The following is a 144179-nucleotide window of genomic DNA, read 5'->3' on the forward strand; positions in this document are numbered from 1 at the left end:
TCTATCTTCCGCAGAACACATTTGAAGAAAAATTCAAAAATATCTTAGCTCAGTAGGTCCTTAAAATGCAAGTGAATGGTGATCAGACCTTTGAAGCTAAAAAATAAATAAATTAAAAAAAAAAAAAAAAAGAGTCAGCATCAAAGTCATCCATACGACTTTAAGTTAAAGCCTTAAAATATTTGTTTTAAAATATAACAAAAACACATTTTTTTTTTGCAATGCAGGGCTTCACAAGTGACCTCCACACTCAACCAGATGACACATACCTCACTGCCCTGATTTCTGAGTCTACTTATCTTTCAATCACAAGAACATATCTTCTCTGAAAATTTACTAATCTCAGTCTGTCGGATGTTTTAGGTGTCAACAAATGCAGCGTGTCATCAACCCAGTTGCATGCTGTCAATTTGTTTTTTGCTTTTTAATACCAACCACCATGCTAGTTTTGTGAACCACAATCCATCAACTCACAAGGTTTTACAGTGTATCCGGAAAGTATTCACAGCGCTTCACTTTTTCCACATTTTGTTATGTTACAGCCTTATTCCAAAATGGATTGAATTCATTATTTTCCTCAAAATTCTACAAACAATACCCCATAATGACAACGTGAAAGAAGTTTGTTTGAAATCTTTGCAAATTTATAAAAAAAAAAAAAAAATAAAAAAAAAATAAAAAAAATCACATGTACATAAGTATTCACAGCCTTTGCTCAATACTTTGTTGAAGCACCATTGGCACCAATTACAGCCTCAAGTCTTTTTGAGTATGATGCTACAAGCTTGGCACACCAATTTTTGGGCAGTTTCTCCCATTCTTCTTTGCAGGACCTCTCAAGCTCCATCAGGTTGGATGGGGAGCATCAGTGCACAGCCATTTTCAGATCTCTCCAGAGATGTTCAATCGGGTTCAAGTCTGGGCTCTGGCTGGGCCACTCAAGGACATTCACAGAGTTGTCCCAGAGCCACTCCTTTGTTATCTTGGCTGTGTGCTTAGGGTTGTTGTCCTGTTGGAAGATGAACCTTCACCCCATTCTGAGGTCCAGTGCGCTCTGGAGCAGGTTTTCATCAAGGATGTCTCTGTACATTGCTGCATTCATCTTTCCCTCGATCCTGACTAGTCTCCCAGTTCCTGCCACTGAAAAACATCCCCACAGCATGATGCTGCCACCACCATGTTTCACTGTAGGGATGGCATTGGCCAAGTGATGAGCGGTGCCTGGTTTCCTCCAGACATGACGCTTGCCATTCAGGCCAAAGAGTTCAATCTTTGCTTCTCATGGTCTGAGAGTCCTTCAGGTGCCTTTTGGCAAACTCCAGGCACGCTGTCATGTGCCTTTTACTGAGGAGTGGCTTCCGTCTGGCCATTCTACCATACAGGCCTGATTGGTGGAGTGCTGCAGAGATGGTTGTTCTTGTGGAAGGTTCTCCTCTCTCCACATCCAGCTCTCTCCACAACTGGAGCTCTGTCAGAGTGACCATCGGGTTCTTGGTCACCTCCCTGACTAAGGCCCTTTCCCCCGATCGCTCAGTTTGGCCAGGCGGCCAGCTCTAGGAAGAGTCCTGGTGGTTCCAAACTTCTTCCATTTACGGATGATGGAGGCCACTGTGCTCATTGGGACCTTCAATGCTCCAGAAATTGTTCTGTTCCCTTTGCCAGATCTGTGCCTCGATTCAATCCTGACTCGGAGGTCTACAGACAATTCCTTGGACTTCATGGCTTGGTTTGTGCTCTGACATGCACTGTTAACTGTAGGACCTTATATAGACAGGTGTGTGCCTTTCCAAATCATGTCCAATCAACTGAATTTACCACAGGTGGACTCCAATCAAGTTGTAGAAACATCTCAAGGATGATCAGTGGAAACAGGATGCACCTGAGCTCAATTTTGAGTGTCATGGCAAAGGCTGTGAATACTTATGCACGTGATTTTTTCGTTGTTTTTATTTTTAATAAATTTGCAAAGATTTCAAACAAACTCCTTTCACATTATCATTATGGGGTATTGTTTGTAGAATTTTGAGGAAAATAATGAATTTAATCCATTTTGGAATAAGGCTGTAACATAACAAAATGTGGAAAAAGTGAAGCGCTGTGAATACTTTCCGGATGCACTGTAAATCATTGTGGATGTTGTCATTAAAAACAAACAGTCACAGCCTGTGACTTCTGTGTATTTGGTAAACAGAACAAGTTATTATCCCCTTTGAGTCTGGTATGTTGCATTCTAAAAATTGGGGAAATACAGATGAAGTCAGAAGTTTACGTACACCTAAACCAAATACATTTAAACTCAGTTTTTCATAATTCCTGACATTTAATCGTAGAAAAAATTCCCTGTCTTAGGTCTGTTAGGATCATTACTTTATTTTAAGAATGTGAAATGTCAGAATAATAGTAGAGAGAATGATTTATTTCAGCTTTTACTTCTTTCATCACATTCCCAGTGGGTCAGAAGTTTACATACACTTTGTTGGTATTTGTAGCATTGCCTTTAAATTGTTTAACTTGGGTCAAACATTTTGGATAGCCTTCCACAATCTTCTCACAATAAGTTATTGGAATTTTGGCCCATTCCTCCAGATAGAACTGGTGTAACTGAGTCAGGTTTGTTGGCCTCCTTGCTCGCACACGCTTTTCAGGTTATGTCGATATAGGACTTGTTTTACTGTGGATATAGATCCTTATCTACCTGTTTCCCCCAGCATCTTCACAAGGTCCTTTTCTGTTGTTCTGGGATTGATTTGCAATTTTCGTTCCAAACTACATTCATCTCTAGGAGACAGAATGAGTCTCCTTCCTGAGCGGTATGATGGCTGCGTGGTCCCACGGTGTTTATACTTGCGTATAGATGAATGCGGTACTTTCAGGCATTGGAAATTGCTCCCAAGGATAATCCAGACTTGTGGAGGTCCACCATTTTTCTTGGCTGATTTCTTTTGATTTTCCCATGATGTCAATCAAAGAGGTACTGAGTTTGAAGGTAGGCCTTAAAATACATCCACAGGTACACCTCCCTTTAGAAGCTAATTGGCTAATTGTCTAAAGGCTTGACATCATTTTCTGGAATTTTCCAAGCTGCTTAAAGGCACAGTTAACTTAGTGTATGTAAACTTCTGACCCACTGGAATTGTGATATAGTCAATTAAAAGTGAAACAATCTGTTTGTAAACAATTGTTGGAAAAATTACTTGTGTCATGCAAAAAATAGACATGCCAAAACTATAGTTTGCTAATATTATTTGTATATTGTGTTGTGTGTAATTGTGTATATTAGATTTTAAATTGTGTTGTGTAAATCTGAAGTTTATTGTAAACTGGTATATGTCTAATCACTGTCACGACTGCTATGATGCTCGGAACTGCACTCAAGAATTTCCCACACTATTGCACTCGTGTATATGGTTGTGTGACAATAAAAGTGATTTGATTTGATATTAAATCTGTGGAGTGGTTAAAAAATTAGTTTTAATGACTTCAACCTAAGTGTATGTCAACTTCTGACTTCAACTGTAAATGCCTTATAACTGTGGGAGTGCTGGCTACATTTTAAAGCTGCTTTTAAAGGAAACTTTACAATGAAAGTCATATTTTTAGCAGTGTAACAGGGGGAAAAGTCTTTCCTCATAGTCATAGCTCAAACATTGAGGCAATCATTCATTAACGCATTAACTTACTGTGTTCAGAGCCTGAGGCCTGTGTGAATGTTTACCCGTGTACGTGAATCTGTTCAAACGGAAATTATTAGTTTGAACAGATTCAGGCCAAGGGATTTTAAAGGTAAAAGTAAAACAAATAAAGTAAAGTATACTTTCTAGTAGAGATCAGGCCGACCAATAGTGGATTTTGCAAATACGATAACTAAGATGGTGGAAAAGGCTGATAACTTCCAATAACGATTAATTGGCAGATAGTTTTTAAAATCGATTTTAAGAACTTTTCTTAGCCTTTCCTTACTGTAAAATCCCAAATGCGTGTTTGTTATGCAACCAAAATCCCAATAATAACCAGAAAATGTAAGATTTGGTACATAACGCGGGACTTTTAATTATAAATAAAACCCGGAATACACCAGGGACTCTTATTTTGAAATGTCTGCGCTTCCAGCTCACAAAAACACACAAGGGAAACAAAACATGCACTCTAACAACCATCTACAATGTATTACAATAGAAACACAATTAAGAAACATTGTCATATAGGATAATAAATACAGTATGACCAATAATTAATAAACAGTAGATCATCATTCATCAATAGTAGATAACCAGCGATCGCTTGTCAATTGACATATGTCTTTTTAAAAAAACATTTAGCATTAACAAACAGCAATCGTAAAGGACCGTAAAAATCGTACACTGTGCACCCGGCTTTAGACCTCATCTTGAAAGTCTTGAGATTTGACTTGGACACGTGACAAAAGCTTGAGACTTGACTTCAGTGAACATGCCTAGTATGCAGACATGACCAAACTGCATTCCTCGTGCAACATTCGCTTCCTCTCAGGTCTTAAGCCAAAGATGTTGCAATATCACACTGTTACACTGGACTATTACTCAACTCATGTAGCACATTTACTGTGTGTGTCATACCTTAGTGCTCCGTTCTCTCCTTTGTCAAGACTGTGAAACCGGCTGTAGAGTCGAGTGATTTGACTGTGGGAGACTGCAACACACACACACACACACACACACACACACACACACACACACACAAACACATGTCAGTCACAGTGCTCCATGTCATCAGAAAAATAAATACACAGATTGACAGTACTGCTTAAAGTCTTATCTGAATGACTTCTCACACTGTAGATATTTCTCAAAAGTCCCGATAATGGGGACATTATATAACAGTGAAGTGATTATTTATTGTCTGCTGAATCTTGAGAAATCAGTGCAGACAGAATTTACTGAACTACATAATCTACATAAAAAGACCAAAAAGACTTGATTGAGATCTCGTAGCACGAGATCTCATCACACCCCTACTATTCAATGCTTGAAATTGCCCAAAAAAATAAAATAAAATTCATACAAAGATGTACACTACAGTCTTCAAAGACAAAGGACAACTGGCTCTAACAAGGACAGAAAGAGATGTGGAAGGCCAGATGTACAACTAAACAAGAGGATAAGTACATCAGAGTCTCTAGTTTGAGAAATAGACGCCTCACATGTCCTCAGCTGACAGCTTCATTGAATTCTACCCGCTCAACACCAGTTTCAAGTACAACAGTAAAGAGAAGACTCAGAGGTGCAGGCCTTATGGGAAGAATTGCAAAGAAAAAGCCACTTTTGAAACAGAAAAACAAAAGAAAAGGTTAGAGTGGGCAAAGAAACACAGACATTGGACAACAGATAATTGGAAAAGAGTGTTATGGATCTTAACCCCATTGAGCTTTTGTGGGATCAGCTAGACTGTAAGGTGCGTGAGAAGTGCCCGACAAGACAGTCACATCTATGACAAGTGCAACAGGAAGTGTGGGGTGAAATGTCACCTGAGTATCTGGACAAACTGAGAGCTAGAATGCCAAGGATCTGCAAAGCTGTCATTGCTGCACGTGGAGGATTTTATGATGAGAAATCTTTGTAGTAGTTTAAGAAATTCTGAACATTTCATCAACTTGGGTGTCTATAACATCCAGGTGAGCTATTGACATACATAAACACAAAAACTTTGGGGTTTAAAATGACAATACAATAGGTTTACTGTTCAAATTAAGAAACTTTCTGGTTGTCAACTGTCAGTGGGACATGTCTATAGCTGATGTGCTGAACTACACCTGTAGATAATCTGCTAAAACACCTAAGTGATCTTGAGGGAACTGACTTCATACATCCACTAAAAATCACCTTGGGAAAAGTTTGCAATTGCAAATATGTCAGAAAAATTCATAGATTTGAGAAAAGCAGCTCTAGCATCAATTGTTTGCAGATGCCACTAGGTTTGATATTCTGTTATCTAATGCAATGACATACGTTGTAAGTGCAAATACACTGCAAGCTGATTTCAGAAAGATGCTCTAGAATGAAAGTATTGACAAATCAACTTGCAATGACAAAGAAAGCTTTTCTATTTTTACCCTAGGTTTTCTCCAAAAATGAGATCTAAAACAGTGGCTAAAAGAACATTTAGGATGCAAATGTCAGTGAGCCTAACTGGGACATATTTACATTTTTAGTGAACACTGGACACACCTCGTGAAATCGTAAACTGGGGCATCTGGTCATTCAAATAAAGCCGCTTTGGAACAATACGTGTTTGTAAAAAGTACCATTCAAGAAATTTTAATTAAACGGAGAATGTAACAGTTGAGTCTGTTTGGTTGTGACTTTCGATTTAACCACAGTAAAAGCACCGCGGCCAATTAGTGACCACATCAATGGAACATCCACTCCAACATTCCAGGCTTTAATCAACACAGTACAGAGTGATCAAGTGAATGAATAACAATTCCACCAGCTAAAACAAATCACTGTACACATGAAACAGCAGCACATACAATGCTGTTAAACCCCGAGTTAAAACACAACCACAGCTGGTGAAGATTACAGACTTCAAATAATCAGGTGTGAAATTCTGTTAGGGTTTGACACCAGAGGGAAAAGAGAACAGAAAAAAATTACGAGGAGAGTACTTGGTGTGGCTTTACAGGAATGTAGTAAAATCTGGGCTTACAAAAACATAAAAAGGGTCACGCCAAAGAAACAGAGGACTTTACTGGTGTACAGGACTGAACTTGAATACTTATGATATATGCCATGTAATATTGGGGCCTATTTCGTGAATATCACTATAGGTGATTCTCACGAATCCTATCAAGAAAATGTCCTGATAATATTTAACCCCCCCCCCCCAAAAAAACAAAACAAAACACCAACATTTTTTATTATACTGTATATACAGTATACACATATGTGTGTATATATTAGGGCTGCAACGGTACACAAAATTCACGGTTCAGTACGTACCTAGGTTTTGGTGTCATGGTTCGGTACGGTCTCAATACAGCAGGGAAAACAAAGAATCTTTATTTATTTTGAAAACAGTGGCTGATGGGCAATAATTCTTATTGTGAAGGCTCATTGATACGTGACTGCACTATGCATAGTTCTTCAACTATCTATTACAATACAAAACTTAAAGAGCTTCTTATATGCACATTGTATAAAAACATAATAATAAAAGTTTAAAAAAAAAGTGTGTGGTGGTGAGGGCGTGGTCAAGCGTTCCTCTGGGGAGAGAGGAAGTGGTAAGGGTTTTCACCTGAGATGAATTGCTGGTAATTGCTGTTTCTTTGTTTGCAGTGAGAGATGGGGGAAATAAAAGGGGCCAGACCTCTGAGTGAGAGAGCCCAGCTGAAGCTTTGAGTGTGTTGGCCACTGCCAGTCCCACGATATATAGCGGTTAAGTGTTTTTTGTGTGAAGCTTTACCGCTACACAGTCAAGCTAACTTGTTTTTGTAAGAAGAATAAATTTACTTTTGAGTTGGATTCGCCATATTCCGCTTCCTCATTCCTCGAACCCGTTACATTGGTGCTGAAACCCGGGATTAGAGGAATTAGGATACACGGTCATGGAGTCGTCGCCGCTGGAGGAAATCTTCCGGTCCCTTGCCAGCATCCACCAGGGCCAACACCAGGTCCTCATGGAGTTTCAGAGAGAGCAGCAACAGTGCCTTGAGGTGCTCCTTCGGGCCCAAGAGGAGGAACGGCAGGTGCTGCGGAGCTTACTACCCCAGGACAGGGTGGACACCCCGTCCCCTGCAGCAGTGCACCCCCACATGTTGCTCACCAAGATGGGGCCTCAAGATGATCCGGAGGCCTACCTTGAGCTCTTTGAGGACACCGCTGAAGCTCTGAAGTGGCTGCCGGAACAGTGGGCGGTCCATCTTCTGCCGCTGCTGACCGGGGAAGCCCAGATCGCGGCACAACAGCTTCCAGTCGCCAACCTCCTGGACTGCTCGGTGCTGAAGAAGTCCATCTTGCAACGGGTCGGCCGCAGCCTAGAAGAACACCGCCAGCGTTTCTGCTCCTTAACGCTGAGCGAGGTTGGCCACCCGTTTGCCTTTGACCAGCAGCTCCGTAACACCTGCCGGCAGTGGGTGCAGGCCAAGCAGGACAGCGACGTCATCAACCTGGTGGTGCGGGAGCAGTTCGTCTCCCGGTTGCCGAAGGGGACGGTCGCTGGACGAAGCGATCCAGCTGACGGAAGACCATCTGGCAGCATATCCAGGGACCAGCGTGCCCCACGCCCTTCCCCCCTCTAATGTCTCCTCCACTATTTTCCCACGTACTTGGTGGATTCAGGTTGTAATCAAACCTCCATTCATCAATGTTTGGTTCAAAACAGGGCATTGGAGGCAAATAATCGGGTGAAGGTGAGGTGTATGCACTAGGATACTCATGATTATCCTATAGTGACCGTCACGGTAATATTCCAGGGACAAAAGCATAATATTGAGGTGGTGGTTATTCTTCCCCACACCCATCCGCTAATTTTGGGAACTAACTGGCTGGCTTTTCGATCATTATTGAAGGGGTTGTGTGTGGATGGGTCCTGTGAGAAAGTAAATCGTAGTGGGATGTGCGAAGTGCTGGCTGGGGAGGCGTGGCCTGGGCCATCTGTGTCATGGGAGGTGTCATCCTCCCCAACCCTTAGGGAATTCCTAGTAGGTTTTAATATTGGTTTCATTCATGGCAAGATTTGTAATCATTCATGTGACTGCGTGTACCGTACCGGAGGCATTGTATCCGTTCGGTTCGGATACATGTACCGATCAAATTTTCACAGTTCCACTTTGCATTTTACTTCCTTTAAAATGTTTTAGTAAAAATACTGTAAACAGTTGTGTTTTTTTTTTGTTTTTTTTTTTTTTTTTACACATACAGTATTTTGCAGATTATTACTTAGTGCATATACTAGTATGCACTAAGGGCCTTTGTGCTCATCTGGGGATGCAAGTTTGATCCAGGACTGTCCACGCCCAATTTTTTAAATTTCTATCAAACCATCAAAAGCAAGTGTAATCAACCACAGAAAACAACTGCAGTTCAATCTGTACTGTCTGCGTGGTGTTCTTTCATCAGGGTTGAAAATAAAGTTTTCCTCTAACATTGAAAACATCCCAGCCTATTTCTAGATCTTGCGGGGGTGAATGTCTCTCTCTGTGGTTCATCTGTACAAAGAGCCAAAGCACTGAGACGGGCACAGATTGGAAAATAATACTTTTCTTGGTTCTGACACAATCGATCACGTAACATCATCTAAGCTACAAATTACAGCTGCAGAGGTGTAATCACTGTCATTTAAATCAAATCATCTGCATCAGCACAGTGCAGATTAAAGGCAGCTGTAACCTCACCATAATCCACATATAACTTCATCCAGACGGGCTCGATATAAACAGCTCTGGAAAAAATTAAGAGACCACTGCAAAATGATCAGTTTCTCTGGATTTACTATTTATAGGTATGTGTTTGAGTAAAATGAAAATTTTTGTTTTATTCTATAAAGTACTGACAACATTTCTCCCAAATTCCAAATAAAATTATTGTCATTTAGAGCATTTATTTGCAGAAAATGACACCTAGTCAAAATAACAAATAAGATACAGTGCTTTCAAACCTCGAATAATGCAAAGAAAACAAGTTCAGAGCAGAAGGAAGCAAGTTTTCTTTCAGGATAACCGTGTATGTGGCTTGATTCATGCATCCTTCACAAAGATGAAACTGCCCGATTCCAGCCTTGCTGAAGCACCCCCAGATCATCACCAATCCTCCACCAAATTTCACAGTGGTGCGAAACACTGTGGCTTGAAGGCCTCTCCAGGTCTCCGTCTAACCATAAGACGACCAGGTGAAGGATCGGCGATGATTTGTGGGTGCTTCAGAAAGGCTGGAATCAGGCAGATTCGTCTTTGTGAAGGACGCATGAATCAAGCCACGTACAAGTTTATCCTGGAAGAAAACTTGCTTCCTTCTGCTCGGACGATGTTCCCGACTCTGAGGGATTGGTTTTTCCAGCAGGACAATGCTCCATGCCATGTCAATCAAGGTGTAGATGGAGGACCACCAGATCAAGACCCTGTCAAGGTCAGCCCAATCCCCAGACCTGAATCCCATTGAAAACCTCTGGAATGAGATCAAGAGGAAGATGGATGGTCACAAGCCATCAAACAAAGCCGAGCTGCATTTTTTGCTCCAGGAGTAGCATAAAGTCACCCAACAGCAATGTTAGTAGAGAGCATGCCATGACGCATGAAAGCGGTTATTGAAAATCAGGGTAATTCCACCAAATATTGGTTTTTGAACTCTTACCAAGTTAAAACACTAGTATTGTGTGGTCTAAAAATGAATATTAACTTGTTTTCTTTGCAGCATTCAAGTTTTGAAAGCACTGCATTTTTTTTTTTTTTTTTTTTGTTATTTTGACCAGTTGTCATTTTCTGCAAATAAATGCTCTAAATAACAATATTTTATTTGGAATTTGGGAGAAATGTTGTCAGTAGTTTATAGAACAAAACAAAAATGTTAATTTCACTCAAACACATACCTATAGATAGTAAATCCAGAGAAACTAATAATTTTGCAGTGGTCTCTAAATTTTTTCCAGAGCTGTATATTGAAAACAGTGATTCAGTCATTTGTTTTTCATCACTCAAAAATGTTCACGGCAGTCCCTGCATGTCATCTCCAATTTCAAATCTGTTTCCATAATTTCCCAGTGGGCAGTTGTGAACTTACCAAAAGTTTTTATAACATAACCAGACATGCTATAAAAGCATCTAAAACTATTCTAAACAGCATTCTGTTAATTCTTTAAAAATGATTATACATGCAAGCTTTTATGTCCTAAAATCAATTGAGAGTCAATATGGAATTTTTTTTATTATTAATTAGTCACACTGCATGACCACACTGTTATATACGTTTGTCTTGTAAAAATGTTCTGCCCTCTGGCTCTTTGGGACTGGATTTTAAATGACAATAAACCAACTTTGACACACCCGAACACACCAGTAGCTTCTGAAAATGAGAGATATACATCTGTGTCCCTCTACAACACACCCCACTTATATCACACACACTCCAGATCATCTGCCCCATAGGCGCTGGTGGTTCACTTAGTCAGTTTGGATCTGTGCTTTTCAATCCTGGAGCACATTTATCCAACAATGCATATTTTGTTGTGTACCATATTAACATATATAGGGTTAACTAGAGAATATGCATCATAAGAAGTGTAGGTATACTTACATGGGTGATTCTCATGAATACTGTCAATCAATTTTTTTTTACTCCAAAATCAAAAGAAACAAATATGAACGTACATTTTGCATAAAGACAATAAGGTCTATTTTAGGGTTATTATGAATTTTTACTTTGTTACCTTTTACCACAATTCTCACTATGCAAAAACATATGGTCATTTAGATATTTTCATTACTGCAATGTGGAAAAAAAAACAAAAAAAAAATTTAATTGTAAAGTATTTATACTGTATTTCATAGTAGTACTCCCTTGCTACTGCCTTTCATTTTTGAAGATTTTAATAATAATATTTTATATATATATATATATATACACACACACACACACACACACAGGTTTGGAATAATAAACAGATTTAGCTGTTTCGGAAGGAAATTTTATTCACCAAAGTGGCACTCATTTGATCACAAAGTATAGTCAGGACATTACTGATGTAAAAAACAGCACCATCACTATTTGAAAAAAAGTCATTTTTGATCAAATCTAGACAGGCCACATTTCCAGCAGCCATCACTCCAACACCTTATCCTTGAGTAATCATGCTAAATTGATCATTTGGTTCTAGAAAATCACTTGCCATTATATCAAACACAGTTGAAAGCTATTTGGTTCATTAAATGAAACTTAACATTGTCTTTGTTTTAGAGTTGCCACAGTATGCAATAGACTGGCATGTCTAAAGGTCAATATTAGGTCAAAAATGACAAAAAAGAAACAGCTTTCTCTAGAAACTCTTCAGTCAATCATTGTTTTGAGGAATGAAGGCTATACAATGCTTGAAATTGCCAAAAAACTGAAAATTTCATACAAAGGTGTACACTACAGTCTTTAAAGACAAAGGACAACTGGCTCTAACAAGGACAGAAAGAGATGTGGAAGGCCAGATGTACAACTAAACAAGAGGATAAGTACATCAGAGTCTCTAGTTTGAGAAATAGACGCCTCACATGTCCTCAGCTGACAGCTTCATTGAATTCTACCCGCTCAACACCAGTTTCATGCACAACAGTAAAGAGAAGACTCAGGGGTGCAGGCCTTATGGGAAGAATTGCAAAGAAAAAGCCACTTTTGAAACAGAAAAACAAAAGAAAAGGTTCGAGTGGGCAAAGAAACACAGACATTGGACAACAGATAATTGGAAAAGAGTGTTATGGATCTTAACCCCATTGAGCTTTTGTGGGATCAGCTAGACTGTAAGGTGCGTGAGAAGTGCCCGACAAGACAGCCACATCTATGACAAGTGCTACAGGAAGTGTGGGGTGAAATGTCACCTGAGTATCTGGACAAACTGACAGCTCGAATGCCAAGAATCTGCAAAGCTGTCATTGCTGCACATGGAGGATTTTTTGATGAGAACTCTTTGAAGTAGTTTAAGAAGTTCTGATTTTTTTTTTTCAAATTGTAATAGTAATTTTTCACATTATTAATGTCCTGACTATACATTGTGATCAGTTGAATGCCACTTTGGTGAATAAAAGTACCAATTTCTTTCCATAAGAGCAAAATCTGTATTATTTCTATTCCGAACTTTTGGCCGCCAGTGAATATATATATATATATATATATATATATATATATATATATATATATATATATATAGTTCAACAGAATATTTTTTTAACGTAACACTGTAAAAACATGACTGTGTTGCGGTTATGAAAATCACAATTGAAAAGAATAGTAAGTAAAAAATCCAGACATTTATGGCAAACACAACTGAGAGATAAATGTGCTTAGGTGTTCTGAAGATAATGTCACAATCCCCAAAAATCATAATGGTCTTAAATACAGGCTTTATTTTTTATTATGCAAAAAAAAATATCTTATTTGTTATTGATTTATGGTTAAATATGACCAGTAGATTTTCTTGAATGAGAATCAATTAGTTAAATACACATATAAGGAGTAGGCAATAACCATTTCTTTTAAGTTTTTCACCATTTAAATCACCTTTTAGCCTTCATTTGTTCATAGAAAAATACTATTAGTGTGACAAATTAATTTTCAAAAGAATTAATGTTCCATATATTCTCTCAATATGAAGTCACTGAAGCTGCATGCACAATCGTTTAAAAAGAAAGAGTAACATTTCCTCTAAGATAGTTTGGAGTGAATAACATATCACAACGCTGGACAAGGACAATGTCATCAACTTCAATTCAATTAAGTTATATATAGACATTTTCAAAATACATTTTGTTCCAAAGAGAGACATGCATGTGTCAACTATAATAGTTAACCCAGATCCTCCCAGGCACACAGTCAGCCCAGCCAAAACTGATACTCACATCCAGTTTCTTTTTTGATTTCTTCAATGTCCTCTTCTCTGAGTAGAGATGAAGCTCTTGAGCCCATGGTTGCTGTTTGTACTGAAGATCAGCTCGAACTAGCACATGAAATTCACCCTGAAGCCCTAAAAAACAGAGCTCTGTAAAACTCTCAGAATAACAGTCAACGTTCAAGTGTGTCTGTCCGTATTTATTACCCGCCTACTTCTGAATTACAACCGGATCAACCGCGATAGTAATGAAATCAAGAGGGTTATAGCAAGAGTTGAAGACGCTTAGCTAACGGCACGTCCGGGAGAATCTGTGTGACGCCAGCTTGCGTCTGTTCTGTCTTTGTACGCACAAGCCTCTGAGTGCATAGAGCGCTATGATTGGCTGGTGTAACGTGGGCGGGGTTTAAAGAGACCGTCGTGTGGTTTCTGGGTGTAGCTGGAATAGAAATAGTTCATGGAATTAGTATAAAACGTGTGCAATGTCAATGAAATGGGCCATATCAGAAAATACTACATTTATATGAACGAGAAAAGCACAGAAGAGCTCAAGGCTTGTATAGAAACGCTTTCAAATATGCAAAAACCGAACTGTACATTTTGAAGTATGTAGATAGTCTACTTTTTTGTTAGAATGTTTGGGTCTATATTCTATAACATTAATTATTCAGGCGTAAATTATTGGCCAGACCGCATTGACGGCGTCGTGAGCGCCCCCTGGAGGAAAGTGTTTTAATGCCTCAGACTAAACAATGGTTCCGTAATGAAGTGCTGCCTTCTGCTGCAAGAAGAGAGAAGTGAGGCGTTTTATAAATCTAGCCTGCAACAAACAATCTAAAATAAATAAATAAATAAATAAATAATAAAAAATTATTTAACTGCAATATGGTATACATATATATATATATATATATATATATATATATATATATATATATATATATATATAATATCAATATAATAATAATAATAATTATTATTTTAAAATATTATTTGTAATTAATTATTATATATTATATTATACTTTAGATATATTAATTATATTATTATGTTTATCATTAGTCATAGAAGTATGATAGTACATTAATAATATTGATTGATCATTCATATTTCTCTCTGATTTTTGACATTAATTTGCTAAATCTATATTGTTTGTTTGTAAATGTAGTTTCATATATAAAATGTTGATAGTCATAGATTCAGGGTGTCTCTCTCTCTGTAATTTAATCTAAATGTCAATTAATATAAATATGCTGGAATTGTGGAAATATGCAAAGAAAATGAAATGTGTCTTGCGTTTATGTTTTTATTTGTTCTTTTTATTTATATAGCATACTTCGTTGTGTTTGTTCTTTCTTTTCTTTTTCTCTTTAACATTGGATTTTGGCATATTGTTTTGTGTTCATTTAAAATAATAATAACAAATTATACAACAAAACAATTAGACAAATCCTGAATAAATGTAACATTTCTAAACATTCTTTTGTGAGAGCTGTATGATATATAATGTAAATGAAGAAAACAATAAAATATTTGTTAGCTTTTTTTGTTTTTGTAATAATTTAATAAATTATATATCGTGTATATATGTACAATATATGTACCGTATAAGTCTATTTGTGTCAGAAACTGCAGTGATAAATTACTTTTATACCATCTGAGGACACAGATGAAATATCAGACCACTACATTTATCAGTAATAAGTTACTATTATAAAATATTTAAATGGGAGGAGATTATGAGTTTGGGGGTTTGCCGCAGCATGGCGTTCATTTGTCTATGGATCATGGAGTCTTAGTCGAAACACTCATTACACGCTTTCATGCAGCTGGTTACTTGCTTACACAGGGGCTCTCCATGCGTGCACCTCAGCTCACCTGGTAGAGCCTCTGTGTGTTACCATCACCACCAGCATGCAAATACATCTCTGCTGAACATGTTTAAGTTTTGTGTATTTCTAAAGAGTCTTGTGTTATATTTTAAAGAACAATCAGTAACTTTTTGATCAGACTGATCTTCCCTTATTATGTGATTATTATGAGCAATTGTTTCTGGTTTTCGGTATAAGGGGAGCCAGTTCTCAAGCAAGTCTTGTATTTTAGATAGATGATCACATTCACTGTAATAATGAATTACTGAGTTTTTTTCTCTGTGCCCTCACAGGGGGCCATGAAATCACTTATGAATCACTGATCTGCATCCTATAAATACTGTATGTACATCTTGGTCTCAGTTAAGAAATAAACATGGCACAGGGGCAGATGATATTAAAATTAGACTTGTAAAGGAATGTTTGTCAAGACAAACTTTGAAAGCCTTGTATGGACATTTAGAAGAGTTTGAAGTTTAGTTTCAAGTTTGAATGTAATATAGGTTTAGTTTGAAAACTTTACAAAGGCAGTTACTATACAGTTACTTGGGCATTGATAAGTGGTTGCTAAGGTGTTTTGAATGGTTGCTATAGAGCTTCTTGGGCATTGATAAGTGATTGTTAAGGTTTTCTGAGTATTGCTAAGCAGTTGCTCGGGTAGTTGATAAGTGGTTGCTAGGTTTTTTGAGTAGTTGCAAGGCAGTTGTTTGGGCATTGATTAGTGGTTGCTAAAGTGATCAGAGTGGTTGCTAGGCTGTTGCTAGGCAGTTCACAAACAGACAGACAAGATGGATGGATGGATGGATGGATAGATGGATGCATGGATGGAAAGACTTGTAATACATAGCTTACTGTATTCATTCTTCTGCTGGGGCCCTCATGTACTTGTACGCAGCTGTTAACGCGGGCCAGGGAAACGCCCGCAGCTGGCACCTCTGCCAGGCCACACTGTTGTTGTTCTTGGAAGTCTTGAGGGCAGGAACATTTCTCCAGCTCTGCAAACCCACAGATGCCCTAATGCGTTCCAGCGACTTTATCTGTACAAGATCTTCCATTCCAACCATGAGCCAGTGGAGTGACTTGAAGCCTGCAGTAGTTTCAGGAAAGCGGGTCAGATATAATTTCCAGTGACTGTGTGTTAAGGCACTTTCACAGAACAAGAGTTTGGCTGTGAAAGAAGATGTCCCTTTCAACAGAAACCTCTAAAAATTCTTTAAAGCACTGTTGTTTTCAGAGCGCAGGTGCACCCATGAAGAAGAGAGAAAAAAGAAAGATCCAGGAGAAAGAGTTGGAGTCATTGTGAGCAGGAATGCTGCTGTCATTTTCACTTTAACCCAATCGTTTCAAAGGATGCATTGAGATTTAAAACTCAAAGCAGAATTCTTCTGTTTCGTGCCAGTTAAAAGTATAAAATAGTTCACCCATTTACTCACCCTATTCCGACACCATATTACTCTCTGTCCGAGATTCTATTTTCCATACAAGGAAAGTGGATGGTGGCCAAAAAAGAAAAAAGAAAGGAAAAAAAGAAAAGAATATCTATATTGGCTCTATATCCCAAGTCTTCTGATGTCATACTATAGCTTTGTGTAAAAACAGACTGAAATTTAAGTTATTTCACATAAAATCAAATTCAAACATGGTGGCATCAGAAGACTTAAAGGTATAGTACACCCAGAAAAGAATATTCTCTCATCATCATGCCATCCCAGATGTGTATGACTGTCTTTCTTATGCAGAACATAAATAATAAAGATTTTTTGAAGAATATTTCAGCTCTGTTGATCCATACAATGCAAGTAAATGGGTGCCAAAGTTCTGACACTCCAAAAAGCACATAAAGGCAGCATAAAAGTAATCCATATGACTCCAGTGATTAAATCTATATCTTCAGAAGTGATATGATAGGTGTGAATGAGAAACAGATCAATAATTAATTAATTTTTTGCTAGAAATTATTCACCCTGCCCAGTAGGGGGTAATATGCATCAAGAATGTGCATAACCAAAATCACAAGAAGAAGAATGTAACATTCAAAGGAATGTAGGGGTAGGTCAGGTAACAGGGAGAAATAGAAGAGAAGAAACCATAATTTATTGACTTATGTTCGGACATTAAGCACTTAATAGTACATTGCCTAGAATAGGGAAACATGATGCAGGAAATGTGAATTTTGTAATCAGGAAGAAACAGTAGAGCATGTAATGATGATCTGTCCCAAATATCGTAATGAAAGAATGAAACTTAAGAAAATAAGATGCATTTTGAGCTTACAAGCTTATAGGTAAAAAAATGCAAGGGATGAATATCTTTCATTTTTAATACAGTATTTGAAAGCGACAGAGTTAAGCAAAATAATATAGTTTAGTTCTCACTCACTAAGAAAAGACTTTGTTGATCACGACCCACACTCCTTACCAGCTGGTGGCTGTAATGCACCTTTTGTTGAATGCCAACCGCCATAAAACTCCAGAAGATGAAGAATGTGAATGTGAAAGTGGAGATTGACTGAGCAGGGAGGAGAATTTATGGTAAAACTGACTTAAATTTTGATCTGTTTCTCACCCACACCTATCATATCTCTTCTGAAGACACTGATATAACCACTGGAGTCTTATGGATTTCTTTTATGCTGACATATGTGATTTTTGGAGCTTCAAAATTTTGATCTCACTAGCCATGACATTGTGAAATTAATCAGCGGGACACCTGCACATGCTTCTTTTTACAAAGAAGTGCAATACGCGGTTCAATGTTGGAAAGCGCAAGCCTGATGTCATCCTCCACCTGGAGGCGATTTCAGTACTTTGTTCAGTACACTGATAAGTTGAGGCGAATGGAAGGAGTAATTTTACGGTTGCATCAGACAACTGAGGACAGTCAGTCTTCAGTCAACCAAAACTAGGGCAGAGAGCAAGAGCTATATAGTCTCCCAGCCACCATAAAGCCAAGCTGAAGATAACTACTGTCATGCTTTCGTTTTTTTTTTTTACACTTTTTAGGTGTAGATGACGATTCTGGCGAGGCATTGTTGCTACAACTCCTTTTGGCACGTGTGATAACCTTATCCATAGCCTACTTACCACCATGGGTTCGTTCGGCTAGTAGTCAGTCACTGTCATCGGCTACTTAAAAGGCAGGGTAGCTCCGCGCCCCCTACTGTTGATTGAGCACCACTGCACTAAACATTCTCTTATGCTTACTCTCAGTAAGTGGCAGTACTGATCAGCAATCACTAAGGGGCGCTACATTCACATTGAACTATTAAGTCATACAGTAATGCTTTTGTGTGTTAAGGAAGCTGGTACATGCAGGTGTAATTATTTGCAAAAACATTAGAATGTAAGAGCAGTAAAAATTACTTCATACATTATTCTTCATACATTATTGATCAGATTGAAATACTATACATACTGTATTATTATAATAGAGATGTTAAAACACGGAAAGTGTGTGTGTGTGTTTAAGTGGATTCGCAGGTTCTCTGATGGCATTGTCTGAAGGAAATAATTCTTTGAAGTGGTAAAACTGCCTTTCTCTCTCTCTCTCTCTCTCTCTCTCTCTCTCTCTCTCTCAGTATAATTTAAGCATCTTTTACTACATGTGCAAAATATAATTTCCTACTTTTTATTTATTTTTGATTTTGGGGTGAAATGTAACCTGGAAATTTTTTCTTGAGACTCTCGTAGTCAGTGTAGTGCACTGAACGCATATTATCCAACTGAATTCAGGCAAAAATCAGTTGTAAATAGAACACTAGACCATTGATCTCTCTCTCTCTCTCTCTCTCTCTCTCTCTCTCTCTCTCTCTCTCTCTCTCTGTGGGGTTTAAGGGCTTTAGTCTAATAGCTCCATTAGCCCAAGCCACTGGCATTAAGTAGCATAACCGGACTGCTTTAACTATAATAACAATCTTTTTACTCCTTATGCTCTCTTTCTTTCCTTTCTCTTCAGACTTTTGGACCCCACTGTACTTCCCCCACTGGTTCTTCTGACACATTTTTCCTCTATTACTCTGTCTTAAATGCATATTGTGCAATACTAAATGATCTGTCCATTCTGCTTATTTGGCTTAATCTATTAATTAAAATATACTGGGTTTCAGCAGAATGTATTAATTTCAGCAGAATGTATCAATTTATAAAGTTGTGCTCAAAAGTTTGCATACCCTGGCAGAAATTGTGAAATTTTGGCATTGATTTTGAAAATATGACTGATCATCTGGTCTTTTATTTAAGGATAGTGATCATATGAAGCCATTTATTATCACATAGTTGTTTGGCTCCTTTTTAAATCATAATGATAACAGAAATCACCCAAATGGCCCTGATCAAAAGTTTAAATACCCTTGAATATTTGGCCTTGTTACAGACACACAAGGTGACACACACAGGATTAAATGGCAATTAAAGTTTAATTTCCCACACCTGTGGTTTTTTAAAATTGCAATTATTGTCTGTGTATTAATAGTCAATGAGTTTGTTAGCTCTCACGTGGATGCACTGAGCAGGCTAGATACTGAGCCATGGGGAGCAGAAAAGAACTGTCAAAAGACCTGCGTAATAAGGTATTGGAACTTTATAAAGATGGAAAAGGATATAAAAAGATATCCAAAGCCTTGAAAATGCCAGTCTGTACTGTTCAATCCCTTATTAAGAAGTGGAAAATTCGGGGATCTCTTGATACCAAGCCAAGGTCAGGCAGACCACGAAAGACTTTGGCCACAACTGCCAGAAGAATTGTTCGGGATACAAAGAAAAACCCACAGGTAACCTCAGGAGAAATACAGGCTGCTCTGGAAAAAGACGGTGTGGTTGTTTCAAGGAGCACAATACAACAATACTTGAACAAAAATGAGCTGCATGGTCCAGTTGCCAGAAAGAAGCCTTTACTGCGCCAGTGCCACAAAAAAGCCCGGTTACAATATGCCCGACAACACCTTGACACGCCTCACAGCTTCTGACACACTGTAATTTGGAGTGACGAGACCAAAATAGAGCTTTATTGTCACAACCATGAGTGCCACATTTGGAGAGGGGTCAACAAGGCCTATAGTGAAAAGAATACCATCCCCACTGTGAAGCATGGTGGTGGCTCACTGATGTTTTGGGGGTGTGTGAGCTCTAAAGGCACGGGGAATCTTATGAAAATTGATGGCAAGATGAATGCAGCATGTTATCAGAATATACTGGCAGACAATTTGCATTCGTCTGCACGAAAGCTGCGCATGGGACGCTCTTGGACTTTCCAGCATGACAATGACCCTAAGCACAAGGCCCTCCAGTGGTTACAGCAGAAAAAGGTGAAGGTTCTGGAGTGGCCATCACAGTCTCCTGACCTTAATATCATCAAGCCACTCTGGGGAGATCTCAAACGTGCGGTTCATGCAAGACGACCAAAGACTTTGCATGACCTGGAGGCATTTTGCCAAGACGAATGGGCAGCTATACTACCTGCAAGAATTTGGGGCCTCATAGACAACTATTACAAAAGACTGCACGCTGTCATTGATGCTAAAGGGGGCAATATACAGTATTAAGAAATAAGGTATGCAGACTTTTGAACAGGGGTCATTTTATTTTTTCTTTGTTACCATGTTTTGTTTTATGATTGTGCCATTCTGTTATAACCTACAGTTGAATATGAATCCCATAAGAAATAAAAGAAATGTGTTTTGCCTGCTCACTCATGTTTTCTTTAAAAATGGTACATATATTACCAATTCTCCAAGGGTATGCAAATTTTGAGCACAACTGTATATAACTGAGACATTGTATCGACCATTATAGCATCTAGGACTGGAACAACCTGTTTTATACAGACAGACACACACACACACACACACACACACACACAAAAACACACATGTTTGTTTCACTATATATAAGTGAGGGCATCTCATAGTCTTCCATTGATATCATAGCAGGCTAATGATATTTTCTATTTCCTAACCCGAACACACATACACACACACACACACACACACACACACACTTGGTGGGATAGGTGAGGTAATAACTGGAGCATTAACACATTTGAAACATACCTTGTGATCCACAAACTCTCTGTCATCGTGGTGGAAAACCCCCTCATCATCATGACTCTTTATTTCCAGGCCCAAAACGAGCATGAGCTTTGTTTCTCCTCTCACAATGTGTGTTTCATCTTAGTAATTATGTCTAAATGTGAATTCTGCCAGATGCGATTGAAAAGAGATCCCTTGTCATCTTTCTCTCTCTTGCAGCCTCAGGGTGAAGATGTGAAGGAGTCAGATTTCTTTGAATGCTAAACATTTCATACACAATTGTCTGTCTGTCTGTCTGTCTATCTATATTCTTGTCATCTGTCTGTCTGTCTGTCTGTCTGTCTGTCTGTCTGTCTGTCTATCTATCTATCTATCTATCTATCTATCTTTTTGTATGTCTGTCTGTCTGTCTTTTATGTCCGTGCTCAGAGGGAAACAAATAAAAGCGTCATAACAAGAGGAGATCGTTTCCCAGATTTGTCGTTCATGAGGACTGCTGTTCTCGTGAACTGTGTCTTCGGGGAGATGAGGGGTGTGAGAGGGTTTAACCCCTCCAATCTCTGCTACTCCCTAAATCAACTAATAAGCCAAGATCTCTTATAAGATATTGTCTCAAGCCCTCTGTGTACCTCCTCCTGATTTCCTGGGTTCTGCAGGAAACAATATCTATTCTTGCTTAAGTTTGATTGCATGTCATTTTTATGGGAGAATACACAGCCTGTGTGAGTTCCCATGATGCATTATGGGAACTGGGCCTCCTTTTCAAAGGCTTTTGCTTCTAGACGTGTACATTAATGGTTGTATTACAGTAATGTTTTCCTGTCAAAAAAGCAGATGAATCAGTGATCTTCAGCCAGATACAATGCATTTGTTCAAGACATTGTAAAATATCATACAGTATAAATATAATATAAATACATATAAATATGTATTGTTTAGGTTGGTTTCCAAGGTGAAAATTGCATATCTATAGAGACTTAAAGGGTTAGTTCACCCAAAAATGAAATTTCTTTCATGATTTACTTACATTTAAGCCATCCCAGATGTGTATGACTTTCTTTCTTCAGCAGAACCGAAGTGAAGATTTTTATAAGCAGATTTCAGCTCAGTTTGTTCATATAATGCATGTCAATGGGTGCCATCAGGCTGCTGGCTGTTTAATGATCCAAAAAGCATATTTAGGCAGCACAAAAGTAATCAACATGACTCCAGTCGATCAGTTAATGTCTTCTGCAGCAAACCGATAGGTTGGTGTAAGAAACAAATAAAAAATTACAACTTTTTAACTTTACATCGTTGCTTCCGCCCAGCACTGTATTTCTGTTTGAAATTAACTAACTCTCACATGACATTCGTTCCTGTTGTATATACAAAGTGCATGCTTCCAACATCCCATGTGACTGCGCCCTTGCGCTAATGTCACGCTTACACGACTGCTGGCAGGAAGCAGTTTTTTAAAGTTAATAAAGTTTTAATATTTATTACAATTATTACAATTTATTTTTTACACAAACCTATCGATTTGCTTCAGAATACATAAATTGATCAACTGGAGTCATGTGGATTACTTTTATGCTGCCTAAATATGCCTTTTGGACCATTAAACAGCCAAAAGCCTGATGGCACCCATATAAATGCATTACATGGACAAACAGAGCTGCATTCTGCTTATAAATATCTTCACTTGGGTTCTGCTGAAGAAGGAAAGTCATACACATCTGGGATGGCTTAAAGGTAAGTAAATCATGAGAGAAGTTTTATTTTTGGGTGAACTACCCCTTTAATGGCGTTTCCTAATCATGTTTTTTTAAGTATCAGCTATGTTGCAAATATTTTTTTGCAAGACTCTACCTGCATTTAACGAATTGTCTTCATCTAAATAAAAAATATGCTCAGAAAGAATCTCTAATGTCTATTTCCACATATCAATTTATTTTCTACTTTTTCTACATCTACTTTTCATTAATTTTTATTTTATTTTATTTGAGGGAATGTTGTTTGTACATGTCACTGTTTTTTATTTATGTATTTAGTTATTTTGCTTTCCCAGCACTTCTGTTTTGTTATACTATTTGTCTTAGCTAGTTTGTATATGTTTATGTGCAAAAAAAAAAAAAAAAAAAAAAAACTTATCAGTAACCACAACTTCGTCATCTATTCTCTCCTCTTAAATATAGGAGTTCTCAGTTCTCTCTCTCTCTCTCTCTCTCTCTCTCTCTCTCTCTCTCTCAGTATGTGGAATGTGAGAAGAATCATTAGTTTTTGGTCCCTGTAGTCTCTGTTTCACGGTCTCTGTGTGGGAATCATGATTTTGGACCCAGTCTCTCTTTCCCATCCCAAGTCCAGCGTGTTTTTCTCTGGTCCAGTTAAAAAATAGTCGTGTGCTCATAGGCTCCCGAAGCAAACCGGTTTCAGCCCGCTTGTTCTCTCTTCTCACAGAGGCTGGGAAGAGAGAGGTCAGAACACTTCTAATGGCTTTCATATGGATGCAGGTACCAAAGGGCTCCCCCCGACCCAGGAAGTGGTTTCCATGAGAAACCAAAGCAGCTTTTGAAAATATATCAGCTCTTGATTTATGTCAAACATTTTTTTATGTTTTTTAATCAAGAGATGCCTTCTTCCCACAGCCATAGTAAATAATGATGATCGTTTTCAGAATCTAATTTTATAATAATAATAATTATTTTAATGATACAACAAAATCTCAGAGACAGCAAGTGACCAGAAGTCATTTAAACATTGACGTCTTTTATCATACTTCTGTTAATGTTGCAATAATGTTTGCTGCTCCACTGAGGAACAATTTTTGTAATACAGGATTGTTACTATATTTTGAACTTTAGTGTCTGATTGGTCATTATCAAACCATGCAGCATTCCCTTCATATACATAGGGCCCTAAACTCTACATATTTATCAGAGAAAGAAGCAGTGTCACTATGCACTAACAAAAACACTATGCACTCAGCCATATAGTGTGTGATTTTTCATAGTGTAGTATTGTCCCAAATGGTACACTTAAAGGAATATTCTGGGTTCAGTTCAAGTTAAGCTCAATCGACAGCATTTGTGGCATAATATTGATTACCACAAAAATGTATTTTGACTCGTCCCTCCTTTTCTTTAAAAAACAAAACAAAAATCTGGGTTACAATGAGGCACTTACAGCTTAAAACTTAAGGAGGCCAAGAAACCATAACCCTTGTTTGTACAATGACAACAATAGAGCATGACAACACCTCCATTAACGTAACAGTAACGTCCTTATGTTGTATTGAAATACAGCACACATCCATCAACGGTATCATATGCACTTAACCCAACTCATTAGGTGAATTCACTGTCTAACTTTACACTCCACTGAGGGTGATGCAAGTAACGGCACCAAAAAGTGTTTTCAAATAATCTTGTGGACTGACAGTAATAACTGCTGACTGCATGCCAGGTTTGGAAGAGTGGACATGTTTACATTTGCATTACATTTGGATAGTCCAGGTTTGGTTTAAAAATAGAGCAGCAGGCACTTAAAAAATGTACCAAAAAGCACCATGGCTGAGATGGTTGAACCATCAGAAATGATGAGAATCTTCACACATCTTTCACATTATGTGGAAATATCGAACAGCTGTTTTTCCTGTAGAGTGGAAGGCGTGAAAACTGAACTCTGAGCTATGATTGTGTGAAGTGCAAAGTTGTTAGTGTGGACTTCCTTTAAAGTGACAGAAAGCACGTAAACATTCACACTTATACACACTAAATCAAACTATTTAAGGAATAGGTCAGTCAGAAATAAAAATTCTGTCATTACTCACAGTCATGTAGTTCCAAAACTTGTATGCCATTATTTTTCCATGGAACACAATTTTTTTTGTAGAATCTTCAAGCAGTTCTTTGCATACAACAAGCACAGCTGTAAAGCTCCATAAAGGACCAAAAAAAAAAAAAAAAAAAAAAAAAAGTTTTAACCGCATTAAAAGCACCATAAATGTGACCCATATGCACTATATTCCAAGTCTTCTGAAGCCATACAATAGCTTTGTGCAAGAAACAAATAATTTCATTATTGACTGAAAATATTCCCCTCTGTCGCAGCTCTAAAATCTAATTTACATTCTTGTACGTTCAAATATGCCACGTGAAGACATATTGAGAAGGTGCCTATTGAAATGTTTATAAAGAATGAAACAGTTTTTCTAGTCTCACGTGAGTGTTAATCACAACCTTTAAGTGTAAAAAATACTTTAAGTGATCTCGATCAAATTTCACCATTTGAACATGTAAATATTGAGGAAATTTATTGGCAGATGCTATTTGCTCCCTGGTGCAAATAATGGTATATGCTATTTACACCCCAGTGCAAATAGTGGCATATATTATTTGCACCCCAACCCTGGTGCAAATAGTGTCAGATACTATTTGCACCAATATTTACAAACATACAGTATGGGCATCACTGCAGTGTGTTTATTGTGTTAATTTAGAATCCCACAGACACACTACATTAACCCCTACCTTCTCTTAGAAACATTAACCTTGGTTTTACTGCAGTAAACATGGTTTCACCATGGAGTTTTGTTGTAAATTTACAGTAACCACAAAAGTAACCATGGTTACTATATTACCACCATATTACTGTACTAACACCATGGTTAATTGCGATGAAATCAACATTTATGTAAATGTTTATCTATTATTTTAGTAGTAGTATTAAATGAAATATTATGAGTTGATACAGGAAATCGGATGGGAAAAAGAGTGCAACAAAAGGCAGATTCAAACTGCAGTCACTAGGACAACACTATACATTCACACACCACCTTTCCACCCCACTCTACTGCAGCGACATCCAATGTGTAGTTTGTTGTATATTTCTGTGGTTCCACCAGACTATTGGAGTGCAAACAGTTGCACTGTGTGGCAGATGCAAATAGCACCATGGCTGAGATGGTTGAACCATCAGAAACTATGAGAATCTTCACACATCTTTCACATTATGTGGAAATATCAAGCAGCTGTTTGTCCTATAGAGTGGAAGGCGTGAAAACTGAACTCTGAGCTATGATTGTATGATGTGCAAAGTTGTTAGTGTGGACTTCCTTTGAAGTGCCAGAAAGCACGTAAACATTCACACTTATACACACTAAATCAAACAATTAAAGGAATAGGTCAATCAGAAATAAAAATTCTGTCATTACTCACGGTCATGTAGTTCCAAAACTTGTATGCCATTATTTTTCCATGGAACACAAATTCATTTTGAAGAATCTTCAGAAAGTTCTTTGCATACAACAAGCACAGCTGTAAAGCTCCATAAAGGACCAAAAATAAAAGCACCATAAATGTGGTCCATATGCACTATATTCCAAGTCTTCTGAAGCACAATAAAAAAATAAAACAAAAAACAAGTAAATGAAATTCAAAATCACAAGTAAAGCCTGATCTTTTTTTAATTAAAAAAGCATAAAAATGTCATCATTAGCACTCAATGAAGGAACTGTAAGGGATATTTCAGAACCAAAATTACAATGTAGAAGGAATGAAAAAGAAAATTTGATTATATATTTCAGCATGATCATAATCTATCTGTGCAATACCACTTGAGTGATATTCATTTAACACTTGGAACATTCTGTTTACTGCCTTCATAGTACCTTCTAAAGCAACATCCTAACTGAAATGGAACTTTATAAAAAATGACCGACTTGGAATGCTCTACATAGGCAGCAATTGTCTGCAAAGGATAGGGGCAAAATGAAGGTCTCTTAGAAGACAGCATAAATATGTTGCCTGTATGTTTTGGAACAGCGGGGGCCTATGATACTTTAAAATGCTGTCTACTTAGGTAGCTCACTAGGTTTTGGAATAGAGCTATGGTCTCAATAGACTGTTCATTGCAACACACAATACAGATCAGTATTTCATACAATTGAAATAAATAGATTTGTATGTTCTGGTTGTGTTTGGCCAGCAAATATTAATTTAGCCCATGTTTAGCGAATATAGGGAGTGTGTTGATGTGTAATTTTTGTATTGGTCCATCTCTTGATTAAAAAATAAATAAAAATCAACAATCACAAAATAAACTTGCATATGATTGTTAGCATATAAACTTGTGAAAATAAGCCGGCCACTTTGACAGAACTCGACATCCAGAAACATATAATCTTCAGTTTTTTTTGTCTCCTTTTCCAGTAAAAATATCTAAATATATTTTATACACCATTGACAAATTGTTTTTTTTTCTTCTCTTGATTCCGGTTTTAGAGCCGCTGCAGCAGGGCATTTGGGTGACGTCTCAGCGGCATATTCGCTCAGCAAAGCGACACCACTCTCCCGTTCCTGTTAGGGTTTCCAATCGATTCTCCCCACTCAGTGATGCACCCACTGAGAATCATGTTGAAAGAGCCCTAATAATTGGTGATTCTATTGTAAGGAACGTGGAAATAGAGACTCCAGCCACTATTGTTAAATGTATTTTGGGTGCCAGAGCGTCTGACATCAGATCAAATTTACAAGTGCTGGCTAATGCTAAACATATATTTTCTAAAATTGTTATTCATGTCGGCACTAATGATGTCCAGCTTCGCCAGTCGGAGATCATTAGAGATAATGTTAAAGAGGTGTGTGAACTTGCAAAAACAATGTCAGACACTGTAATATGCTCTGACCCCCTCCCTGCTCATCACAGTGACGAGGTTTATAGTAGATTAGTGTCTCTGAATGGCTGGATGTCTGAGTGGTGTCTGGAGGATAGCATAGGATTTATAGACAATTGGAAGAGTTTTAGGGGAAGACCTGACCTGCTAAAGAGAGACGGACTCCATCCCTCCGGGGAAGGTGCTGCTATCCTCTATAGTAATTTGGCTCATAGTCTCAATAATGAAAGTATTTGACTAACTGGGGCCCAGGTCAGGAAGCAGATAAACTGGTTAATCCGAACATCTGCTAGCTGCCTTGAGATGTCACACAGGTCACATAAACTACAACACATAGAGACTGTATCACCTAGACATCACATAGAGACTGTGTCTGTTCCCTGAACTACCAAACACAAAACTCTCACTAAATCATTTAGAAAAAATTTGATTAAGGTCAAACTTGAACAAAACAAAACAAAATTAAGATAAACATCATATGAAGGTAGGGCTACTAAACATTAGATCTGTTTCTACCAAAGCACTAATTGTAAATGAAATTATTACAGATCATAATTTGGATGTTCTCTGTTTGACTGATATCTGGCTTAAACCGGATGAATATATTAGTTTAAATGTATCTACTCCTCCCCAGGTTATTGTTATAAAAAACATGAGCCTCGTCTGTAGGGTTGAGGAGGAGGTGTTGCTACAATTTACAGTGACGTTTTTGGTGTTATTCAGAGGACAGGATATAAGTTTAAGTCTTTTGAACTAATAATGCTTAATGTGACACCATCAGATATAAATAAAAAAACTCTGTCGTCTTTTACCCTTGCTACATTATCTAGATGACCCGGGCCTTATTCTGATTTCCTTGGTGAATTTGCTTTTATCAGATCTTGTAGTTACTGTAGATTTTAATTGTAATTGTTGGTGACTTCAACATTCACACAGATAATGAAAATGACACAGTGGGATTAGCATTTCTCGATATTCTCAACTCTCTTGGAGTCAGACAAAATGTGACAGGACCAACTCATCGGCATAATCATACGCTAGATTTAATTCTGACATATGGAGATGATGTTGATACTATAGAAATTCTGCCGCAGAGCGATGACATCTCAGATCATTACCTTGTCTCTTGTATGCTGCGATCAGCTAATGTTGCTCAATCTACACCACGCTATCGTTCAGGTAGAACTATTCGTTTGACCACTAAAGATAGCTTCACTAAAAATCTTCCAGATCTATCTCATACACTCAGTAAACCCCAAAGCCTAGAAGAACTTGATGAAATAACAGAAAATATAAATACAGTCATCTCTGGCATTCTTGATAGTGCTGCCCCCTTCAATTAAAGAAAATTAAAGAAAAAAGCCCTGCACCATGGTACAATGATCACACTCATGCTCTCAAGAGAGCAGCTAATTTGACTCTCGATGAATGTACTGTTACATTATCTTCAACAGCGAAGAACTTAGGTGTTATATTTGAAACCAATCTGTCCTTTGAAAATAAAATTTCCAATGTTTGTAGAACAGCATTCTTCCTCCTAAGAAATATTGCTAAATTATGACACATGCTCTCTGTTGCTGATGCAGAAAACGAATTCATGCGTTCATGACGTCAAGACTAGATTATTGTAATGCATTACTGGGAGGATGTCATGCAAGATCAATAAATAAACTTCAATTGGTTCAAAATGCAGCAGCCAGAGTGCTGATTAGAACCAAGAAATATGATCATATTAGCCCCATTTTATCATTGTTACATTGGCTACCTGTTACATTTTTATTAATTTTTAAATTCTGTTAACTATGCACAAAGCTTTGAATGGTCTAGCTGCACAGTACTTAAGTGACCTTCTGACATGCTATACTTCATCACGTTCATTACAATCGCAAAATTCTGGCCTGTTAATAGTTCTTAGAATATCAAAATCCACAAAAGGAGGTAGATCCTTTTCATATTTGGCTCCTAAACTATGGAATAGTCTCCCTAACAGTGTTCAGGATGCAGACACACTCACTCAGTTTAAGTCTAGACTAAAGACTTATCTATTTAGCCAGGCATACACCTAATTTATCCTTCAACTCACAATTAGGCTGCTTTAGTTAGGTCTGCCAGAATCAGAAACATTTCTCAGAAATATTTCTCATAATCTATAACTCTGCAATAAATTGAATAGTATCTACGCTAATATTATTCAATTTGTTTCCCTGTCTCAGCCTCGGGACTCCTATACTGAGGTCACCAGAACCGGCTGGATCCAGCTCCATTCCTGTTTTGTGTCTTTGAGTGATGATGACTAATAGCAGCTGGTGCCAGCCAAACATCACTTCAGTCTATTACGATGGACTTCAGAGGATGGACTGATGCCAACTCCAACCATAAGACATGGGATAAATCATATGTCATTGCCTGAACCTTGGATTTAGGATAGACCTCACCGAAATTACCGGCCGGTTGAACTGTGATGCACCTAACTGATCTCTTCCTACATCACCTCAATCTAATGATGGACTACACTCTTGAAATGGAATACATAGACTATCAATTAATTGCCAACAAAACTCTTCATCAGCCAACTAACAAGGACAATGCATCAACGTGAACTTCTGCAGTTAATCCAGGATGGACTTCAAAGACATTAGTCATTAATCTTACAGTTCATACAAAGTCTTAGTTTAAACGCTGACCCTTAACACTTACTTAGTTTAACAATTTTAAACCATGACTTGCACTATACATAAGTAATATTGGCATTATATTCATGATGTTAGCCAGAGGGGAACTGGCCCCCACAGTGAGCCTGGTTTCTCCCAAGGTTATTTTTCTCCATTAACCAACATCTTATGGAGTTTTGTGTTCCTTGCCACAGTCGCCTTCGGCTTGCTCACTGGGGTTCTAAATACAATTATTATTTAATTACTTATTTTTAAACACAATTCACAGTCGTATTTTATCAAACTACACAATGATGACTCTTAAGACATTATAAATATTACGGTTACATTTTCTGTTAATGCATGATTTTCTGTAAAGCTGCTTTGAAACGATGTGTGTTGTGAAATGCGCTATACAAATAAAAATGACTTGACTTGTTTTAAGCAAAAACCTCACTATTGTTTTTTTTTTTTTTTTTTTTTTTTGATTAATGCTTGAAGCAAGAAAAAACCAATGGGGTAAGAAAAATAAACCTAATTCATGATATACTGTATTTTTCTAAAATACACACAGCAAAACATTTTCTTATTTTGTATTTTTTGTCTTGTTTTCTAGTAAAATATATCTAAACATCCTTAAAATAACATACTTTTACTTGACAAATAAAACTGACATAAGATATAAAGTCTAAAAATGTAGTGTGGTGCATGCTTCAAACAAGATAAAACTGCATACAAATAATTGCTTTCCCTTTGAATTAAGTTTATTTTCCTTAATCCATTGGCAATTTGTTTTTTTGTCTTGTTTTATTCACAAACTTCTCTAAATTATGTTAATTTATGAGTGAAACAAGAACAAAACTATGTGCAAATAAGAAGAATAAACTAATTCAAATCTACAATTTTCTCTTAAAAACAAGTCTTGATATCTTGTGCAATTTAGTTACATAAGTATCTTGTTTTCAGGATTCCTGTAGCTGAACTGGTATGGTGCTGGCAATGCCAAGGTTATGGGTTTAATTTACAAGTAACACACAAAGTAATAAAATGCACACCTTGAATGCACTGTAAATGACTTAAAACGTCTTCCAAATGCGTAAAATTAAATGGAAGGATTACTTGTGGAAAACAAGACAGAAATATCCTGATTAAGAAAACTGTTTATTTATAGATTCAAACTGAGGCACTGTTAGACAATAATCAAACTCTTCATTTATACATTAGACAGAATTGCAGTAGCAAATAGTTTCCCGTACCATGTTACAGAGAACCCTGGCAGGAGGGAAATGACTCCTGCGTGTTACACTTAGGACCATCTTGCATGTTGAATCCATCTTTCCTTCTGCCTCCGACTTTAGGCAATAATTATACGAGAGGCACAATGGAAAGGCAAATAACTGCCCCCATAAAGGCTTCAAAGCAGCCGTGAATCAGACTGAACACAGGCACTTTTGCTTGGATAACAAGGCCTGAAGGATGACCAATGATTGTGAAAGGAGATCTATCTCTCTCTTCATCTATCTTTCTACCTGTTTCCTTCAGTCTTTTAGGGCGCTCTGGCCTCAGGTAATGGTAGCAGGTGTGAGCATGGGAAAAGCCTCTCGGTTATGCACTGAAATATTCGCTTACACCTGTTGAGCGACTGTGTGTGTTTGTGTGTGTGTGTGTGTGTGTGTGTGTGTGTGTGTGTGTATGCTATGGCCACTTTATCCTCCTTGTATGAGCTTGTGCATGGTTTTGTTAGTCAAATAATCAAGGCTGATCTCCTTTCAAACATGCCCAATTATTGTCTCCGATTTCAGTCATTCCAAGAACAAGGTAGGAAAAACAGACAGATAATGTATTTCAACATATTTTTCACACTTTCGAGACATACAATGACAACAGGAGATTGTGTGACTCTTTGGCTAGTAAGAGTTGAGGCCTTTCGGGCAATATGACAAAATTTCATCTGGAATTCTATCTGGTAAGAATGTTATCTGGTGTATCTCCATTATGTGGTTTACAAGGACATACAGTATATCCTCTTAAATAAATGTTTAAGTGCATTAAAGCTGCATTGGAAAACATAGACATTACATTAAAATTTGTTTTTGTATAATTTAGAAAGAATATATTACAGTAGCACAACTTCAGATTTTATATTAAAGATTAACAAAGAAAATTGAAAGCATGGTAAAAATAAAACAGTAATGCGAAATGTTTTGTGACCCCGATCCAAAATAGGAACGTATCCTCATTGGCTCAAATAAATAATAAGAAAAGTACAAACAATAAAAATGAGTTCAAACAAACCACAATAGTCTGAAAAATTGCAAAGTCATTAAAAGCAATCAACAATGAGAAAAAACATAATTACTCTAAAAACTATTCCAAAAAAGACGAGTCTCCACAAGTTCAAAAGACAAACTAATTGTTTGTGATTTTGGCCGCAAAGCAAGAAACCAAATAATAAAAAAACACAAACGCCTGTCTGTCTCTGGGTTATAGACATGGGTTTGTTTCACATATATAAGCGATTTACACATTGACAAACCCACAGCTAAAGGGTGAATCTCACGAAAACCGTCACCCCAAAATATGTTTTTCTAAAAAATTATTTTTAATATATATATATATATATATATATATATATATATATATATATATATATATATATTTTTTTTTTTTTCAAATTAAAGTTATAATAATTTAATTGTTTTCCATTATGGTAATGATAATTGGGGAGAAAATATGCTAATGTGCTATGGAAATAATGCAAACAAAAAATGTTATAGTCCTAAAAACAGGCTTTGTTAAATTTCATTTAGTTTACATGAGGACAACTCCAAAAAATATCACATTATTTTCATTACAATTAAACACATTTTATACCCTGATTCTCATTAATGTTAATACATGGATGCTTCTGATTATTTATTTATTTTGCGATTCTAATTAGATTTTTAATACTGTAATACAGTAAAAATTATTATTTTTTGTATTTACATCAGCAAAAAGGCAGTACAACAGATACTACCATGATGTATAAATACGTTACAATTTGAATATATATATATTTTTTCTTTTTCAAATGAAACAAATGAGAATTAGAGTATTTATGCATTATTTATGCAATAAGAATTGGGAATGAAATGTGCTTAATTGCCATGAAACTAATGCAGAAATTCTTGATAGTCCTATAACAGACTTGATTTTATTTAATTTCTTTTGATTTTGGCATGAAATACGACCCAGAAATGTTCTTGACGGCTTTTGTGAGATACCCGCTAAAATCCTTTCACTGAAAAATTCATTCGCTGAGATTGCATAACAGTACCTCACACTGACCCAGGCTTGTATTTATTATATGATCCTATCTTATCATTTAAAGACTACTGCAGCCATTTGGGAAGTACCTGAAACCCAGGGGCCACAGCTTTGTATTCTTAAGTACATTTGTGATGTATATACACATTAAAAGTCCCACACTTTGCCATTTAAGGCCAACACCACCAACGTGCTGCAACTATTTGAAGCTTTGAGTTCTTTCATACTGTCTGTATGACAAATGCTTGTGATCTCTGCAGTATTTCATGGTCCAAAAAAAATAAAAAAAATAAATAAAAATAATAATAATAATAATTTTCAGGCAGATTGGTTTTTAAGGCTGGATAAATTGGCTTTTTTTTTACTTTTTTATTTTTTGAAAATCTCCATATATCACTTGCATTTGTTTCTTTGGTTGTTCAGCTTTTTTTGGTAACATACAAAAGTTCCTGATATATTACTATGGGATGCCTTTACTCTTTTTTAGTTTTTAATGATAATTTTTACTCTTCTATGTACACATTCTTTTTATTGTGAAACTTGTTTCCTCCTCTATTTTGAGGTCCATTTCTGTCCATTCTTCACTGTTTGTGAACATCTCTGGTTACTCAATGTCTTTAGTTGTCTTGGAAGCAATAGATGTGGGCATAGAACGACGGGAAACAAACAAACAAACAAAAAAACGATCAAACATGCAAGACTTCTCTTAACTGTGCTCTCTTTTAAAGACTCTCAGTTTCTCCGTGTTCTATTTCTCAGTAAGGCCTCCAGACGGACTCGTCAATGCGCGTTGATGCGTTCATCGCTGTGGGCGAGTTGCTATGGCTACCGTCGGCATCCACCCCATCACTCTGGTTACCGAGGCTAGCGTTGATCAGACTGTTGTTCCCGCCCGCGGCGCCCCCGCCTCCTCCCGCCGCAGTACAGGATGTCAGCATGCGAGTTGGCGACCGTTCGCCCCCGGTTCCCGCGCCACCGCCGGTCGGGACCATGGAGAACTGGTAAGAGCCAGATCCGGTGCCGTAGTACAGGTGATACGGCGAGGAGTTGGTCTGGAAGTGGGAGTTCTGGTTCTGGTTGCCAGGATACGGAGGTGGCAGGTAGGTGTGATAGCGGCTGGAGGCGGGCATCCCGGCCACGCTGAGCCCGCCGATTCCAGTGCTGGACGGGTTGGGGGAGTAAGTGAAGGGACCCGAGTAATGCATGTGTGAATCAGAGAAACGGGAAGCCGTTAATGGAGAGAGAGATGGGAACGATGTTCTCTGCTGGAACAGATCTGTACCTGAACGAGAGACAGAGAGAAAGAGGTGTCACTTTTACTTGATTATTGATGAAACTTTTGTGCAAATCATAGCAAATCATTTGAACTGAAACTGTTTAGTGCTAAAAACAACACAAATTCTTGAGTGAACACGCAAGCCACCGTTAACAAGCTTTTTTTCAAGCACTCAAAAAACAGGAAAGTGGAACAAACATCAATATATTTTTATTCAAAAATGCCCAAAATTGAGGGTTGTTTCTAACCAAAGCTGTATCATATGCCTTTAAAAGAAATGGTATATGACGCATGAGTCACATGGACTTTTTTAATTAAACTGTTGGGTCCTTTTTTGAGCTTTAAAGGGTTAGTTCACACAAAAATGAAAATTCTCTCATCATTTACTCACCCTCATGCCATCCCAGATATGCATGACTTGATTTCTTCAGCAGAACACAAATGAAGATTTTTAGAAGAATATCTTTAGAAGAATATGTGTACGTGGGTGAGAAATAGATCAATATTTAAGTCCTTTTTCCTTCACTTTCATTTTCTCCTTCTTCTGTTTTTGGTAATTCACATTCTTCATGCATATCGCCCCCTACTGGGCAGGGAGGAGAATTTATGATAAAAAATGACTTAAATATAGATCTGTTTCTCACCTACACCTATCATATTGTGTCTGAATAAATGGATTTAACCACTGGAGTCATATTGAATACTTTTATGCTGACTTTATGTACATTTTGCAGCTTCATAATTTTGGCACCCATTCACTTGCATTGTGAGGACCTACAGAGCTGAAATATTCTTCTAAAATCTTAATTTGTGTTCAGCAGAAGAAAGAAAGTAATACACATCTGGGATGCTAATAGGTTGTGTAAATCATGAGAGAATTTTCATTTTTGGGTGAACTATCCCTTTAAAGTGAGGAACAAACTGCCATTTCATTAAAAAGGTGGCCCACAATAAACATTAAAACATCTTTTGTGTTTCGCATTTTTGGGTAAACTATCCCTTTAAGCTGATCTGGGCTCTCTACACCGCCACCTGGCTTGAACACACTGATTCTGTCGCTCAGGACACATGATGAAATGTCAGTGTGAGTGGATCTCTGTTCCTCAACATTATGAGTCTGAGGAGGAAGAGATTGATGAAGACTGGTATGCTCTGACGTCTCACTTATTGAGTTTAGAGTTCAAGTGCATCAAGAGTTATGATGCAAGTCAATGCACAAGGTGAAAATAGGTGTAAGGAAAAACATCTGTGCGCCTATGTGCACATACACACACACACAAACCAATCAGTCTGTGATCTGCTGCACTGTTGAATTCCATTTCAAATCACTAATGATAAGTTAAGGTAAAGGTAAATCAACAGAGTAAATGAAGATTTGTAACACCACTCTTGATAAGTTGGATAAAGTTAAAACAATCTATTAAAATCATGGTTAGGTTAAGAGTTTGGGTTAGACCTTATTTTTGGGTTTAAGTTGGGGTTAAACTTAGGAAAAATCATAATATTGTTCATTAAATGGTTTATTTTTTATGTATGGGAATACAAGTTGTACTTTTTTGTACGATTTTTTTGTCTCATACTAATTAAATGACTTGTCATGAGACCGGGTTGGATTTATTAAAAAGGGTTCATAATTTATTCCAGCGTGGGGACTGAAAGTACTACATGTACCTCTGGCCCAACTAGACTCTACATATTTCTAATGGCACATAAGAACTTGATAAGATGCTTTGACACAATTCAAACACCATCTGCTGTCTGTTTTGTCAGTTTGTTGTCTGGCTTTATATTTGTGCATATTGCCCAGATGCAAGCAGGGGCTGCTGGGATACCGAAGCAGGCTTTGGCATGCCAGCGCCCGGGGGAGGAGAATGCCGGCTGTGCGTGCCACTGACTTGTTGAAATGTCTTCCCCCACTGTTAGTTTGGAGCACTGGGTCCATTTGCAAACAGAAAGAGCGAGCGATACAGAAAAACATACAGTTCCATTTCAATTTCCTCAACTTCAGGGATGTTTCTTCACAGAACATTTTCTGCAGTTCAGATCTCTCTCTCTCTCTCTCTCTCTCTCTCTCTCTCTCTCTCGCTCTCTCTCTGAAGGGGTTTTTCTTTCTCTTTTACCCGCTTCTGAAAGTTTGGGGGTCTGCATTTGATTCTCAGAGTGAGAATTCTAGAATTCAGCTGGTGTTGATTCAACAAAAGTGCTCACATTGTAAAGACTGCTTGTTTTCCCATAAAAATATCTAAACACCCTTAAAACAAGATAAAGTTACTTGAGAAGCAAAATGGTGCAATATAATAAGACTTATGTTCAGAGACTATATTTTGAAATAAGTTTATTATTCTTACTGCATACAGTATTGGCTATTAGTTTTTCCCAGTTTATAGACATAAATATAATAAAATGTAACAACGTTTATGCTTAAAATGGGGGAAAAAACTATTTGAGGAAAAATAAAAATGAATTCAAGATAAATTCTCTGAAAATGTCTTATTATCTCACTTTTCCGAAGTAAATTTAGTTTGTTTTAAAAGGATTGTTCACACAAAAATGACAATTTTGTCATAATTTACTCAACTATCATAATGTTCCAAACCCTCTGTAGAACACAAAGGAAGTTCAGTCTCAGTCACCATTCACTTTCATTCTATTGAAAAAAAAAAAAAAAGATGCAATGAAAGTGAATGGTGACTGAGACTAACTTACTTTGTGTTCTACAGAAGAAAGAAAAGTCACATGAACATTCTGCCTAACATCTCCTTTTGTGATCTACAGAGTTTCAAAAGTTATGATGGTTTGGAACAACATGAGGGTGAGTAAATGATGGCATGACTTTGAGATTTTGGGCGAACTATCCCTTTACAGATGTTCATATATTTTACTTTCTACAAAAGTAGAAATCAGACAAAAAAGATATAACCAGATATAACACATAATCTGACTCAGTGGCTCTATCTAGAGTCTCAAATGGAAATAACAACATCAATGGCATGTTGCTCTAGAAAGTTAATATAATGTAGTTTGCTGTATTTATAAGTATAACACAGGATCTGCATTAACATTAGCTATACATGACAGAAAAAGAGAGAAAGAATGTTTTAAAAGAGAAAAATCATGGGTATTGGCATGGGTATGTAGAACGTTATATATACAGTAAATACACAGTATATATATATATATATATATATATATATATATATATATATATTCAGTTAGGACTATGTGTGGTTTATTATAATGCACACTGAATCTGAATGATACTCTAGATTTAGCAGAATTGACTCTGTTATCTATTCAAATTATAAGTACATAAATTCCAAATTTACAGTGATGGGTTTGAAATAATGTAGTGCTCTAGGGTTAGGGTTATGGTTAGTAACAATAAATAACTTTTGGTATTTTGCATGGTGGCTGTAACCACATATTTAGGATTGGGGGTAATCGTTAAAGAACTGGCCATTGAAAAACCTGTATTGGTTGACCATTAACCCTCAGAAACCCAAGCGTTCTGACATATTTTGCCATATTTTGTTTTGGGGTGAATTTTATGCGACTTTAGCAAACAATGTCAGTCAATAGGAAAACTCCCTCAATGGCAGGAAAATACGATTTCTTGAAAGTTCAGCAGTCACATATTCAAATGAAATAATAATAAAGAAAAATGCATTTTCTTTCACGAATGGCAGTTTCATAAGAATAGACATTCCTTCTGGCCAGAACGTCTTTGTCTGTTTTTATAACGTGTAAGCGGTTCCACCTCCCCCTCGTCGTGTTTTTGCCCAATACAGCGAGCAGTTCAGTTTGGCGTTTTCCACTAGACCACAGTCAAGCGTGTAACATGACTCTCTACAAAGGTTTGCCTCATTTGACTGCTGTCGAAACTGATTTTGTTTGTTAACAGAAGAGCAAGCAGTAGCTAGTCGGCTGTAATAGTGTATGTGATGGGCATTCGCTGCGTGTTTGTTTTGTTGCGGGATCAGGGCCCTGGTGTGGATGCAAATGTTAGCCCTCACCTGTGAAATTGCAATGCAAAGATGGATTACACCTGGATCAGGCAAATGATGTGGCCAGAGAGAAAAAAAAGAAACAGCGAGAGAGACAGATATAGAGAAACATCGAGACAGATATACATGAAACTCTATATGAGCTAATTAAATTGTGTATCATTGATTCACTATGTACGAAATCACAAAAACGGGGCGGAAAAAACAATGTTCATATGACAATTTGGATGCCAGACTTGCTGCATTGTTCATGGTTTGACTTTGTACTATGTGGTTTTATGCACGACTGGTGACACAAATCCACAAGAACCCACCAACCACTGTTTACAACCATTGATAACATTAATTTTGGATATACCACATCAACTACACCAAACACAATGGGCTCAAAAGGTATTTGGACACTGAAGCAACACTTAAAATTGCCTGAATGTAGGACTGTCATGATTATGAAATTTGGCTGATGATTAATTGTCAAACAAATAATTGCGATTATGACAATTCATTGTCTTTTTTAGGGCTGTGATGATTAATTGTCTCGTTAAGGGCTTTCATAATTAATTGTCATATAAATTGTTATATTTTTTAAGGTGTTTTTTTTTTCTGCATGCGTGCTTCATACACCTTAAGAAGTCAATTTTTACATATTTAACTTCAAATATATAAATCAAATAATAAAATAGGGATAAACTATGATTTTTCTTTTAAGGATTTAAAAACGTATGAATAAAATAAAGAATAATGTTTTAAATATCAAAATATTTCTAAATACTTAAAATATGTCTCTCTTTAGTTTTGGTCAATTTTATATTTACACTTGTTTTTTGAACTTTTTTTTTAAAATAAAAAATTAGATATATATATATATTTTATAAAAAAATTGTTATGCTATATATATGTTAAGTTATATTATATTTATATAATTTATTTTATTATATTATGCAATAGTAAAATATTTCTTTCCTAATTTCTTCACATTCACACGTTATTTTAATGCTCTGATTAAACTCACAAGCCCTTATCTCTCATGAAGCAAAACCTTTGAGATTTTGTTTCATAATTTTACCACGCCACAGAAATAGATTAAGCATGTGTAACCAGTCTTGCTTGACCCGCTCCAAGTGGGATTCAAACCAGCGTCTCCGAAATGGAAGGCGGGTGCGCTAACGAGGAGGCTAAAGGCTACAGCCCCTAGCAGCAGTCACTAGTGCGCCTCTTGAGGCCAGGGGATGAGGTTCACACACTGCATAGCTACCTACCAGATGGCTACCGTTACACTCACCCCCCTAAACCTCACTCCCATCCGGGTCACAGCCCCACTGTAACCGGTCCTGCTCGACCTGCTCCGAGGCAGCGCGCTAACGAGGCTAAACACCACAGCCTTCAAACTAAACCTAACCGATAGTGACAGAAAAAGAAAATGTACGATGAAAAACGCAACCACGGCATTTTGTGGTACTTCTATGACACTTTTGGCTCACGTGTCGACTCGCATGCTCTTCTGCATTCATCTCCCGGTCCTTGCATTGCAAGTACAACGCTCTATCAGTTGAGCTACCGCGCTCAAATAAGCTTTTAAATGTAGTTAAGTAATGCAGTTATCTGTCGTTTTACTCATGATAAGTGTGAAAGTGAATAAAAGTTATTGTTGTTATAGCACTTCTAGTGTTTATTTCACTAGGAAACTGGCACGATATGTACAGTACAACAACTCACGTAAAAATCATTCTGCGAAAATGTAGGTATAGTTACGTGATTTTATGAGATCACATTGCGGCAATCTAATTAAAATATAGCCTAGTTTTTTTATTAAGAAGCAAAAAACTGGGGCAGGATGTTTTAGAGCTGTGGCTGAAATGGGTAAAAGTTTGCACTGGACATTGATTAATAATAACTGAAGGTAATGGCATATCATTCAGACGGGGCAGAGAACCCGAGATGCAGGCAAACTTGTAGATTTTGTGTGTTTATGTTAGAGCTGTAGTCCATAAGACAACACAGCACGCTGCATGCAAACAAGCTCGTCTCAGACATGTGCTGCACTGCGAGCTTGTATATACACTGTCGCCATCAGGACGGATCAGGTTCCCATTCACAAACATCTGATACTCTACAGGAGATTTACAAATCAGTTCAGGAATAGATCAGGCATTATTTAGTCCTCCAGCAAGGAATTGTGACCTTGCTGACTCTAAAAATCAATTTGCTGAAACAATTGCATCATGACTGACCCAAAAGCCCAATTATTAAGCAGCTTTTGCTGTTCACCAAGACAGTGAAAGGAATCAATATGCAGTAAGTCTCTCGATCTTTCTGAAGCTTTTATTATGAAATATAAGAACTGTTGGATCTAATTACTGCCAGAGGGCTTTTTGATCATTGCAGTGCAGAGTGTTGAGTCAAAATTACACTCACACAGCAGAGAAGACATGCTGTTCTGAACACATTGGAAAGAAAATCACAAATGGGATCTTTTTGATATCTCAGTTGTTTCTCTTAGATGGCAATTAAATTGAATGGTGAGTCTCTGATTTTTCTCCTGAGAAAAAGAGGCTCCATTTCAATGAGTGCGTTTACATGCTCAGCCAAATATGCTGATAATTACCAAAAATCAGCTTATTCAAACAATCCAACAACGCAAGAAACCCGTGTTTAAACGAGATTTGAAATCATTGGGCTATTCTCCGCTTTTGACGTCAAAACATAAACATGCATGCCCACAACACATGCGCACATTGAAGAAACTGTTAAAGGTGTTTACATGCAGAGCGAAATCATGGAAATGGGCAAAAACCTACCGGTAAAGAGGCTTATTCTTAAGGTGTTTACGTTTTGATGTCAGAAGCAGAGAGTAATCTAATTATATTAAGTCTCATGTAAACACGGTTTTCTTGCATCGTCAGATTTTTGGAACAAACTGATTTTTGGTAGTTATCAGTGTATCGGTGTGCATGTTAACGTACTCAATGATTATCTTTGCAATTCTGTTTGGTGATGCTAGTGGCACAGATATTACACACTTCAGCTTTAATAAATGTCAAACGTATTTCCTCACAGAGGAGAAATTAAGATGAAACCGCCACCTGGTGTATTGTAACGTGTTACCTGACATGCTGCGAGTCTATCAGGAATAATAAATCAATGAAAAGTGCAATTAAAGAAAGCCATAACTTAAATGTTCATGAGTGCACCTATGTGTGTGTTAGTGTGTGGTGCAGGTAAAATGACTTAGCTGGTTTAGATGTTTGAGGTTTGCTGGAACAGGGAGTGCAGGAATTCTGCATTGCCGTGGGGAAATCATTACCAGCTCCAGGTAAGTGACTGTGTGACCATGGCAGCCAGAGTTTGTGTGAATGTTTTTCAGTGTGTTGAGTGTTTATATGTGTGTTGCTGAAAAGGTTGCCAAAGCAGGTGTGTGTGTATTTCAACATTTGTGTGTATGTGTGCAAGTGTGTATGTGTGTGTGTGAGTGTGTGCGAGACAGGGAGGTAATATGTGTATATTTGCATTTGTGGTTGCCAGAAGACTTATCTATACATATATGTATATGAATTTTGTTTCTTTACAGTAAATACGTTTTTTAAGCTAAAATGTGTGTGTTCATATAAGCTAAATCTGACAAAACCTCCTTTTCGGGGATATTCGGGGATGCATGAACAATGTAAACAATAGAAGACTAGGGTAAGTCTCCATATGGGTTTGTTTATATGGCATGTTTCAACATTTCCAGATCAAAGATATTATTGTAAAATGACAAAGTAATCCTAAATGCCCCTCCCCGAATGCTGCATTGTGATTAGATCATTAATATAATAGTTCACCCAATATTGAGGGCAAAACACACATATACATACACACTTCTGTTTAATAAAAAAGTAAGTCACCTGAGGACAGCAGTGTGTGTTGTGTGTCTGTAAGGTCTCTTACTTGTCCAGCGTAAGTCATCTTCCAATTTGCATGTCTTCAATGCAGGAGTTTCAATCTGATCTGGCCATAATCCTATAAATAAATAAATAAATAAATAAATAAATTATATATATATATATATATATATATATATATATATATATATATATATATATATATATATATATATATATATGTGTGTGTGTGTGTGTGTGTGTGTGTGTGTGTGTTTAATGACAGATCATTTGGCCATTTAGATGAAATATGCAAATTATTAAATTAATTATGCACATTAATATCTGGAAAAAAAAATATTTTTTTACCCTTTTGACAATATTCATGCATACAGTAGGACATATTGAATATCGACAAAAGGTGTGTGCGTGTAAAGATAGATACAAAAAAAGTATTTTAGCCTATTTGTTTTATTTACAAATTTTAATTTCATAACAAAAAATATTTTTATTTTATTTTATTAAAGATTACTCAATTCAATTTGATGGATTTTTTTTTAAATAAAAGTAAAGTGCGTAAATCCTAAAAAAAAAAAAACACAAAAAAGATTGTTGTGAATGCACAATGAATATTCCATATATATATGTGTGAGTGTAGTTGGTGGTATTGTGAAAGAATGCATTTGTCCACACATGTTGTGTGTGAGCGGCAGAGCTCTTGTCTCATTTTGTTAGTGTTTTCATCAAAGGTGCAAGAACAAAATAAACACTTCAGAGTCGAACTCTTACACTGGTGTCACATTACATACATGCATACACACACACAGATGTCAGAACTCCGTTTGTCAAAATGTGTGCATGGTGGTGTGTGTGTGTGTGCAATCAGATATCTTTGAAATCTTTCTGTTTTGCTGACGCACCAGAAAAGTATCAGTGTTTCACAATGCTTTGGGTGTCTATCAGATATATGTGTGTTATTATCATGCATATCTCATCCCTAGCATTTGATATCTGTTTGTGTATATTATCCTAACAAATGCTTTCAAAAACTTCGTCAGCATTAACACACAACTGTCATGTATACACACACCAGTCGGTGAACAATTCTAAAATAAGAAGGTACTTTATGAATTAAAGAGTATGGCATGTGTGTGTGTTTGTGTGTGTCATGCCACACTGAACTGCCAATTTGACATGCAAATGAATCCTGTTTGCTCTTAGACTGAGATGATATAGTTGTAAAAAGTTAATTGTTACAAAACACACACACACACACACACACACACAAACACACACACACACACACACACACACACACACACACGAGATTTGAGACAAGTTCATATTCAAGTAGATTTTTACATTTACAGAGGAAAATGTGAGTGGCGCTTTCCTGCGCAAAATTTATTGCCACTATAGGGTTTTGTGGGCGAAAGTCTGATCGGTTGGAAAAGTACCACATGATTTGAGGTGTCATTCATGTCTGTAGCACATGTTCAAATACTTAACTCTAAGTATGAGCAACAGTAATGGTGACGCTTGCCTTAGCAAACACTCCTAACACATTGATTCCAGTCTCTCTCTCTCTCTGGTTTTCTCTGCACAATGATAAATTCTTCAGCATAAATGCGCTTATTCAAGCCACAGCTGGTGCTGCTAAAAATAAACATCTCACTCAAATATTTTGATTGGCTGATATACAATGTCAATAACAGTTAGACAGAAACTATGAGCAGTACAATATGTACGTAACAGCAAGCATTTTTGCATGAGAGTATTAGGTCTTTCTGTGAAGGTTAGGATTCTACCGGAGACTATTTAGCAGAGACGGGCCACTTCTATTAAAATGAATGGGAGAAATTGGAAGGCTCAACCAAGGAGCTCTAAGCGCCCAACGGTTAACAGGTGTAGACAGGAAGTCCCGCCTTACAGTTAAAAGAGCCAATAACCTTTTAGATACAGACACTGCCTGTCAATCAACTCGAGAACGCTCATGCGCATTAGCTCAGATTGCATTTTCTAATGTAATCTGAGGTAAAGATGCACAATTTATGATTCCACTGTTGTCAAATTTTATTACTGATTTGAAATGTGTTCTTTGCTCGTAATCTTGACCAACCGTTTTTGAGATTTCGGTCTCTCCCCATTCAAGTAGATAGGAGCTGCACTGGCATGACTGGAAAAAAGGCTTCCCGAGAGCGTTCCAAAGATAGGCAACAGTGGACTGACTTGCTAGAAAGACTTTGGTTCTACTCACAAGCTCGGAAGTTGTAATTACGATGTCATGTGCGTTGAGATTTTGGTCAGAATACAATGGCGATAAAGCTATTCTTCAGCAACAGTACACAAAACTAATTGACTAATAAACTGAGAAACTAATAGTATAGTCAATATTCACAATTAGAATTTAATAGGGTGATTCTCATGAAACATGTCAAGAAAATGCCTACATGTAGGACCATTGAGATTTTTTGCAATGTGAAAATATTTTCAGGACACTTCCTCACATTTTACCCTAATATACCCTAATAATGTCACAATATAAAAAAATCTTCATGGCCCTTTAAAATAGGCATTATTTTCTCTATTCAAAATACAATTTCGTATTTGTTTCTTTTGATTTTGAAGTAAAATAGGACCAGGACATTTTCTTGAAAGGTTTCGTGAGAATCACTCAAGAGCAATACAAATTTGCTTTCGCAATGATCCTGTAATTGACACTGAGAAAGTCAAGGTTTAAAGTCAATTTCGAGTTAACTACTTGTAATTATGACATTGTGGTGGCATTCGTGTGTGCTCATCTCATAAATACACTCATTAAATAGAAATGTTGACTATTCTCAGTACCAACACAAGCAAACACAGCCACCATTAAGTTTGGCTTTGCTCTCAGATCCTTCACCACACCTACTTAAAATGACTAAAACACACTCTGAAATCAAAATACACACATGGTGTCTGCAAATTTGGGGGGAAATGTGCTTAATTGTCATGAAAATATAACAGGGCTCAACACTAAGGATTTTTTTCTACTGGCCCAGTTGGGCCAGTGTTTCAGATTTTTACTTGCCCTGCCAAAATGTTCACTGGCCCGAGCACAAAAATGAAAAATAGCTGTTTTTACCATCATTGCTTAAATAAAATGTGTCCGACTATACTGTACATTAAATTTTTTAAGACAATTTCCACCAAAACTGTATCACATTTATAATTTGAAAGATATGATTTATGCCTTATGTAATCTCATAAGCGCTTTATAGATATACATTCAAAAAGACATCATATCAACCTCAGCTGTCCTGCCATTTTCACATGTTTTTAAGCGAAGAGTTCTGTGGAGCAAATGATGGATTTTCAGAGTTAATGATTTGATTTTTGGCTGAATGTAACAAACATATGAATCTCTGAGAGAGGAGATCTTACTACTAAATCGGTTGTGACGTGTAATATACATTAGGTAGATATTAGGCCTAATCTGTGAATTGAAAATGTGGATATAAACATAACATTAGACAACCCAAACAAGACCAAAACTGACTGAAACACAAAGCACAGAAAGAAAAATACCTGTACATTCCGGAAATAAGAAATGTAACAGGTGTGTTATAAGAATGACTGTTTTAAATAGTCATCTTCAGCCTGCAGCTGAACAGCTCTGAAAATAATAACAGCAATAGTGATTTTGCTTCTTTTCATCAAACACCATGCACATGTCGAATTGATGTTTAAACTTTGAAACATTACCTAATTAAATGTATACTTACATTTTGGATACTGAACAGCTCATGAATTCCAGCCATGTGTCTAACCAGGGTTCAACAAAGTTTATAATGTTTCATTCAACTCTAAAGGCGAATTAATGAGATAAAAGGTGCTTTTTACTGTGTGAACAGCAAACAATGCTTGTCCCTTTAAGATAGCACTTGCATGCATGTTAAACAGTGTCTACACTGCATGGAGAGACTAATGAGAGAGATGCACAGTTGGATTTACAGTCCTATAGAAAGTAACTGTTGATTTCTTGTGTTCTAATGTGTGGATTACTAATTTTCATCAACACGTTAAAATGAAAAAATGTGGGAACTTCACCTACTGTGAACATGGAATATGCAGGGAAAATGTTGCACAAGACATGCAATCCCGCTACGAAATTCTAGCTATTCTCTACACATTGGTAATTGCTGCTGCTAAGACACTTGGGAACAACTGAGGACAGTTCTAGGACACTCTTGTGTGCTCACGCGACTGTGCTTCGTCATGTCGAGTATATTATGCACTCATGCATCTTTGCGTGCTAAATACAATTGCGCTTGGTTAAAACACTTTGTTCGCTCCGTGCTCTCTCGCTTGATGTCTGCTTGCACTAATGTTATAAATGAGGCACTGGCCAGATCGAGCGAGTAACAGTTCTAGCAACTAGCCAGAATCACTCTTACACTGGCCCCAGGCCATCGGGTAGTCCTTATTGTCACCCTGTATAATATATAAATTATGAGATCTCTTGAATATCAGTTGTTTCTCCAAGACAGAAATGGGATGAAATGGAGAGCATAAGTTTCCTGCTTCTCAGATGCTTCTCCTGAGAAAGTTCCTGTATTCTCACATTTGTCTCCTATAGAGTTTCAGAAGAGAGCTCGATAATGTCTCAAACTGCGCTCAAAGTCTGCAATCAAAAGTCAGAGGCAGCTTTAGGAGAAACAGTCTGAGACAAAGTTGATCCTTATAACTGCAACATAATCAAGTGCTCCATTAATTCTCCTGAGCTATGAATGTGCAACTTCTGAGACATTTTCATCTGGGTTTCTCATGTGTTGTCTGAAGCGTGCTGCTACATGTTTGCTAACGCTCATGTTTAATTCGCCTCCACTGCCACAACAATCGTTGTGTGTATGTGTGTGCTGGTGGATGTATATGTGGGACAGCAAATTGACAAATCTGTTTAAGCATGAACCAAGCCTGTGTTTGTGCTGTGAATTTTGTAACCTTATATTTGTTTACGGTCTGCTAACCTGAAGGCTCCAAAATGGATGGATGGATAGATAGATAGAGAGATAGATAGATAGATAGATAGATAGACTGGTTGATTGATTGATTGATTGATTTTGGTTTATCATACACACACAGTCTCCCGACAGCTAAAGCTCTGTTAATGTCTTAAGTCTGCTTCAGACACGTGTGTGTGAGAGTGCATGTCGGCAGTGTTGGTCTATGACAGCTCCATGAAGAGATAATTCCTCTACTAATCCACCTGCAGATATGGATACTAGATGTACTTTACCTGCTCAAACACACACACTGTAAATGTAAATCTGTCTGAGCTCTGTCTGGATGAGTCAGTGCTTAGGTTTGCAAGAATGTTTGTGTAGAACTAAAGCATACACAGTTTAGTATCAGGTCTGCGGTGATGGAGGAATTATACCAAAATCCCACAACAAAAATGCCATTCTACACCTCTAATTCACCAGCATATGGTGGACAATAAACAATCACAAGCCACAAAATGCAGAGAATTACAGTGATATTACCATGGGTTAAACACCCTTTAACTGTGGTCAATACTCTGCCTCTACACAAGGTCTTGAGTGGCTTATTGCTTTGTTGCTTTTCTAAAACAAGGGCAACAGCAGTATTCAACAAATAAATGTGTTAATAATAATAATAATGGGAAACTTAATGCATTCAAACCGGGCGTGACGCAACAAGTTTCCATCATCTTCACAGAGAGCATAATGCTTTGCAAAACAACACAGCTAATCAGCACATATTTGGTGTTTAATAGACAGCTGTGTGAGGTGGGATTTTGGACCAATGGCATTTTGCATGTCTTTTTGGACCAACCAAATGTCTTCTTGTTGCTTGTTGCACCGTGCCTCATTTGGACTTGGTATCAAGGTAGTCAACTTACTGTGGCAGCGGGGACGTGGTCAAGCATCTTTCTGGAGAGAGAGAAAGTGGTAAGGGTGCTTACACCTGAGCTAGATTATGTCTAACACCTGTCTCTAATTTCAGTGAGTGGCATAAAAGAGCCACCCCGCCAGCAGACGGGGTGAGAGACTGGCGCAAGGAAGGCCACGGTGCTACGTGATGTTATGTTGATAGTATAATAAAGTGGAAGTGTCTAAGTAAATATTTGCCTGTCAAACTGTCGAGTGTGGCACTGTAAGCGTCCAGGTGCATAATTAAACACCTACCTGAACCAGGAAATCTTGCTTCTCGCCTCCTCCTTTCCACTGAGAAGTGTTACACTTACGAATTGATACTAGTCATGTATAAATCAGTTCATAACTTTACGACCCTAATGCTCAGAGGAATGATATAAAACCCATTTAACTCTCAGGATCATTTGTTCTTTCTCGGGCAATGATTGTGGAGAGCAGAGATCAGCAACAGTGAAAATTTGAATGATCGCAGAGAGATGTGAGTTAAGCCAGCTCTGTTTGAGCTCTTACGAAATGTGAGCGATTCTGCATTTCCTGCAGATACAGCAAGCAAACATGAAAAGAATAAGATAAATACATTACAGCAACGCACACACACATCACTGTGAGCATGAGAACTGGTGGGTAGGGTGTGAAATCTGCCTGGGTGTGTGTGTCTATTTGAGCGAGAGGGAGAAAATAGAAAGACAGACAGTAACCAAAGTGCATACACGCCTGTGTGTGAGTGTAAGAGAGTTGCTGTTTTGCTAGCAGACATCAAATTCAGAGGTCTTTACACGCAACTGTCAAAGTTTGAACACACCTACTAATTCTTTATTATTATTATTTTCCACATTTTAGAATAATAGTAAAGTAATCAATCAAATCAAACACAAATGGAAGCATGGGAATTATGCAGTGACCAAACATTTCAAAGTCGTCACCCATTGTCTAGATTCCAGCTCTGCACACTTTGATCATTTGTGCCCTTCAAGTGGACTCGGAAATATCGTAATTATGAGTTCTGAGCACATGAATGACCCAGCGAAGTCAGAAGTTCAAGTGGGAAACTAGGAATTCTAGATGATACCCGAGTTTCCGAGATGGGAGGAGTCCTAAACTTTCAACATGGCAGAGGAGCGTACAGTTTCTGTAGTAAATGACAGATTTTGTTTATTTTACTAAATACAGCTTATTTTTAGCGCTTGCCGTTTTGGTCATATACATTTATGTATATCAGCAACCATTCTATGCACGTTGTTCATTTTTACACTGTGAAAATAGCTTTTATTTGACCAAATTTCCATTATCGTCAGCAAGCTAACTGAATGATATGTATTATGGTGTCAAAATAAATGTTCCTAAAGAAATATTAATGAATGAACCTGGCGCCATCCATGTTTCCTTTTCTTTCCGACAACAAAACACGTGAACACAACGTACTCGTAATTACCACTTCAGAAGTGGGAAGTAGGAAAATTCCGATAGCACATGAAGGCAGCAATTGTCTCGACCAACTTCATGAAGTGTATCCTGAAATACTTTTTAAACAGTATTTAAGGAGTTCACATGCATGCTGGACACTTGTTGGCTGCTTTTCCTTAACTATCCGGTCAGTTATGTAAAAAACAGCTTTCCCAAGTACTTTGACTAATGAATTCCCATCACCTTTCCAGTCATTTGTAATTACTGGATAAGGATTTTTTTTTCCATCATTCAATTTTCGATTGATTTTTCATTCAGATCGATTTTGAACTGGTTCAACTGATTCATTAAAAAAGAACTGACTGAAAATAATTATTTGCTCACAAATCAGAGATTTACATTACACAAGAGCAATATCGAGTCAATTAAAATTTTAGAGTAGAGCATAACGTGAAAAATGTATCTTCACTCTTGAAATTTCCATGCCTATTCCAGTTCTGGAAAACACTACTGTATTAAAAATATATAAATTCAATTTTAAAACTTGGATATCTTGGATCTAAATTTTATAACCTGGATATAATCTGGATAGGTTTTCCTGAAATACATTTATACATAGGCACAATTTATATTAATCTATAAAACTAATTTTGTAGGCCAATTAGCCTTTTCAATAACATCTCACAAAATCGTTTGATTGCTAGTTTACATCTGAGAATGTATTCTCGCTCACTATCACACACACACGCACACACACACACACACACACACACACACACACACACACACACACACACACACATTGACGTGGCTGTTGAGGTAGTGAGGGGTTGCTAGATTCCAGACTCTGAGGTGTGAGGTGTTGTGACGAGCTTTCGTCTGACTCAAACAAACACATACAAAAGATGTTTAGGGCATCCAGGGACAAACACATACACACACCTGATATCTGTGAGGCGCTGGAGGGGCTGTAATGTGATTGGTGGGAGCGTGCGGTCCCGTTGCCAGGGTTCATCCTCAGACTGGCCCTTTGGAAACGCTCAATATCGCTTAGACGATCGGAGAACTGCTTGTGAGGGTCATCTGGCTTCACACGGTGACCTGAGAGAGAGAAAGACATCAATTAGGATTAGATTCATTTTTTTTATTTAAGGACGGATACATTTAGATTACATATTAAATTAATACCTATGTATATAAATGTAATAAATAAATTCAGCAGAGGCTTTTATCCAAAGCGATTTACAGTGCATTTAAGGTGCATATATATTTAGTATTTGTGTTCCCAAGTCACTTTCAATACAGGTTATTAAATACAAGTTAAAGGGATAGTTCACCCAAATATGAAAATTCTCTCATCATTTACTCACCCTCATGCCATCCCAGATATGTATGACTTTCTTTATTCTGTAGAACACATATGAAGATTTTTAGAAGAATATTTTAGCTCTTTCAGCCCATACAATGCAAGTGAATGGTGTTCTGAACTTTGAATCTCCAAAAAGCACATGAAGGCAGTATAAAAGTAATCCATACGACTTAATGTAATCCATGTCTTCTAAAGCGATATGACAAATGTGGGTGAGAAACAGATCAATATTTAAAACCTTTTTGATTGTAAATCTCCAGCTTTACTTTCACTTCAACATTTTTCTTTTGTTTTTTGCCACCTACTGGTTGGGGCTGATCAGAGGTGGAGATTTATATTAAAAAAGGACTAATATTGATCTGTTTCTCACAAACATCTATCACATCACCTCTGAAGATATGGATTTAACCACTGGAGTCGTATGGTTTACTTTTATGCTGGCTTTATGTGTTTTTTGGGGTTCAAAGTTTTGGTCACCATTCACTTGCATTGCATGGTCCTACAGAGCTGAGATATTCTTCTAAAAATCTTTGTTTGTGTTCTGCAGAAGAAAGTCAGTCATACACTTCTGGGATGGCATGAGGGTGCGTAAATGATAAGAGATTTTCATTTTTTTGTGAACTAACCCTTTAAGCTCCATTGGTGCCATCTGTGCCATAATGTTAATTACCACAGAAAATAATTTGGAAACATCCCCCAATTACATTTTTGAGAAAAACTATCTGGCATGATGCCATAACTCACAGTTTATTCACAGAATGCATTCCTCATATCAAACAGAATCTCTTTTTACAGACTGTCTCACCTCCGGAACAATAGAGCGCAACCGTCTGGTTCTGGGATTAAAAATCCCATTTATTTTCTCTATAGACTAATTGATTTTTAACAATAATAAATACAGACCTATTGTGAGCTCAGAGGTTGTTAATTAAAGGCAGGGGTGTAAAGTAATTGTAAAGTTTTATCCTCAAGTATTATTTTTTGGGATTTGTCCTTTATTTGAGTTTAATTGCAATTTAAATGGAATACTTGTATTTTTACTTAATTATATTTCCAAAGAAACATTTTTACTTTTTACTCCTTACAATTTTATTTAAACTTGAAAAGTACTCATTACATTTTTGCAGATAATTTTCTTTCTTTTTACTGGACTGAAGCCGACTTGTCACTGCATCCGACAAATGACAAACCAGAGGTCAGTCATTTCAAATGGAGGGTCGCACGGCGGCTGTGTGGAGTTCCGACCATCTGATGCGGAATTTCGGATCTGATTTGAGCTTCGGATACGTTCAAATATCTGTGCGACTAGACTGTATGTGACTGTACATATCTGAGTAAATATTAATGATGAATTTTATTGAATTCATCCATCTGCTCAACAGCAAGGTTTGGTAACAAACCTCAAAAAACAATTCCCAAAAGAAACAGCATTATTAACTTTCTTAAAAGCTTCATTTGAATTTTTTTGATCTTTCTCTATGTCTCAAGGGGTTGGGTGTTCTGACATCACAATTCGTGAGTGGCTTCTGCCATGCAATGAACACTGCATGACTGTGGCAACATTTTTGCAAAATAAAATTATGTGGTTCACTACACGTCTCAGAGCAGTTCCGAAGTGAAATGTCCACTGTGTGGCGCTAAAAGTGAGTGAAATAATCTCCCGAACGGATGAGGTATTTAAGGTTAAAGATCTATCGAGATTTAAATAAAAAAAACTACCTCCCTACCCTAAATCTTGAACCTAAACCTAACCGATAATATAATAAAAAGCAAATGTGATATGAAAAACACAATTGCGTCATTTTATGGTGCTTCTAGGACACTTTTAGCTCACGTGTCGACTCGCATGCTCTTCAGGACTTGTACCCCAGTCCTTTGTATCACAAGTGCAACGCTCTATCAGTTGAGCTACCGTACAATTTGATCACTTAGACAAGCTTGAAAATTTAGTTGGTTATGTAATGCAAACATTAAAATGCATCATGGTCTATAGTAAAAGTGTTTATGTCATAAGATAGCATTGTGTGAGGAACAGAGGGAAAGGAAGTGTCTATGAACTGATAATCTGCCGTTTTACTCATGATTTAAGTGAAAGGGGATAAAAGTCTTTGTTGTTTTAGCATCTCTAGTGTTCATTCCACCAGGAAATTGCTGTGTTATGTACAACAGGCCACATAAAAATAATTTTGCAAACATGTATTTATTGTAACATGATTCTATGACCAGGTTGCGAATCCCACTGGGGGAGAAATATGACAGTCGTCGGAGACAGAAAAAAAGGTGACTTAACAAACCAATCGAATTTAACAACATCCTCTCTCACACAATCTCCTCTCTTGATTTCATTCACGATAGGAAAAAAGTTACATTTTAATGTGAATACTTTTTTACTCTCACTCAAGTATGTTTTTAGCTAGATAATTGGACTTTTAATTGAGTAAAATTTCCACTCAGTATCCATACTTTCACTTAAATATAATTTCTGAGTACGTTTTACACCCCTGATTAAAGGTGCATGACTTCTGTTAAAGCCATCAGTCCATGTTTTTTCAACTTCATAAAAAAAAAAATCTAGTGTAATAGCAGAATTCCTGGTAAAGAACTCCACTCTGAAACTACTTTTTTTGAAGTAAAATCAAAGTATATTGTTTCTTTACTCATAATCAACAACTTTCCACTAATAGTTTTATAATTTGATTATGTCTTTCGCAATGCTTCATGGGATTGTAGTTTATGCCCTGTCTGTGTTACGCTAAATACAAAGTCTTGTACGTTTGTCTTTTTGTCCGACTTTCAAATACTTTTTCACTTCAAAACAAAGTTTGTATTGTTGTGATTCACCTCGGAGCTGGTTGGTTTAATTCATGGCTTTTAATTTTTTCATGAAGGCTTTTATGAAATTCCATCTGAATAAAATTGAATGGGAATAATACTTCCGGGACCAAGATGGGTGGGCACTGTTGCACTCTATCGTAAAAGCGTTATTGAAATAAAATTCAGTCTTGGTAGGTAGCTTACTAGGTTTCAGAACAGTGCTTACTGCTTTCAGACAGAGCTTTGTACTCGTTGTGTTTGGATTAGTCACCAAGAAAACCCTCACTATGAGTAAGTGAGTGTGTGTGGGTGGATGGGTTTATCACAGACAATAAGTTGCCATCTTACTTTAATAGCTATTACACACACACACACACACACACACCATCATTATCATCATCATATGTGTAGTCTGGTCTACTCTAATGGATTGAGTTTAATGTGACTATCAGTGACGTGTATGTGGAACATGTGAACATTTTGTGGTTTTTAATGTGGAGTAATGGCTGGATTTGAATATTTTATTCAGATATAGAGGGATAACAGACGCTGTGATATGGATTTTGTGTGTTCTTACCCTCTTATTCACCCAAGGGCAATACATAACTCTGTTTTTTTTTTTTTTACCCCTGGGGTAATATTTCTATCAGTTTATCATTCCCTTCATTTGTTGCCACTGTCTCTGCCTCTCTCATTCAGTTTAAATGGGAAATAGTCGTTGTTTTACTTTTTTGATTGTTTATGAAAAATGAGATAAACAAGCACACAGTGCCACACACAGGGAAGAAAATTAGATCTCATAAATGTCTCAGTTGTTTCTCCAAGACAGCAATGAGATTAAACTGATCAAATCAAGAATTTTGCTTAAGTCTCCTGCTTTGCAGATGTTTCTCCTGAGAAAAACGACCCAGTAATCTCACACATGTCTTCAAGAGCAGTGTTTCCCAAACTGGGGTACGTGTACCCCATGAGGGTACAGAGGGAGTACAGATGAGGGGGGAGTTTTAAAGTTATGCAGTTATATCTAGCATAACTATATCAGTCAGTAAGCCATTTATTCAATATGTATATGATTAATATAACATGTACAAAACATGTACAAATATAACATGTTTAATATAAGGGAGTTGTTTTACAAAGATAATTGTGTTAAATATACATTTTCAAAATACTTTGTGTGAATGTTATCTATGCGTTAGAGAGGGGGTACACGAAAGGATGTTGAATGTTTGGAGGGGTACGCCATGTAAAAAGTTTGGGAACTACTGTTCTAGAGTTTCAGAAGAGATCTGAACATTGTCTCAAACTGCTCAGTTTTTCAGTTTTTTAAGATACCAAAGTCTGCAAACAAATGTCCTATGAAACCATACATTTATCATAAAATCATCCCAAAACCAAATTATTTGAGTTATGCTATCCACATTCATTTTATAGCTCTATACTCTTACTCTATGTCAAACCTTTTCTCATTTGTTTAGGATAAACATCTAAGATAAAGTTGATACTTAAACGAAGCTGAGATGTCTTAGAAAGAAAGAAAGAAAAAAAGAAAGGCTGTAGTCTTTAGACCAAATGTGGTATCACTTTATTTTAGGGATCAGAAATTAGACAGTAATTCATAACTAATAATTACACTTGTAAGTGACTAGCTATGGACTTGTTTGGCATTATAAAGTATTTATTAAGCCTTTATTGGCTGATTTCTTATTCTTGCTTTATAGTCCCTTTATATTTGCTTTTGTCATAACAATGAATTTCTTAGCTAAAAACAAAAAATATGAGTAGCTAGTATGATGCAAAATTCATCCTTCATACTGTAGGTTCTCAGTACTCTGTGTGAATGTGTGGCTTATAAATATGAACTACATGTAGAATGCATATAGTATTTCAACATAGCAGGGAAGGTTAGTGTTAGGTTTAGGGGTAGGGGTTGGTGTAGGGTGTTTGTGGGACTCTAAATAAACACATTAACATGCTGCAGTGATGCCCCTAAACTGTATCGTAGTATTTAATTAGGGGTTAAAATAGCATCTGACAATATTTGCCCTTAGTGCAAAGAGGATGCTTTTTGATGCTATTTACACTAAGCAACAAAAGTATCTGCCTTCTATATTTATTTTATACTTAAAAGTCGCACATTCACATAGTGTAATGAGAACCTATAAAGGATGTACTTAGCACCTTACTAGCTACTGGTGTCTTTTGTTTTTACCTAATAAGTTAATTGTTAGAAAAAAATAAACAAATGTAAAGAGGCTATTAGGCAAGGGAAAGAAATCAACCGAACAAAGGCCTAATAAATACCTTATAATTCCAAACAAGTCCATAATTAGTCCCTTACAAGTCCAATTATTAGTCATTAATTACTATCTAATTTCTGATCCATAAACTAAAGTGTTACCCAAAAGGTTAAATTAAATATTAACATTATATTAAATGTTAGACATTACATTTTTTATCCTGGCTTTAAAATGTCTAGTTATGCAGCCCACAACATAATGTGCAGTCATAAATGTGAAATTTTCATTCTCAATCACTAATTATTATATGTATTTTCTTAATGCAGTTTTAAAGTCTTCTGTTCAGGCACTAGTGTGGACAGTAACTCTCCTTTGTGTGGACGGTTGTAGGGTCAAACCCCGTGCCTGCCCTGCGTACATTCACCCTGTCTGAATTATTATGGATGAATGAATATTTCATAGGTAAGCGGGCACTTAGACAGGAATGTTGACATTTTGTGAGAATGATATCATAACCACAAGACACACACAGACACACTAATTAGAGTGGATCTCTCTCATACACACACATACACGCACACAGTGTCATGGAGAAATGGTCTGGACACTTTTGTCTTCATTTACTCACCCTCATGTTGTTCCAAACCTGTATGACTTCCTTCTGTGGAACACAAAAGGAGATGTTAGGCAGATGGTTAGCCTCAGTTACCATTCACTTTCGTGCCATCAATTTGCCAAATAAATAAATAAATGGTGACTGAGGCAAATATCTCCTTTTGTGTTCCACGGAAGAAAGAAAGTCATACGGGTTTGGATCATTCTACCACACACTCTTTCGTTTGAATCTGTACTGAGTGTGCAGTGTGCACACAGAGGTCCTCTCAGCACACTTTACGCTCGCTCACACTACTGATCAACTGACAGATACGCCCTGCTTCCTTCCTCTCCTCTCTCTCTTCATTCTCTCTCTCTTTCTCAAATGATGGAAAGAAAGAAACATATGTTCTCTTTTGGATGGACAGAACACAGGGTCTTTTAAAGCAGTCAGAGTGCGTGTGTGCACGTTTGGGCAGGGCTGCAACTCGACGGTCGCTGTGGAAGACCAGACTTGTCCTGGCGGGCACACTGTAAATATTTGTTCGGGTGTCTATAAATGGGGCCGATAGGCACTTGATAACATTGTGAAATTGATCTGGAGTGGAAGTTTTAGACTTAGGGGTCTTAAAATGTGTGTTTGAGAGATAAGAAAGTATTTGCAGTTTGTTAGCCACGGACTGGCTGGACTGCTAAGATCAAACAGATGGTTTTCAATAGATTGAGAGAACAAAAAGTTATTTGTGGAACTTAAATGTTTCTCCCATTTTTGGTTGTAATTGGAACCTTTATTACTCACCCTCATGAACACAAACAGATGTTAGGCAGTATGTCAATCTCAGTCACCATTCACTGTCATTGCATCTTTTTTTTACATTCATTGAAAGTAAATGGTGACTGAGGCTGACATTGTACCTATCATTTAGTTTCAAACCTGTATGACTTTCTTTCTTCCGTGGAACACAAAAGGAGATCTTAGGAAGAATTTCAGCCTCAATCACCATTCCCATTCATTGTACGGAAAAAAGTTGCTATAACAGTGAATGGTGAGTGAGACTAACATCTAACATCTCCTTTCGAGTTCCATGAAAGAAAGAAAGTCATACATTTTGGAACGACATGAGATCAAATTTTTGCATGTCTACATGAACTAGGCTATCCCTTTAAAGTGAGTACGGCTATCTGAAATTGTTCAACAAAGCTCTCAAAACTTTAAGCTCTCTATGCAATGCTCATTCAGTTGACAACCTTTCTATTTTAGTTACTCCAGCATCTTTATTTTTCTTGTCCATGTGAAATAAAATGATTTGATTCGTAAATATCAAATGTGTGAAGTCATTGCTATGAATTTTATGTTACACATTTAAATAATTTCTGACCGTTGCATCAAAGCCAGCTTGTGATAGCATAAAGATGCTGAATCAATACTTGGGGATGTTAAAATATGTTCTCAAAACTTTACGTAAGGACCCAAAAAGAAATGCAGTGATGCATCAAATATTTTAGTGGGCAGGTTATGTAGTAACCCAGTTATGTCAGCTTTCGGTTCAGTAGAAACACAGCTTTGTTCTGAGAGAACCAGCATGAGCTCCAGTACCATTTCGGTCTTTTCCTTCACAGGTGGAGCTGACAGTTGGCGGGAATGAGTATGTGCATGTGTGTGTGTGTTTAAGGAAAGAGCGTTCAGGTGTGGAACCGAGGCCTCAGATGAAAGTGTATTTCCGTAGTAACGAACGCAGAAGACGTTTTCTGCATCTGCTAAGATCACCGCACCTGTCTTTCTTTTTCTATAGCCCTCTTTCTCTCTCTTCTCTTATCAGGCCGTCTTCCTCAGTTTGATGTCATGATGTCAGACCAGTGCATGGCCAATCCCATCAGCCCATGACAGGAAGTGGGTTTGTGCCAGTGAAGTGTACTGTGCTGTATACTGAACAGAGCCTCTATTCAACATCAAGACGTGTGAGTTCACACACATCACTTGCACACTACACCCTGTTCTTGAGATGTTTTAACTTTCTTGCACCCCATATATTCATATTATCTCATATTCAACCATGTGCAGTTGTTTCCTGCAGAAAAATAAAAAAACAGTTTAAACCAGCCTGAGATGGTTTGCTGGTCTTAGCTGGTTTAAGATGCTCCCAGCCTAAATGTGCTGGTTTAGCTAGTCGGCTTAAACTCCAAGTGTCCAAAACTCCTTTAAATCCAACAAAGATCTTCCAGCTTGATCCAACCAAGCTGGGAGACCAGCTAAGATCAGCAAACCTGTTAAAGACGGTTTACGCAAAGGGTTGGTGGTTTGATTCCCATACGAAATGAGATATGAGGGTGAGAAAATTAAGAACGTATGTTAATTTGAAAACATACTATCCCTTTAAGTTTTTTCTTGAGGGATTGTTCCTTTAAGCTAACGGCGCCACTACTATTACTGTTTGCATGAAAGTTGTAAAAACTATTTTATCAACCCTTGACGTGCGGTGATAAATAAAGATTGCCTTCTATTATCTGTGATCCTTGACTCATTCTCTCTTTCTTTCATTTCTACTTCTTTAGGACAAGTTGGAACAGGAGAGATGAAAAGACCCTTCAAAAGCACCCAGATCCATTAGACAATATACGAGTCAGAGGCAGTCACCTCTGCTTTGTGTCCTCGCTGTTTGTGCTGTTATGCCCTCTTTGTTTTTCATGTTCAGGCCTTGTGTAGAAAAAGCAGGAAAGTGGGCGTAACAGTGTACATGTGTGTTGTGGGTTTTTGTGACTTTAATGTGTGCGATGTGAAGATGTATGCGTGTTCGCATGCGTGTTTGTACACACTTGTCAGTGCTACTGTGTGCGTGTGTGCATGCACCTGCATAATGTGTTGTTTGGTGTTTGGTTGGGTTTGGTTGACCTACATTAGTAACACTTTACAATAACGTTCTACAATATACAATATGTTAACATTAGTTAATGCATTGGGTATCATGAACTAATATTCATATTATATATATATATATATATATATATATATATATATATATATATATATACTGTATATATACACTACCAGTCAAAAGTTTTGAAACACTTGACTAAAATGTTTCCCATGATCTTAAAAATCTTTTGATCTGAAGGCGTATGCTTAAATGTTTGAAATTAGTTTTGTAGACAAAAATATAATTGTGCCACCATATTAATTTATTTCATTATAAATCTAAAAATTAATTAAAAAAAAAAGTTTTTGAAATTGATGACTTGGACCAAATAATAAAGAAAAGCAGCCAATAAGTGCCCAACATAGATGGGAACTCCTTCAATACTGTTTAAAAATCATCCCATAGTTCCATTTATGTTATTCCATAGTTTTAATGACTTTACTATTATTCTAAAATGTGAAAATAAATTATAATAAAGAATGAGTAAGTGTTTCAAAACTTTTGACCGGTAGTGTGTGTGTGTATATATATATATATATATATATATATATATATATATATATATATATAATCTCACCAACTAGCTATCAGGGTGCCTCAGGGTTCAGTGCTTGGACCGCTCCTCTTCTCCATATACATGTCATCACTAGGATCCGTCATTCAGCCACATGGTTTTTCCCACTGCTATGCTGATGACACACAACTCTACCACTCATTCCAGCCTGATGATCTGTCGGTAGCGGCCCGGATCTCAGCCTGCCTAGCAGACATTTCGTGTTGGATGAAAGATCACACCTCCAACTCAACCTTGCTAAGACAGAGATGCTCATGCTTCCAGCGAGCCAAGCAATTCATCAAAACTTCACCATTCAGCTAGACTCATCAACGATTACACCATCCAGGACAGCCAGAAATCTTGGAGTTGTGTTTGACGATCAGTTGAACTTCACAGACCACATCACAAGGCCTGCCCGATCGTGCAGATTTGCCTTGTCCAACATTAGGAAGATCAGGCCCTTCCTATTGGAGCATGCTGCACAACTCCTCATCCAAGCTCTTGTACTATCCAGGCTGGACTATTGTAATGTTCTTCTGGCAGGCCTTCCAGCATGTACTGTCAAACCTCTGCAGTTGATCCAGAATGCGGCAACGAGATTGGTCTTCAACGAGTCCAAGTGAGCGCATGTCACTCCTCTCTTAATGAAATTGCACTGGCTGCCAATGGTTGCTTGCGTTAAGTTCAAGGTATTGATGCTTGCTTACAGAACAACCACTAGCTCTGCACCCCACTATCTAAACTCAGTACTTCAGACTTATGTTCCCTCCAGATGCCTGCATTCTGCAGGTGAACGGCGCCTTGTGGTGCCATCTCATAGAACACAAAATCAATGTCCTGGATCTATACATTGACTGTTCCCTGCTGGTGGAATGACCTGCCTAATTCCACCTGAGTGGCTGTGTCTTTAGCCTCTTTCAAAAAACAGCTAAAGACACATCTTTTTCATGAACACCTAACCCATTCACACTAACATACCTTCATGTTCTTTAAAAAAAAAAAAAAGAAAAAAAAACTTTCCTTGTGTACTGCTCTAAGCTATGTGAGACTTGTATTACAGCACTTATTATATTGTTGCCCCTTTTGTTGGATGAATCGCTTCTATTGTTCTCATTTGTAAGTGGCTATATATATATATATATATATATATATATAGTTCATGTTAGTTCACAATGCATTACCTAATGTTAACGTTTATATCAAGAATATTTCAAGAAAGAATAATTTTAGAATCTGATTGTGACTCCTTCAATTGAAATAAAATCGAATTGAGGTTCCTAAAGATTCCCACCCTTACATATATAGTTGTAACTCAAATCATGAAACACTTTTGACCCAGATCATATGACATGCACTTGACTTTCATAAGCGTTAAACGTCATCAAGCAAACATCTAACGTGCCTGTTCTGCACTCAGCTGGTTGCATTCTTCCCTAAAATCTAATGCCTTGGGTTTATAGGACAATAGAGAGAGCGTACTTTGAGTTAAAGAGCGTGATTTAGAAGTGCATTCCTTTGCCAAACTAATGAAATTGAAACGCAACTGAGCTTTTATGTGAGAAATTTCACCTGGCTCTTTAAATGTGTTGCTCTCAGATGAGACTGTCTTTCTGAAGAGTTTATTTGAGATTTTTCTGGAAGATGGAGTGGAAATTACGGAGGACGTTGTCGAAATGACAGAGAAAGGAGCTGAGGTGCTCTGATGAGAACTGCTAGAGGTGTTAAAGGGCAGGAAGAGACCCTTTAAAGAGCGGACACCTACGTGTGTGAGTGACAGGTTTTGATGCAACTGCAGCTTGCAGGAGCGTGAAAAAAATGAAAAGTTTGTCATGCATAATAGGTTATACTCCCCTACCTCACAAACTAAATTCACCTAGCTATTTTCACCTAAATATTAGCTGTTTGAGAAACAAATCTAGTGTTGCTTCAGAGTTTAGGTTCTAATTTTTTAAAAACGAAATAAGTTTTGGCCTTTAAAATCAACATGAAATCAAAAGTGACCCCTTTTACATTCTTAACGTTTTCTTTGTCTTTATAACTGAGATCCTACGAGGAAAGGGAGGGAATTTAATATCTGAAATAGCTTTGTGTTCCCGTGCAATAGTTTTGTGTTCTCTCACATTAAGTTACTAAAGTAACCATAGTTCAGCTATGGTATTTGCAGTAAAATCACAGTAATCACAAAATTTACCATGGTTTTACTACAGTAATACTTTACCATGGTCACTGCAGTTTTACAACAGTGAAACTAAGGTATTTTTTGAAGGGCATGTTTTATTTTGGTAGGTACCACAAATTAACCATGCCGTTTCTATAGAAAAACTGCTGAACTTGTTGTATTTTTTTGACAGAATGACTATTATTGTTATTACTTTAATATTGGTTTTCTGTATTATTATTCTGTATTATGGTTTTATTACAAATATCATGGTTAAAATATATTTACTGTTATAAAACTATGGTAAATGTTGTGGTTACTATGGTTTTACTACAAATACTGTTACTGTTCTGTTACTGTACTGTACAAGTTACTGTAAAAAAACCAAGGGTTATTTCCATAAGGGATGGATAAAGTTATTGCGAGGGAATTCAAAATAATTTTGAGGGAACACAACTATTGTGAGGGAATGCAAACTATTGTGAGAGGAATGCAAAGCTTCTTGTGAACGTACGCAAACTATTGAAAGGGAACTCAAACTATTGTAAGGGTGTGCAAAACTTATTGTGACTGAATGCAAACTATTGCGAGGGAATGCAAAAGTTTTTGTACAAGTTATTTTCGAAGCTTAGCTTTAATAAATGGTCTTTTTGGACTGGGGAGGAAGTTTAGAGTTCTTAAAGTTGCAGAATGTTTTCATACTACAAATGAACTCTTTTATCTAAAAGAGATAAAAAAAATCAAGTAAAATTAAATTCGTCATGATACAGTATTAGGGCTGAAATGATTAGTCGACGTTATCGACAACGTCGACAATAAAAATTGTAGACAAATATTTTCGTTGTCGAATAGTCGTTTGATCTCATTTAACGTAACATGAGATCACATTAATCTCTAATGATGACACAGGAGAGCAGCACTGCACGTTTAATACAACCTTTTAAGTCAGGGCACAAGCTAAATAATCAGTTAAGAGCTAATGATTAATCGTTGCAATAATCGCCAAATAGTAGAATAATCGTTCTAATAATCATTAGATTAATCGATTATCAAAATAAGCATTTGTTGCAGCCCTATACATTATGTCCCATTTCAAATGCTAAAGCACTATCCTCTGACAAAGATAAACCCTCTTTTTCCAACAGCTCTCTGTGTGTGTGTGTGTGTGTGTGTGTGTAAGTGTACAGGTTTAACCTCCACTGTGGGGACCAAATGTCCCCCAAGGATAGTAAAACCTGAGATCACCTACATTGTGGGTCCAGCCAGCGGTCCCCATGAGGGAATGGCTTATTAAACATACAAAACGATGTTTTTTTGAAAATGTAAAAATGCAAAAAGGTTTCTGTGAGGGTTAGGTTTAGGGGTAGGGTTTGGGGATAGAAATTATCATTAGATCTGTATAAAATCCATAGAAGTCTATGGAAAGTCCCCACAATGATATAAAACAAAACATGTGGGTGTGTGTGTGTGTGTGTGTGTGTGTGTGTGTGCGTGTGTTACTGGAAGCCTGGGCACATCTCGCTTCTTCAATTAGGCTATTTGCAGAATTTTCCTCACTATTAAAAATGGCAGAAAAATAAACATGATTCACTACAATATTCCCGTAACACTCCTCCCTCCCCTGTCTCTGTCTCTCTCTCTGTCTGTCTCTCCTACTCAACATCTCTCAGACTTTTATCATGGACTGTGAGGTGGGCTTATTATGCGACTTTATTAAATTAGTCTTTAAAGCTGCTAATGGTGTCTACAGGGTGAAAGAATAAACAAGAAAATTCTCAAACACAAGGTGGGCTTGTCCTGCAGAGGAAAATAAACTGGGAACAGAGACAAGACAGAAGGAAAGAGACATTGTGTGTGTGTGTGTGTGTGTGTGTGTGTGTATTTGTATGGGGTGTATGTTAGGAACCTTTCTAGAGTTGTGAAGATACCCCACGACTCTCTTGTCGGCCTTTGTTGTGTTGATCCCTCAAAGAAAAGAAAATATGACCTGGAGGTGAATATAATTAGAGGATTGTGTCATCCTTTATGTCTTCAAAGATAATTTTTGTCATATGCTAAGCTTTCACTCTGGGACCAGCAAAGATTCATTACTCTATGCAGTGTTGGGGAGTAACTTGCTAAAAGTAGCGACACTACTACTTACTTGATTACCACAAAAAATAATTTCAACACATCCTATTTTATTTAAAAAGAAAACAATAATAATAAAAAAAGCAAAAATTGCAGTTAGTGTATAAGGTGCTTACAGCAAGTGGAAGAACAAAGTATAACCTAGCCCAAAGTGTAAATTTAATCAGTTTTTTTTTAATTATTTTTATTTTCTCTCTTATTTTAAATATAAAGTTTATTCATTAAAACACCCTCATTGTTTCTGCGCCAGACAAATGCAGCTTTGATTAAATTATAACTTGTAATATAAAAGCAGTTATATACTTAGAAAGATTAAATGGATGGTTTACCCCAAAATGAAATTCTCTCATTATTTACTCATCCACTGATATCCCAGACTTTCTTCACCAGAACACATTTTAAGAAAATTTGAAAGAGGGTGGAGATCATGTGGTTTCTCGTATAACATATTACCGTTGCCATGATACGGGCGTAATCTCACGTTCTCCTCTCTGTTGAGACATCCAGAATAAGCACGATTGTGAATAAAAAAAACAGATGGATACAGATATAAAAAAAAAAAAAAAAAAGCTACTGTACAGCATTCCTCCTCATTTGTAAACAGCGCTGCTCTTCCGGCTGTGACTCACGTGTGTCAGTTCTCGTGTGTTTCAAATGCCAATGCGATTATGTCACGCGCATACCGCTTCTGACTGGAAGCATGATTTAGAGTTAAAAAAAGTACTTAAATATTGATCTTTTTCGCACCAAAAACGACCGTGCCGCTTTAGAAGACATTGATTTAACAGCTGGAGTCGTATGGATGACGTTTATGCTGATTGTCTGTGATTTCTGGACCTTCAAAAATCTGATCCATCCACTTGTGTTTTAAGGACCTACTGAGCTGAGATACTTTTCTATTTTTCTTCAAATGTGTAAATAATGAGAGAATTTTCATTTTTTTGGTGAACTATCCCTTTAAGTGCTATTAAATAGCTTTAATGTAGTTAGGTGTATTTTGTTAGTAGCTTGAAAACTACTTTTTAAAATGGGTAGCTAGACTGTAGTTTAATTCATTTAAATTACGAGTAGGTAGCTTGTAGTGTGGCAAGCAACAGTTTCAAACTAGCTTCTTCAACACTAGTTCTGTGCATGCTAATGCAGCAATGCACGGATCCAATGGCTAAATCATGCATGCATGACTGTGTGTGTCTCTGTGTGTGTGCTTATGTGTGTTTTCGGTGTAATGAATCGTCTGTTCATTTTCAAACGCATTCCATCCATTTGACGTCTGATTTTTGCTCCATTCATATTTAGGAGCGTCAACAGTGACGAAAGCTGCCTTAGTGACTGCTCGCCGCTAGCTATGCACACCCGCGTTGCTTTGAAGAAACAGATAGTAGAACCACTGTTAATAACATTAGCGTGATAACACCATTACAAATCTGCAGAACCCACACACACTACTGAGTTATTCTGCCATCCCATCGGTATGAAAAATCTCAGTAGAGATCTCTTTAATGTCTCAAATGTTTCTCCTTGACAGCAATAAAATTAAATGGAGAGCAAATGGAGAGTTGTCCTACTTCTCAGATTTAACTCCTGAGAGAAAGATCCCAGTAATCTCACATGTGTCTACTCTAGAGTTTTAGAAGAGATCTCAACAATGTCTCAAACGGTGTTCAGATTTGCTTATCTTCCTCTGTGACTGGCTGGGGCAAATTTCTGATCATCCATTAGGAATCCTAATCCTAAATGTGGGCTCATATGTGAATGTCACATTTCGAAACTAATTGTTTCTGCAGCTCAGTTTCAATGATCATTTTGGACTGGGGAGGACGTTTTAAGTTCTGAACGATACAGTATGATTTCATAGTACAATCAACTCTTTTATTGCAAAATAAGACTTCTCTGAAGCGATCAGGCTTTACTTTATGGTGACAAATCTAGTTTACAAGAGCATTTTACCAGTACTTTCATTCTGCAATATGTGGAATGGTCTGAATTTTGTGAAAACCATTTAAAAGAGACTGTTGCTGTCTAATGCAACATCTGTCAGTTAACTTTCATGTGTTTATGGACAGATCTTGACCATGGTAGACGTGTATACATATTGCTGTAATTAGCAACAGTCCCAAATGCATTATCCAAGTATTCATATCTTTGGGTGTGGTATGCATTATTTACAGGATGACACACCTGGCAGGTGTTTTACAGACACAAACACAAGAGCATGCATGCACACTCCTTTATTTGCCGAAAAGAACGAGTGATATGTGTGGAAAAATAACATAGCAAATGATATTTTAAGATTTACTTACTCTACAAGCTGTGTGCCAAAATGCAAATATGGCCAAACCCTAAAACCCTGACTCCAGTAAACTCTCCACTAATTTTTTCCCGTATTATTTTCTCATTCGAACCAGCTTTGATGTAATGGTCAGAAGTTTTTAAAATATATAACAAATAAAATGTATAGACAATCAATCCACATATATGACATATGTAAATAAAAAAAGACTGATTTCAGATTGACTGGGAAAATAAAGAAATAGAATAGAATAGAATAGAATAGAATAGAATAGAATAGAACAGACTTTCAGATTTGGCGCTTGAAGTATAGACAGATTTATTTATTATAAGGGAAGCGATCTAGTTTCTACTAACTTTTGTTCAATTCTGTTTTTTGTGCGTTCTTCTCTTTTTGGCCTGTGATGTATAGTTCTGCATGTTGTGTGTCATTTTGTGATTGCGTGTGTATGTGTGGGGTCCTGTCCATCAGGTTTATCAACTCTGTAGGTAAACATTAATGAGATATTATTTCACTGGCAGCACTATCAAAGTATCGCTTGCACACCCCGTAATAACACACGCACACAAGCACACACATAGCCTCAGACAACCCATGCCTGGGGGAGGAAAGGGTGTGGTTTTTCATTTGAAATAAGCCATCAACACAACATTTCTAAGAAAAGAAGGATACACACACACACACACCAGCTCGCATTCACACACAAACAGCAAATGAACAACGCAATGAATTCATTAGACACTAATTTGTCTTTGTGGCAAACACATTAGCATATTAGTATTCAGTGTAAGATTCACACTGACAGAGATTTTGCAGTGACAAAGCGACTTGAAGTAGTTTATTTTCAACGAGAGTTTGTGGTTTCTGCCGTCATAATGACAGCGACCAGCAAATCGCAACCAAGCGACCTGCAATATAATTTTATGCAAATGAGCAGTGACGCAATGTGGCGAACACCAGTTGGAGTGCAGATAGCAATCCGCCACCTGATAATGTACACATCCACACTAATTGGTTGAAAACTCTGTTTTCAGTTTCCTAACGTTATCTTCTTGCGATAATGGAGAGCGTTTTCGAAACACTGTTTTTGTATTTATTTTTTTTGCCGGATGGAAACGCTGTTCCAGTGTGGATGAGAGGTGTAAACGTAGAAAAATTAACGTTTTTTCAAATGAAAACACATTAATGTGGATGTGGCCACAGTTGAATCGCTGTCAGTGAGAACAGGACTTAATGAGGGTTCACAATACACTTTGTTTTCAATTCACTTCCATGCATCCGCATGCGGAAAATCAGTTTATTTCAGTCAGAAAAGTCAGGTTTCGTTGAACTTGGACCTGCGAATTCATATAGCTAAAAGATGTCTGATTAATTTAAGTCACAAATTGACCTCTTTGCTCAATACAAACTTCAAAACTACATGGTTTGCAGTGTTAATTTTTTTGCAACTATTTATTAAAAACAAAAGTCTTTAGTTATGACATACAGTACTATGCAAAAGTCTAAGGCACATAAGATGTTTCACAAAAACATTTGTCTTAAGATGGTTATTTATATCTTCAGCTTTAGTGTGTCAATAGGAAATATAAACGTTAGACTCCCAATCATTACTTTTGCAAATAGAATTGATTAGAATAGAAGAACAGGGAGCCCTGCAACAGATGTCATGGCCACCACAAAGCTCCCCACTGAACATCGAGTCAGTCTGAGATTACATAAAGAGACAGAAGCAACTGAGTCAGCCTAAATAGATAAAAGAACTGTAGTGAATTCTCCAAGAAGCTTGGAACATCCTATCTGCCAACGACTAAGAATAACTGTGTCCAGGTGTACCTAGGAGAATTGGTGCTGTTTTAAAGGCAAAGGTGGTCACACCAAATATTGATTTAGCTTTTTTATGTTTACTGGATTTTGTATGACATTAAGTGATAAATGAAAACGATTTATGTCATTATATTTGAAGACATTCTCACTATGCAACATTTTTTACAAGTGCCTAAAACTTTTACACAGTACTGTAAAATCCTGTTGCCCATATTAGTTGCGGGTGGTCCGAAGCCATTTCACAATCTCAAAGCCTAGTGTGACCACACCTTAACCGTGTGTAACCACACACTCACACGCACAAACACACACAATTTGCCGCTATCTGAAGCACCTGTTCATTAGTGATAGATGAGTGAACATGAGCCACAGGTCATGCTATGTGATCTGCCCTATGTGAAACAGTACTATAGAGTCATTACCAGACGCTGACGGAATATGCAGAATTCTTTTGCATTATCTACACTGATGTTGGAAAAAGATCTGCAAAATTCTGTGCAGTGGATTAAAACAAGGTTAAATGGGTTAAATGGATCAGTGAGAACTACATTATATGCTGAAATCATTATTAAATAAGTCAAAATATGTAACATGAAAAGGGTGGAAATGTGTAGAATGACTGGGTATTGATACAGATTTCCCAATTCGATTTGATTCTGATTCACAAGCTCTCGATTCGATTCGATGTAGATTCAATATCGATTAATTTGGGTATATTTCAGTTATAATGTCCCTTTTGCTTAAATATAACAGAAATTCTCTCCCAATAAATACTGTTAAGTATACAGGGGACATTCTAACTAGGTACATTATGAAAATATTAATTTAATAATGATATTTTATTCGTTTTTCACAATTTTGGTCACATTTTGACTTTTTAAAAGTGAATAAATCCATATATTCAATCAATAAATAAAATATTATATTATGTTTATTGTTTAATTGCATAATTTATACTATTTACAAGCATTTACACTGATTTAATGAACACGGCCAAAACGGATACTGTCTCTTTAACAAAGCTGGCATTTCTGTAAAGAGTGTCTGTAGATGAGCGCATGTTAATGAGAGAGGACTTGAATGGCTTATCATATCTGTGCTATGGATGATCAGAATTAAATCTTTCTTTTTTGTTGTTTTTGATAAACACTGACTACGTGGATCTTGTCTTTGGACATACTATGGAACAACTTTAACTCTCAACACACAGAAAGCATCTTGCTGATGAATACTTCACCAATATACAACACAATTACTGGTGAGTGAAATGTAAACATTTAATAACAAGTTGCCAAATATATACACTTTAGTCGCATAGTGCGCAAATTTGGTTGCAAATGCGAATGATTTCCTCTCATTGTATTGGAGAGTTGTGCATAGAGTAAAAGATCGATCTTGGGATTTAGGAATCGATATTGAGATGATTCAAATGAAGATTGCGATGCATCAGAAAATCGATATTTTTACCCACCCCTACGGGCGTTCAAATTCTGCGGAGCTTTTTGCAGAGTTATGCAGGCTTAATCATCTGGTCTTCAGGTAATTTATAGTGGATGAATGAAATCAGTTCCTCTCAAGTTCCTCTCAAATTGGTAAAACATTTGTAACCACAGGTGTCGTTCATAAAAATGTACTTTCTTTAAAATAAATGCCACTTGCCATTATTTAATATTTTGAATTTAATTTATATTTTAATTATTATTAATAATTATTTATGAATATAATAATTTAAACAATTATTTAATAACTATGTATATACTATTAAAATAATAACTTAATAATAATTTTTATATATTAATATATTTAATACAAATACATATATATATATATATATATATATATATATATATATATATATATATATATATATATATATATATATATTTCATATAAATGTTAATATTAATATTATAATTTAATTATTTATTATTCTAATAAATTTTTAAACAAATGCTGTTATCCAATGCAATAACATTCAACATTTTTAAGTGTGCTTTAAGTGTCCAAATACTTTTTTGAGGGCCGCTCAACATACAGATTTGACATTACAACAATAAATCTCTCTCCAAAATAAACAGCAGCTATGGCTTCCTTTTTATCTCTCTCTCTCTCTCTCTCTGTTCTCTTCTGGCTGTGGTCAAACATTGCATTAGTGTTATGGATCTGTACCCCTAGCAGGTGTTCAGTGCTGTGTTAATTCAGTGGGCTCTAATGCGGTCAGGCACTGCTGACCCCGTCAGCCAGAGAGAGTGCCCACTTTCATTGAACTCTCCATGTTTGTGGCTCGGGGACGCACCCTCTCTCTCATACGCCTGACCCGGCTTAATAACACACCACAACTGACATCTGAGGTTGGCAACCATTGAGACCACGAAGGACTGTTCGCTGTTTAATAACACACACTGCAGTGCAGGTGTGTATACACCCGAACACACTCGAACACCAGAAGACATTGAAACTGACACTTAATCAAATACATTGTATATTTTGGGAACACACACACACACATATTGTGACTCAATTCCCTGGTATCATCTGCGGATGATTCATAGGTCTTTAAAAGACACCGTTGTTCTGAAAATAATTCAAATACTCTGTGCTCATGTCCAAATGTTCTTCATCTAATGGCACATAACAATATCAAAACCATTACACGTGTGCACCGATATAGCTACAGTATTGAGCAGAGAATGTACTTGAACTTTAGCAGTTTATTATACAATACTTAGCCTACCGACTCTAACACAGAAAGAAAAACTCCAGGAACCAATAGATTATCTAATGTGTTTTACTTGGCACACGTTCCAAAGACTTCTCAGCATGTTATTTGCTGGAGTAAAGAACATGTATTAAGCTGCATCTCGTATCATCTCCACAAATACCTTTCCCTTCCTGCACCACTACAGCGACATATCAAAAGAAATTATATATTCCTTAATTTGAGAAACACTGTAAATAAAGACATGGTGCCATGAAAAAAATACAAAGACAATAAATACAAATAGACAACATGTCTTCCTAATGCTCATCTTGGCTGGTTGCAAAAACAAACCTACAGCACAGCCAATGCAGTTCAGTCATGAATGAATGACTCTTATGAGCCTGTTCTTTTGATGAATCAGCCAAAAAGGCTCATAAACTCACAAGTTATTAATTTGAATCAGAGGACTATAGCAAACACTACCATTAGCTATTACAAGCAAACACTGTTTCTGTTCAGCCACAAGCAGAAAATTGTCATGCAAAGATGAGGATACCAAACAAGATATGCATGTTATTTTTCTTAGTTCTTTTCATTCTTTTCCGTCATACATCTCTGTCATAACTCTCTTTGATAGTCTTACAGGGGAATTCTGGGTACTCACGCCTTGGCTCCCGGGGTCCATCTACGGTGACTTTAATAGCGCGGTGGTATGTGGCGACCTGGGGTGGTCCAGTAAATACAGTGATGGTCAGGGTAAAGCTCTTTCCTGGAGGACAACAAAAAGACACATGAAATACAATGTTGTCATCACTTGGCTGCATGGAGTCCAAAAAGTTTGAAACCACAATGAAAATCTTGGATTTTTTTTTTTTTTTTTTAAACATGGAAATAAAGCTTTCAAAATGATTCTGACAAAGCAAATAAAAGTTGTGACATAAAATGAAGAAGAAATATCTAAAATTCTGCACTATTTCTAGGTAACTAATTATTGTAAATGTAAGCAAATTTGTGACACTGACAATGTTAACTCCTACAAAAGGTCAGATGTCCACTGAGCTTCCGTTGAAGCATACAAGATGCTCTTTTGGAACATTCCCAAATCATGCTGGAATAACATGGATCATCAGGTTTTGCACAAACTTGTGTATGCTGTCATCCCAAATACTAATATATTCTGAAATTTATGTCCATTTTTTCAATTCAGCATTTCACTCAAATTGTTATGCTTATGATACAGTATAATTTGTACATGAAAACTGTAATTATGAATGAAAATGCAAAATAGTCACAGTTTTGGAGCCCAGAGAGAGCTTAGCAGGTAAACGTTTACGATAAAAATCATTTAGGGTTTAAATAAAATGTGCAGTCATTATTTTTAGCAATGTTTCCATGGAAAAAAAAATAAAAAATACAAAAATGGTCAAAGTGGATTTTATTCAAATGGCATTTGCACTTAACTGTGATTTTACTGCATTCTGTGGAAATCATGATCAGAAAGTGGTGTACAGGACCATCATATTTAGGTTTTGCCTTCATGAGGCCAAGAAAAATAACTACATTATATAAGGTAGCCTCCCAGAAATCCCCGCAGGTAAAGGCAGAAACTCCCTTGAGCTGCATAAAAGATTCATGCACAATCGCACTGTCACATACAGCTGGGATAAATGAATGAGTTTACTCTGAAAAGAGACAGCACTGCTGCTTTGATGCGCTTTGAAATGCGTTTATGATGTGGATTAGTCAGACAATGTGTTCCAGATTGTTCCCGGGACTCCGCTGTGTGTGTGTGTGTGTGTGTGCGTGTGTGTGATCTCTAAAAGCAATGAAGTGGCGCTTTGAGGGGGAGAATGCTGTGGCTTGTATGAGGGGTACAAGGATGGGGTAATTGTCTGCAGAAATGAAAGGTACTTTTAATTCGCACACTGCAGCGCTTTCCACTCACCCGTCTGCAACTATTTAAAGTGTAACATTTACAGGAAAAATGTGAGCGCGAGGAGCGGGGCCAAGAGGAAAAGGACGGAAAGAAGGAACGCTTGTGAAAGAATGCGAGCTATGTGAGAGGTAGGGTGTTTTTAGGTGTGTAAACAAGAGCGGTTTTTAAAGCCCAAATCGTTTATAAAAAAATTGCTGTGGAGATATTATTTCTCTGGAAAAGTAACTGAAGCATGCTATTTCTCTTTTTTTATTTATACAGAAAAACATTGTTTTTTTCTCTCTCCACTGTGCACTACTTTATCCTACTTCTTTATTAAATATGAATGAAGTTGAAATGCATAACAATTTGCAGATTTCAGGCAAAGTTCTGTTGTACATTCAATGTGTTGATGAATTCCATATGCATGCATGCACCACAGACAGACAGATAGACAGATAGACAGACAGACAGACAGACAGACAGACAGACAGATAGACAGATAGATAGATAGACAGACAGACAGACAGACAGACAGACAGATAGATAGATAGATAGATAGATAGATAGATAGATAGATAGAAAGATAGAAAGATAGATAGATAGATACATAGATAGATACATAGATAGATAGATAGATAGATAGATAGATAGACAGACAGACAGACAGACAGACAGACAGACAGATAGATAGATAGATAGATACATAGATAGATACATAGAAAGATAGAAAGATAGATAGATAGATACATAGATAGATACATAGATAGATAGATAGATAGATAGATACCTCTGCCGCTCCTGCCAACGAAGCGCAGGTCGTTGAATCGCGCCACCTGGTTCTTCATGACGGCAGACGCGTTTCTCAGTTCCGCGGAATAATTCTCATCATTTCCCGCCATCACCGTCACCAGAGTCCCGTCAGGAACATCACCCAGAGCCACAACCTAACAATACACAAAACCCCGTAAACTCCATCAAACCTCACACAGATCACCGAATAAACAACAGCACTTTAAAGCTTTCATACAGGCTAACAAATAGTCAATTTACAATATCAAAGAAAAACACGACAGAGATGCACACTATGACCATTATGTATAGCGGTTAATATTTACAGCTTATTATTATATTAATATATGTTTTTAAAACTCTGTGCGAGTGCATCTATAATACATAAATAGATATTTTATTTAAATTAAGATTGCTATAATTGCTTTAAATAAGCTTTAAGAATTAATTTAATATATTTACTTATCGCAAATAAAAAACTAATATTATTCAAATAAATTAACAACAACAACAATAATCATTAATAATGTTTGTTGTTGGTATAATTATAGTATAAGACTGAAGAGCCTATAAAAAATAAATAATAATAATAATAATAATGAAGAAGGACCATGCAATGTCTCATATCTGTCAGATAAAGCAAAATCGTTCTGAACTTGTCTTTTACGTGAACAGTATTTTGTTTTCACTGTTCATAATAACAGTCAGAAGTACTGCATGATGTTTTGCGAGATCTAGATAAAATCTTTAAGTGTGATCAGGCTTTGACTAACGCAATGAAGCTACTGATGCAATGAAACTTCGATGCAATAAAACGGATAAAAATGCATTGGATGCATAAAGTGAATGATTCACAGCCAGGATAGAAATAGGTGGGGAAAAAAAGTGCCAAAACCTTTTACCTTGAAAGCCACGGGCAGAGTTTTGTTGCACCTCCAGTGTGACGGCAGGACCGAGCAAAGAAAGTTCGGGCTGTCCGTGCGCACCAGCTCTCCGGCGTGATCCGCCAGCACGTCCACCACGGAGCGGGTCTCCAATTGCCGTCCGGTTCTCAGCGGACCCGGTGCGCTCATACTCGGGCTCTCGCTCACTTTGGCGCACGGGAAAGAGGCGGAGGGCGGCGTGAACCGTCTGCTCGTGGTCGGGTCTACGGGAATATGCATCACAACAGATTTACAAATGAGCCCCTCTTTAAGAGTTCTGAAAAGTCTGCGGGAAACGCTCGTGACCGTTTATTTTGCGTCTCAGTCTCTGATAACAGCAACGCGCGCAGGATGCAGAAAGTTAAAGTGCGCTTGACTTTCCAACAGACTTTAGCAAAAACCAAGAAACCGCAAACTCACAAACTCACACACACCTCTGTCCTTCTGCACATGCAAATATAGCCTATGTGCACACACGCGCACACATGCACAAGATGTACCACAAAGCGGATATAAAGTATCAAACTCTGCTTTTCAGAGCCTAATATTAACAATAATTTCAAACACGCCTGTTAAACGCATTTATTCCAGAGTGTGAATTGCAGGTGTGATCCTGGTCGTCAGTTTTAACAGAGCGCCTCTTTCAGTCTCTGACAATAAAGTCCACACAAATGAATTCCAAAGTTTCAGGAGAGTTTCTGCAGTAAAGTCCCGCTAAGTTGTAAAATTGTCGTCTCCAACTGGTTATTCACTCGTCAAAGTGAGTAAAATCTCAAAAAAGCGGATGAGGTGTCGGACAGTGACAACCGCGTGAATACAATCGCTGCGCTCTGCGCTATACAGACGAGCGTTATTTACTCAACTCATTATAGCCTTGAGTGCGCTGAGCGCTCCACCAATCAGCGCCCGGGGCCGGGTTTAATCGACCAATCAGCGAACAGGGCTGAGTGTAACCCACACTTCAGACGCGCCGAAGCAAAACTGAAAGCTCCACTGTTATCAGCGATCTAGGTTACTTCTTGAACGATGAATACATATTTGAGTCCTCTTCTCACAAAATAGATAATAGTAAAAATGTTGATGTTTTGGCACATAACTGATGAACTTGAGTTTGTCAAGTGTAGCCTTTAAATTCACAGACAAGAGATATTAAAATAATGTAAAAAAATTAATCACGGCTCCACGTGCCAGTTCCATCTATATATTAATTATATTATATTATTTTTGTAAATATTTTTTTTCCTCTTGGATAATTTATTAATGAATCCAAGCACTGTTAATAACAATTGTTGCAGCAATAAAATCAAGAAACGTAAAAACAATAGCAATAGAAATAATTTAAACATAACATTGAAACAAGTCTGTAACAGACTATTTTATTTTATTTTATTTTTTTTGTCCTGAAAAAACAAAACACATCTTAAAGTGAAATGTCTAATAACTAATGGTTGCATAATTGTTCCATCAAAACAGAAAAACAATAATTATGATAACTGATTTGATAAGGGAATGATCCTGGTTATTAATTAGAATCTAATGAGTTCACACTATCACCACTAGCAGGCGCATTTGTCATTTATTAACATCAGTGAGAGAGAGAGAGAGAGAGAGAGAGAGAGAGAGAGAGAGAGAGAGAGAGAGAGAGAGAGAGAGAGAGAGAGAGAGAGAGAACATTTGATTAATTTGAATGAATTCATTCTTTTCTATGCAGTTTATCAGTTTCTCTTTGGTTGGTTATTCGTGATGCAGAAAATGTTCTTATCTGCTTTAGAACAAAAGCTAGCAACATAAACAAACCAATTAAATTAATGAATTAGGTTAATTACAAGCGCTAAACCGTTCAACACTGTGTTCATTCAAAAAGGTAATTTGCGCTGAGAGAGTGATAAAAGCTGATGTCCCCTACGCATGCGTAACTGTTAAAAAAGTGTTAAAACCAGAAATCAACAGAACATTACATTACTATTACTATGTATTAGTGTGCAAAGACAATGAAAAAAATTAAAAGCGTTTAAATACTGTATAGACCAATTTGAAATAGGCTTAGCCTTTTCCCTCGTTGCTTTTCTATGAATCGTAACACAATTCTACGCAATAATAATAATAATAATAATAATAATAATAATAATAATAATAATAATAATAATATAGTCTATATATTATTTCAGATTTTATTTATTTGATCATTTAGGTTATCTAACATTTTATATTGCATTTTAAATTCATCATAGCCTATTATTTATTACAACGTAATAAATTATGCCAACAGAAATGTCTGTACCCTAATTTTAAAAGGAGATTCATGTGTTAAATTAATTCTGCTTTTATTCGTTTTTCAATTAAGTCATTCTGACGGAGAGAGGGATTATGTGCTTATATGTGTGTGAGCCTTCGCCTATAGCCTGTATGTGGAGTGGGCTTGAGGTTTCACCCGTGCTGGCAGGATTCGTGCCAAAACTCTGCGGGCTCACATGCTAAAGATGCGCACCGTTTAAAAACCAGCATTTGGTTACATGGCGAGAACATCCACTCACGTTAAAAATAAAACAAATACAGGTGTGTTTAACGAATCAATAAGTCAACAATAATAGACAACATAAATATAACAATAACAACAGTAATAATGATGCTGCTACTGCTGATATTATTATTATTATTATTGTTATTCTTATTATTAGCCTATTATTATTCCACAAAAACCTCAAATCCAAGAATGTCATCGTTTTTTGCTGTTAAACCACTGATGTTTATCTATCTCTGTGTGAGGAAATAATGTAAATATAGCGCAGAAGGGAAGCCAAAGTCTCACCCACACATATGGTCTAAGAAAGCCTAAAGCTGCACATTACATCTCGAGAAATGGTAATTAGCATATTCTTCAAAGTTTCGTCAACATCTGCCCGAAAGTATCGTCCTGTTTTATCTTTTTGCGTCTTTCAAAATGTCAGTCCGTCGGTTGCTAAAATTCAAGTAACTTGCACTGAGTAACTGTTAGTCGAAATAGATGCTGACACAATCCAGGATTGGCGAATGATTTATGCACACAGCCTAAATCCTTTAAATTAAGTAGCTTAAGAAGAAAGTTTTCATTATTTACAAACATGCAATAACTAGGTCACACTTTATGCAACAGCGTGTGTATTTATATAAGCAGCCTACTGTTAATTAATCAGCTCTAATAAACAATGCATGCATTGAAATGCAAAGTGCATTATTGCATTATTAGCCAACGCATTAGTTTGTTTATCGATTTATTACTTATAGTTATTTTTATAGCAGTTAATTATAGTAAAAAATATGTTTAACACTGTATTAGTATATGTAGTGTTATCCTAAACATCCAAAACTGCCACCAAACCCCAACAGCATGTTGACCCCAAACCAAGCACTATCCTCAAAGACTGCACAGGGATCGTAATGCAAATATCAGTTATATTTCAGCATCTGTTCATTATTAATATGTGACCGCACGCGCTCAGACTGACTCCGCGCGCAGTTTCTACGGTTACAGTCGCGCAGCAACGCGCCCTCCCTAATGACGCGCGTAGCTGTGATATCTGATCTGAGTGAAGGCGCAGGTCACAGACCGCGTCAAATACACGGGACAACGAGCAATCACGCGCTGAGAAATGATGTGAGTACATACAAAGGGGCACGAGCCCTCAAATAAAGAGCTCAAGTTCAAAGAATGAAAACTATTCCAGACACAACTTAAAACTGCATTATCAGAGAGCACCCAGATATTATTATTCATTTACTATAGGTACAATGGGGTTAAATGCCAAAGGGTCTTTTTGATTAGGCTATTTATTTTCTTCCAAAAACAGGAAGCATAAAAATAAAAAATAAAAAAACACCACAGAAACTTTCCTAAACACCTGTTTGTTGCTATGCACATTAACTTAATGGATCGTTTGATTTAAAAGGCTATTTGATCTAGAATGCAATATTATTTTAATATGTAGCTAATATGAATCCCTGAAAATCTCACACAGGCCTATGTTTTGCGACAAAGTACTTGTTTATGATTTTCAGTTTTATTCAAGGTGATTAAATCAATGGGTTTTAATAACTTTGAATAACTGGTATCTGGGGTGAAAATCCGCCTTGTTGAAGAGGCCAAAAACATCACCAAAAATATTTAGTTGGGCTGAGCAGTACAATACAGAATATCTAAACTACAATAAATTGGGATTCATGACTACAAGGGAACATACACTATAAGGCCAAAAGTTTGTGGACACCCCCTTCTAATTAACGCATTTGGTTACTCCATAAAATCCAGTAAAGAAAAATCATAATGTTTCTTTGTGTAATGGCTCGGGCTTTGGTGCTTCCAAATTTGTGGCAACTGTTTGGGGATAGCCCTTTTCTGTTCCAGCATGACAATGCCCCTGTGAACAAAGTGAGGTCCATAAAGAAATGGTTTACTGTGTCTGGCGTGGAAGAAATGGACTGGCCTGCACAAAGCCCAGACCTGAACCCCAATGATCACTTTTGGGGTGAACTGGAACAGCAACTGTAAGTCAGGCCCCATCGACCAACATCAGTTCCTGACCTCACCGATAGCCTTGTGTCTGAATGAGAGCAAATCCCTGCAGCCATGTTACTACATACAGTATAGTGGAAAGCCTTCCCAAAAGAGTGGAAGCTGTTATTACAGCAAAGGGGGAAATTGATGCCAAAGGTTTTGAAATCAAATGTTCATCAAGCACATATGGTGTCCACAAACTTTTGGCCATATAGTGTATTTGTTGCAGAGATAGGTGCAAAGTGGGTGCACAGTGACTGCTCCAATCAAAATGGGGATTAATTTGTAAAAATATGCTTTTACTAACATTGTAGTTCCGATATATACACCATACTGCGTTAAAAGCAAAGATACTCGAGAGGTCATGAAATGACATAAGTAATTAAATCAACAGAAAATTGGCATACTGTTTGCTTAAGTGGTTATTTTGAACTCGTGTATACTTCAGTGTTACTCAGTAATTTTCTTTCTTGTTATGATAAATTTTGCCATATCACTATAGTCAACCCAAGATGCCTTTTGACTCAGACTGGAGGGGGCTTTTACCTCAAATGTGGGGTTTAACCCTGTTGTAACCTATAATTAGAGAATGACTCCCTCTGCATGAATCTGTATTCAGCCAATCTGTATTCATTCCTTATGTAATAGCAAATTCAAATATAAATTATGTAGTCATTTACCTGTTAGTGATAGATGCATGCACACACAAAACCTAAGAACATAATTAGATTTCATGCAAAAGCAAAACAAAGGTCAGAAAAATACTGAATCTGAAGAAATTAGTCATTACACCCCAACACACACACACCCAGGCCTTCATCCCCACAGTTAAAAATCAAATCATGGAATAAAATGCTGACATAATCTGTGGATTTGCTATCATCCCCCCACTGTGGATGGCAGCACATTTCTGTACATTTACAAATGATCGAAGGAGCAAGCCTGCAAACCACAGAGAGAATTCCTTCTGTACAGTGTCTCCTTGTGTTTCAGCTGCGGGTTTGTCTGCCTGAGAAAGAAGCACAGATGACCTGCAGTCCACTTGAAATCTCCCATTTACATGCTTGAATTTCTGCCCCACCTCATATCAGGTGTCCCTATGACATCATCACACTGTCCTATCAGGGAGAGTGCAATGCTTTTTATGGTGTTCTGAAGTCTTTGTGATGTCACATTTTCATTGCTTACAGCTAATAGTTTGTAAATTAATGTAAATTCTTAAGAGATAAAGTACATCAATGCAAAATGCTCATATTAATGTAACATACATTAAGATGCTCCCAGCAATGTTGACCGTATAAGCTTAGTTTACCGCCTTTCGTCGAAACACAATGAAGCTTGCGGTGAGTGATTCACTCTAAGCTGTAATTAATTTTATATTTAGATCAAAAGTCAGATCAAAGCATATTTCTTTTGATGGATGAAGTGGACTCATGTTACTACTCTGGAATATTACAGATAAAGATATTCTTAATTGGTCTTTTCAGTGAATGTAAAATAAATGATTTAATATGTCTATACACAAGTGGTCCTTTTCTCCCTTTCTCCATATTTTTTCATATAATTTGTCTTGGATGAATAAACTTAAGAGTGTCCAAAAAAGCTCTCTGATGGGTTATGAATGCCATTACCTGTGATCATATTCACAAAATATTCACAAGGCCTTGAGTTCTTTTAAAAAATGTTCAGTACACAATAAAAATATTAAGGACACATTTTCATCTATCAAATTCAGAGAGTGCCATTGTTCAACTACTATCAATAATCGATTTTTTGCTCCTTGTTAAATTTAATTACTTAAAATAAGCTAATGTAACACAATTTTTACATTTTTTGTCACAACCTAGTTTCATTGTGAGCAATAGATTTAAATCTGTGAAATGGAAGTTTACATAATCAATTTGCATTGGGACAACTTACAAAAAGATGTAAATGTGATGTCAGGTTACCAGCATGCAATGCGGCACAAGTAAAAATCATGAATTAATGTCTTAAAACTTTTTTTTTGCGGTATTTGCACTGGGGATGTTGTGTTTGTAGTCCCTTTGAGTTCTGAGTCATGTAAGAGGATCGATTTTCGTAAATACGGTTGTTGAGTGTCAACATCATTGTGGTTTGCGTTTTGGATGTTATGGATGGTGTCCCCCCCATTCTTTGTTGAAATGCTTGTTTTAAAAGTCGGCCAGATGTAATTTTCTTTTGCTGAGACTACAAGTTCACAGCTTGTTACAAATGTTACAAAAATCTGAAAGTGGTGCAAATTAAGTTGCCTCAATGTAGTAAAAATGATGACTTTGACCTTTTTTTTAAAATCCGGATGTGACTAAATAAATTTAAGTTCGTACAACAAGACCTGACAAAATCCATTCAAACAGATTCATTTTTGTTGAAACAATTTCATGTACTTTCATGGAAAAGTTTTCCTTCATGGAATGTTTTTATATTTTAAGTGTAGGAGATGTAACCCCTGACATGTAAACTAGTTTTAATAGTTGCCGATATATGTACACTAACATGTTTAATGTAATTTCACACTGAAACTGCATAATGAAACACGTCATCAAAACAGTCTGTTTTTCATTGAACATTCAGGAAATGTCTTCCAGAGTGAGATCTGAGGTAATGTTTGTGGTAGAAAAGTACAAATGATTTATTGTGCTGCTAGTTTGTCTGAATGGAGTATTCAGACACAAAACATGGCAAGAACTATCTGAGAAAATGTATCCATTGAGAAACAGTATAAAAATACAATTAAATAATACAATTTAATTGTATTATATTCAATTATATCCCTCTTACAGTTGATTTGAACTAGTTTCATGTTGGTATAGTTGTCCTCCCCGACCCCTAGATGAGGCTACGGTGTTTGCATCAGCGGAGGTGAACATGAGCTTTCTGAAACAATGCTAGCGGGAGACACAGGAAACGTCAGAACAAAGTATTTTCTGATTTGCAGTCTGTCACATGTTCTAGAGAGCACACAGTCTCCCTGACTCGACCTGTTTGAATGTGTATTATATTAACTATCATCTTTCTGACTCATTAGGTTCTGATTTCTGATTCAGCATGATGCCTACTCACTGACAAGCGACATCTCCTATCAGACATTTTTGCATCGGCTCCAGTGTGTTCACTTTCCACTGTGGCTCATCTGGAAGCATGTTGCATCAGCAGCGTGGGAGACCTGGGTTCAGATAGCATGTTAAAACCAGGAAGCATTTGTGTTTACATAATCAGTGACGAGCATCATTCGGAAGTTGCATTTTTCCCCTCTAACATAACATTTCTACTCCTCTGATGGTTAGGTTTAGGTTTGGGTTGGGGGGAAAGTTTATAAAACATGCATTCCTCTTCATTGTACTGCCTGTACAGCTAAAAAAAAAAAAAGCAACTCGCTTCATAACTCGCTTTCAGCACCCCTCCGTGGACATTACACCCAGAAAATGGAGCACACATGTACCCATATGCCCAACAACACTTACCGCTTTGGCCACTAGGCGCAGTGTTTCAAATTTCGGTAAGCACAGACCGATTTTAGCTAAAGGTCAACCAAAGGTTTCAATTTCACTGTGAGATCAGTCTACCTGCACAGTCCTGAGACTACTGTAAAAACTGACTAAGGCAGGGTTTCCCAAAGATCTAAGCAGAAAATTAGTAGCATGCAAGCTGTACTTAAGGCCGAAACATACTCTACGTATGTACGCATACGCAGACAATTCTAGCTACACAAGCTCAATTTTATGTGTAGCTGTGCTCCAAAATGTGTCAGAATCATTACAGAACACAAGTATGCATTGCAATATCAGAGTTGTCACAAGGGGTGCCATAGCAGACATTAGTGTGAACTGTCCACTTCAACATTGAGTTTTGTATTTCAAGTCAACTTATGTCATGGCAGAGCAACTGTTTGAAGAGAATATTGCTGAGCAAGTTCAGTATGTTGAGCAAGTCAATATATTTATAGCAACTTGCCAGAATAGTAACACATCCAGCTTAAGTTGTGGTGGCATAGTGGGCTAAAGCACATAACTGGTAATCAGAAGGTTGCTGGTTCAATCCCCACAGCCACCACCATTGTGTCCTTGAGCAAGGCACTTAACTCCAGGTTGCTCCAAGGGGGATTGTCCCTGTAATAAGTACACTGTATGTTGCTTTGGATAAAAGCATCTGCCAAATGCATAAATGTAAATGTAAGTTAAATCTGTCGTCCCATTGAGTATTGAGCTTTGTTAGCACCATAGAAATGGAAGAACGCCGGCAATACGCTGGTCAAGCATTTGCATCTGCGTATGCGCTCTTGTGTGAAGTATGTTTCTGGCCTTAATCTCTAAGGCATATTTCCCAAAAATATAATCTTCTAAATATCACGTGATAATGTTTGTAATCAAACGAGAGCATTGCTTTTTAGTCTATTACGTGCAACACAGATGGATGTTTGTTCAGTATAATGACGCACATCGCATGTAATACATGCGTTTATCTTTAAACTCTTTCATTCATTTCTATTTAGCTTATGCCTTACCAAAGCTATCATTACTTCTTTAACTATATTCAGTAAGGTTTAAGTACTTTGACAACATAACATGCAATTTTTATGTTTGGCAGTATTTTTACACTATTTTTGTGTTAGGGAGACAAACTAACAAAGAGATTTTAGTTAAAGTTTGGTATTATTTCAGCACCTTCACACCTGACAGCTCCCATAACGATGCATTTCGATTCTACTTTTAATCTATATGTTGGTTTGGGAAACAGGCAATGCTCATAAAAAAAAAGTACTACATAAGTTAAGATGATTTTTGCGACTCTATTGGGAAACCCGGCCCAAAACATTTAAAAAGCAGCCTGAAGTCACTTTAAGCTCATTTCAAAACATCTTCTGTGACTCTCAAGCCAGAAATGCATTTTCTCAGACTCTCGGATAAAAGTAACCAATCTGCTCTTTCATTTGTGGTTAGACAATGTACAATGTTTCAATAAAATCATGTTGTTGACCAAGCAGAATTTGCCTCTGTGATTGTGGTTGACCAGCAGCATTCATTTATGAGTTCACAACACATGGTCTCACCATGACTCTGTCGCATGTTTATGATGTCATACACACACAATTATCACAGTGATCTCAAACACACAGACCTTCTGTAGGAAAGGCAGTGTGTGTGTGTGTATGTTGAGTTTTTTTTTTAAAGGACTGTAAGAATTGCTTAACCAGAAAGCCTAACCAGAATCCTACACACACAAATGAGTGATTCCTCAATTACAAGCGCTTTTTGACTACTTGACATCTTGAGAAATTAAACTTCTAAGATCACTCCCTGAAATCAAATGGCTTACTTAAAATTGTCTATTCACATTAAACTGGCAAAGGAGAAAGTATTTCAACACTGAAGAAATTACATTACCTTTAAAACTAAAAAGAAAACAGAACAGGTCCACTATTTGAAGAATAACACATACAGGCACTTTCTATATAATACACTCTCTCCTGGAGATCATTCTGCTGGCATACAGTTCTGTTATCTGGGTCTATTTTTACAGCAGAACCGCAGTAATTCTCCACTACCGCTGGGAAGTCTGACCCTCCAGAAAAAACTTCAAAGCCCCTGGAATAGACCCTGAACACTGGGATAGAGATGTATTTTCAGAGCTGTTTTGATGGAGTGAGTGAGAGATGAGTTGCAGTGGGCACACGGTGGTCCCAGCCAATCCAGCAGATGGATGTATAGATGTCTTAATGAGGGAGAGAGAGAAACTGATCCAGGGGTGACCTTGCGGTGGGCCTAAATTCACAATCCACCCCACTGGCTCCCAAAAATAAGCCACGTCCTGCTTTCATAAATGCCTCTGGCCACAACCGCCATAACTCAGGGCTTTCCCAAAACAAGAGCTCATGTGCCGGCAATGTAAGGAAGTGTGTCTGCCTGCCAGCGACCGCTAGAGCCGTCCACCAGCGTCTGCTTACCACATTTTACCCGGAATACAATGCTCCTTTGTGTTTGCTTGTGGTGGGCTCTCTCAGAGACAGAACACAGAGAAAGAAGGAAAGAAAGACATTTACATTTAAAAACACTTTAAAAGCACTTTAACTACAGATAAGCTAAAAACAAACACTTACATTTTTCAAAATTGCGAAATTGTGAAGTTTATTCGATGCAGACATACAGCATCACCAATTGAACAATATAGTTCTATCTTTACAAAGTGACAATGAAGCAACATTCACACACCCTTTTATTTCTCAAATTCATACACGTTTCACATGTTTTTGTGCTCAACTCTGATTATAGGTTCTACCAAAGCAGTAAAAAAAGTTGCAAAACATATACATTTCGCACTTCAGTGGACAAAAAGTCTATCACGTATTCCACAGTCTTCAAAATAGTCCAAAAATAGTTTTCCAAATAGTCTTCCAAAACTAGTTTAGCTTGCCCAATTATAACATCTGCAACAGTTAGGTACTTTTTGCATCACATTTATAATGAATTCGATTTTTGGATGAACTATCCCTTTAAAGACTCAGTTAAGGGAAAAACAGATACATTTACTACCTTTATGCTGAATTTCTGTCTTCCAAGGAATAAAAAATTAGATGTTAGAAAGAAGATTTGGGACTGACAGCCTCCAGTCACTTACATTGTGTGGAAAAAAGATGCAATGAAAGTGAATGGTGACTGAGACTTACATACTGTCTAACATCTAATTTTGTACAACATGAAAGAAAGATTATATATATATATATATATATATATCTAGGTAAAAAAATCTAGGCAAAGTGTGGCCACTTTGAAGATGCTAAAATATAACATAGTTTTGATTTATTTTTGATTTTTTTAGTCACAACATAATTCCCATATTTCCATTTCTATTATTCCACAGTTGTGATGACTTTACTATTATTCTAAAATGTGAAAAAAATAAAATAAAATAAAAATAAAGAATGAGTAAGTGACCCTAAACTTTTGAATGGTAGTGTATATATATATATATATATATATATACATATGCAAAAAGTTCGGAATAATGTACAGATTTTACTCTTATGGAAAGAAATTGGTACTTTTATTCCCCAAAGTGGCATTCAGCTGATCACAATGTATAGTCAGGACATTAATAACGTGAAAAATTACTATTACAATTTGAAAAAACTACTTCAAAGAGTTCTCATCAAAAAATCCTCCACGTGCAGCAATGAGATCTTTGCAGATCCTTGGCATTCTAGCTGTCAGTTTGTCCAGATACTCAGGTGACATTTCACCCCACGCTTCCTGTAGCACTTGCCATAGATGTGGCTGTCTTGTCGGGCACTTCTCACACACCTTACAGTCTAGCTGATCCCACAAAAGCTCAATGGGGTTAAGATCCATAACACTCTTTTCCAATGATCTGTTGTCCAATGTCTGTGTTTCTTTGTCCACTCTAACCTTTTCTTTTTGATTTTCTGTTTCAAAAGTGGCTTCTTCTTTGCAATTCTTCCCATAAGGCCTGCACCTCTGAGTCTTCTCTTCACTTTTGTACATGAAACTGGTGTTGAGCGGGTAGAATTCAATGAAGCTGTCAGCTGAGGACATGTGAGGCGTCTATTTCTCAAACTAGAGACTCTGATGTACTTATCCTCTTGTTTAGTTGTACAACTGGTACATCCCTTGTCATGTGATTTCATGTTTCCCTCCAGGTTCATGTGTCTTGTTTTCATTGGTTTATTGTTTGATTATCTTGTTATCAGTTCTGCCTGTTCATTGGTTCCCTCATCTTTGTTTTACCCCTTGTCCATGTATTTAAGCCCTCATGTTTACCATTGTCCTTTGTCAGGTATTGTGTTTGTGTAGCGTTGTCAAGTCACGTCTTTGTCAAGTCATTTATGTTTGTTATGGTTTGGATTCACGTTTTGGATATCACTTATGTAAATAAACTGCACTTGGGTTCCCACTTCATCGTCATTGTCTTCGTCATTGCCAGTGCCAGCAACAACGTTACAGTAGTGTACACCTTTGTTTGAAATCTTCAGTTTTTTTTTTACCTAATATTGACCTTAAGACATGTCAGTCTATTGCATACTGTGGCAACTCTAAAACAAACACAAAGACAATGTTAAGCTTCATTTAACAAACCAAATAGCTTTCAACTGTGTTTGATATAATGGCAAGTGATTTTCTAGTACCAAATTAGCCATTTAGCATGATTACTCAAGGATAAAATCAAATCAAATCACTTTTATTTTCACACAGCCATATACACAAGTGCAATGGTGTGTGAAAATCTTGAGGATAAGGTGTTGGAGTTATGGCTGCTGGAAATGGGACCTGTCTAGATTTGTTCAAAAATGACTTTTTTCAAATAGTGATAGTGCTGTTTTTTACATCAGTAATCAGTGTATCACATTTCCTGACTATACTTTGTGATTAGTTGAATGCCACTTTGGTGAATTAAAGTACCAATTTCCTTCTAAAACAGCATAATCTGTGCATTATTCCAAAATTTTGGCCGCCAGTGTATATATATATATGTATATATATATATATATATATATAAATATATATTATAATATAAATAATAAAAGCAGTTTTTCTGACAGCAAAGTGTGATGCACAAATACACACACATTATACTGAATAATATGTTACATACTCTCAAAATATCTAAAAGTATCAATGGCGAACAAGATTTATCCAGGAAAATTCAGAAAGAAGTCAAAAACATCACAAATATACTTCGGTTTTCCACATGTCGCTACTTATCTCCTGTATAATGTGCATGGCGCAAATTTCATCATTAGCACAGTATGTGCGGACTGACCGTACGCAGCCCAGTTTTTCTAGACAAGTGGACAGTCTATGCGAGAGTCTGGCCGAGGTTTCTGATAACGTTGCAAATTATGTTCTTAATATCATCTTAACTTATGTTGTACGTTATTTTACAGCCACTTCCCAAACCAGCACATAAATCACTTTTTATTAAAGTAAAGTGAATCATTTCTGTGCCACTACAATCACAAAACAGAATTGCAAAAAAAAAAAAAAAATCATTGTTTTCTAACAGATTCTAGAAAAATCCCCATCTTCCTTTGGTTGGAAGAACACAGATAGTCCCACCAGAAACTCACATAATTGGTCAAGCCAGTGTTTTTGTGTTGGGCTGGACAGGCCACTCAAACAAACCAGAATGATCTCTCTGTGAATTCGGAGACAGAAGGTCGAAAGTTCTTGAGCTTAAATCGGTCTGTGCTTGCAGAAATCTGAATCACTGCCCCCTGTGGCCAAAGCTGGAAATGTTGTTGAATGTATGGGTGCATGTGAGCTCCAGTTTCTGTATGAAATGTCCACAGAGCAGCGCCAAAAGTGAGTTGTATAGGGAGTTGTTTTTGGTTGTAAATGATGTAACAGTCAACAGGAATGCACATTTTATTAACCATAAGCCCTAACCCAAACCACAACCCAAAACCTAACTGTCAGTGGAGCAAAAATTTTATTTTTAGGGAAAATGCAACCTCTATGTGTGTAAATTCAATCATCATGCTGAATGTTGTTGTTGTGATGTGATTTGAGCTAATTAATCCAAGCGCATGTAAAGCCTTTGCCATTGAGCTGATTAAAGACAAAGCTCTCAAAAGAGCTCGTTAACGGATTTGCCAAGTTTGACTTTCTATCAGTGGCTCATAAATAAAAGCCTAGTGTTTTAACACTGCCGAGTTTATTTCATAATGTGAAAACGGTTCATTTGCAGGCTTGCAGTGATTTTCTTAAAAAGGCAGTGCACCCAAAAATGAAAATGTTGTCAACATGTGAGTGATTAAATGAGGACAGAATTTTTATTTTGGGTGAACTATAGCTTTAAGACATGAATAAAACAATTAAATTAAAAAAAATGTCTAGATCTTAATATCACTTTTAATTGGGATATTTTAAATGTCTATTTTTGTTGTGGTGATTTTTGTTGGTTGTTGGTATATCTGAGTAAATTAAACTTTATTTCCTATTTAATATTTACTTTATATGCACTTATTTATGTATGTATTTATTTATTTTTCAGATTTCCATTGCATTTTTATCTGATGTGTTGTCTACTTTATTTAAATCCTTGTATTGCTGTGCATAAAGAATACATGTAAAATTCAACAAGTCCACTTCAGCAGACATACGGTAGATTCTTTTTTGTCTCTGCAAAAGTTTTGACTCTGAATTCACTTCCAAAATGTAGTTCTTGCACTTGCACAAAACAACAGAGAAATCAAGCAAGAAATGGCCAACAGGAAATGACAGTATGAATATTTGTCATTAAGTTTACTAGATGAGTTGAATTTAAGTCATCACTGTGACATAACGAGTCAGCAACGTGCTGTCGGTCATCTGTCTACTGGAAAGAAAGTGTGAGAGATTTTGTAATGTGTGTGTGTGGGAATGTCGTGAGAGTAATCCAGACAGCCTGACCAAAGTCCAGACATGGAAGGGCAGAGGAATGGGAAGAGAGAAAGCGTGTGTGTGTGTGTATGTATGACGGGTGAATCTCTGTCTGTTTGTCTTGGGCTTTTTCTCACAAAAGGAACTACAATAACTACACACACACACACATACACACACAGTGTTACTTTAGGTCAAGTGCCCACACGCAATTTTTGAATACATTTCAACAGATATTCATAATTAAAATGAAAACTAAACCGAGTTTACAAGTGATATTTGGTAAGGTTTGTCAAGACAAACTTTGATACTGGCTATTTTTTTTTTAACATTTTATAACAGACAAATACGATGGATGGATGGAAGGATGGATGGATGGATGGATAAGACATCCCAACCTGAGTAGATGTTGCATAAAAGCTCTAGGAGGAGTTGCAGTCAGATATTTTGGTCTTGGTTTGGGTTTTTTGAAAAAACCCTAAAGCAAGTTTGTAGAATAAGAGTATGTTGGCCTTTCTAGAATTCATTCAGTACAGAAAAGTATCAATGAAAATGCTTTGATTGGGGGGTGTTGCGCTTAGCAGTATTTAGGGGCACAGTCGATGTTCAGGTTAATACAGTATATCACAACAGAGCATGCATGCATTAAAAATTACAACAGAATTAATTAACAAAAGATTCTTTATACATGACAAAGGATGTCTTCTCTGATAAACCTTTTTCAAATGATTATTTCTTAAATTAACCTTACAGGCTGCACCAAACTACATCAGTCCTGACGGATCTCCTTAAGCCACTAATTAAGTAATAATATATTGATGACACTTCATACTTCCATTTGCCATTAACAAACATATACTGTAGGTAGGCCTAATTCTTAACAGAGTATTAGCTAGTTCATCAACATTTAAAACTTTCATATCAAACTTTCAGGACATTCATAACTATATTAATGTATTTTTAGTTTTAACTGTCTATTAAGTGTTTAATAATGCAATAATGCTTAATGTTGTCAATGTTAATATATTTTATATGACATAAACTACCAGAAAGAAGCAATTCTGCATCTGTATATGCTGTTTAAAAAAAAAAAAAAATGAGCCAGACCAGTGGTTCCCAAACTTTTTACCTTGAAGCCACGTCTACTTATATACTGTATATATGTCTACACATACAGCATATGCAAAGGTTATGCAAAGCTCGTTCCCAAAAATTATTGTATTATAATCATAATTTTGCATTTCTCACACCATGGATGTGCACTCTCTCTCCTCGCGCACTATGTGTTTGCTCGTGTGCAAATGCAAAATGATGATTATAATACAATGATTTTTGGGAACGTGCATTGCCACGGATTTTGCATAACCACAATAGACATGATACCTGATACATTTCTAGCAGTTGACATTTCTACTGGTCTATTACACATTGACGCAGAGCCATGCAGCTGCTTGATGGTATCGTTATAAAGCATCAACAAGGTATGCCCTTTTAAGAGATTTTTATAGTCTTGCAGTGCCTGGTTATTATGTTACAGAATTTTCATGACAATTGAAGATCCAAGAAAAAGAAACCCACAACCACTCGTCCACTCGACAGCCAGCGCACCTGTGTTAGAAGAAGCAGAATACTGTAAATTTGGTGTGTGTCATCCTCACGCAGTTGTGCAGAGAGGCTGTTATCGGTAGAGTGACATTTCATGATTTTTTAATACATTTTTTTATGTTTGAGATTTTGCTTATCACGTTGATTTAGGTGAGGACGCTGACATGCTGTTTAATGTTATCGCGCTTATTATGGATTGGCACATTTTAATTTCATTTGCTATTTTTCTCAGAATCTTGCACGTGAGCGCTAGATTAATCTGTCATTATTTAAAACGCTGTCCGTAATTTTGAAACATAAAAAACAACTGTGTAAATCAAAGCAGTATTTGTGTAGTATTTGCCATTATCATCTTTGATAAAATACAATGTCATCTATCTATCTATCTCTCTATCTCTCTATCTATCTGTCTGTCTGTCTGTCTTTCTGTCTATCTATCGAATTTGCACTAAAAATAATTATCGTTCCCTAATCATTGGAAAATAATTTAAGAGTAATGTATCCTTAGAAATATCCACAGGACTGCGTGTCACCAAGCATTTATTATCAAAAGACTGTTTCATTACAATAAATTACATCACATTACAGTTCACATTAATGCAAGAAAATAACCTTTTTAGCATACTCTTGAATATTTGTATATTGTGTATCAAACATTCGTCCCTACCAGAAAATGTAAATTCTTACCTGCTCATCTGAAATGCCTGCCTGGCTGCTGTCCTCACCCTGTGCCTCTTTGTGATTTATCCACATAATAAGCAAGACAAAAATAACAACTAATCATTTCTATGGACACCTTTAACATCTTCACTGAACACATGACCTGTATTGCTTACTATATCCTATAAATACTATATACACATACAGTACTATAATGCTAAATTATACTGACGTATGTAGATGTATTATGTAAAGCCAGAGAAAGATGGACGTCTGGTTCCTCTCAAGGTTTTTTATCTTTACTAACTACATTTTATGGAGTTTTTTTTCTACAGTTGGCTTTGGCTTGCTCACTGGGGGATTTTAAATGCTGCTGAATTAAACACTGGCCACTACAGTGTTCCTTTTAGAGAACAGAGGCATGCAGGTATTATTGAGGCTTTTATTGATTATTCATCAATCAAAATAGTGGACATATGCAAGTATCTCTATTGTATCACATAATAAATGTAATAAACATCACATAAAATAAATAATACGGAAATAAATAATGATCTCGCCTGACTGAAAGTTATCATCTTTTTCTCTTAGAATAATAATTAAACACCATATTGCATCATGCTCAGATTCACAAACAAATATATACACAGTACCTTCATAAAATTGCATGTTTGTGTGTGTCTGCAATGTGTGGCTGTTTATCAGTGTCTATTTAGCTTGCAACCTCAAAGTCATGAAGTCATCATGAAATAATTGTGGACCCATTTACTTTCTTAAAACACATTCCTAGTCTTATTTTTGCAAGATTCATCTGTGCATGTTATTTAATAAATTAATGAATTAATAACAGAAAAAAAATGATGTCTTCATTATCTTTTATCAAAACGTAGCCTTGCTCCACCTCTGAAACCCCTTCCATACAAGTTCTTTAGAGATTTAAAAAAAGATCTTGAAGTTACATTATAGGTTCTTTAGATCAGCATATTGGTTTCTGGATTCTTTAAAGCACCACTACATAGATGGCCTTCCAAGAACTATGGTATAAAACGTTCTTTGTGTGCCATTAACGATTCTGCTATATGGAATTGTTTCTAACTGGAAAATTTATGTATAAAAGTGCACCACAAGTGCATTCAAATAATTGTCTTTGTTTGCTTAAAACATGGCTGAGCTGTTTCCTTTCACAAAGATGAACCTGAAAATCTCCCATCACCCAACACAAAGTCAGCGAACTGCTTGTAAACAACTCCAGCATTTTCTGGGAAGAGCGTCTGGGATTTAGAAAGCTAAAAAAATTAAAAGAGAATCAACTGAGAGAATCAAAAACTCATAACCTCAGGGCGACCATCATCTTATAACATATCATTATCCTCATATTTTCAACGCCATAATTAACTTGTTTTATGGCACTCTGGCAAATAAGGGAGAGAGGAAGGGAGAGGTTTTGAAGATGATTAAGGAGAGTTCTCATGGTTGAAGAGTCTCGTCTCCGTCGCGTATTAGTCTCGATTGCTTTCAGACGGATAATTGGAGGCGCTGTTGACGAGGTTTTAACGACAAATAAAACGATTGTGTGTGGATGCCTAAGGGCATGTTTTATAAAGAGGCAAATCAAATTGTCTCATTTTCTTATATTCCATAAATTGATGACATTTTGTATAACTAAACATGCTGAGAACTGAGAATAAATGATTACGGGTCAAATACTTGCTTGGAAGAATGCTACATTTAATCAAAAACAGTTAGCAGTTTTTATTGGGTGTTGTGTGACTTTGATATGCTGGGAGGTTCAAAGAGTAAAAATGCTCCTGCCAAACTCGTTGCTACAATACATTTCAGAGTGTGAGCTGCTCTTGTATATAGGTTTATCCCATATTTTCTGAAAAATTGGTAGCTGTTACTTCAACTTCAGGCACTTTCAGCACTGTGGATTTCTAGAAAGTAAAGTCTCATTAAAATATTTTTCATACTCTCAATATTGTAACAGTGTACATGCACCACAAGTGATTTATGTCATTTTTGTCATTCTTTCTGAAAATCATGAAAATTCCTCTCAAATTTTGTATTGTGTTTAATAGATTTCTGTGGTGGAAATGACAAAAATGGCCAGCTCCTTTTTCTTGCTATGGGTAATTTCATAATTTAATTTTATGTGTCCTATATACACACAATTCTATAATATTTTCACACTTTTTGCTCAAGTTGGCTAAATTACAGCAATAAAATTATTCTGCTCATAAGTAATATTTACCTTGAATTTTCTGTTTACTTTGAACATCACTTGTCTCATATTTAATTTCAAGCATGCTTTTTCATTGACTTGGTTAACAAGCACACTAACTTTAAAAAACAAAACAAAACAAAAAAATCATTTATATATATATATATATATATATATATATACGTGTGTGTGTGTGTGTACTGTATATAATTTTTGGTGTGGTGGAAATTATGCTACATCAGTCATACATTTTGAACAATTGATAGAAACATTTTTCACACAATAAATATTGAAATGATTTATGTTTATTTCACTCTTTGTTTAGATGATCATTTAATATTGAAAGTCTGGGTCTGGGACAAACATGAAAGGCATTTGAAAAGTACCAAAAATTAAGAAATAAGGCCTGGCAAAAAGTTTCCAAGTCAGTTTTGATGTGATCTTCATATTACAAAAAGACAAAATTGTGAGATTCGTTAGTTTTAATAAAAATCAACCCTTGGCACATGAAACTGCCCAGATTTGAAGAAACACCATGTACTATTTAATTATTTTATACATGTGTTGCAATTTTGTACAGTGCTGAGTAGAGGTTTTAAAACATCATTTTCCATTAAAGGCAATGCAGCTTTACAAAAAGCGTGAAGCTGGGTTAAAAATGCTGCGCTAATGTTCTTAGTGGTTTTGCATCTTGGTGGGGCTGTAGTAAAGACAGTTATGGGGTGTGTTTGGTGGGGTCTGTGTGCATTTGCTGGAAACTGTGAATGTTTTTTTTAGTTTTTTTTTTGTTGTTGCAACAATTCTCTTTCATTCAGGTGTTGGGTGTGGTCTGCCAGTGATAGAAATGGAAAACAAGCTTATCAGTGTTTAGAAGCAGGTGTATAGCTGTGGTAACAGTGCATGATTACTTATTTTGACACTCTCAAACACAGGGGCAAGGGGATGGCTAAAACACTTCGGTGAAATTCATATTCAGCTTTATCACAATTTCAAAATGGCATTTTGCCACACTGTGGAGACATGTACTCTGTCTGATAAAATGCCTGTGGTCTGAGGCTCTGCACTGTCAGTCTGCTTCAAATTTTATTTAGCATGTTCTTATTAGTCAAAATGACTGGAACAGTCCAATCTGTAAATCGATTATTACATTTTATACCACAGCACGGTCGAGTGCTTGGTTCTAATTGGTTGACAGACATTCCAAAATGTTGATCAATTTTCTATGACTGCAAGGCCATAGTTCCAGGTTTGTTGACCGCGTTACAGTTCTATATCACTACGCCACATTCTTTCCAAATTGTTGCAAAGCTTCAAATGAAGGAAAGTTTAAAGAGCCAAAAAGCCTACCATAGCAAAATAATGAGAGAAATACAAAGGTACTGCACAAGCAAATTCAAGACAATTGACCAAGAATTAAAATTTTCCCCCTAAAATTACTTTTAATACTGTCAGTTGTTACTGTCACTTGACATAAAGAACAATATGTTACACAAGTGCAAACCAAGTTGACTCCACAAACTGACTTCACGACTGGCTATTTTTGAATGTCGATCTACTACAAGCTAGTTTCTCTTGCAGAAGGCTGACTATATGTTTATTATATAGTCATAAGGCTTAGCATAAGTCCAAGTCAGACTGTGTGTTACTGTAAGTATTTGCATTAAAATGGCATTAAATTGCATTATAAGTTAAAATGTCACTGATTAGATAGCAACATTAAACCAAGTTAAATTTATTTTAAATATAGCACAAACACATTTTCTAGCAAAACATTTTGCTTGAAATGAGTTTGTTTGGTTTGAAATGATAAAACAACAGATATACGGTTCTAAAAGAGGGCCAAAAGTGTTTGGACTCTTTCTGGTAAAAAAAAAAAAAAAAAAAAAAAACTCGATTCCAATTGGATAAATATGCAAATATGGCAAAAGCAAAAAGCTCTAGCATCATACATCACTTGGTTTGTTTTCTAATGCAATGAAATACAAAGAATTTATCATAGAAGTTTGGAGGCCACTGTACATTTTAGACCCATAGTAGCACTTAATACAGTAAAACACATTATGTTGCACCGTCTATATATTTAATTCATTTACATGCATTCATTTAGCATGTACACTTATCCGAAATGACTTACAAACAGAGAGAAAATAAAAATACAAGCACTTGACCATACAGAGCCAACAATATTAGCAGTATGACAATTAATGTAGAAAAACTTGCTCATATAAAGTTTCAAAAGTATTAAAATGTACTATAGAATTCCTATCAGTCATAATAGTCCATTACTTACTGGAAAACATGAGCTATAGAGATGCTATTTTGATTTATTTCAGCAGCATTCAAACAGAACCGATTTTATAAGCATTTCCACTGAGCTTTCCAGTGCTGTGGATATTCTGGAGTGTACATCCTGTCTGTCTGTCTGCTAAACGTCACCTCATGACGTCTGTTCCACTGTAGAGAGAGTCTCTCAAAAATAGCTCGTCTAGACATTATAAATGACATTGACATCTAACCCCTCATATCATGACAGTTGGTTATGTAAGGACCACCGTACACCACTTGTTCCTCCAATAGTGTGTGTGTGTTGTGGTAATGTGTTTAGCATACACTCAGGAAACAGCTTCCCTCGCCGCTGTCACACACAATCAGACAACTGAGCACTGAAAATACACACTAACTTTGGGAAAGTCGGTACATTCCGCTGCACGGATCGCATGCATGAAAAACATGTTTGATGCATACTCAATGAGGTTTTTAAAAGTCAGAGACACATTGGCTCTTTTGAGCCTAGTGAGCTGTTTTGCTAATCCTAATAAGTGACTGATTTGGAACACTGTACATAGGTACAAATTTTGTGTGTCATGCAAACAGAGCTCCTCACATGAAGAAAACAGGCAACTTGACTCACAATTCATTTCAAAATAGTTTTTGATGTTAGCATGTTGCGTGAGCATAAAAGTACATAGCACAAACATATTTGAGGTAAAATGGCCTATTTTTAATTAGACTGAACTATTTTATTACTTTTCTGTACTGAATGAATTCTAAGAAATTATGTTGGCTTGACAAAGCCATTCTACAGACTTGCTTTAGGGTTTTTTCAAAATCCCCAAACCAAGACCAACATTTCTGATTGCAACTCCTCCTAGAGCTTTTAAGCAACATCAGCTAAACTTGGCACATACATTAAGAATTTTTTGACTCAGGTTGGAATGTCTTTTCTAACTCATCAGACTGTTCCCATAGCAGATAATCAAAAATCCACAAAATCCCATAGACATACATTGAATGAATGTTTAAATGATTGATCCATCCATCCATCCATCCATCCATCCATCCATCCATCCATCCATCCAACATAAAGAGCTTTTTTAAAGTTCCATATAGCAGGAACAACATAGCCAACTCAAGAACCCTATACAGCCAAAATACTAATGCTGCAAAGAACCAATATTTTTAAGTGCATAGAAAATGCATTGAAGTCAAAACAGAATTTGTCTGAATCAGAAATCTGACAATGCAAACAACTCAAAACATCCTCAGACATGATCCCTCACAAAACACAGAATAGCAGCCCCTTAAAGCTCCTCTTGTGCACTAGAATAAAGCTTTCAAAACTTCCCTTACAACCTAAATAATGATCCCAGAGAAAACACAGAGCGATTACAGGAGAAAAGCTCCCTCACTCATCACAGCGATGCCCTGACGCTAGCTGATCAGCAGTTTCAGGACTAGTGACAACAAATCCCTGTAAAACACTCCCCCTTACTCGGAACATTTCCCTAATCAACTCCAGAGCCACAACAGAGCCGGTGCTTTATAAATAGGAATTGTTCTGAGCTAAATTAGACACATAAGCCGGACCCTCCTCTGAGACTCTCATGCAGTTTTCATTACCATCTTCCCAGTCCAATATCCAGACCCTCAATATCTTGTTACAGATTTCAGTTCTTGCCATGGATGCTGATATTTCAGGGGCCGAGGGTAATGGGCAGGAGTAGAAAGCCTTTGAATGCGCTCCAACGCAGTGAAGTATCAATTTAAAGGAGCACGAACCAGGTGTTTATGAAATTAATAAACTCTGTGCAGACAACTCAAAGTTTTGCAGGACCTACATGCTGCATTGGCACATTTGCAGGCTAAGAGCTTGATGTTCTTAAGTTGTGTCACGAACGCTTTCAGAGTACAATATGAAAGATGTTTTCTTTAGCTCCAACTGATGGAACAGTGAGAGTTTTGCTTTGCTTTGGAATTCTGTTCATGGAGTTATGTAAGGTCACACAGGTAGTGGGATTCAGAAGAAAGATTTGGGTAGGATTCTATTGTGGTTCCACTTTGTGTGCATGTCTTTGTGTGTGCATGCAGTATGGGCTGTGCTGACTAGTTGGTTTAATTCTGCAACTAGTCACTGCTTTGGGCCTTTTTCGTCTAGTTGTGGACTAAAGATTGTTCATGACTGTCACTCCTTTAGGCTTGTATTGACAGTGAACTACATTAGGGGTTGCCCTGACTAGTTAATTAGTTCTACAAGTATTTGATGCTTTAGGCTTGTGTTGACTCATCATGGACTATGAGTTGTACCAACTGGTCAATTAGTTCTATCAATAATTGACATTTTGGGCATGTGTTGACTTGTTGTGGACTATGATTTTTACTGTTTATCGATTAGTTCTACAACTAGTTTATGTTTTGGGCATGTGTTGACAAGTCCTGAACTAGGGGTTGTGCAGACTAGTCGATTAATACTATAACTAGTCATGGACTAAGGGATGTGCAGACTAGTCAATTAGTTTTACAACTAGTTGGGCCTGTGTTGACTAGTCGTGGACTATGGGTTGTATACTGACTAGTCGGTTAGTTCAATAACTAGTTGAGACTTTAGGCATGTGTTGACAAGTCGTGGACTATGAGTTGTGCTGTCGAGTCAATGGGTTCTATAACTAGTTTAGATTTTTTTTGGCATGTGTCATTGTGAACTAGGGGTTCTGCAGACTAGTCGATTAGTTCTACAACTAATCGTGGACTAAGGGTTATGCACATGGAGGGGGTCTCATTTAAAATCATGCAATAAATTAAATATGTCTTTTAATCTTAATGGTGTTATAATGCATATATTTAATTTGACATCAAAATGTTTAATTCTGTTAAGTGCCATTTTCTAAAAATGTATTGGAATCAGAGCTGATCTCACTCTCTCGCTCGTTCACTCACTCACATGTGCGAGTAATGGGAAACATGAAGTAATTTGCACTCTTTTTATGGTGGAATTTATTCATCATCAAAATTCATAAATGCAACATGGGCATGAAACATGAATACCAGCGAAGTGGTAGGTCTTCCGCGATCTGCAGCATCTTCAGTTTAGTTTTCAGAAACTTTCCAGTCTGACAAGAGTCAGTCAGACACTTGTGTATGCAAAATGTCTCGAATGTAAATGTGTCTATTGTGTGAAAGTTTGCAAAGAGTACAGAGGTGCAAGCGCAAAACAGTCGATAAACGATTCGTTTTATTAGGTGCTACCATAAATTGGGAGGACAAGGTGATAGAGGTCTTTCCTGTCAGGGGTCTTTCCCTAGGGGGTTCACAGAAGAGGGGATCATTCAGGATTTTGAATGTTAAAATAGGGGTCTCCTGGAAAAAAGGTTGGGAAATACTGGACTAGGGAATGTGCAGACTAGTCAATTAGTTTTACAAGTAGTTGTTGCTTTGGGCCTTTGTTGACTCGTCGTGGACAATGGGTTGTACCACGTACTGATTAATACTAAAACTAACTGATGTTTTTGGCATTTGTCGTCAAGTGGTGAACTAGGGGTTGTGCAGACTAGTTGATTAGTTCTATAACTAGTCGATGCTTTGGGCCTGTGTTGACTAGTTGTGAACTATGAGTTGCACCGTCTAATCTATTAGTTCTATAACTAGTTGATGTTTTATGCCTGTGTCGATAACTCGTGAACTAGGGATTGTACTGACTTATTAACTAGTTCTACAACTTGTTGATGCTTTGGGCCTTTGTCAACTAATCATGAACTAGGGGTTTGTACAGAATAGTCTATTAATTTTACAACTTGTCAAAGCTTTGGGTTTGTGTTCACTAGTCGTGATCTGCTGTAGGGTTTGTACAGACTAGTTAATTAGTTCTGGAACTAGTTGACGCTTTTAAGCCTGCGCAAACTAGATGTGAATCAAGATTTGTATCAGCTTGATTAGTTATACAGCTAGTCAATGCTTTGGGCCTGTGTTGACTAGTTGTGGATTAAGGAATGTACTAGCTAGTCGATTAGTTCAAAAGTGACTTGATGATTTGGGCCTGTGTCAACTAGTCATGGACCTCATGGCTTTATATGCTGAGAGCAGGAGAAAAATCCGTCATCCACAACCTGCTGTATTTGTGCTTTATTTGTTTTGTATAGTAACCTGTACAATCAGATATAGTGACCAGAATTATGAGAATGTGAAAATGTATTGAAACATGAGAGCTTTGTGTTCGCAGTGCACAATCAAATGAACCACACACTGGACATCTAAGATGGGCTAAAACTGTTCACTTATGACATTGCAAGCAGCATCAATGGATGTTTGCAAGCTTTTGATTCTCACCTGCATCATCTCAGCTGTGCTGGACATACTCTCCAGACAGACGTTAGACCGCTGAAGCTGTATGGAGAGTAGCAAGTCATTTCCATAAAGTAAACATTGACTCGCCTACAACTTTTTTAGACTACTAGTTGACTAGTAAAAATGAGTAGTCGTACATGCCCTAGCATGCACGCAGATTTATGTTTGTGTACACATGTTTGAGATTATGTTGAAATACTGCTGTCCATTTAATGTGTAAATGTGCATGTAGACACCTGCTTTTATATGTGTGGGAATGTGGTTGTGTGTATGCGTGTGTCCATTTATGCAAGTATACTGGCTTTTAAATACTATATATATATATATTTAGTATGTGTGTTTGTGTGTGTGTGTGTGTGCTTTATTATGCTGTTTCAGTGCAACAGGTGTGACCTCATTGTGGTTGCTGTTGAGCAGCAGAAGCAAACAAAGTCTGCATCAGATTAACACGCAAACACTCACACACACACACACACACACACACACACACACACACACATGTGAGGACTCTCCAAAGACATAATGATTTTTATACTGTACGATTCTATCCTGAACCCTACCCCTAAACCTAACCCTCACGAAAAATGTTCTGTATTTTTAAATGTTCAAAAAACATAGTTTAGTATGTTTTTTAAGCGATTTGAGTTATGGGGACACTAGAAATGTCCTCATAAACCACATTTATAGCATAATACCCTTGTAATTACCAGTTTATAACCTAAAAAAATTTCCTCATAAACCATCCAAACCCACCCACACACACAAACACACACACATGTTGGTGCAGCTATCATTATGAGGACTCTCCATAGACATAAAAAAAAGTCCTCGTAAACGACTTAAACCTGCTCACACACACACACACACCTTTTTTCTATAATCTTCTTTCCCACACTCATTCTCACTCTCTCTCTCTCTCGTATGTATAGAGTTTTGCGAGACTTGTTCTGCATCGTACATTGATTGTACATTGCATTGGTTGAATAGGTGTATTGGCTGTCTTCATCCAATGAAGACTGAGTTTCATTAGATGTGCTTCGGGCATCATACATATTGTACCATAAAAAGTAAAGAATCAAAATGTTCTGAATTTAATATTCAAGAATAAATGTTAGAAAATCATTTTTCAAATCAAAATTGCACTTGATTTTGACACAAAAATGTTTATCTGCTCTTCTGGATCTGTAAAACTGGCCTATACAACAGAATTGAAAATTAGAGTATAATATAAACATATATAAACACAGACAGGAGAACTTAATGGCTTTTGGATTTTCAACTTATTCACTTTGGTTTAATTTCCACAGCTGAACGAACTGAAAAAGGACATTGCATATTCACTAATGATTTCCAGTGGTGATTATTGTAGCTAGTTTTTCTTTCTGCCACAGTATCTGCACTGCAAAACTCAAAAGCAGATATTTGAATGAAAGAAAGAAAGAAAGAAAGAAAGACTCTTATTTTGGAGACTCAACCCAGTTATAACAGCAAAGACCCTTTTTAATCCTTCAGCTGTTTTCCAACTCTGAAACGGCATGCTGAGAGTTTACTGGTACATTGCAAACATAAACCCTGCTAGCGTTTAGCTACTGTTTACTAAATACAGCGGATGACATCAGCATTGACTCCAATATTGAGCTACTTTATTTAACTCACAAATCCGTTGCAGGCTCTGTCAGTAATGTTAACCAGCTCAGAGTTCTGCTGATGCATATAAACACTAACTGAGGCGTACCATCTGAGACATTAGATCAATTCAGTGGCAATCATTAAACTTAAATACTTTCCTGAGAGTGGTTTGAGACAGATGTATGTGGGGATGCAAAGTGATCTCCATGAAATGGACTGTAAACAGGAAAAATAACCAGGAAGGCATAAATATTTGTCTCTGAAAGGCTATAGATTAATCACTGCAATCATCATGCACTTTCATTGTATGAAAAAAAAAAAAAAAAAAAAAAAAAGATACAAGGGAAGTGAATGGTAACTGAGGCTAACATTCTACCTAACATCTCCTTTTGTGTTCCATGGAAGAATGAAATTCATACAGGTTTGGCACAAAATGAGGTTGAGTAAATTATGACAGAATTTACAGTAACACTTTACAATTAGGTTCCATTTGTTAACATTAGTTAATGCATGACATATCATGAACAAACTATTAACAATATATATATATATATTCATTAACTAACTTTAACTAAGGTGAATAAAATATACAACTATTAATGTTAATTAATACACCTTTTGATTTTAAAATGTATTAGTATATGTTTCAATTAACATGAACTAATATTAATAAATGCTGAAAAGGTATTGTTCATTGTTAGTTCATGTTAACTAATGTTGTTAACTAATGTTAACAAATGGAACCTTATTCGTAAAGTGTCACTGAATTTACATGTGAGTAAACAATCCCTTTAACAGGACTGAAAGCATAAAAAAATAAATAAAAAAAATAACTATATAAAGGATTAGTTATGACTCAACGTTCTGATTGGATGAGCGAGGTTCAAAGCTGTTGTAAAATACCTATAAATGCATTGAAGTTGCTATGTTGCTACCATAAATAACCTACAGTTAGGCTTACAAACTATATTACCTGGTGGATGAACTGTTTATTCTGATTATTATTATTAACAATACCAGTAACTTTTTATTGAAAAATGGTGTATTCTATCATATTGCTGCTGCTGCCATTTTATAAAAGCAATTAGTCATTGAAGACATCACAGTGATTTTACCATTAAGAAGTAGTGTTTTTAAGCCCAATGTGAAGCAGAGTGGTGTATTGCTTTATTTATGACATAATGGCAGTATAGCTCCCATTGCTGCCATTACAGATGCTAAAATTAGTTACTCACTTTTGGGTTAACTATCCCTTTCAGGTTAATTAAATTGTTCAATTTTCATTTTTCTTATTATGAGTTATTTTCAAGTGAAACAGGATTTTCAATAAATTAAAATGTAGAATTGGACTTAATTTTATACACTGGGAATTGATTGGATCTTGAAAAGTGGGTATACTGTAATATTCCTGAATGGAGCTAGGTGGATTACAAAAGTAAAATGTATTCATGATGTCAGCCGAAAAGGAAAGTCGACTGAGAGGCGGAGCAAGTCATTACATTTTCATAAAAGATTACAAAGACAAATATTTTCCGATTTGAAAAAACAAAAACAAAACACGTACTGATACATCAAGCATAATTAGACTAGGAACGTGAATTAAAAAATGAAATAGGGTCAATTTCGATTTCACATTGAATCTTCTCTTAATGACCCTTACATGAAGATAACCGTTTAAACCCACCATTGCGTTGTTCTTAAGACGTGTTCCAAACAACACAGAACTCAATCTCAACAAATGGCCCCTTCTGAGGAGCTCAGGAGATGCAGATGCCAGTAAATCACTAATGTTGGCTTGGGCTCGTACCCACACATACAGTATACACAGCGACCACAGAGAGGCCGTGAGTGCCCTGGCTCCAGAAGTTGACTGGTTTGTGAGTTCCAGTAAAGGTTGGTCTAGCTGGTTCCTCCCTTGCGTCTTGCGCTGAGAGTGCGTTTATGGTGCTAATGCTTGTGGTGAGCAGCCATTATGATCCAAACCCATCAGAACTACTCCAAACATTATAAAAGAAACAAACATCATACTGCAGATAAATGTGCAGGTATACAATGCTCCTCAAGTAGAGGCCATAATTCCTGGATGCAGTTTAAATCTGATTGGGTTAAAAATATGTATTTCTGCTTTGAATACACTGATTTGAATGTTTTAATACTGTAAACAAACACGTCATGGTTTCTTAGAAGGATCTAAAGTGAAACACAGACTCCAATCCATACAAAATATTTATACAACACTCTTATTTGTTCCAACACATCAACAAAGTACTCAAAGCAGTCGTTTTGCACAAAAGCAGAGCGATACAAGACAAAACAAGTGTTACAATGTCCAAAATTGATCTTTACTGTAAACTGACAGGCTACAAACTGCATAAGTTACACTCTCAAATGTGTTATGATACTAGTTCTCAGGGGAGTTTGTAATACATATAGCCTTCAACATGCACAATCCAACACACATGCACTGTCACGCATTCATAACTGCTAAACTGCCAGAGTCACACTACACATGACCGTTATAACTACTAAAACGGTGAGTGTCAGTTTGCTGGACACCACCATCTTGCAAAAGAGGAAAGGAACAATACAATGGATGACTTACCTCGCAGTAAACTGGATGAGTAACTGGAGAATGTGTCAAAGATGCTGTTTGAAGCCATATGTCCCTTTCAGGAGGCAAAGAACTGGCCTCTCCACTGCCTTAGCGACTACAGCCTGAGAGAACAACAGAGAGAGAGAGAGAGATCTTTGGAACAACATAGACTGCCTGCAACCAAGAATTTGGGGTTTGAGAGTGCCACAGGAATCTTTCGCCACAAGCCGACTAACAGAACAGCATATGTGCCGTGTGGTGAGCGATACAGTGAGAGAGAGACAGAGAGAGAGACCAAGTGAAGAATATCAACCAACCTTGAGATGGACTCACCTTTGATGACGACAACTCTCTCTCTCTCTCTCTCTCTCTCAGTCTCTCTTTCTCAAGGTGGTTGTTATAGTTTCTATGTGGTTTTATGCCAGATAGATAGATAGTTGAAAGTTCAGGTGTCTGTCACAGCAGTGATCTCCGTGGTAACGGCCTGTCAGTCACATGTCTGAGGTATCCGAGGTCACAGCTCCTGTGGTAACGCTTCTACACAGCCATCCCACGATCTGATTGGTGGAACTTAGGTCACGCGACTCTCTCTTTTACTCGCATGCAACAAAGTTCTCTTTTCCTTCACAGTGTATTTCTCGCCTTTCTGATTGGCTGACAGGTGTTTTTGACTGGTTTCTAAGAGGTTGTCGAACGTTCCAGGATAGTGACCACAAAAATACACAACTTGCAAACCCTCATGTGAAGGAAAATCATGAAACATTCTGGATTGATGAGGATTATAAAAGGGCAAAGAGAGTGTAGGGTTGTGTTTAAATATGTGTGAGGGTGTGTGTAAGTGTTCTTTGGTGGTTTTGGGGCCTGCTAAACCACCCCATCCACCCCCACTCACAACTTGATAGTATCTAAATGTTAGCTGTATTATAAACAGCCATGCCAGCCATTTCACTCTTCCTTACCATCATTTTTACTCAGTGCTCTCTGCTTTCAGGGCTTGACATGGTTGTGGTGGCCTAATTTTTTATATTTCTGAACTATCTGCTTTATTTGACACACTTTGCATGTAAGGCCTGATTTTAATGGCCCCTTTAAAAGCAAATGTGTTTATCTGTTTATCTGCAGCACCATTTACCAGAAGTTAAGTAACTGTGTAAAAAGGTATACATGTGTGTATGTGTGTGGGCTTATTTTGGGGCCAAAAGTTTCCCCAGAAACTTGCTAAATTGGACAAAACCCCCCCTTTGGGGAAGTCCTCTAAAGGAAATTTTTTTTTTCTTCTCAAAATGGGAATGGATGGATGGATGGATACAATGATGGATGGATGAAATGATTGAAGATGGATGTATGGATGGATTGAAGATGGATGGAATGATTGAAGATGGATGGATGGATGGATGGATCGATTGATACAGTGAAGGATGGATGGATGGATGGAATGACTGAAATGGATGGATAGATGGAAGAATGGATGGATGGAATTACTGAAGATGGATGGATCGAGTGATTGAGGATAGATGGATGGATGGAATGACTGGAGATGGATGGATGGATGGATAGAATGATTGAAGATGGATGGATGGAATGACTGAAGATGGATGGATGGATGATGAATGGAATGACTGAAGATGGATGGATGAATGCAACAATGGATGGATGAATGGATGGATGGGTGGATGGATGGATGGATGAATGGATGGATGGATGGATGGAATGACTGAAGATGGATGGATGGATGATGAATGGAATGACTGAAGATGGATGGATGAATGCAACAATGGATGGATGAATGGATGGATGGGTGGATGGATAGATGGAATGACTGAATATGGATGGATGGAATGATTAAAGATGGATGGATGGAATGATTAAAGATGGATGGATGGATGGATGGAATGACTGAAGATGGATGGATGGATGGATGGATGGGTGGATGGAAGAATGGTTGGATGGAATGACTGAAGATGGATGGAATGAACATGGATGTATGGATGTAGTGGTGGATGGATGGATGGAATAGATACGATAGATAGATAGATAGATAGATAGACAGACAGACAGATAGATGGACAGACAGATCGGTATTTTGGATGGTTGCACAGGTGTTGTTAGGCAGTTTCCACATTGTTCACGCTGCTTGCAGGCTCCTAGCAAGTGTTGAAACCGGTCCCTTTAATGTCAGCATACACTGTGTCCTGTGTATGTTGTGTGAGTGACAGATGGGCTCATTGCTTACATTTGCATGCTGGTTTATTGCTGAACAGGTTGTGTAGTGTGTGTATGATTGAGCTGATGTTGTAACATGTCACTTTGCACCCACAGTGCCTTGAAAATTAGCCCTTTTGTGCTGGTCAGACAGCAACACTTGGGGGGGGGGGGGGGTGCGTGTGTGCGTGTGTGTGTGTGTGTGTGTAAGGAAAATGACACTACCAGGGAGTGTGGCCTATGGTGAGGCCACAGAATATCTTCAGGGGTTTAATCAGCCTTGTCCCAACCTCACACACACATGCAAAACAATCTCAGTTTAACCTGTAAGAATCACCCAGCTTGATCACCCAGCAAAGCATACTGTATGTGTGTACCCAAGTAGAACACGTTCCTCAATGAATAACCTTTGTTAGTCCTGAAACAACATTCCTATCTAACATCATATCAGCCCAAACCCTAACCATTACCTAGCCTTAAAACCAGAGGGAAATGATGGATTGATACATAAAGTCAACATGGCATTTCCAACCAAAAGTTAAGCTTCATTGACAGCATTGGTGGCATAATGCTGATTACCTCATAAATTAATTTAGTCTTGTCCCTGCAAAGATCACATTTCAACTGTAGGCCTTGTGACTTTAACTCAACCTTCCAAAAAGTGGCCACATTCATTCCATTGTAAGAGCCTCACTGTAACCACAATTTTTGATTTTTTTAAAGAAAAGTAAAAAAAGTAAAAATACTTTCTACATTATGCCACATAATGCTGTCAACTGAGCTAAACTTGTATTGAACCTAGAATATTTCTTTAATATGCCAAGACAACTATATGGGGCCATTAACACCAAATGTGTCCATGCACAAAAAAATAACTAAGATGCACATTTTTGATGTTCTTTTTAACTTGATATGGCATCTAAAAAATGTAGCGTTCATGCACGAGACACTGACAAATGCAGCTCAACGGTCAAAGACGATGTTTTGATGCAAAAATGTGTTCAGTGTAAACGGCCCCTAAGTAAACCATTTGTACGTTGGGTTCTCTAAAAGTGTAGCCAGTGTGAAGCTTCAAAAACACTGCTGTTTCAACCATTGGCATAATTGGCATATCTTTTTATCTGCAAATGGCTAATGGAGGAGTGGTCTGGAAACCCAATTTAAAAACGATAATTATTTTCGTGACACTGAAGGCACAGAAATGACACACATCACATTTAAGATAATTAAACAGTGGGCCATTTTAATTTTTTGGGTTCATGTTCACTTCCAACATCCACTTCTAAAACAATAGAGGAAGACCTTCCATAAAGACATTCTTAAGCTTTGCTTGTGCAACTGTATAAATTTAGCAAACAGACCACTAGTGTGTGTGTATTCCCGAAGAGTGAGTATCTGATCGGATGTCGAGGATGGGGCTGTCCAGCTTCTTTCCACAGACACAAACACCATCTGCTCTGTGTTTTGGTAAAAGGGTTTCGTAGCAGCATCATTCACAAACCACATGCAAAAATGGTGAAAGCAGCACTGCTGTGATTGGACGGAGATGTTTTTTTGATTCTTTTTCTCTTGTTTATCAATCCCCTGTATTTAGGCTTAATATAACTGCAGTGTTTTGCTGAGGGACCTGCGGTGGGCCGAACACTGCCAATGTCCCTCCACCCCGCGGGTGGGGCAGAGCGGGGTGGTGGCTAGAGCATGTGGTCGTGAGTGCAGATGTGCAGGGGCTTATTTTGTGGTGTATAAATTGCAGGCTGCTCCATGTGCAACTCATAAAGGGGGAACACAGCAAAGGACAGAAGGGAAAATACAGTGATGAGGTGGCCATCTTCACATCAAATGCTTTGTCAGACCAAAAAGCGAACGCCCAGAGATTCTAAATCTGTCCGTCCTGCTGAAGGGGGATTGAGGCTCTTGGATGAGAAACAAATGTGAGAAACGAACTAAGTCAGAGAAGTCAGGCATCTTTGATTTGATGAATAACAGAATCTTACACCACTCTGCACAGTTTATCCTGTGATGTTTCATCTACTAAAATTAAAGACAACTTGAAATCAAAATTGATCCTATTAAAGATAAAGTGGGATATTTTTTTCTGTTAAAATATTTTCTCCTATCCCTTAATATTTAGATACAACTATAAGAAAGCCAATCCTCAGTTGAATTCCTGAATTATTTGAGCATATCAGCCATATTAACAAATGGTGTGAGTTTAGTTTGCTGTTTGCCTGACCAATGGTAGAAGGTGGAGTGTTCAGAATTTTTTTTTATTTAATTTTTTGGCACTTCCGTTCAGGTTTAAAAATCCTAAAACATCCTCGATTTCATTGTGTTGCAACAGCCTGCACAATTTTAACCTGCTTAACTGGAAATGCAAGATCAACAATTCTTTATTTGCTGATGTGATAACTTTGTTAGGCTGTGTTGACAACTAGGTGTCGTTATTCAACGGTAGGCAAAATAGATGTTCGTAAGGCCGTTTCAACAGAAAATGCACCAAAATCCAAAACCAAGCACTCACAAGCAATGTTTAATATATTCTTGCGCACTCTCAGTACGTCCCACACTCGCTTTCTCTTTTTCAATCAACTCTTTCTCTATGAAAACTTTGATATAATGCATATACTGTGTGTGTGTGTGTGTGTGTGTGTGTGTGTGTGTATATATATATCAGAATCAGAATCAGAATCAGAATGAGCTTTATTGCCAAGTATGCTTACACATAAAAGGAATTTGTCTTGGTGACAGGAGCTTCCAGTACACAACTATACAAAAACAATACAAAACCAGCAGCAAGACATAGATAATAATAAAAAATAAAAAATAAAACTAATTATACACATATGTACAGACACACACATACATACACACACACATACACATGAGTAGTGCAAATCTAATACAATCTGTTATGTACAGTGCAAATACAAATCTGTTATGTACAGTGCAAATGTTTTTTGTTTTGTTTTTGTTTTTTTTCAGAGGAATGAAATGGCAGAAGAGGTTGGATGTGTTGGATAAATATAGGAAAGACTAAACTGTGTATTGCACATAGTTATTGCTCAATGGGGAAATTTAACTGTTCATGAGATGGATAGCCTGAGGAAAAAACTGTTCCTGTACCTGACGGTTCTGGTGCTCAGAGCTCTGAAGCATCGGCTAGAAGGCAACAGTTCAACCAATAATCCTCTCAACAGTCTGAACTGTCCTTTGTAGTCTTCTTATATCTAATTTCGTAGCTGAACCAAACCAGACAGTTATTGAAGTGCAGAGGACAGACTCAATGACCACTGATTAGAACTGTATCAGCAGCGCCTGTGGCAGGTTGAATTTCCTCAGCTGGCGAAGGAAGTACAACCTCTGCTGGCCTTTTTCACAATGGAGTCAATGTGTATCCCACTTCAGGTCCTGTGAGATGGTAGTGCCCAGGAACCTGAATGACTCCACTGCTGCCACAGTACTGTTTAGAATGGTGAGGGGGGTCAGTGTTGGGGTGTTTCTCCTAAAGTCCACAATGATCTCCACCATTTTGAGCGTGTTCAGCTCAAGGTTGTTTTGACTGCACCAGACAGCCAGCTGTTCAACCTCCCTTCTGTATGCAGACTCATCGTCATCTTGGATGAGGCCGATGACAGTGGTGTCATCTGCAAACTTCAGGAGCTTGACAGAGGGGTCCTTGGCGATGCAGTCATTGGTGTAGAGGGAGAAGAGTAGTGGGGAGAGCATACATCCCTGGGGGGCACCAGTGCTGATTGTACAGGTGCTAGAAGTGAGTTTCCCCTGTCTCACAAGCTGCTGCCTGTCCGTCAGAAAGCTGGTAATCCACTGACAGATAGACATGGGAACAGAGAGTTGGTGTAAATTATTCTGGAGTATAGCTGGGATGATGGTGTTGAAAGCTGAACTGAAGTCCACAAAAAGGATCCTTGCATATGTCCCTGGTCTGTCCAGATGTTGTGGGATATGATGCAATTCTATGTTGACTGCATCATCCACAGACCTGTTTGCTCGATAAGCAAATTGAAGGGGATCTAGAAAGGGTCCAGTGATGTTCTTCAGGTGGGCCAACACCAGTCTCTCAAATTATTTCATGACCACAGACATCAGGGCGACAGGTCTGTAGTCATTAAGTCTTGTGATTTTTTGTTTCTTTGGGACAGGAATAATGATTGAGCATTTGAAGCAGCATGGGACTTCACACTGCTCCAGTGATCTATTGAAGATCTGTGTGAATATGGGGGCCAGCTGTTTAGCACAGGATCGAAGACATGCTGGTGAGACGCCATCTGGACCTGAAGTCTTCCTCGTCTTTTGTTTCCGAAAGATGCAGCTCACATCATCATCACAGATCTTAAGTGCAGGTTGAGTAGCAGGAGGGGGGAGGAGGGGGGTTGCAGGATTTGTTGGTGTTTGTGTGAAGTGAAGGTCAGAGTGGGTGTGGGGTGTGAGATTGGGTCTTTCAAATCTGCAGTAGAACACATTCAGGTTGTCAGCCCTACAGGGTTGGGGGTAGGAGTCCTGTAATTTGTGAGCTGTTTCATGCCACTCCACACTGATGCAGAGTCGTTAGCTGAAAACTTGTTTTTCAGCTTCTCAGAGTATCTTCTTTTAGCAACTCTGATTTCCCTGTTCAGTGTGTTCCTGGCCTGATTGTACAGGACTTTATCCCCACCCCTGTAAGCATCCTCTTTGGCCTGACGAAGCTGCCTGAGCTCTGCTGTAAACCACGGTTTGTCATTGTTGAACTTTAAATAAGTCCTAGTAGGAATGCACATATCCTCACAGAAACTGATATATGATGTAACAGTATCTGTGAGCTCGTCCAGGTCTGTGGCTGCAGCCTCAAAAACACTCCAATCCGTGCAATCAAAGCAGGCTTGTAGTTCCCGCTCTGCTTCATTAGTCCATCTCTTTACAGTCCTTACTACTGGCTTGGTTGATTTTAATTTCTGCCTGTAGGTTGGAAGAAGGTGAACCAGACAGTGATCAGAGAGTCCCAAAGCTGCTCTAAGGACAGAACGATATGCATCCTTTATTGTTGTGTAACAATGATCCAGTATATTCCTGTCTCTGTTGGGGCATGTGATGTGCTGTTTGTATTGGGCAGTTCACGTGTGAGATTTGCTTTGTTAAAATCCCCAAGAATAATAATAACTGAGTCCGGGTATTGTTGTTCTGTGTCTGTGATTTGATCAGTCAGCTGTTGCAGCGCTGTGTTTGGTGCGATATACACACTCACCAGAATAAACGAGGAAAACTCCCGCGGCGAGTAGAAAGGCTTACAGTTAATAAAGAGCGCTTCCAAATTAGGACAGCACCTCTTTAACGTTACATCTGTACACCAACTTTCATTGATATAAAAGCATGTTCCACCACCTCTCGTTTTCCCCGTTAACTCCGCGATGCGATCCACTCTGAACAGCTGGAAGCCCGGCAGATGTAACGCGCTGTCCGGAATGGCTTCACTCAGCCAGGTTTCTGTGAAGCACAAGGCTGCAGAGGTTGAAAAGTCCGAACACTCGGCAGCGCTGTTCGAAATCCGTGTTGACGGAGTTTGACCAGCGCACTGGCTTGTCTCCCTCGCCTGCGTTGTCTAGCAAAATGTCTTAATATTCGAAAACCGGGAAAAGATTGTCTGATACATGCTGTCGAGTGTTCAGCAGTTTGTCTCTGTTAAAACTGACTGGAAAAAGATTACTAAACACAGGACAAACAAACAAAATCAACAAAAGAACTGAAGAGCTCCACACCGAGGCAGCCACCCACGGTGCCATCATGATTAGAAACATGTATATATAATAGTATATATATACAGTATATACAGTATTTGATATGATATTATATAGAAATCGAGACAAAGGTACATTTTATGTGTACATAATTTTTTTTTATGAAACAATGGACCCCTCATCCCTTGAATCACTGCGAATGAGATAAATGCATCAAAAAGTATCGTAAAATATAAATCTATTGACTATAAATAATTGAATATAAATCTTTAATTATTCAATGAAATCCTGTATATTTGAGGTTTACTGTAAAATATTTACAATTAGTAGCAGTCTGAGAGCATGAGATTCACTAGATTATGTCATTCGCAATGTCTCATGGAAGTGAGTGGTCACTGGTGAGCTCTTCTCTGATTGGAAGATCTCTCATCAGAATTACAGGTAGTGTAGTTCTTCAATGGGAAATCTGCAATTAAATATGATTAAAAAATATAATGTTGGAATCACATTGGCCAGTGGCCTCCACAAAAGCATATACAATTGTATAACAACCTCAGAACTCATAGTAGGTCTGCCTTGAAAGTTGTATACATTATTGTTAAAAATCTATTTCTGTGAAGAAAATGGAATTAAAAAAAAATAAGAATAATATTATGTCTGGAACCCTATTGTACTTCTGTCTATATCGGTTATATTACAATATCACGCTCTCTAAGCTAAATTCTCTTGCATGTTTTTGTTCAGTCCTGTTCAGGGTCCTCTCTATGGGGAAGTGGATGCTCACATGTGTTAACAGAAGATAACATTTGTGTCAATCCCTGGCGTCTCACATGTCAGAAATAACAGACAGCTCAAAAAGTGTTGGATCCTTTTTTTCACAGGTATCATATAGCTGGTGGTGGAGTTTCAAATCAGTTTCCTTGTTTCCTTGTTTTGTTTTAAAGCTCTAGGAGGAGTTACAGATGAAATATTTGAGATTTTGAAAAAGAACCAAACTCAAGTTAATACAATAACAGTATGTCAAGCCAACATAATTGTCAATCTTGAAAAATGCTGGATTTAAACAATCAGACTGGTCTGAGATAACAGAGAGAGACAGAAAATAACTTGAACATGTTTATCACATTGCCAGCCCGATAAGCTCCACCCCTTTCCACAGAGCTGTAACCACACCTCTCGCCTTCCGCTTTCTCACACTCTCTTTCGACCACAGGGCCTTTCCTGGCACGAAAACTCATTTCTCCTCAAATTCTCTCTTTAAACTCAACATTATTTAATGATAAAAGTGCTCTGGCTATGTGTTATTCCATTGGTGCTAATTAACATGTGTTTCAATAATAAAGAACATAAACTATGATCTTTCCAAATTATGTTACATTGACTTTATGTAAAACACTCAAATTGTTTAGGTGCCATCACACTGGACTTTGTGTTTCATTCACTTAAATTCATAACCAAACATGGGTGGAAAAACAAGAATGCAAGTGTATGAGTAAGAGTTTCATATTTTGCTGTATGCCAAGTGTGGCAAACTCTGACCTTCCCAATTTGTATCGCGAAAAAGTGCTTAAACATCACAGACTTCTTGGCTCAATACAAATAATACAATCTTAAAAGAGGCATAGTCAGAGTATTAATATAAATAAATACATTAATTTTTATTTCAAATTCATGACAAACGGTGCTAGGTCGAAATAATTTTCAAGTCCTTCAGTGCAGGCAAATTCTCTAAAATATTGACATGTCGTCAACTAATTTTTCTGTTGTTTTTTATTTTATTTGTTCGCCGCTTTTTTATCTGTTAATTATTATTATTATTATTATTATTATTGCTTTTTTCAGATTAAATGAACAATTTACAGGTTTCCTTTGTCAAAGATTTCAATTCAAAGACATGAAAGAAATGCTACAGTCCGATCTCCTCCACAAAAGCAAAAATACAGCCAAATTATCTGCGTTGAAATTGACTGAAATATACAATTCTTACTTTAATATATCAAATTGTCTCCTAAAAAACACTACCCCTTATTAGTTTCCTTAAACACTATGTCTGTCGGGTTCAAGCAGCTTTTACAGAGCAGACCAATATAACTGTTTCTCGTGAGAAAGGACTGAGCTCTTACTGTTAGTTCTCAGTGCTTATATGTTATAAATGTAAATACTTTGATTTTGACTTTGACTTATGCAAAACAAAAGTCACTATTTTGAGGAATAAGGACTTCACTTAGCAAGAATTATAATACTTAAAACTCTTGCACACTTGACTTGAGCAATTACTGATGATTAATAATTTATTTGCAGATGTTTTGCAATTTTTGCTAGGACAGTAGTGTTTTGTTACTTTGACAATAAAACATCTAAAGTACATGTGCAAACATTATCTGCAATATCCCGAAAAGTCATTCACTGACAAAGACAAGACATAACATGAAAAAGACAAGTACACAATCATAAAGACTTCACTAGTCAATAATAAAATGCTGCGCAAGCTCACATACTGCTCTTCCAGTGTTCCTTTAAAGATCTCATGAAATCAAAATTTGAGTTCTGTAGCTTTTAGTCGATAACTGTTAGCATACAGCCATCTATTTTCTAGTATATTCCTAAAACGTAAGCAAAATAAACTTTGAGCAGATAAACACATTTAAAATCTATAGTCTTTTTCTGGAAAACAGACCAAAAATATTGATGACTCATCCTGCACTTGCAAGTGATGGTTCATGGCCATAGCATAAACTAAAGACTATTGAACTACTGCACTTGTTAGGCCATTACAAGGATATTTAAAGTAATAGTTCACACACAAAAATGAAAATTCTCTCAACATTTACACACCCTCATGCCATCCCAGATGTGTATGACTTTTTTTCTTCTGCAGAATACAAATGAAGATCTTTAGTAGTATATCTCAGCTCTGTAGGTCCATACAATGCAAGTGAATGGGTACCAAAACTTTGAAGGTCCAAAAAGCACATAAAGGCAGCATAAAAGTACTCCATATGACTCCAGTTGTTAAATCCATGTCTTCAGAAGTGATATGATAGGTGTGGGTGAGAAACAGATCAATATTTACTGTAAGTCCTTTTATTCCTTAAATCTGCATTCAATTTCTGTTTTTGCTGATTCACATACTTTGTGCATATCACCATCTATTGGGCAGGGAGGAAAATTTGTAGTAAAAAAGGACTTAAATATTTATATGTTTCTCACCCACACCTATCATATTGCTTCTGAAGATATGGATTTAACCACTGGAGTCGTATGGATTACTTTTATGCTGCCTTTATTTGTATTTTGGAGCTTCAACATTTTGGTACCTATTCACTTGCATTGTGAGGAACTACAGAGCTGAAATATTCTTCTAAAAATCTTTGTTTGTGTTCTGCAGAAGAAAGAAAGTCATACACATCAGGGATGGCATGAGGGTGAGTAAATGATGAGAGAATTTTCATTTTTGTGTGAACTACCCCTTTTAGGATATTTAGATATGCTTAATGGGAAAAAAACCCCAAAGCTCTTCATTATAGAAAAGTTCCGGGTTCAAGACAAGTAAGTTCAATCAACAGCATTTGTGGCATAATGTTGGTTACCACAAAATAATTTCAACCCTTCCCCGGTTTAAAAGAAAAAAAGGTAACAGTAAGCCGCTTACAATGGAAGTGAAGGGGGCCAGTCCATAAAGGCTAAAATATGCATAGTTTCAAAAGTATAGCAACAAGACGCAAACATTATACGTATTAACATGATTTTAGTGTGGAAAAATAATGCTTTCTTGCCTTATCTGTGTAAAAATTTTATTCAATACCGGGATTACAGGGATTATCATTTTTAATGTTGGATATAACTTTACACAAGATAAGGTTAGTTAACAATGTTATCACACTAAAATCATGTAAATCCATATAACGTTTATGTCTAGTGGCTATACCTTTGAAACAGTTTTTTAATGTTTATGGACTTGACCCATTCACTTCCATTGTAAGCACCTTACTGTGAATGCAATTTTCGAATCTAAATTGATTTTGTGGAAATTAACATTATGCCACAAATGCTGTTGATTGAGAATAAAATTTTTTTGTGTGCAAATTTGTCAGTGTAAATCTGCTCTGGTTTTGTTAATACTGACCTTCCTCAGCTAATGACTCTGCTGTGCCTTCATAGAGATCAAAATGGCCAATGAAATGATCGCAAAAATGGCATCACAACAATGACCTCCTCTACGTTAGGGGTGACTCATCAGCCCTGTTGATGGGGTAAAATGACACAAATGTGGGGTTACAGAGTTCCACTGGCAGACTCCAATGCGTGGAAGCGGTGAAAGCCACGGACTCCACCTCAAGATTCACCATCTCAATTTCCTCAAACCAGACCAGACCAGATCACACCAGATCTGGGCCAAAGCATGGTCGACCAAAAACCCAACCACCAACCTCTGCTCCCTGCCATTCAGAGCACTTCAAACATGTAGATCTGTGTCATATACTGCCGTACCTGTCTATCCCTCGCTCGCGTTTCTCGTTTTTTCTCCCCCTTGCTCCCACAGTGCAAGCAGAGCATGAGATTTTCTCAGTTTCACTTTTGTTTGGCTCTGGTGAAACAAACACATCACATCTCACTTGTTTTGAGGCTTATACAGTAGAAGCAGAAGTCTCTATTTGTTCTCAATTTCATCTCATTGCTGTGCAGGAGAAACAATTGAGATATTAAAGACAGCCCATTTGTAAAAAAAAAATTCCTATGGGGACATCTGACAAATGTTGCTACTTTCCACTTTTTAATGCCTCAAATGCATCTAATGGCCTTTCTTTGCTTGCCTTGGCATGTGTAGTTGGCCATGCATTAATATTTTTGATTGTGTGTTTATGCAGAAATGTGTTCATGTTTATAATGTGTGTGGTTGTGCATTTGCGTGCTACAGTACTGAAGATACTCAGCTCTCAATGCTTGTGTCTGTATATGCGTGTGTGCATGGTGGTGTATGTGTTTGCATATGGGTTAGTGTTTGTATGTGTGTGCATATATATTAAACCTGCTGATTTCCTGTGGTGCAGACAAAGGGTTGAAAGTGCCAGACAAAAAGAAGAGCTCAGATCTTGGGACGGGAAGTGGAGATGTTGTTCTCACTGAATATAGAGACATTTGCATGCAGTGTGTTTGTGTACACACATCAGGCTTCCAGGTTCCTGATGCATGCATTTATGACACCAAATTACAGTAGCCCTAAAAAGTATTTGCACACTTAAGCACCACAAATGTGTGAATGTATGAAACCATGACTTATGAAAGACAATGCTGCATGCATGCATTCACTCTGTTAGAAGAATATGATCTCAGAGGCAGTCTGCATAAAATGATAACCAACAGATAACAGCACAGCACGGGTTTAGATATATAGACACATGATATTAACATGAACATTCAGTTTGAGGGTTACATACTATTAAAATTACTATTAATAATTTTGACGTTCATCGACAAATATTGTACATACTGTATCTGTTTAAGTTAGAGAAAGCAAAGAACCATTACCATCTAATGTAGGCCATGTGTGTAGAGTTACACACAAACAACTTAATTTCAATTCAACTTACAAGTTACAGGGTATATGTTTTAACAGTAGACCAGCCGTTTGAACTGTGGAAATTTGATCAACCACCACAGACATTGAGGGAGACATCCATTAATGAACATTTGTTTATCATCCATTCATCCAACTGTAATGAGGTTCAAGGAATGAGGAAGCAGGGGACAGCAATTCGAACTCAGGAATGTCCCTTTTTATTGACAACAAAACACGTTTCAAAGTTCTTTAACGAGAAATGGCAACGGCCAACACACAAGCAGCTTCTCAGCTGGGCTCTCTCTCTCTCTCGACTGCCGCTGTCTCCTCTCCTTAAAATCCCCAATCACTCCTCACTAAAACCCAAGACAAGTGTTAAGCACAGGTGGAAATCATTCACCACTCATCTCCCCTGCTTCACTCTCCACAGCACGGTGCTCGACCACTGCCTCCACACCATCTATCCATTATCTTGTGCATTATCTATTCATCATAATCCATCTGCTCATTATCCATTCATTTTTATCATCCATTCATCCATCATCCATTTGTTCATCATCCATCCATTCCTCCATCAGTTCATCTGTTTATTATACTTCTGTTTATCCAACTTCTGTTCATCACTTTATCATCAATTAGTCCATCCATCCATCCATCCGTCATCCATACATCCATTCATCCATCCTCCTACCATCCATCATCCATTAATTTGTTCATCCATCCATCCATCATCCATGTTCATCATCCATCCATCCATTTCTTCATAATCCATCCTTTCATCCATAATCTACTGGCTTATTCGTCCATTCATTCATCCAGCCATTCATGCATTTATTCATCTATCATCTATTCATCCATATTCATCATCTACAGTATTTGCTCATTATCCATCAATTCATTTCTTCATAATCTACCTGTGCATTCATCATCTATTTGTTCATCATCCATCCATCCATCCATGTGTGACGCTCCTGTTCTACCCGCTCCGTACGGGACTCGAACTAGCATCTCCGGCATGGGAGGCGGGTGCGCTAACAAGGAGGCTAAAGGCTACAGCCTCTAGCGTCAGTCGATAGTGCACCTCTTGAGTTCAGGAGAGTGAGGTTTATACACATTGCACAGCTATCGATCAGCTGGCTCCCATTACACATGCATCCATCTATCCATCTATCCATCCATCCATTTCTTCATCATCCTTCCATCCATCATATTTGCTCATCGTCCATTCATTCATTTCTTCATAATCCATCTGTTTATCCATCCATTTGTCCATCCACCCCTCCATTTGTTCACCATCCATCCATTCAGCATCCATCTGTTCATCATCCATCCATCCATCTTTTTTTTTACATGTACATTTCTAATATTCCATTGTAATTCACTCTATTATGTAATCTTATTGTAAAGTGACATTGAGCATTTAGAAAGGCACTATATAAATTAAATTATTATATAAATTCTTATTTTTATCATCCATCCATTTGGTTGTTCACCATGCATTCATGGTGCATTCATAAAGTATTCAGACCCCTTATTTTTTTTCACATTTTGTTATGTTGCAGCCTTATGCTAAAATGCTTTAAAAAAAATATTTCCCACATCAATCTACACTCCATACCCCATAAGGACAAAGCAAAAAAAAAAAAAAAAAAACAGATTTTTGATAACTTTGCAAATTTATTAAAAAGAAAAAACTGAAATATCACAAAGACATAAGTATTCAGACCCTTTGCTATGGCAAACAAGACACATAAAAAGCACCTAAAGGACCTCAGACTGTGAGAAACAAGATTCTCTGGTCTGATGAAACAAAGATTGAACTGTTTAGCCTCAATTCCAAGTGCCATGTCTGGAGGAAATCAGGCACTGCAATCACCTGCACAATACCATCCCAACGGTGAAGCATGGTGGTGGTAGCATCATGCTATGGGGGTGTTTTTCAGTGGCAGGGACTTGGGGACTGGTCAGGGTTGAAGGAAAGTTGAATGCAGCAAAATACAGAGATATTCTTAATGAGAACCTGGTCCAAAGCACTCAGGACCTCAGACTGGGCCGAAGGTTCACCTTCCAGCAGGACAATGACCCTAAGCACACAGCCAAGACAATGCAAGAGTGGCTTAGGGACAACTCTGTGAATGTTCTTGAGTGGCCCAGCAAGAGCCTGGACTTGAATCCAATCGAACATGTCTGGAGAGACCTAAAAATGGCTATCCACTGATGGTCCCCATCCAACCTGACAGAGCTTGAGAGGATCTGCAGAGAAGAATGGCAGAAAATTCCCAAATCCAGGTGTGCAAAGCTTGTCGCATCATACCCAAAAAGACTTGAGGCTGGAATTGCTGCCAAAGGTGCTTCAACTATGTACTGTGTTAAGGGTCTGAATACTTATGTTAGTGTTATATTTCAGTTTTTTTCTTTTTAATAAATTTGCAAAGTTATAAAAAATCTGGTTTTGCTTTGTCATTAGGGGATATGGAGTGTAGATTGATGTGAAAAAAATAAATACAATAATTTAAAACATTTTAGCATAAGGCTGCAACATAACAAAATGTGGGGAAAAAATGAAGGGGTCTGAATACTTTCAGAATGCACTGTATCTATGTTGTTCCATCCACTCATATCCCATCTACACACACAAATTAACACACACACACACGTTTGAGTTCTGTGGAACTTCAGTTTTTGGGTAATTATCAGAGTGCCATGAGTCACCGCAGCCAGAGTGCATTCTGGGTAGGGATGTGACCACAGGTTGAGAAATGAGTGTTCCATGGTAAAATGTTTGTGTGTGTGTGTGTGTGTGTGTGTGTGTGTGTGTGAAGTGTTAGTGTTTGTGTATGTTCCATGGTAGAGCGGCTGTGTCTGTGTGTTCCATGGTTAAGCGTGCAGTTGGTTTGACCTGCTTTCAGTTGGATCCATCTCTCATTTAGTTCAGAGAAATCCTGTGAATCAAAGAGTGTGTTTGCATGTGTGAGAAAAAGAGATTAATTTAAATCTATTAAATTCTTATTAAACTGTCCTCACTTGACATATGTGGCCCCTAAAAGTATTCTTACAAAAAACTATGAATGCACAGTAATTGCATTAAATAATAAAATACCAAGTGGCATTTATTTGAAAGAAAGACAGAGCAAGAGCATACTTTTTATGCGGAACATTTTGCAAAATAAAGAATATGTAATTGTACATTTTAAAATGATTAAACAATAGATATACTCTTTAAAATGAAGGTAAAAGGTAAACATTGACATTCGTTGGTGGAATATGTCCATAATTAATGTGCTGAACTACACCTGTGGTTTCTCTGCTACACCTATGTGAATTTAAGGGGAACTGACCTCACACTACTAAAAATTACCTTGGCACCAATTGCTTGAAAGTTACTGCAAATACTGGTCAGAAAAAATCTAGCATAATGTGTTTACAGATGTCACAGTTTGATATATTACAATCTAATGCAATAAAATGAATACATTTTGAAGTGTATCTTAACTGTCCATAATGTTTTGGGGCCACAGCATTTTACTATATAAGGAGCCAAAACTCACCTGTCATCTGAGCATGTGTGTGTGTTTTCTCAGTGTCTGTCCAACATTTATGTTAGTGTCATCTTAATGTATTGGCTGTGCATGTGTGTCATAATACATAATCTAATGTGTTTCTCTCTGTGTTTGGCTCACGTGATGGTTGTGGCATGCATTCTGCTCTGTTTTGCACAGTGTGGAGATATTGCCGTTTTTGACTTAGTACTGATACATGTTCAGTCTTTCTCTGTATATTTACTATTCTTTATTTGTTCGTTTTGTAGAGGCCACACGCTAGATGAAGTTTCCCACGCTTTTCTTTGTTACTCTGCAAATAGTCATGAATATGTGGTGAAAAATAAAAATTCTCATGCACGAACTCATATAGTCACTGAGCACACAAACACACAGGGCTAAAACTGATATTGATGCATTATATATAAAAACGCTGTCTGTTGTAGGTGTAACGGTAGCCAGCTGGTACATGCTGTACAGTGTGTGTAAACCTCACTCCCTTGGCCACAAGAGGTGCACTAGTGACTGTCCCTAGCGGCTGTAGCCTTTAGCCTCCTCGTTATCATGCCCACCTCCCATGCCAGAGACCCAGGTTCAAATCCCACACAGAGCTGGTCAAGCAGGACTGGTTACATAGGCCTGTCCAAGGCTGTCACTTAAATTCATGGGGCCTCTGCCCTCCTCCAGGCCATTGAGAATCTTAAACGATGAAGATATGAAGCCATACAAAACCACAATGCTGTCCAAAATGCAGAAAATAGATGCATTTACTACAATTTACATTTAGTGCATATTTTTTTTTCTAAACTTCAAAACTTTTTTCTTTTTTACTTTAAAGGAAAAATTTGCACAAAAATGTAAATTCTGTCATCATTTACTCACCACCATGTCATTCAAAACCCATATGACTTTCTTTTTTCTTTGTTCTGTGGAACAAAGAAAGAGATAATTTAATTATAATTTAATCCAGTCCTGTAGGCTGAATTCAATACAATGGCAGTACATCGGAACTCACTTTACTCGTTTTACAAAAGTAGTCAAAACAAATTGCGCATCATATTCCTAGTCTTCCGAAGGCATACGACAACATGCACATAATATTAATAATAATACTAATTGAATATTACTATTCAAGTGAATGAAAAAAAACAAAAAAACAATGTGAATGGAAATTAAAGTTAAAATACTTTAAAGCTACACTATGTAATTTTTTTTTCTGTTAAAAATGATCTAAATGTTATTAATGAGAGAGTGCAACAAAAATCCATCTTCCAAACCATGTCTTTACTTTACCCAAATACACTTTGATAAACCTGTAATGATGATTTATATTTTAGAGCTGTTGGGATGAATTTCGCGGGAAATTGCATACATACGTCATTCGCCCGTGCGTGTTGACATCATATCCGTACACAGAGAAAATAAGATCTGGCTATTGTAGCACATGTATGGTGTGGGAGTAGCTGAAGCTGAAAGTATGTTGTCACAACGATCGAGAAAAATTGACCATGGATCATTCAAAATGGCAAACCTCCGGGGAATCACTGGTTGTAAAAACAAAGAAACCCCGAACAGAGCAGAGTCTACATGCAAAAAGGAAAGCGACAGAGTCCATGGCTTTTCAGAGGTGGCGACAACTCCGAGATCTGAAAGGATTTAAGAACGACCCAGTGATGGCTTTTTTCTTACTCAACAGGTAAGATATTTTATTGATATGGTTTATGTATAGTTGTGTAATCACACACACACACACACGCACGCACGCACGCACACGTCTGTGTAGTGAAATACAATAATTATACTGTAATCAGTGCAGAACTTTTCACTTGCTAGCACACTTCTTTATTTTTTCTTTATAAAGGCAATAATTTATATAAATAAATCCTTTAATCCTAGGCTTGCCAAGGACATGTGAGTCTTGAAATGATGTTGACCACTGGTTGGAAACAATGACAATCTATAAATTCGTTTCTACCGTGGTCTATTTGGCCAGAATATCCTGCAGTTATAAAAACTTTACAACGTTTGACCTTATCAGACTAGCAATCATTGGTTCTAATGTTAAAAACATTGCTTAACTTTTGTAACATCATTTATTTCAAAACATTAATGTTTCAAATAAGTCAAAACAACAGCATATGATATGGCACTTACTGTATCTGCTCAGGTGACATGTTTTCGGATATCCATCTTTTCCTTTCTTTTGCTATTTATTTGTCCATTTGCTCTGATAAGATGTCCTGTATCAATGTGCCTCGAACCACATTCATTCACGCAGAGGAGCAGAGCCAAACCACAGCCAAAACAATGTTCTTCCTCAAGACACATGCAGTTTTATTTTTTAACCGCTAGAGGGCCAAAAGTTACATAGTGTAGCTTTAAATATTATACTTAAATGTGGTCAGTACCCCTGAATATGTTATTTTACCCCCTGCAATGTGGGTATTTTTAAAGTATATATATATATATATATATATATAGCACACGTATAGCCGGAATGTCAGAATCGTGACAGCCCTAGTCTGTTGTTTTGTGTAACAGCATCAGTGAAAAAATCACGCAGATAGATCTCAAACAATGTTTGATCCAAAGACGAGATAGTCACAGCTCTCTGTCTCTTTCTCATGGTGGCAGGTGTTTGCAGGGTTTGTGGTTATAGTCAAAGCTCTTCTGTGCACACAAATGAAGGAATTGACTCGGTGCAGGTTCGAGTGTATTTTGCAGAACACACCATGCTGAATTCTGTATCATTTGTGTCACACACAAACCTTCGTGACAAGGTCTGATTTCCGCAACTGAGATATGTGCCTTAGCGTGGGTGTGTGGAAACATCTCTCTCTCTCTCTCCCTCTCTGTATATCAGTCTTTAAAGAGTAATTCAAGTTTCCACAACTGTTTTTACATATAAGATCTGCATAAGGTTCATTCTATGAAATACTGATCTTTTCATCTTGATAAGGTTATTTTTCAAGTACTTTTCTGATTTATACAACATTTAATGTAAATAATGTGCTTAAGTGTTAATTAATTCCGTTAAACAAATATATATATATATTATAATTTGTTCACTATACAACATTATGGTAACAGGGCTGACATTTTAAGATGGTCCGCGACTGATAAACATAACAAAACATAAGATAAAGTGACAGTGTCGTTGATTGTTTGATAGTGATAAGACAGATAAGACTGTCTTGCTGTTGGTGAACTGAGAAAACGTTCTGCCGATAAGTATTTCCTAACAGCTATGAAAACATATTTTGTATTTTTTATTAACATTCAGTTTTTAGTCCCTATGAAAAATGGGATTATTTAGTTTAATTTCTTTGCATATCAGTATTTGTATCTGTTGTAATACACAAATACATATAAATGTTCCCATATTTTAATTTTTTGGTGGGTTAATATGAGGAATATTTTGCTACATGGAGTTTTGGAGAAAGAAAACTTTAGGCATCCTAAATAAACATCTCAATTGAGGTCAGATTTGTAAGAAAACATGCAAGTCACGACGTATGAATGGTATGTATGTCTTTGATTTGAATTGCATCATTCTTACAATTCAATTAAAACCATATTTGTTCAAGTTCCTTATAGAGTCACCAGCCAACTGACATTAATGGAATAGTTCAGTCAAAAATAAAAATGTCATTATTTACTCATCCTATTGTCAATCCAAACCTGTACAACTTTTTTTTCTGTGGATTACAAAGGGTGAATTTTTAAAACGTATCTCAGGGTTTTTTTTTTGCCGATGAAAGCAAGTAGTGACTCTGGTCTGTCAAGCTCGAAAAAGGGCAAAAAACACCATAGAACCACAGTTAAAGAAGTCGATACGACTCATTCAATACATTCCATGTCTTCTGAAGCCATTCAATCATTTTGTGTGATAAACGGAACAAAATGTAAGTTGTCATTCACTCTCAAATCAAATCATTAATAAAGCACTGATATCAAATATGACAGCACCTCATTGGTTTAAATTGGACCATATTTGGTCTCAGCGCTTTATTAATAATTTATTTGATATTTAAAAAAATGTCCAAAGCCAATTTATACTTGCATTTGGTGAGTTAATTTTGGACCCTTTGTGTAACCCTATATTCAAAACAGCGTGTTGATACAGTGCAACTGTGCGTGTGTGTGTGAAGTGTTGTAAGAGGTGTCGGTATGTTTGTTTAGGTGTGTTCGTTTTGTATGGGGTGTGTCTTGTCAGTGGCTGGTGTGCGTTAGTTTCATAGTAGATGTGTGTTTGTCAGTAAATGTGTGTTAGTACTTTTTTTTCATTGGTTAAATAAATGTGAATAAGTCAACTGTAAGTCTGCAAGTCAACTGTTGCTGTGTTGTGCATGCATTTGCCAAATCCCTGTGACTTCAGGGTGCTTTGTCGCATCAAATCACTACCAGTGTGAACTTTTCTTGATTGGTCCATGATTTTTTATTTCCTATTCACAGAGTGAATACTCTCACTGTATGTGAAGGGGTTCAGAGAGAAACATTGTTTTGTTTATTCATCTTGTAGTGTAGTAAAGCAGATGGGTGTGTGTTTATATTAAAGTAGAGTGGAGAGGTTTGTTTATCAGTATGAGAGGTTTGCAGTAGGAGGTTAAAAGGGCCCAATGCTCCTGTGGGCTCTGTGATTGGGCCACAGCAGAGGTTTGTGGGCAAAAGACTGCATTAAAAAACTAAGAAAATCAGAGCAACTCAAGTGCATGCATACACACACACTGCCATAAGAGCGACACTGAGAGAATATTGCGACAGTCTGGTTTTAATGCGGATTTATGGTTCATTGCTCAAGCGTGCTGTCTGAGACTAACGGTAAAGTGAGAGGTAGAAAGTATCTTTATTGCTTGACAAATGTCTCTAAAACAATAACTGACATAACAGAATCAAGCAAAATGTAACAGACTGTGAAGCCATTACCTGTGGTAGCATTTGCAAAAAGCAAAATCTCCAATAGTTACTTTTAAAGTAAATTAATTACAGTACGATACAATATTAGTTTTGAAGAAACATGAAAAAGAAGGTCAAAAGAAGGTACTGTATGTAGCTTTTTTAACAGCCTTCAAGTCTTAAGAGCTCCTGGCTATGATGCCTTTAAATGTTGTTTAGGTAGGCATCTCAGTAGTCTTTGTGATAGACCTACTCTAATCAATTTGGGAAAAGTGCAATAATAACTACTTTTAACAATTTAGTTAGTTGGTTTTAATTAAGCTGGTCAGTACAATTAAACTCACAGAAAAAAATCTAAAAACATTTTTAACAATTTAGGAATGAATTAGTTATATTGTATTGGAATATTATTGTGCCTAAGGGAACAAATGCACACTTTACATATGCACGCATGCATGTGCCACATGCACATACAACCTAATGTGAAGAAATTCACCTTTATTTCAGTGAAATGTGGGTTTCATGAGAATAAAAAGGCTATGAAAACACTTCTAAATAAACCACTGATCCCACACTGACTCATATACAGTATACACACTCACACACAAGATCTTCTCAAACCATTGCTTTTATAGTACAGGCATTTGAAGCTCAAAAATAGCTGGTATATCCTATAGCATCAGCGTTTTGAAGTCATGTGATCATTCATTGCATAACAAACAAACTGTGCTCAAATTTACCATAACAATTTACATTATAAACTTTACAAATGTCAGATAGCTTTTGTGAGGAACAGACCAGAATTTAAATTGTTATTTACTGAAAATCTTCTTGTGTGATCAATTTGTTTGAGAGATTCGCAAGGGAAGCAGAGGTGGTGGTGTATGTTTTACGATCAACAAATCCTGGTGTGATCAGAGGAACGTACATTCTATCAAGTCTTTCTGCTCTCCTGATCTGGAATTTCTCATGCTTCTGTGTCGACCATTCTGGCTACCGAGGGAATTCACAGCAGTCATTATCACTGCTGTGTACATCCCACCACAAGCCGACACAGACCGGGCAATCAAGGAACTGTATGGGAGTATAAGCAAGCAGGAAACCGTGCACCCTGAGGCTGCGTTCATTGTGACCGGGGACTTTAACAAAGCCAATTTTAAATCAATTGCACCAAAATACCCCCAACACATCAGTTTCAACACACGAGGGGACCGGGTTTTGGACCACTGCTACTCTCCCTTCCGGGATGGCTACAAATCCCTCCCCCGCCCACCATTTGGCAAATCGGGCCACTCTTCCATTCTGCTTCTGTCCGCTTACAGGCAGAAACTGAAACAGGAAGCACTCACATTCAGAATGATCCAGTGCTGGTCAGACCAATCAGATTCCATGCTACAAGACTGTTTTGATCACGTGGACTGGGAGATGTTCCGCCTCTGATGACGACATCGAGATTTACGCTTATAGTGAAACGTGTTTCATCAGAAAGTGCGTAGAGGATCTACCCCAACCAGAAGCCATGGATAAATAGCGATGTTCGAGCTGCACTTGATGCGCGGACTTCCACTTTTAATTCAGGGAACGCGGAGGAGCATAAACAAGCCAGTTTTGCACTCCACAAAACTATCAGAGCAGCCAAACGCCAGTACAGGGACAAGATTGAAGGACAGTTTAACACCACCAACTCTAGAAGCATGTGGCAGGGAATTAATATCATCACGGACATTAAAGGGAATAAACACTCCGCCGTGAACACCACTGCCTCTCTCCCGGATGAGCTAAATACTTTTTATGCTCGTTTCGAGGGAAATAACACCGCCCTCGCAGAGAGAGCTCTCGCGGTCGAAGCTACAGAGGTTAGTTCACTCTCCGTCTCTGTAGCGGATGTAACCCGATCCTTCCGATGGGTGAATATCCGTAAAGCCGTGGGTCCAGACGGCATTCCGGTTTGTCATCAGAGCGTGTGCGAACCAACTGGCTGGTGTTTTTACGGACATTTTCAACCTTTCCCTCTCCTTGTCTGTAGTCCCCACATGCTTCAAAACATCCACCATTGTGCCTGTACCAAAGCATTCCAAAATCACTTGCTTAAATGACTGGCGTCCTGTTGCTCTGACCCCCATCATCAGCAAATGCTTTGAGAGACTAATCAGAGATTACATCTGCTCTGTGCTGCCTCCATCACTAGACTCATTGCAGTTTGCTTACCGCAACAACTGCTCCACTGATGATGCCATTGCATCTACAATACACACTGCTCTCTCCCACCTGGAAAAAAGGAACACTTATGTGAGAATGCTGTTTGTAGACTACAGCTCAGCATTCAACACAATAGTGCCCTCCAAGCTTTAAGTGAAACTCCGGGCTCTGGGCTTAAACAGCTCACTGTGCAGCTGGATCCTGGACGTCCTGTCAAGCAGATGCCAGGTGGTTAGAATGGGCAGCAACATCTCTTCATCACTGACCCTCAACACTGGAGTCCCGCAGGGCTGTGTTCTCAGCCCACTCCTGTATTCCCTGTACCCACATGACTGTGTGGCAACACATAGCTCCAATGCCATCATTAAGTTTGCTGATGATACGACGGTGGTAGGTCTGATCACTGACAATGATGAAACGGCCTACAGAGAGGAGGTGCACACTCTGACACACTGGTGTCAGGAGCACAACCTCTCCCTCAACGTCAGTAAGACAAAGGAGCTTGTGGTGGACTTCAGGAGAAAAGACAGAGAACACAGCCCCATCACCATCAATGGAGCACTGGTGGAGAGAGTCAGCAGCTTCATGTTCCTCGGTGTCCACATCACTGAGGATCTCACATGGTCCGTCCATACTGAGGCCGTTGTGAAGAAGGCTCATCAGCGCCTCTTCTTCCTGAGACGGCTGAGGAAATTTAGAATGAACCGCCACATCCTCACACGGTTCTACACCAGCACTGTAGAGAGCATCCTGACTGGCTGCATCACTGCCAGGTACGGCAATAGCACCTCCCACAAATGCAAAGCCCTGTAAAGGGTGGTGTGAACTGCCAGACACATCATCTGAGGTGAGCTTCCCTCCCTCCAGGACATATACACCAGGCGGAGTGTGAAAAAAGCTTGGAGGATCATCAGAGACTCCAGCCACCCAAGCCATGGGCTGCTCTCACTGCTACCATCAGGCAGGCGGTATCGCAGCATCAGGACCTGCACCAGCCGACTTCACGACAGCTTCTTCCCCCTAGCAATCAGACTTCTGAACTCTTGAACTCTCACGATCAATATACTTCAGCACTGCACTTTATTAATCTTATTATCTCACACTGGACTGTCATAAATTATATTCTCTCATAACAACACACTGGCAACTGATTATCAACCAACAGCCTGAATGTCAATACAGTACAATACAACCTACTGTACATTTTATATATACTATATATACTATTTTTATTGTATAATGTGTATTCTCTATTGTGTGTATTGTGTGTGTGTATTCTATATTGTGTGTATTGTATACTGTACATTGTAAATTATTATTTGTATATTGTGTTGTGTGTAATTATGTGTATATTAGATATGTAAATTGTGATGTGTAAATCTGTTTATTGTAAATTGGTATATGTCTCATCACTGTCATGACTGCTATGTTGCTCAGAACTGCACCCAAGACTTTCACACACTATTGCACTTGTGTATATGGTTGTGTGACAATAAAAGTGATTTGATTTGATGTCAACATGTTGAATTTACAACTTCAGTTTCAGTCTGTTTCTCACATAAAGCGATCTTATGATCAGAAGAGTACGAATATAGCGCACAATTCCTATGGACTACTTTTGTGGAGTTATATTTTATTTTTTGGCCATTTTGGAGTTTGAAAGTTGTATGGAAAATAGCTGTGCACGCACGCACACACACACACACACACACACACACACACACACACACACACACACACACACACACACAAAAACCTTTTGTCTTCCACAGAAGAAAAAAAATAAATAAATAATCATAGGGTATAATGGGGCTAAAGGCCCCTGGGGTAAAAAGCCTCTTTGATTTTACTTTCTCCCAAAACACTAAATAGCATTAAAACCACCACAGTAGTTTCCTAAACACCTGTTTGTCTCTATGAACTGCAAAATTTTTCTGTTCCATGAATTCATTGTGTGTAATGTTTAAAGTTTGATTTTGAGGTAATTTGATCTAATATTTAATCATTTTTAAAATGTTGCAAATGTATGTAGCTAATGAATATCCTTAAATTATCACATTTATTTTGAGAGAAAATACTTATTTGTCATTTTCAATTTTGTTCAAGGTGATTATATATAAAAAATCAATAACTGTGTAGTATGGAAAGGATAGTATTTGGGGTTAAAAAAAAAAAAACCCTGTTGCCGGGGCTAAAGGCCCCTATTAAACACATTGTTTTTCTTAAGTGGGGTGAATAGATTTATTATAAAAAATATTCAAAGTGGCCTCACATTGACTGATACAATCACAATGGAGATTCATTTGTTTGTAGAATACTTGAGATGAAATGAAATGTCAAATGTGATTGAAATGAACAAGAAATTATGTACCCTTTTCTGAAGTAGGTATTTTGAATAAGCATTATCTTAATTTGTCACTCAAATAAAGCATATTGCTGCCTTAAAAGTGTTTGCACAAGTTGACAAATTGTTCCCTATAACTATTGCCTCGATATCTACACAATATCACTATAACCCCCCATGCATGCTTTTTGGGTGAACTTTCCCTTAACCTGCAAGACTTTCATGGTCTATCAGCTTCACCAGAAAGACCATAGTGGTCAACCAGTCTCACCAGCTACCTCTGGTGAATGGCATGGCTTTACTGGTCCACCAGCCAGACCAGCACCAAACCAGCACTAACCAGCCTAGAGCAGCATGGAAATTAATGTTCTTTTTAGCAGGAAAAGTAGTTTCCTTTCTCTATTCCTTTTTTGTACGCACTAAAAAACACATCGATAAACAACCCTTGTATTTTGGTAATGGAAAATCGTTTCAGCAGTATTTGATGCTAATGTGATACATTCATTACAGGTTTACCAAGACGATACCACAATTAAAAAAAGTAAAGCTACCAATCTCAATTTGGTACCTGAATGATGTTAGGAAATGTCTGTAAATGTTTGGTCAAGCCAGCTAAAACAAAAATACTGTGTGCGTGTTAATTAGTGTAAATATAATGGTAAACTTTTGTAGGTGATGACAGCGCTTTTATTGCATATGGGAATGTCCTATATTTTCAGCTTCCCTTATGTGGAAGCGTAACTCGAGCTGCTTATGAACGCTATGGTACACTGTCCGAGTGTCACATGGTCTGAAGCTCTTATACAATCACGCCAATTTATTGGCTGATGGTGCTTTAGCATGCCCCCTAGGGAGCTACGTCACAGGCTCCATATAGGCGCTCGCCTATACAACCTATTCAAGAGCATCCTGTTGCCAAGGCAACAAACTCTGTTTCTAAGTGTGGGGCTGGACTTGCAGGCGATACAGGTGTGCCTGTCTCCAGCTTGCATTCTGTCATTACACTAGTGTCTAACAATGTTCAGAGTGAGATGTATTCTCTCTGCAAGAACATTTGACAGGCTTTTGGGGTTCATGATTGCGGTGTCCACTGTCATTCTCCTGGGCATGTTGCATGCGAGACCTTTTCAGAGCTGGATGAACTTCACAAAGGGACTTCAACCACTGATGTATGCACTTTGTCCCTTTAGAGTGACGGGTGTATGCTACCAAACTCTGCTGCCATGGAAACAGACCCGCCATCTGATGTAGGGCATTCCGTTGGGACAGGTGTGTCACCGCAAGGTGATAATGACAGACGCCTCCTCCACGTGTTGGGGCACTGTACACAAATGTCGTCCAGTGTTTTAGGGCCGGGGTTGCCCTGGCCACGTTTAAAGTCTATGTTACCACTATAGCGGCTGAACATGCGCTTATCAGTGGAGTCTCTCTTGGTAGACATTCTCTTGTCTCTCGCTTTATGCATGGGGTATGCAGACTTAGACCTTTTCGTTCTGTCCGTGTTCCTTTATGGGATGTATCTGTTGTTTTAGAGGCGCTATCGGGTGCTCCGTTCGAGCCCTTGACAACAGTTACTGATTACAACATTAACTTTTTGACTCTCAAGATGGCACTGCTAGTGGCATTGGCGTCGTTTAAGAGAGTCTGTGATTTGCATGCCCTGTCAGTCAATCCCTTGTGTATGGATTTTGTACCAAGGTGTTCAAAGGTTATGTTAAGTCCTTATTTGGGCTATTTTCCCAAGGTTATTTGAACGTCATTTCGCTCGCGTACCATTAATTTTCAGGCTTTCTCTCCTCCCCCATTTGCGTAGGAGGAACATGAAAGGTTACATATGCTTTGTCCAATTTGGGTGCTGCGAGTTTATGTTGAACGTACTAGCCAGTGGCTTAAGTTAGAGCAGATGTTTGTGAGTTTTGGTGGCCACAATAGAGGTGTTTCAGTGTCCAAGCAAAGACTGTCTCATTGGCTTATTGATGCAATTTCGAGTGCTTATGAAGCACGCGGATTACCTTTGCCTTCGGGTATTCAAGCCCATTCTACGAGGAGCATGGCATCCTCATGGGCTTTGGCTAGAGGTGTGTCCTTGGAGGACATTTGTGTGGTGGCAGGGTGGTCCTCTCTGCATACATTTGTTAGATTTTATAATCTGGATGAAGGTTTGACTTCTGCTTCCCATGTTCTCTCTGTTAGAACAGGAGTAAATTCATAATTCCTTTTATTCAGAGGCTTTTGTTCACTTGTGCACCACTAAATGCTTGCCACACAGGCTTAAGCAGTTGGTAGCTACTGTTTGCATGGTGTGAATGCATATCGTTCCCATAGCATTCATACGCAGCTTGAGTTCCACAAAAGGGAACGTCTCATTTATGTATGTAACCTTTGTTCCCTGAGGGGAAAGAGATGCTGCGTAGCTGGCCATACTTTCTAGCAGCTGCATAGACTCGTGCCTTTTGCAGAAAATCTGACTCGATGGTGCGAAAGCGAGCGCCTTTATGAAGCCTGTGAATTTGTTTCTTTATTTTACTACTGACCGTTTACTTAAATAATTGCTTAAACAACACAACACTTAATAAGTCTGAATGTCATTGAATTTGTTAACAAGATATCAAAGCAATCTGTGTTCGCAAAATCGATTGCATCTGCAAACAACTAATCCTAGAGCTTTCCTTTTCACTTTTAACTTCACATTTTTGAGCCAATTTTGCAATTTCTTTGAACTAACTGGTTTCAATGTGACTTTTAGTGGATGTATGAAGTCCCACCTGGTCTCAAAACAAGTCGTAATAATAGTGTAATAAAACTGAGTTACAGTGAGGCACTTACAATGGAAGTGAATGCGGCCATTATTTTATTTTACCGTTTACAGATTGGCCCCATTCACTTCCAGTGTAAGTGACTCACTGTAAATCATTTTTTTTGCTTTTTTTTAAATGTAGCCAAGTGGAGAAATTTCATGTAATTTAACTCTAGTCATAAATTGGACATGGCCACAAAAAACAACACCCGCTTTCTAGCACTCTCTTGTGTAAGACACGTCAGAACATACATTGTGCAAGAGAGATCACGGTTTTGTTCATCAGTTGAGAAATCTTTGGGATGCATATGAATTGCATGTGTGGAGTTTGACCACGTTTGACCACGTTTGTGCACACATGTAGGACTGGCCTCTACTGTATTTCATTACATTATTTCTTTCTATTGATTTTTCATTGTGCTGAAATTCAGTGAATAATTTTTGTTCTCATTTGCGACATTGTTTTTTTTAGTCACATTTACACATTTTCAGAAAACCCCCCAAAAATATATTTTTGAATCCTGTGTTGTTTCTTTATAACCACTGGCTACATAAAAATAAAATAAAAGGAGGGAAAGTCAAAACTTATTTTGGTGGTAATCAACATTATGACACAAATGCTGTTGATTCAATTTAACTTGCATTGAACCAGGAATATCCCTTTAAGTGTCCAAGCACTTTCTGAGCCATTGAATGATGCATATAAATGACTCCATAGGTTCAGTTACTGAGTCAATGGAAAAGGTGAATAATAAAACAAAGAGAAAGACTGGGTCAAAATTAGAAGACAGCAAACAGCCAATGAGACAGCTGATGTCTGATGCCTGTGTGATCAGATGAGATCAAGAGGGTCTTTATCACATCAGTCACACTTCCTGTTTTTGCACAACACAGACAGATTTCACAGATGATCTTGCAAAAATATGAAACAAAAACAATACACATTTTATAAGATCTTCAGACAGCATGTGTGAATGTCGTAGCAGAAGTGAGAAACGGTTTACCGTTGCAATAGTGCAGTTTCCGGTCTGTATGGGGGAAACTAAGGGCGTCTGGATGCTTGACTGTCACGCAAAGGCCGCGCAAATCAGCACAGCACCGTTGGGCCCTCAGACGCAAAAACAGGAAGTGAGCAGGCGACAGAGGAAGTTGTTGGTTTTTTGATGGCCATTGCCGTGGTTTTGAGACTTCTCTCACAGAGGGGGGAGGCAGTCAGATGTTTGGCGTGGGAAAGGCATTTTTTATTTTAAATAGATGTATTTTTTTTATATTTTCATTTAAAAATAAGCAGACAACGCCCTCTCGTTTGCTACCCACTCCAGCAAGCTGTATAGTTCCTTTTAAAATGATCATTAAAATGTCTGGCTCTAAATTTAGCGAAACGTAGCTGATGTCTGGCAATCAAACACTATTTACACTGAATTTGTATTAACAGACGAGCTGGGAAAGCACCTCAGACCAGCTACCAGCTGGTCATACCAGCTCAAGATGGTCAAGCTGGTTTTTGTAACATGGTAGCCGGTCAGCCAGTTAAGAACCAGCTTGGACCAGCTGCCATGTTCCAAAACACAGCTACCAGCTTAAGCTGGATTTTCCTGCAGGGAGTGGATAGCGCCTCACTTAAAAGCTTAAATCTGATGCGAGTCATTTTTTCAATGTTAGAATTATTTCTCCTTTCCCAGCTTAATATGCAGTAAACATGAAATAAGCCACTTTGGCTCTGTGGCACTATCAAACATCCCTCTGTTTGTTTGCGGGACCTGTCCAGCCTGACATCACAATGTTGGCTCGACCAGTGGTGTAAGTTTGGGACGGGACTATATGCTTACATTTAATGGAAAATTGGGGAAGTTTATGTAATCTGTTTGAAAACAGTGTTTATTTTTGCAATTCCATTACATTAGTGATGCTAGTGGTGTAGAATTTACAAAAGGTGAATCATAAGAATTTTAAGAATCCATACCTCCCACCTCAGACCAGTCACCTTTCTGCACTGTGATACCACATCTCACGATTGGCAGGACAAACCATTTGCAGTTTCTTTCAGTGTAGTTTTATGACATGGTATGCCACTAGTGCCTCTTTGTGGTAAATAACTTCAATGTGAGTATCTGTTGTGGCTGATCACAGAACCGCTGACTTGGGCTGGAAAATCCTGCTTGAAAATTTCCATCTGCACTTCTTTCACTATTCTCAGGGAGCTGATGATGACACAGTATATCAGACAGGCCGAATTATTACAGTAGCTGATATTTGGTCATATTGAGATTATCGCCATTTGCTAATAACTGTGTCAGAAATGTACTTTCTTATTAAGGGGCAATATTTGTTTGAATAATATTAATATTATAAAATTTAATATTTTTACCATTATAATGGCATATTTTTTTCTGAACATTTAAAACAAACTGTCTCATCATTTGACTTCAGTGTGATCAATTAATGAATACACAATTTCAAGACTGAGAATTTACTACCTTTTAGCCATTAAATCAATAGCAAATAATTTTATACAATAAAATGCATAATTAGGACTAAAATAAAATATTAAGAACTATATCAGATTTTTGGAGCATTTTTTGCCCCCACATTTTGAATTTCTGGGGCATTTTTGGTGGCATTTTTGAACTGAGCCCCCTTTTAATTTCTGACCCTGGTCAGACCCTAAATCTACCGATGGATTTGTCAATAGTTATTGCACATTTTGAGTTTCAAATATTTAGTAAGTAAAGCTTTATTTATATAGCACCTTTTAAAACAGCATTAACAAGGTGCTTTACAAATTTCAAGTAAATAAATAAAAAATAGATTTAAAAAAGAAAAATAAAAGATTTCAATACAATTAAAATAACAAATAAATCACAAATAAATAAATGTCATTAATTTAAGGTATTTTATTTTAATTAATTGTTTAAAATAAATGTATTTACTTTAAGTGAATTTTGAGTAAATACTGTGTAAAATAAATGTTTATTTAAATTCAGAAATTTTGTGAGCATCTTCTGAATGTGTTCTAACTATTCAGTTCGAATATGGAGCATCAAGACTCATCGTGCCATGTTGACAGAGGGGAACTGGCCCCCACAGTGAGCCTGGTTTCTCCCAAGGTTATTTTTCTCCATTAACCAACATCTTATGGAGTTTTGTGTTCCTTGCCACAGTCACCTTTGGCTTGCTCACTGGGATTATAAATACAATTATTATTTAATTATTTTTAAACACAATTCATAATCGTATTTTATCAAATTACACAATGATGACTCTAAGACTTTATAAATATTACAGTTTTATCTTCTGTTAATGCCTGATCTTCTGTAAAGCTTCTTTGAAATGAAGTGTTGTGAAAGGTGCTATACAAATAAAAATGACTTGACTTGACATCACTGACCTTAAACCTGGCCTCTTGACGCATTGTACTAGACTTGAAAGAGATTTGAGAGCTAGGTGGAAAGATTTTTGGCAAACATTCACTTAAATTTTGGTCTGTTCCTCATATAAAGCTTTTGTGTAGCTTCAGAACCCCAGAAATATAGCACAAAAATTGAATGGTTTACTTTTATAGTGATTTTTTGACATTGCTTCTTATTTTAAATTAAATGTAATTTGAGAAGTTTCAGCTCTCAAAATCTTCACACCAGACCTGAGATCTTGACTAGTTGCACTATTATCAATCATACAGCATTGGGAAATCAGTACTGTAAGTTCACAAGTGGTGAGATTGTATCAAAGATATCACCCGCAATTACCTGTCCCAGCTGCATGAATCCACAGTTGCCACAGGCAAATGAGAGCCTGTGGTGGCCCATCGACAGATTCAAGACCATGTAGTGGCTGCCGTCGGGTTCTTAAAAGCCACTCTCCTCTCCGCGATTTCATTCGAGGATGAAAGAAAGGCCCTTAATTCATCGTTTGTGATGAGGTTTCAGTGTGTTTACAGAGATGTGGAAAGCCTACTGTTGGTGAGGGTTACTGCCACAAACCAAGGTGAGGCAAGTTCTCAAGTACTTAGAGATAAGAGTAACACGGATTGCATTTGCTAACCATAAAAGACTTATGATACAACATAAAAACTACCAATGAACACAAAGAAAAGTGAGTGTAGAGCTGGTTTGGGCCTCACCCTTCCTCTGTAAACCAACCACCCATCACACTTAAGGCTCCATCAGTTCTCCTTAGGGTTGGGAACCGTAACGGTTCTCGAATGTGCATTCTTCGGCTGATGCAGATGGAATACTATGCTAAAATACTCTGGCAATGTTTCCTGTGCTACCATTCAATGACACTGCAACATGCGTGAAACATGCAGCGCAACCAGTGTATTCTGATTCCTGAAAATTATTGACAAATATGAGTCGGTACTTTGAATCTGCACAGCAAAACATTTAGCGCTACCTCCTTATCAGCAGCTTTTTTTAGTCATTCAGAAAATTGCCGAACAAAGCCATTAATTTCATCATTTTTGTCGGACTTGAAATGAACCAAGAATCATTACTATGTCATGCGTACTTAAGGCTTGTGATTAATTACTGTATATAAATATATATAAAGATTTATTATTTTTTTTATTAGTCTGTATAAATACCTTTTGCAAGAAAATCCAGTAGGGCAGCATCTTAATAGCATTTGTTTTTTCTCCAAAACTTTCTTCCTCAAAAGTGCTACAAAATGAATTAATGGAACTGTTAAAGGGGTCATGAAATGCAATTTTTTTAAATTATATATTAATAATAATAAAATTATTATTATTTATTATTATCTTCCCTGAGGTCAGCTGACAATGTCAGTAACATTTTTGCATGAAAACTGTCATAGTTTAGTAATAAATGATAATTTTCCACCCTGTCTCTGGCCCTCTGTCTGAAACGCTCGGTTTTGGCCACAGCGTTCAAATGGTCAAAGTCGTCCAGCTAGTGCTTATTTACATACACCATCAATTAAAAATAGTGCAGATGGGTGCAAGAACAGCAAGACGCAGAGTAGCTGAATGAAGCCAAACGGAGTCTCCTTTTCTGAGTTGTAACTGACACCGTGTCTTTTAAAAGCTGCATGATAAACATGACAACGGTCAAAGACGTCTGTGTAATGCATGTTATATGTACAAAAACTTCAAAATTGTCCAGATGGGTCCTTTTTTGGTGTTCAACAATAGTTGGTAACACTAGGCCTGTCTCTCTCCCTCTCTGTTTACGATATGAACTGAGCGCCAGTGGGTGGGGCCAAGGGTGCAATGACACATGTTGTAGGGCATGTAAATACAACTGAGCAATGTCTCATGACATCACAAACACACTGTTTTGAAAACGAGATGTTTCAATAGAGTGGGAACTATAAATGCTCTTTTTAGACTGGGGAGGAAGTTTTGAGTTCTGAAATTTACAGTATGTTTTTATAGTAGTTACCTCTTATATCTCTAAATATCTTATATCTGATTTTCCATTTCATGACCTATAAGTAAATAGAATCATAAGAGCTGAAATTTGTAATTTTTATGCCTCTAGCACCACCGAATAGAATTGCAAAAATAAACAATATTTTTGTTTTTAAACAGTTTTCCGAATATGCCCCCAGTCTGTTGTCGATTAAACAAAGAAAAAGTCCAGACCCTAACTCACACCAGTGGTTGAGTCAATGTTGTTGTGTCGGGCTGGATGGGTTGTTCAAAATGAGGAATTTTTATAGTGCTTTTTGTAGCGCCACAGAGAAAATTAACCTACGAATGGTTTACTTATAATTGTCTATACACATTAAGTGGGGACAGGAGAAAATAGAGAAAACGTTACACACTTCAACTTTAAGAGGAATCAGAAGCGACAATGGCTTTCAAACTAAACATATTAGTGTGGATGTGGCCTAAAAATTTGGTAGCATGTAAATTAAATCTCTGCGCATATTTATCTTTGTTTTCAGAGTTATATCAGATTTTTGTAAAAATTAAATTTTACAAAACGTTTTTTTTTTTTTGTTGGTAATTTTACATATTGATCAGACGGTCTCTTCCGGTCTAATGTTGCCTTCACATGCTATCGGAGTGATCCTCCTTCCCACTTTTGAAGTCAAAATTACAGTATGAGTATGTCACGTTCATGTGTTTTTTCGTTGGAGATAATAGGAAACATGGAGGATGGTTCATCCTTGGATATTTCTTGGGGAACTCTTATTTTGATACCGTAACACATCAGTCAGTTTACTGATGATAATGGAATTTTGGTTAAATACATGCTTTTTTCTCTGTGTAAAAAACGCTCTCTTGGGCTAGTTGAAGACCAATCGTGCTGCCGCATTCTGGATCAACCGCAGAAGTTTGACTGTACATGCAGGAAGTCCTTGCAGTAGTCTAGTCTAGGTATAACAAGTGCCTGGACAAGGAGTTGTGTAGCATGCTCAGATTAGAGACGCTAAAACAGGTGAAATGTGATCCCTCTTTCTTGACCCTTTTAAAAGCTTAGCTGCCGTGTTTTGAACCAGCTGTAGGAGGGATAAAATTGAGAATCGTCAGCATGATTAGCTTTGCTGTATTTCTGTAAAATAGAGCTCAGAGGAAGCATATGCGGCGAAAACAGTAAGGGTCCTAAAATCGACCCTTGAGGGACACCTTATGATAATTGAGCCAACGTAGAAGACAAATTCCCTAAATTAACAGAAAATGTCCTATCTTTTAGATAAGAAGCAAACCACTGGAGGACCATAAACCTGGATGCCAACCATACACTCAAGACGACTGAGAAGGATATTATGGTCGATAGTGTCAAACGTGGCACTGAGGTCTAATAAAACTAATACAACAGGTGAACCTGAATTCATGGAGAGAAAAATATCATAAGTGACCTTCAGCAATGCAGATTCAGTGCTATGCATGGGTCTGAAGTCAAACTGAAATGTATCTAAAATGTTAAATGTATTTAGATAGGAGTAGAGCTGCGAATAAACAACTCTCTCCAAAATTTTGGAAATAAAAGGCAGTTTGGAGATTGGTCTATAATTGTTGTGTATTGCCAGATCCAAAAGTTTTTTTTTTTAAACAAAGGATGTAGAATTACATGTTTAAAACTACTTTGAACAACTCCACTTGCTAAGGAGCTGTTAATTATAGCTGTCACACTGGAACTAATAGTTATGAAAACGTCTTTAAGAAGGCATGGAGAAAGAATATCCAGCTTGTAACTGGAACACTTAATCTTAGAGACTACATTTGCTAACTATGCTGAGCTGAAAGTGAGTCAAGGAGCTGGACGGGAAGGTATTAGTGGTTGATCAAATTGTGAAGGTACAACAGCACCTTTAATCTGCTCAATTTTGTGAGTAAAGAAGTTAAAACATTTCTCACAGATCTCTTGAGTGGTGTCCAGAAAAGCATTTCTAGAAGGGTTTAAAACATAATCGATTGTATTAAACAATACTTTTGGTCAATTTGCGTTATCAGAGATTACTTCAGAGAAAAACGTATCTTTCACTTCCTTTACTGCTTTCTGAGTTTGTTAAACACACCTTTAAAATGTCAAAAGAGACCTGAAGCTTGTCTCTTTTCCACTTGCGCTCCACAACAGAGCGTGGGTGATGTCATTTAGCCAAGGCTGTGAAACGCACTTAATTCTCCTTGGCTTAAGCAGAGCGACATTATCAAGAGTAAAAGTACAAGATTTATTGAAAGCTTCAAACAATGATTCAGTGTCGAGTCCAGCTGAGACGTCATCTGTAAATTGTGATTGATAAAATTCTGAAAAAAGATTGGCAGTAGATGAGTGAATGGTCCGGGAGTGATGTAAGGGCTGAGAAAAAGTAGAGAGAGGACAAGGACAGACAGATTCAAGCACTATCGAATAGTGGTCAGAAATGCCAATATCTAAGACCTCTAAGTTAGAAACAGAGATACCATAAGATAACACAAGATCTAATGTATAACCCCTATTGTGAGTAGGACCAGTGACATGTCGTACAAAATTTAAAGACTCAGTGAGGTAAAGAAATTAATTTACTAGAGGTTTTGATGGACAGCATACGTGAATATTAAAATCCCCAAGAATCAGGAGTCTATCATCATGAGACACCAGTCCAGAGAGAAAGTCCAAAAATTGTTGGATGAAGTCCCTATTAAATCTGGGAGGTCTGTACACAAGTGCACAGAAAACAGGACCCAAGACGTCAATCTTTAAGAATTGGACCTCAAAACTGGAATAAATGCCCATAGGTAGCATTCTGCATTTAAAAGAGTTTCTAAGAACTGTGGCAATGCCACCTCCTCACCCTGAAGTCCGTGGAGAATTTAAAAAATCACAGACTGGTGGTGTTAGATCCGCCAGGCTGTTTGTTCGCCAGGATTCAGCCAGGTCACGATGATGAATAAAAAGTCCAGAGAGCGAGATATAAAAAAGTCATTCAGAATAAATACTTGTTCAATATTGCTAGTGCATTTATAAGGGCCATCTTAATAGTGGCGACATCTGTATTTTTCGGTTAAATAAATGATGTGTTTCAGCAAGCTGAGATTATCGAAATTGACACCCCACTTCACATCACTTGCATCAGTTGGAGGGTGACGGCTTGAAGACCAGATAACCGGTATGTGGTGGTTGTCAGGGGAATCAGCCGGTAATCTGCAGGGATGTTGGCGAGCATACAGATGCCCTCAAAGCTAACAGACATGGACTAAATGCCACAAAAGTCATATTTTGATGGTGTTCAATTACTTTAAGTGTGTTTTTCATTATATGGAAATACACACACACTATATATATATATATATATATATATATATATATATATATATATATATATATATATATATATAAAACTAACATAAGGGTGTGGTAATGTGGGCGTAGCAAAGCAACGTCTGTGGGAGGCCGGGAGAGGAAGAACGGTAAGGATTGACACCTGTGGGAAATTATCTCTA

General features: G+C 37.3%; 2 protein-coding genes and 1 long non-coding RNA gene across 7 annotated transcripts in view; 1 reads left to right on the plus strand and 2 right to left on the minus strand.

Moving 5' to 3' along the window:
• Window positions 1–13898, minus strand: part of LOC127413561 (calcineurin B homologous protein 1-like) — a 25959-nt gene extending 12061 nt beyond the window's left edge. The window contains exons 1-2 of the mRNA XM_051650803.1: window positions 13568–13898; window positions 4596–4668 (exon numbers count right to left, since the gene is read on the minus strand). Of these exons, the coding sequence (XP_051506763.1) occupies window positions 4596–4668; window positions 13568–13634 (140 nt within the window). The 5' untranslated portion in view covers window positions 13635–13898. The remainder of the gene's footprint in view (window positions 1–4595; window positions 4669–13567) is intronic.
• An 18008-nt stretch (window positions 13899–31906) lies between these two features.
• LOC127413540 (runt-related transcription factor 3-like) lies at window positions 31907–106485 on the minus strand. 5 transcript variants are annotated; one of them, XM_051650773.1, is made up of 8 exons: window positions 106357–106480; window positions 106033–106145; window positions 75752–75996; window positions 74848–75004; window positions 72807–72911; window positions 51494–51652; window positions 43276–43347; window positions 31907–35350 (listed from the first exon to the last, which is right to left on the minus strand). In XM_051650773.1, exons 2-8 carry the CDS (start codon window positions 106088–106090, stop codon window positions 34824–34826), a joined length of 1323 nt encoding a protein of 440 aa, XP_051506733.1. In that variant the 5' UTR covers window positions 106091–106145; window positions 106357–106480; the 3' UTR covers window positions 31907–34823. The 5 variants fall into 5 exon arrangements, with proteins under 5 accessions (XP_051506733.1, XP_051506735.1, XP_051506736.1 ...); XM_051650777.1 differs by having other exon boundaries at window positions 35134–35350; window positions 43233–43347; window positions 106357–106485; XM_051650775.1 differs by lacking the exon at window positions 43276–43347 and having other exon boundaries at window positions 106357–106482.
• On the plus strand, window positions 57961–60575 carry LOC127413571 (uncharacterized). The gene is made up of 3 exons (XR_007892609.1): window positions 57961–58101; window positions 59389–59527; window positions 60122–60575. It is a non-coding gene; the product is annotated as an uncharacterized LOC127413571 (long non-coding RNA).
• Window positions 106486–144179: the final 37694 nt, after the last annotated feature.

This window comes from Myxocyprinus asiaticus, chromosome 23 (assembly GCF_019703515.2).
Source record: "Myxocyprinus asiaticus isolate MX2 ecotype Aquarium Trade chromosome 23, UBuf_Myxa_2, whole genome shotgun sequence".
NCBI classification, from domain to species: domain Eukaryota; kingdom Metazoa; phylum Chordata; class Actinopteri; order Cypriniformes; family Catostomidae; genus Myxocyprinus; species Myxocyprinus asiaticus.

What these genes read in the sequence shown, in the direction of transcription:
- LOC127413540 (XM_051650773.1), bottom strand. Translation starts at nt 106,090, where the DNA reads ATGGCTTCAAACAGCATCTTTGACACATTCTCCAGTTACTCATCCAGT. An exon ending in CTCTGCCCGTGGCTTTCAAG is followed by an intron (nt 75,005 to 75,751) that starts GTAAAAGGTTTT and finishes GTGTATTGTTAG; the next exon opens with GTTGTGGCTCTGGGTGATGT. An exon ending in CAGCGCCTCACAGATATCAG is followed by an intron (nt 43,348 to 51,493) that starts GTGTGTGTATGT and finishes ATTTATTTATAG; the next exon opens with GATTATGGCCAGATCAGATT.